Source organism: Serinus canaria, chromosome 27, assembly GCF_022539315.1.
Source record: "Serinus canaria isolate serCan28SL12 chromosome 27, serCan2020, whole genome shotgun sequence".
Lineage (NCBI taxonomy): Eukaryota > Metazoa > Chordata > Aves > Passeriformes > Fringillidae > Serinus > Serinus canaria.
In genome coordinates, this window is record NC_066340.1 from 3,387,991 (window position 1) to 3,522,833 (window position 134,843).

Here is a 134,843-nt window from a genome sequence, read left to right on the forward strand (position 1 = left end):
CAGGTAGAGTGTCCCATCTGAGTGGCCAAAATTGATTCTCAAACCAGCCAGACAATTTAAAACTTAGTTTTGAGTTTTAGAAAGTTTTATTATTAGAATTATTTGGAAAAAGAAATTCTTCATTGAAGTGGTGGTCACTAGGGGATCCATGCTATAACTGAGTACACTCAGGGCATACTTCCTCAAATTCAGTGCACCGAGCATCAGGTAAACAGAGTTTGCATCATACACACAGATTACATATTCATTAGCTAGCAAAAATCATGACTTTATTTTATATGTTTGCCATAATTATTGGCTGTCCTTCTATGCTTCTTTGGGTTCTCAAGTCTCTTGTCTTTTTTAGGTAGCAAGCACTCAAGTGCAACTCTTGAGTGAGGCCAATATCACTGTTTAGCAGAACTTCTGCTTTGTCAGCTTTACAGGGCTGAGCTGGCATCCTGCTTGTCTTTTACATGACTTCTGTTTGCTTAAGTTACATCCTAAAGGTATTTCTCCAAGCCCGAACTGTTTTGAAATACTGATCTTATCAGAAGGAAATGCTGTTCTCTTTGACTGTCCTTTTCAACTTCCCTACTTCCACCGCCCAGACGCGGTAAAACAATTTTCCCCACATGCACCGTTTTCTATGACAGAAACATTTCCCAAAGCTCCTGGCTCAGGACAAAGAACACTGTGGCCACACAAGTCCCCCAGAACCAATGTGGAAAGGAGAACCCTGAGCCTCAAAGCCTCCCCAAGAGGCAGGAGCAAGGACCCTGGGAAACACCTGAGGGCCTCAAGGATGCCTGGAGGCAGCAGCAAAGGGATGGCCTGCGGTTGGGATTGTCCTTGAGAGATGTGGGTGCCGTGGCCCTGTCCAGGTTCCTGCAGAGAAGGAACTGGGGGCTGAGTGTGTGCCAGTGGCTGGCACTGCTGGACAGGGAAGGCGCTACAGGGTTGGCAATGGCTGGGCTGAGAGCTCAGCTCAGGCCCAGCTGTGCACACACACCCAGGGCACTGACACACTGCCAGCCTGGCCAGCTGTGCTCAGAGATGAGCCCAGAGCACAGAGCCCAGCACACGGGCACAGGCACACGGGCACGGGGGTTGCACACAAGTGCCCTGCCCTGGGCACAACCATCCCCAGGGTGCAGGCCAGAGGCTCTCAGGGGCTGTTCCCACCAGGGCAAAGGCACAGGGATGTGCAGACACTGGCACACACTGGGCCACCGCCACACTGCCACGCACATTATTGTGGGGGAGCACATCGGGCAGAGGCCTGAGGAAAGGATGTGACTGAGGAGATGCTGGGGAGCTCCAGTCAGAGCAGATGCTGGGAACACCAAGCAGGACAGAAGCTCAGGCAGCAGAGCTACAGGAGTCTCATGCACTGTGGAGGCCAAGGAGGAAGGCAAGGAAGTTTTACCTCAAAGGAAAGGCATGAGGGACAGCCCTTGAATAGTGAGCCAAAGACTGGAGGGCTGGGAGCAGATGAGGCACTTCCAGGCAGCAGGAAGAGAATATATCCCAAAGAATGCCTCAGTCTGGCATCACCTGTGTTGTTGTGGTCCCTTCAGCATTTTCTTTATGTCTCTTACCCACACTGACACATCCTTGGCCCCAGGAATCACGGAATCTTGCAAGCCAGCACTGAGAAGAAGTGTCCGTGAGGGATTGGGAATGAGGTAGGACAGGAAATGCAAAGTCATGGTAGAGGGAAAATCCAAGTCATGCCATACCATTCCCAGAGATTTTTCCATTCATTTGGGATCATGCAGGAATATCGTCACCTTGACAGCACAAACTGTGGGCCCTGAGGCACTGTGGGGCCAGGATAAAAGGCAGCCAATCTGGTGGCTCTCTCAACCACTTCTGTCACCTCCTTCTCCTTGGGAACCAGGTGAGTTGGAAGCCCCTTTCTCCTCCAGCCTCTCCATGACAGCATTGACCTTTCTGGACCTTGTTCCTGCTCCTTCGTCTTCTGGGGCTATTCTGCAATGGTGCTGGTGTGGGCAGAGGGGAGAGCGTGTGCTGTGGCCAGAGGCTGAGGCTGGGCTGACGTGCTGATTTTGCCCCTGGTTAGGCAGGAGCAGAGCTGGGCCTGGCTGAGCTGGGAAGGAGCGTGCTGGGCTCAGGCAAAGCATGCCCAGGTTGGGGCTGCCCAGGCTGGGGCAGTGCAGGCAGCAGGGGCCTTGTGCTGCTGGGGGTGCCTTGCGAGCTGTGTCTCAGGTGTGCGTGTGCTCTGCTTCCTCCCTGCCCTCTGTGCCAGGTGCAGCGCCAGGCTCCAGACATGTCCTGCTCTGAGAAGTGCCAGCAGTGCCAGCCCTGTGATCCTTGCTGCCAGTCCTGTGGCCCCTGCCCGCTGGCCAGCAGCTGCAATGAGTGCTGTGTCAGGCAGTGCCAGAGCTCCCACGTTGTCATTGAGCCGCCTGCTGTGCTGGTGACCCTGCCTGGGCCCATCCTCAGCTCCTTCCCACAGAACACCGCCGTGGGATCCTCCACCTCTGCTGCTGTTGGCAGCATCCTCAGCTCTCAGGGAGTGCCCATCAGCTCTGGGGGCATTGACATCTCCTGCATCACCAACTGCTGTGCTGGCAGCAGATGCTGTCGTCCCTGCTAAAGATGCTGCTGACAATGTCCTCGGGCAAGAACCTCCAAGACCTCAGATCATGGTGATGGAATGAAAATCGGTTTTGGAACAATGGATTTAAGGCTTTGGACTTTTTTCTCCTTCTTCTCCTCCTCCTCTTTTTTTTCTCTTCCCTTCTTGTGCTGTCACCAACACTCAATGCCAGCCTAGTGGGACCTGTTGGCCTCCTTCCCTCAGCAGCCAGAGCATCAGGCATGCTGCTGCATCTTACTTGCTTCCCTCAGGTGCCTTCTCTGAGCCCTCTCCTTCTCTTCCTTTGACTCAATAAAGTTCCTTTTGCATTCAAAGCTCGGCCTCCGATTTCTCCTTCTTCCTCAGACAATTCTCCTAATTTGCTCCATGGAAAATCATGTGGGGGAAGCACAGCATTGCAATCCCTGCAGTGCAATTTGATTTGTTCCCCTTCTCTTGGACCTCGCAACAATGTCCCTTTCTGTGAGAACGGTGAGGCATTGTGATAATTTGCCCAGAAGGAGTTTAGATTCCTCAACCCTGGAAGTGTGCAAGACCAGGTTGGACAGAGCTTCGAGCAATCTGGTTCAGTGGGTGACGCTCTGTTGAGGAAGGGAGGCATAGAAAGAAATGGTCTGGAAGTTTCCTTCCAGCCCAAACCATTTCTAATGAAATCTGCTTTCACAGAGGCATCAGCAGAGGGACAAACATGCTCAGTGCTGGGCAGAGCTGAGTCCCCTTTGGACACAGCTGGAGCTGACTCAGGCAGAGCTGGCTGGAGCCACTGGACTCTTCTCACAGAGCCCATTGCTGCAGCCTGAGTTACAAAGTGTGCCATCATGAGCAACCATGACACAGGAGGAAGCCCTGCTTCCTGGGAATTTGCCCGACATCACTTCTGGAGGGAAGGAGGCCATACATTGATCTTCTTTCCCAGTGTCCTTGTGCCTGCATACTCTCTCCCTTTTGCTTTAGCAAACTGCCTACTATCAAGCTTCAAGCTGTTATCAGGTTTTTTTATCTTGTCTTACTGCCTGAGAAAGGGAATTGACAGAGCAGCTTGCAGGGCACCATCCATCCAGCCTAGGGCCACCGACCACAGTTCGGAGTCCAGCCAAGGGCAAGAGCAGGAAGGAGCTTCAGAAGCAGGCATGGAGTGCTGACCAAAGGGAGACGTAATAGAGGGGAAGCAAGACCACAAAGAATACCTTATGTCCCCTATCCATTCCAAACTGGGCTGGGAAAACAGTCTGCACGTGCAAACTCATGGGATGTCACAAAGGGATGAGGGAGAGATGGGCAGGGATACAGGAAGAATGAGAGTGATGCCCTGAGTGCTTTGCCACAAAGAAAGCCACAGGAATGACACTGGTTCAGGTCATGAGCCTGCATGGAATGCCACCAGACCATGATCCGAGCATTCGGCCTACTCTGACGTCTTTATATCCCGGAAATTCTTGGATCTCTCATTCCTGGCCCTAGAAGGAGTCTTCAGATAGGAACTCATAGGGCAGAAGCCAGGAAATAGAGGCTGCAGTGCAGGAAACCAGGACACAGCCCCTACCATTAGCTGGGATGGTGCACATTTGACATGAGTTGGTCAGAAAATTATGGCTTCCACTAAGGAGCCTCTGGGCCTGAGGCAGGGCAGGACTGCTATAAAAGGCAGCCCAAGTCTCTGCTCTCTCATCCACTTCTCTCACCTCCTTCTCCTCAGGAATCAGGTCAGTGCCAAGCCTCTTCTTCCTGCTGCTGCTGCTACTTCCAGAGCAGCACATGCCGGGCTGGAAGTCTCAGCTGTAAGGGGCTGTCATAGTGCAGGGCTTGGAGCTGCTTGTGCTGGGAGAGGGCAGGGGAGAGAAGGTCTTGTGCAGACAGAGAGAGGCTGAGACTTGGCTGTGGTGCCTGCTGGGCTTTGAGCTTGGCACTGCAATGTGGGCCAGGAGGTGTCTTGACTGCAGTGTGTTTAGGTGCAGTGCTACATCTCACATGTCCCCACTTTTTGCTTCTCTCTGCCCTCTGTGCCAGGTGTACCTGTGACCCCGAGCCATGTCCTGCTGCCAGCCCTGTGACCCTTGCTGCCAGCCCTGCGGCCCCTGCCCGCTGGCCAGCAGCTGCAATGAGTGCTGTGTCAGGCAGTGCCAGAGCTCCCACGTTGTCATTGAGCCGCCTGCTGTGCTGGTGACCCTGCCTGGGCCCATCCTCAGCTCCTCCCCACAGAACACCGCCGTGGGATCCTCCACCTCTGCTGCTGTTGGCAACATCCTCAGCTGTGGCGGAGTGCCCATCAGCTCTGGGGGCTTTGACATCTCCTGCATCACCAACTGCTATGGCAGCAGTTGTTGTCGTCCCTGCTAAAGCTGCTGGCAACCTCCTCAGGCAAGAACCACAACAACCTCAGGACGTGGAGCGGCACTGAAGATGGATCCTTGAAACAATGGATTTGTGCCCTTGCTTTACTGCTCTTTTCTTTCACTCTCTTCCCTTGCCTTCCTTACTCACTCCATCTCCCAATGACAGACTTTTGTGACCTGTTTGTCGCCCTCCATCCCTCTGCAGGCCAGGCAAATGGACACCCCCACTGGCTGCTCCTGGTGCCCTCTTTGAGCTACCTTCTTTTCTTCCTTAGACTCAATAAAGTTGTTTTGCATCCAAACCTTGCCCTCTCTATTCTTCTTCCTCGTGTGGGGCCTGTTCCAATATTCTCAGGGCAAAAAGTGGAGGAAGCTGTGGGTGGATACTCCATGCTGGAGCGCCTTTACTTTGTGCCTTTTCTATTGGAGCTCCCAAACAAATCCCTGGCTTCCCCAAAAGAGTGATCATCAGGAGGAGATGATGTCAAAGGGTGACAGGGAATGGGAAACAGCAGTGCCTGGGGATATTCCACAACCTCTTCACTTTAAACACCTCCCTCACATTAAACTTCTGCTCAGCTTCTTTGCACACAGGCAGAGCTGAATGGTTACAGAGAATCAAGTGAGCACCAGGACAGAACCAAAACCAAAATCATCCTCCAACTATGTTGAAGGCTGCCACTGGTTCCTCATCTGGATATGGCAGAGGAGAAACTCCCCCACCTTCCGGCCTCCACCTCCCAGACATGGTCAAGAGTTTCTCTCCACATTACTCATTCTCTTTGAAACCATCAGTTTCACAGAGTTCCTGAACAATGGGGCAATGGCCATTGTAGGCAGTGGACTCCCCCAAGCCCACAGAGCCACCAGAACTCTGTCACACAAAAGTCTTCCCATGAGGCAGGAACAAGGACCCTGGGAAACACCTGAGGGCGCCAAGGATGCCTGGAGGTGGCATCAGAGGAATGGCTTGGACTTGGGATTGTCCTTGAGAGATGTGGGTGCCGTGGCCCTGTCCAGGTTCCTGCAGAGAAGGAACTGGGGGCTGAGTGTGTGTCAGTGGCTGGCACTGCTGGACAGGGAAGGCGCTACACGGTGGGCAATGGCTGGGCTGAGAGCTCAGCTCAGGCCCAGCTGTGCACACACACCCAGGGCACTGACACACTGCCAGCCTGGCCAGCTGTGCTCAGAGATGAGCCCAGAGCACAGAGCCCAGCACACGGGCACAGGCACACGGGCACAGGGGTGCTCTGCCCTGGGCACAACCATCCCCATGCAGGCCAGAGGCTCTCAGGGGCTGTTCCCACCAGGACACAGGCACAGGGTTGTTGTCATGGTTTGAGAGGAAATGAGTTTTTTTGGGATGGTATGGTTAGACCAGTGGATTTTCAGATTTTAATATTGGCACCTGGTTTGTCCACTGAGGGCATGGATACGCCTCTGAGAACACAGGGGGTTAAAAGCTGTGATCTCCCAGGGGACACTCTTTGGGTTCCGGTCTTGGAAGAGAGCAGGCCTTCCCCTGTCCAGCTCCAGCAGGGCGGGGCTAGGGGAGCCATGCACCCGGAGGGAGGTAGGCCAGGCCTGGGCCGAAGGGTGGAGGAGCACTGTGAGGCTTCGGGCAGCCATCCCCCATTCCCACCCTCGGAGGGAGAGAGAGCGAGAGCCTGTGCCTGCTGTGATATGGTGGCTGGCGTGAAGGAGAAGGGGCAGGGGTGCCCGGCAGGGCAGCCAGCCGTGGGAGTTCATGAAGCAAAAGGGCAGAGCCTGGGACTTTTAACCCTTCTGGGGAGGATGGAAACCTTGCAAATGCTGATTCCTCCTGAAGTTGATGAGATAGTGTGGGATAGCAGGAAATGGGCAAGTGAAAGACATTGTGAGAAGTTGAGAAGAATCCTAGGTGGGGGGAGATGATGGAGTAGCTTTGGCTGGACGTTTCATGTATAGCCATGGCAGAACTCTTGAGTTCCTGTGACACAGAGACTGCATTCTAGGGGGAGGTGATGGCTCAGAGCCAGGAGAGTGCAGTGACATGAGAGTGTGTGAACAGAGACGACGGGTGAGGAGGGTGGTGGTGGTGCCCTCCATCTTCGAAGAAGAAGAAGATGATCTCTGTTCAAGAGACCCCTCAGCCCCAGGGGGTGAATTTTGGGGGGTACAGGTGTTCCAAAAGGAGAGGGACTGTGCTCTTTTTGGAACTGGACAAAGCATCCTTAAAGGGAAAAACCCTAGAAGCAGCTCTGGTCCATGTGCAGTGGTGAGAGCACTGGACACGGAAGAAAGAGGTCATGATGGCAAAATGTTCTCCGGGCAGTGCCACACGTGACACGGAAACACGAGAAGTTTCGACTGTTTCCTGGGGAAGTCTGTGGTGCAAGAGGGACTCCTCTCTTCTCGAGGAATTGAGAATTGATTATCTGAAGGGTGGTGATGGACTGAGAGTTGGGTGATCTAAGGGCTGGTAATGCAATTGGAAATTTGGTGGGGGGACGATATAGAAATCTGGGAGGTTTTCATCCTGTGTTCTGTGTGTTTCTTTTGTAGTTTTAGGTTAATAAAGCTTTTTTTCTTTCATTCTTAAGTTGGAGCCTGCTCTGCTCTGTCTCTGATCACATCTCGCAGTAGATACCAGGGAAGAGGTATTCTCATGGGGGCACTGGCATTGCGCCAGGCTCAAACCATGACATTTTTTGGTTCCCTGACCAGGAAATCGATTTTTGGGCAGACACTGACACACACTGGGCCACAGCCACACTGCCACGCACATTATTGTGGGGGAGCACATGGGGCAGAGGCCTGAGGAAAGGATGTGACTGAGGAGATGCTGGGGAGCTCCCAGCCAGAGCAGATGCTGGGAACACCAAGCAGGACAGAAGCTCAGGCAGCCGTGCTACAGGAGTCTCATGCACTGTGAAGGATGAGGAGGAAGGCCAAGAGGTTTCATTAAGAAGACAAGTCACATAGTGGAGCGGATTGCTTCATAAACTAAAGAAATGAGGGCTGAGAGCAGAGGAGGCATTTCCAGTCAGCAAGGATTACAAAAATCTGTCAGCATTACAAAACTCCAGCAGAGTGCTCCAGGCTGGCATCACCTGCCATCCCTTGAATCCAACGTGCACTAAGTTTATGTCTTATGACTATACTGACACATCCTTGCCCCAGGAAACATGGCATCTCACATACCAGCACTCAGAAGAAATATTCATGAGGTAGTGGGCTGAAATCAAGCATTGCTGATTCCCACATACCCCATTTCACCCCCCATTTCTGTCAAGTTTGGGAACCATCTCCCGCTCCTGGTAGTTGTAGTGGAGTACTGAAGGATGCGTTTGTGAGCTCCAAGAGAAAAGGCACAAAGTAAAATCCTCTCTAGGGAGTCCCAAGTTCTGCTTCCTCCACCTTTTGCCCTGAGCTCATGGGAGAGGTTAACACAGATGGAAAGAGAATCAGAGGCCAAGGCTTGTATGCAAAACGACTTTATTGACTCTAAGCAAGGAAAAGGAGGTGATTCCCAGACAGGACCAGGAGCAGCCACTAAGGTGCAGTGGGGGCATCCATCTGCTGGTCTGCAAAGCAAGGAGGGGAGAGAAGTCAACAGGTTCTAGGTTGGCATTGAGTGCTATTGACTGGAAAGGAATGCAAGAGAGAGAAAAGAGGAGAAGAAGGAAAAAAAAGTCAGAGGCCCTACATACAGTCCCAAAGTTCTGTCTTCATTTCAGCTGCATTTGCTCAGGTCTTGAAGGTTCTTCCCTGAGGAGGTTGCCAGCAGATTTAGCAGGGACGGCACCTGCTACCGCCATAGCAGTTGGTGATGCAGGAGATGTCAAAGCCCCCAGAGCTGATGGGCACTCCCTCAGAGCTGAGGATGCTTCCAACAGCAGCAGAGGTGGAGGATCCCACGGCGGTGTTCTGTGGGGAGGAGCTGAGGATGGGCCCAGGCAGGGTCACCAGCACAGCAGGTGGCTGAATAACAACGTGGGAGCTCTGGCACTGCCTGACACAGCACTCATTGCAGCTGCTGGCCAGCGGGCAGGGGCCGCAGGGCTGGCAGCAAGGGTCACAGGGCTTGCAGCAGGACATGGCTCGAGGTCACAGGTGCACCTAGGATGGAAGGCAGGGAGAAGCACAAAGTGAGGACACGTTAGAAGCAGCTCTGCACCCAAACACCCTGCAGCCAAGGCACCTCCTGGCCCACATTGCAGGGCCCCGCTCAAAGCCCAGGAGCCACTTCAGCCAAGTCCCAGCCTCTCTCTGTCTGCACAAGACCTTCTCTCCCCTGCCCTCTCCCAGCACAAGCAGCTCCCAGCCCTGTGCTGTGACAGAACCCTCTTAGCTGAGACCTCCAGCCAGGCAAGAGCTACTCTGGAAGCAGCAGCAGCAGCAGCAGGAGGAAGAGGCTTTGCACTCACCTGATTCCTGAGGAGAAGGAGGTGAGAGAAGTGGATGAGAGAGCAGAGACTTGGGCTGCCTTTTATAGCAGTCTTGCCCTGCCTCAGGCCCAGAGGCTCCTTAGTGGAAGCCATAATTTTCTGACCAACTCATGTCAAATGTGAACTATCCCAGCTAATGGTAAGGGCTGTGTCCTGGTTTCCTGCATTGCTGCCTTTTCATTTCCTGACTTCTGCCCTGTGCGTTCCCATTTCCTATCTGAAGACTCATGTTCGGGCCAGGATGAGAGACCCAACAATGTCCAGGATGTAAAAAGGTCAGCACAGGCAGAGTGCTTGGATCATGGTCTGGTGACATTCCACGCAGGCACGTGATGGTCGCCTGTGTCATCCCTGTAGGTTGCTTTGTGACAAATTTTATGGAGCATCAGGCTTGTTCTCCTTGTATGCATGCACAAGGTTGGCCATGTGAGATAAGAGGAAATATCCTTTTCTCCTTCTGCTCCATCTCTCTCTGGCAAAGAGTGAAACTCTTTGTTTCCCTCAAGTGGGCTTCTGCTTGCTTGGATTTTTCTTCTTGTTTTATTTACCATATCTCAGGGAAATTGTGCTCAGGTGTCATAGACCTCACCCTTTCTGTACACTCTCTGTGGGTCCTTTGGGAAGGCAAGACCTTTTCTGTGGCCGGGTTCCTTCACAGGTGCTTGAGTTCTCTTCTCTTAGAGTTGTGCCCAACACCTTAACAGAGTGCTCACTTTCTGACAGTTTTATTTTATGAATGTTCAGATTGCAAGGTCCAAGGGAGGGCCTCTTGAGTACAAATGTGTCAGTCTGTGCACGTGTGCATCATGAGGGTGTAGGAATGTGCCCTGTGTTGACAGAGGGAATAAATTACCCTTTGTCTCCTTAAAAAGGAAAAAAGCCCAGAAGTTTCTCTCCTCAACTGGGTAAAAAGACACCTCATAGGACCTGGGAGACTTCACCTCAAACCTAAGGATACCCAATTGGACAGAAGCCAAAAAAGTCTGCCTAAGCAATTCACTAGAAAAAAGAAGAAAACAAAATAAGTAATTGCTTTTGTGGGGTGTTTTTACCAGGAGCAAGAACCTCTTACCCCTAACTCAGTCTTTCTCTATAAAAAGCTTTGTTATTTTGCCTTTATTAAAACTTTTTTGTTTCCAACACTACCTCAAAAGCCATCCTACTAATTTTATACCATCAAAGTAGCTAAACTATGTCAAGTGTGTTATATTTCTTTAAGAACTCATAAGACCTGGCTCAAGGAGAAAATATAACATGAGAGCACATGAAAGTTCTCATTGTCGGTCCCCCTGTGGCGTGTCCTTTAGTCCCACAGAGGCACTGGCTGCCCTGGACAGGCAGAGTCAACGTACAGCTGAACAGTGCTGCTTTGACCTTGCAGAGAAGTGTCTGGAGAACTGAAATGCAAATTCTGCCTCCTCCACCCTCTACTTCTTGCTTTATGTTCAGGGAGAAAGCCCAGAAATCCTGCAAGCCTCTGCAGGTCTTCATCCCAAATGGATCCGCCTCTGCTGGAGGGTTGCTGGTGAGTGCGTGTTGTGTCCCACTCATGAGGGAGAGCTAGGATTTGTACATGCTGGTGGTTGAGAGGAAAGAACAAAGTCAGAGAGTCCACAGAAGATTTCACATTTTAATAATAAATTGCACACTTGGCTTGAAATAGGAACGGGAACGGGAACGGGAACAGGAACAGGAACAGGAACAGGAACAGGAACAGGAACAGGAACAGGAATAGGAATAGGAATAGGAATAGGAATAGGAATAGGAATAGGAATAGGAATAGGAATAGGAATAGGAATAGGAATAGGAATAGGAATAGGAATAGGAATAGGAATAGGAATAGGAACAGGAATAGGAATAGGAAAAGGGAAGGGCAAGGCCAAGGCCAGGCCAAGGCCAGGGACAAGGTGAAGGCCAGGCCAAGGTGGCCAGGGAAGAGAAAATAAGATGGGAAACAACTTGAGGCTTGAGATAAGGCAGTTGGCTAAAGCAAAAGTGTGCATAACAACCCGCTGTTGAAATTTTTATTATTTTGATTGTGCTGCACACTGTGTGGGACACTCTCCCTTAAGTAAAAGTTGTGAGGTTTGGTAGCTGGGGCAGGAAAACATAGAAAGGGGCTCTGGGACAAGAGTCCAGTGTCTCCCACTTCCTCTGGCTGAGTCAGCTCCAACTGTGTCCAAAAGGGTGCTCAGCACTGCCCAACACACACATGAGTCCTGAGCACATTTGTCACATTGATAATGCCTCTGTGAAAGCAGATTTCATTAGAAGCGGTTTGGGTCGGGAGGAAAGAGTTAAAAGCAGAAGAATTAGAAGGATGATTATAGGTTTGCTGAAGTGACCTTGTAGCCGAGGATGCCAAAGCATGGAGGATATCAATGTAGGAAAAACCAAAAAGGATGCCTTCTGCGCTTTTATTCTGGGTTTGGAGAAGCAGAATCTCTGTGTAGAGACAATGCCAGTGTTTGGAGAGACTATGAGGCCCTCAATGGACATGCTTGAGCTCCCTATTTTGCGAGAGAGAAAAATCAAAGCTCAGAGATCACAAAAAAATACAGGGAGATCTCAGCACTGGTGTAAAGAGGAGCCCTGCCAGCAAGGACTGATCTGAAGCAGGACAATGTTCCCAACTGTACATCTCTGCTCGAGTCTTGATCTGATCTCCTCTGTGGAGTGAGGTAAGGCAATACATTTACTCTTTGCCTTTCCACCATGGTTTGTGGGTATTCCACCAGGCCACCTGTGTCTACTGAAACACTTGGGATAGAAGGGAACTTAAACATTTTTTTGTTTAAGTTCCCTTCTATCCCTTCTTAAGTTTCAGCACAATTTCCCTGAGATATGGTAAATAAAGCAAGAAGAAAACAAAACATTCAACCCACCCACAAAACATGGACAAGAATGGCCTCCATCAAACCAAGAGACTCCAAGTCCTGAGTAAGCATGCCTTGAAGATTTCCAGGAATAAGAAATTTCGGATGTCTCTTCCAGGAATGAGAATTTCTCTGGGAAACTTGTTCTGGCTCATCATCACCCTCATTGTCAGGGTATCTTTGTCATCTTCAAGGGAAAGGGCACAAGGAAAACACATAGCAGGGAGTCCCACTCTCTCTTTTACCACTGTACTCCTGAGGACACTGGAAGAGTTGTCACAAAATGAAGGAGAAACCAGAAGTTGAGGTTTGAATGCAAAAAACTTTATTGAGTATAAAGAAGAAAACTGGGTATGTCAGAGACAGCACCAGGAGAGGCTGCTAAGATGAAGTGGGGGTATCCAAAGGCCTGGTTGGCAAATAGAGGTGGGGAAGGGAGGGGGCCACTAAGGTGATATTGGACAGTGTCAACAAGAAAGTAAAGGAAGAAAGAGAGAGCAAAAGGAAGTAATAGCTAAAAAGTTTAAATCCAATCTCCCAAAATTGTGTCTTCATTCCAGCTCCATGTTGTCAGGTCTTGGAGGTTCTTGCCAAAGGACGTTGATGGTGGCATCTTCAGCAGGGACGACAGCATCTGCTGCCACCACAGCAGTTGGTGATGCAGGAGATGTCAAAGCCCCCAGAGCTGATGGGCACTCCCTGAGAGCTGAGGATGCTGCCAACAGCAGCAGAGGTGGAGGATCCCACGGCGGTGTTCTGTGGGAAGGAGCTGAGGATGGGGCCAGGCAGGGTCACCAGCACAGCAGGCGGCTCAATGACAACGTGGGAGCTCTGGCACTGCCTGACACAGCACTCATTGCAGCTGCTGGCCAGCGGGCAGGGGCCACAGGACTGGCAGCAAGGCTCGCAGGGCTGGCACTGCTGGCACTTCTCAGAGCAGGACATGTCTGGAGCCTGGCGCTGCACCTGGCACAGAGGGCAGGGAGGAAGCAGAGCACACGCACACCTGAGACACAGCTCGCAAGGCACCCCCAGCAGCACAAGGCCCCTGCTGCCTGCACTGCCCCAGCCTGGGCAGCCCCAACCTGGGCATGCTTTGCCTGAGCCCAGCACGCTCCTTCCCAGCTCAGCCAGGCCCAGCTCTGCTCCTGCCTATCCTGGGGCAAAATCAGCACCTCAGCCCAGCCTCAGCCTCTGGCCAGAACACACGCTCTCCCCTCTGCCCACACCAGCACCATTGCAGAACAGCCCCAGAAGAAGAAGGAGCAGGAACAAGGTCCAGAAAGGTCAATGCTGTCATGCAGGGGCTGGAGGAGAAAGGGGCTTCCAACTCACCTGGTTCCCAAGGAGAAGGAGGTGACAGAAGTGGTTGAGAGAGCCACCAGTTTGGCTGCCTTTTATCCTGGCCCCACAGTGCCTCAGGGCCCACAGTCCATCCTGCATAAGTGACAATTTTCTTTCATGATCTCAATGAACGGAAACATGTTCCAGAAGGTTATGGCATGAGTTGGATTTTCCCTCTACCGTGACTTTGCATTTCCTGGCTTACATCACTCCCTCACGGACACTTCTTCTGAGTGCTGTTATGCAAGATTCCACTTTTCCTGGGGGCAAGGATGTGTCAGTGAAGGCAGAAGACATGAACTATGTGCAGAAGTCACCTGAAGGAGACAGGTGATCGCAGCCTGGGGGACTCTTCTGGAGTTTTGTAATGCTGCCAAATTTTTGTAATCCTTGCTGACTGGATGGGTCCCATCTGCCCCCAGCCCTCCAGTCTTTGCCTCTGTACCTAATACATCTCCTAACTGTGTCCCCTGTACCCTCATTGAAACCTTTTTGCCTTCCTCCTCATCCTGCACAATACTTTAGACTCCTGTAGCTCTACTGCCTGAGCTTCTGTCCTGCTTGGTGTTCCCAGCATCTGCTCTGGCTGGGAGCTCCCCAGCATCTCCTCAGTCACATCCTTTCCTCAGGCCTCTGCCCCATGTGCTCCCCCACAATAATGTGCGTGGCAGTGTGGCTGTGGCCCAGTGTGTGCCCGTGTCTGCACATCCCTGTGCCCTGGTGGGAACAGCCCCTGCGAGCCTCTGGCCTGCACCCTGGGGATGGTTGTGCCCAGGGCAGGGCACTTGTGTGCAACCCCCTGTGCCCGTGTGCCTGTGCCCGTGTGCTGGGCTCTGTGCTCTGGGCTCATCTCTGAGCACAGCTGGCCAGGCTGGCAGTGTGTCAGTGCCCTGGGTGTGTGTGCACAGCTGGGCCTGAGCTGAGCTCTCAGCCCAGCCATTGCCCACCCTGTAGCGCCTTCCCTGTCCAGCAGTGCCAGCCACTGACACACACTCAGCCCCCAGTTCCTTCTCTGCAGGAACCTGGACAGGATCACGGCACCCACATCTCTCAAGGACAATCCCAACCCCAGGCCATCCCTCTGATGCCACCTCCAGGCATCCTTGGGGCCCACAGGTCTTTCCCAGGGTCCTTGCTCCTGCCTCATGGAGAAGGTTTGAGGTGTCAGGCTTCTGGCATCTCCTTGGAAATGGAGGAGTTGTTTGGCCACAGTGCCTTTGTCCTGAGCCAAGAGCTCTGGGAAAATGTTTCTGTGAAAGAGAATGAGGCATTTTGGGGAATAGAGTTTGATCACATCTGGGAGGTGGAAGTAGGGAGGTTGAAAATGACAGTCAAACAGAACAGCATTTCTTCTGATAAGATCAGTATTTCACAAACAGTTCGGGCTTGGAGAAATACCTTTAGGATGTAACTTAAGCAAACAGAAGTCATGTAAAGACAAGCAGGATGCCAGCTCAGCCCGGTAAAGCTGACAAAGCAGAAGTTCTGCTAAACAGTGATATTGGCCTCACTCAAGAGTTGCACTTGAGTGCTTGCTACCTAAAAAAGACAAGAGACTTGAGAACCCAAAGAAGCATAGAAGGACAGCCAATAATTATGGCAACATATAAAATAAAGTCATGATTTTTGCTAGCTAATGAATATGTAATCTGTGTGTATGATGCAAACTCTGTTTACCTGATGCTCGGTGCACTGAATTTGAGGAAGTATGCCCTGAGTGTACTCAGTTATAGCATGGATCCCCTAGTGACCACCACTTCAATGAAGAATTTCTTTTTCCAAATAATTCTAATAATAAAACTTTCTAAAACTCAAAACTAAGTTTTAAATTGTCTGGCTGGTTTGAGAATCAATTTTGGCCACTCAGATGGGACACTCTACCTGATCTCCTGTGGATCTGCAAGATCTCTGGCAAGCACCTAGACTTTCCTACAGAAGACCACAGACCCTTGGACCAGTCTGGGATGCAAGTAAAATGCCATTTGATGATAAGGCCTTTCTTTGGTAATCCTTTCTGTATAAGATATGGGATCTGGTGCTGGGCATGGGTTATTTGGTGTTCTGGAATTTGACAGTTGACTTGGTCTGATCAATTGATTATAGTTTTGTGTTTGTATTTGTATCAGTATAGTAATATTTTTGGTCTAGTATTTGGAAGATGGTAGTGGACAATCCAAAGAGAGCATGGTAAAAACAATCCCCACTTGGTTGCATTTTGTGACATTGGAGGAAGTTTGGTGGTTCCTGGATGAACCAGCAAAGGACCCCAGAGAAAAGCTGTTCAAAATCAGTATTTTGTATGGCTGATACCAATCCTAACCCATGAACCCCTCAGCACTATCTGTCATGACAGAAGCTATGCCAAACATTAACTGTGAGGGCAGTGTTGGAAGGGAGAAGGTTGTGAGCTATCCCAGGCCTTGCTGTTTTCCATTCCCTGCCATCTTCTACCTGATGGTCGTTTCTATGGAGTAGCCATGGATGTGCTTGTCAGCTCCAATGGAAAAGAAAAATCCACTGTGTAGTGTCTACCCCATCTTCCTCCACATTTTGCCCTGAGCTCAATGAAAGAGTTCCCACAGAAGGAAGAACAAAACTGAGAGACATGATTGGATGCAAAAAACCTTTATTGAGCCTAAGGAAGAAAAGAAGGTGGAAATTCACAGGGAGCAGAAGGGGCAGCCACTGTGATGCAAAGAGAGTGTCTCTCTGCTTGGCCTGGAGAGGGAGGGAGGGAGGCCAAAAAGGTCCACTAGGCTGGAATTAAGTGCTGACAATAAAGAAGGTAAGAGAAAGGGAAGAGAGTGGTAAAGGAAACAGTAAGCTAACAGCATAAATGTAATGTTCCAAAAACTTCCATCTTCATTCCAGCACCATGATCAGAGTCTTGGAGGTTCTTGCCCGAGGAGGTTGCCAGCAGCTTTAGCAGGGACGACAACTGCTGCCCCATAGCAGTTGGTGATGCAGGAGATGTCAAAGCCCCCAGAGCTGATGGGCACTCCCTGAGAGCTGAGGATGCTGCCAACAGCAGCAGAGGTGGAGGATCCCACGGCGGTGTTCTGTGGGGAGGAGCTGAGGATGGGGCCAGGCAGGGTCACCAGCACAGCAGGCGGCTCAATGACAACGTGGGAGCTCTGGCACTGCCTGACACAGCACTCATTGCAGCTGCTGGCCAGCGGGCAGGGGCCGCAGGGCTTGCAGCAGGACATGGCTCGGTGACACAGGTGCACCTGGCACAGAGGGCAGAAAGAAGCACAGAGTGAGGACACGAGAGAAGCAGCTCTGCACCCAAACACACTGCAGACAAGGCACCTCCTGGCCCACATTGCAGGGCCCAGCTCAAAGCCCAGCAGCCTCCTCAGCCAAGTCCCAGCCTCTCTCTGTATGCACAAGACTTTCTCTCCCCTGCCTTCTCCCAGCACTAGCAGCTCCCAGCCCTGCTCTACGACAGAACCCTCTCAGCTGAGACCTCCAGCCAGGCGAGAACTACTCTTGAAGCAGCAGCAGCAGGAGGAGAAGAGGCTTCCCACTCACCTGATTCCTGAGGAGGAGGTGAAAGAATTGGATGAGAGAACAGAGTCTTGGGCTGCCTTTTATAGCAGTCCTGCCCTGCCTCAGGCCCAGAGAAACCTTAGTGGAAGTCATAATTTTCTGAGCAGCTCATTTCAAATGTGTGCTGTCCAGTTAATGGTAGGGGCTGTGTCCTGGTTTCCTACATTTCTGCCTTTTCATTTTTTGGCTTCTGCCGTGTGCGTTCCTATCGGAAGTCTTCTGTTAGGGCCGGGATGAGAGGCACAAGAATTTTCAGGGTATAAACACGTCAGAGTAGGCAGAATGCTTGGATCATGGTCTGGTGGCATTCCATGCAAGCACATGTTGCATTTTGATTCCTCCCTACTAGGTCAGCCTAATTGGTCAACAATCCATGCCCGTTTCTCCCCCTCGTTCCTTCTCTTTTCCTCTGCTGTATTTCATTTCTTTCCAGCAGCCACTGCAAGGATACTCCTCCAAAAAAGTGCTGCCCTACCTCCCTAGGGCCTCTTCTCCAGCCACATGCTGGTCTTTCTCACCAACAATGAGAAAGACCAGCATGTCTTACCAACAATCCTTGGTTGCTATTACCAGCTGTACTGGAGTGACCTTGGCTGGATGGCCAGTGCCCTGCAGCCACTCTATGAGTCTCCATTCTGAGGTGAACAGGGGTGGGAAAATAAGAAGGAAAACAACTTGAATATTAAGATTTGAATGTCTCCTAAAACATACTCAAAAGATCGTGCATGCAGTACTAAACTGGAAGAAAAACCCCACTTCTTATGCTCTACTTCCAGTCAGAAAGTTCTATCTGGCCCCTTCCCAGGAATCAGGGCTTGAGCACATGTAGTGGTGTTACTTGAAAACATTGCAAATTACAAATGCCCTCCCTTGTTTCTCCTTTCCTTAGCTGTTGTGTCTGAGTTCATGTCATATGGCACAGAATATCCCTTTTACTCAGTTTGGGTCAACTTTCTGAGTTTTGTCCACTCCCAGGATCTTGCCAGCCCCCAGCTCCTGATGGGGAAGGGAATGTTGGAGACACAGTGCTGGTGCTGTGTGAGCTGTGCTCAGCAGGAGCCAAAGGACTGGAGTGTTAGCAGCACCTTTGTAACACCCAGTGCAGAGCATATCCCTGCCAGGGCTGCTGTGGGGAACACGAACTGCATCTCTGCCAGACCCAACACACCCAGAAGCCTTGGCTGGCCTCAGGGGCGTCCAGCTCTCTTTGTTTGAGGCATACACATCAGCCCTTATCTCCTGGACTTGTACACTGGGATGGGACACGGTCTCATCCTGTTCAGGCCAATGCTACCACTCAGACTGGTGCTGAGTGAGGTGGGGCCAAGACCTTACAACAAATGTGTGGATGGAATTGGAGGTATCAGGATACAAATATTGCCTTGGTCTGAGATGTAGGATTGGTGTTCTGGGCAGCACTGGGACAGTCAAAGAGCTGTGAACTCTCTTTAGTGTTCCAGAACCAAGACATCCATATCCCTCGAAAATGGTGTTCCCAGTAGCTGTGTCCAGGAAAGCAGTGACACATCGTTCAGGACCAAAGGGCCAAAAACACTGCTCCTCTTTCAAGGGGGAGGTCAGGAAAACTCCCTCTTTGCTGCAGGACCACTAACATAATTTTTCTTTAGGTTTTGGAAAGTTACATTCATCCCTGTCTTAAGCTTGGACCACTGTGTGGCTGTTAGAAATTTTATTCATCCAATTGTTTTTCACACTGTAATGGATCTTCCCTCTTGTGTTGAGGTGGCAGAGCTTGGCAGCTGGGGAAGAAGGCTGCGGGAATGGGCTGTGGGACAACGTTCCAGCAGCTCCTGCCATGTCTGACAGCCAGCTCAAACTGTGTCCAAAAAAAAACCCATAAATGATATCTACTCCTGTTTTATCCTGAGTTTGAAGAAGCAGAATCTGTAAAGAAACATCGCCAGTGCTTAGAAAGACATGAAGGCCCTCTCAAAGACATACTTGAGCACTGGTCAAAGAGGAGCCTTGCCAGCAAGGACAGAGCCTAAGGGAGATAATATTCCCACTTGTGCATCTCTTCCCAAGCATTGTTTCAACCTCCTTCATGGAGCAAGGTGTGGAAAAAAATTTACTCTTTGCCTTTACACCATGTTTTTTGGGTGTTCCTTCTGCGCAACTGTGTCAACTCAAGGGAACCTAAATAACATTTAATTTCATTTTTAAATCCACAGCAACACCCCAAAAGAGGCATTGACTGCCTCCAACTAACCAAGTGGCTCAAAGTCCTGAGCAAGCATGCCTTGAACATTTCCAGGAATAAGAAATCTACAACTTCTCCAGACAACTTGTTCCAGTGCCTCATCACCCTCATTGTCAGGGATGTCTTGTCAGCTTGAACGGAAAGGGCACAAGGAAAATCCATAGCAGTGATTCCCACTCTCTACTTTTCCACTGTACTCTTGAGGAGACTGGAAGAGTTGTCAAAGAATGAAGGAGAAATCAGAAGCCAAAGTTTGAATGCAAAAAACTTTATTGAGACTAAAGTAGAAAAGCAGGTATGTAGGGGACAGCACCAGGAGCAACCGCAAAGATGCAGTGGGGGTGTTCAAAGGCCTGGCCAACAGAGAGAGGGAGGAAGGGAGGGGAGGAAGGCATTTAAACTAGGCTGGCATTGGGTGGTGGTGAAAGGAAGGGAAAGGAAAGAATGGGAGGAGAGAGGAGAAGATGGAATTAATAGCAACAAAAGTCTATATTCAATGTTCCAAAATTCTGTTTCAATCCAGCACCATGTTCTAAAGTCTTGGAGGTTCTTGCCCAAGGACGCTGGCAGCAGCATCTTTAGCAGGGACGACAGCATCTGCTGCCACCATAGCAGTTGGTGATGCAGGAGATGTCAAAGCCCCCAGAGCTGATGGGCACTCCCTCACAGCTGAGGATGCTGCCAACAGCAGCAGAGGTGGAGGATCCCACGGCGGTGTTCTGTGGGGAGGAGCTGAGGATGGGCCCAGGCAGGGTCACCAGCACAGCAGGCGGCTGAATAACAACGTGGGAGCTCTGGCACTGCCTGACACAGCACTCATTGCAGCTGCTGGCCAGCGGGCAGGGGCCGCAGGGCTGGCAGCAAGGGTCACAGGGCTTGCAGCAGGACATGGCTCGGGGTCACAGGTGCACCTGGCACAGAGGGCAGAGAGAAGCACAGAGTGAGGACATGGGAGAAGCAGCTCTGCACCCAAACACTCTGCAGCCAAGGCACCTCCTGGCCCACATTGCAGTTCCCAGCTCAAAGCCCAGGAGCCTCCTCAGCCAAGTCCCAGCCTCTCTCTGTCTGCACAAGACCTTCTCTCCCCTGCCCTCTCCCAGCACAAGCAGCTCCCAGCCCTGCACTACAACAGCCCCTCTCAGCTGAGACCTCCAGCCAGGACAGATCCCGTCTTTGAGGAGGAGATGTGAAGAAAGGACTTTGCACTCACCTGATTCCTGAAGAGGAGGAGGTGAGAGAAGTGGATGAGAGAGCAGAGACTTGGGCTGCCTTTTATAGCAGTCCTGCCCTGCCTCAGGCCCAGAGGCTCCTTAGTGGAAGTCATAATTTTCTGACCAGCTCATGTCAAATGTGCACCATTCCAGCTAATGGTAGGGGCTGTGTCCTGTTTTCCTGCACTGTGTCCTTTTCATTTCCTGTCTAATTCCATCTGAATTCCTATCTGAAGTCTTCTGTAAGTGCTGGGATGAGAGGCCCAAATATTTCCAGGATATAGATATGTCAGCTCAGCCAGAAGTCTCCAATGGTGGCATTCCATGTTGTCAGTTGATGTGAACCTGTGCCAAAAACTCTGTGTGCATGCAGGAATGAGGGCAGTGTACAATGTCAGGAATGCACACTGCCCTCATTCTTGCATGCACAGGACTGCCATGTGAGGGGATATTAGGCATCCTTTTCTTTTTTTTTAACCCTGACTCCACAAACATTGCTCACAGGACAATTCAGGTGGTCTCATTTGCCACATCCTCCTAGTGTGCAGTCTCTGTTGGTCATCTCTGAACACCAGCAGTGTGTCTGTGACCTGGTCTTTCCCTGGTGTACCTGAGTACTCTCCCACCAGACTTGTTCACAACATGTCCTCAGCAGAGTTCTGAGTTGCTGCTATTTTTATGGCCTTCTATGAATATATAGAGTTTTGCTTGGCTCCATGCAGCCATGCACACGAGTCAGTCTCTGTGTGTGTGTGCATTTGTATGTGTGTGACCCTCATCATCAGGGCACATGAAGATTCCCTCAAACAGCCTTGGTGTGCCCTTCAGCACCACAGAGTAGTGGTGTGCCCTTGGTGTGCCCTTCAGCACCACAGAGTAGCCGGGTATCTTTGCCAGGAAGCCAATCTACAACTGAATGGTGCTTGCAGAGAAGTACCCACAGAACTGAAATGCAGCCTCTGCCTCCTTCATCCTCCATTTCTTGATACATGTTCAGGGAAAAAGTCCAAACATGTCTTCCCACCTCTGCAGATTTTCATTCCTTAATTGAAAATTAAGGGATAAAAAGGACAACATCCAGCGCTTGGGCACCTGGCAAACTGCCAGAAGCACAATGTTAGCTTAAAACAATTTTCATGTATACTTTTTCATTACATTAGTTCTGTCACCAACATGTTTTGTGAAAAATCCTTTCCTTAGGATTTTTCCCTCCTGAGAAGCTGAGAGGCCTCAAGAACAAACTGTAAACAATTCTTATTTGCTGCTGTGGAATGCAACAGGAGGAATCTGTGATTGGTCTCATCTGGTTGTTTCTAATTAAGGGCCAATCACAGTTCACCTGTCCAAGCTGTCTTAGTCAGAGACAAGCCTTTGTTATTGATTCCTTTTCTGTTCTTAGCTTAGCCTTCTAATGAAATCCTTTCTTCTATTCTTTTAGTATAGTTTTAATATATTATCTATCATAAAATAATAAATCAAACTTTCTGATATATGGAGTCATCTTTCTCGTCTCTTCCCTCATCCTGGGACCCTTGTGAACAATACCACATAGTTCCATGCATATTCATGAGATTTATACATATTCAAACATTATGTGAGTTCTTTTACATGTTCCAGGAATTCTTTAGCTTTGTTCCACCCTTGACCTGTCATGCAATAGTGTAGATTTGATTTCTGGGAGTCATGCATGTCATTTCTTCACAATGTATATGCCATTTTCTTACATGTATGCCATTTCCTCACACGACAAACGGGGAATTATTGATCGCCACAGGGTCAGTGGCAAGAGTCATTTTCACATCCCTTCTTTCAGTGTTATCTATGTGGTTCCTTCTATGTTATCTAATCTTATCGACAGTTTTAGCTATTTCCACAAACTTATCTGGGTTTTCTCACTATTGTCAGCTAGTTACAAAGATAAAAACGTTCTGTAAAGGTTAATATTACATAGTCTCTCTTTTAATATTTTGCAAAAGCCAAATCTATAATATATTAATCACACTAATATATATAAACTACACATGGCCAGAGCATTGGCCGCAAAAGCTGAAAAATTATGCTATATCCAAAACCAGTTAAAAGTGATTGTAAATTGTACTACATCAAAATTGTTGTGATTAATAATAATCTGCAAAAGCTAATATATAACAGCAAAAGCCAACAACTCTCCAGTTATTTATAACACACCTACTTCTCCAAGGCTACATTGTACCATTAATTTGGTAAGAGCAAAATGCTGTTCTGTTCTGCTGTTCTTATCAGGCATTCAAACATTTGGCCTTGATTTCAGGGCCTCATGGCCTCAGGGTGCAGCGGGGAACTCCAGCATTAGCTGGCATCACCACACAGGGAAACCACCCACTGTCTCTCCTCTGGAAGAGTTTTCATTAAAAGCAAGCTTCCTGGCAAAGTGGTTTGGCCTTTGGCAGATGCAGTCTTTCATCAGCAGAAGCTGCAGCTCCCTGCTTTGACTCCTGCCAAGTTCAGCTGTTTGCTATCAGTGTTTCCAGGCAACCTGCAGCTTTCCTTTCCCAGAGGCTTACATTCCTGGAAAGACCACTATTTACATTTGAACCCAATCCCTAAGCCAATTCCTTCACTCCTTTTGACCTTGAGCATTTAATAAACCTGAGTATTTCTCTTTCCTTAATGATGGTGCCACCCCATGGCCTGCGTAACTTGATTGGCAGATGCTGATCCCAAATTCTGCATCACCTCAGCCCAGCATGTCTGGACAGCAGCTGGGTCCTTCAGCCAGGTGCTGAAGGACTCTCTGAGGTACCTGTCTCATCTGCCTTTGACCACATGTGCTGCTCATGGGCCCTAGACTGGGTAATACAGGGGAGGAGAAGGAAGAGATGAAGCTGTGGACTGCTCCCAGACATTGCTGTTTCCCTTCCCCATTCCTGCTGCCCTTTGGAGCTATCTTTTCCCTGTTTGCCATTGGCTGTGGACTAGCCAGGGATTTTCTTCATCAACTCCAATGGAAAAGGCAGAAAGGAAAATCCACTACAGGGAGTCCCACGGTCTGCCCATCCACCTTCTGCCCTGAGCAGACTGGAATAGTTTCCATAGAAAAAAGGAAGAAATGGAGGCCAAGGCTTGGATGCATAATAACTTTATTGAGTGTAAAGTGGGAAAGGAGGTGGCTCAGAGAGGCCAAGAGGAGCAGCCACTAAGATGCAGTGGAGCTCATACAAGGTGTGCATCGGCCTGCCCTACAGAGGCAGGGAAGGCAACATGTCCACACTTGACTGGCCTGGTAAGACACAGACATTGGATAAAAGAGAGGGGAGAGCAGAAGAAGGAAAGAGAAGTCTGCAGCTCTAAATACAATGTCCCAAAGGCCTATCTGTGCCCAAAACCAGGTTCAGAGGTCTTGGGAGCTGCCCAAGGATGTTGCAAACAGATTTAGCAGGGACGGCATCTGCTGCCACCAAAACAGTTGGTGATGCAGGAGATGTCAAAGCCCCCAGAGCTGATGGGCACTCCGCCACAGCTGAGGATGTTGCCAACAGCAGCAGAGGTGGAGGATCCCACGGCGGTGTTCTGTGGGAAGGAGCTGAGGATGGGCCCAGGCAGGGTCACCAGCACAGCAGGCGGCTCAATGACAACGTGGGAGCTCTGGCACTGCCTGACACAGCACTCATTGCAGCTGCTGCCCAGTGGGCAGGGGCCGCAGGGCTGGCAGCAAGGGTCACAGGGCTTGCAGCAGGACATGGCTCGGGGTCACAGGTGCACCTAGGATGGAAGGCAGAGAGAAACACATAGTGAGGACATGTTAGAAGCAGCTCTGCACCCAAACACACTGCAGACAAGGCACCTCCTGGCCCACATTGCAGGGCCCAACTCAAAGCCCAGCAGCCACCTCAGCCAAGTCCCAGCCTCTCTCTGTCTGCACAAGACCTTCTCTCCCCTGCCCTCTCCCAGCACAAACAGCTCCCAGCCCTGGGCTACGACTGCCCCTCTCAGCTGAGACCTCCAGCCAGGCAAGAGCTGTTCTAGAAGCAGCAGGAGGAGGAGGAGAAGAGGCTTTGCACTCACCTGATTCCTGAGGAGAAGGAGGTGAGAGAAGTGGATGAGAGAGCAGAGACTTGGGCTGCCTTTTATAGCAGTCCTGCCCTGCCTCAGGCCCAAAGGCTCCTTAGTGGAAGCCATAATTTTCTGACCAACTCATGTCAAATGTGCACCATCCCAGCTAATGGTAGGGGCTGTGTCCTGGTTTCCTGCACTGCGTCCTTTTCATTTCCTCACACATGCCATATTCTTTCCCCCTTGAGGGTTTTTGTAAGTGCCGGGAGGACAAGCCCAAGGATTTCCGGGAGATAAATACATCCGCACCTGCAGAATGCCTCGATCAAGGGCTGTTGGCATTCCACACGGTCAGCTGATGTGAGCCTGTGTCATTCTTGTGCGTTTGTTTTTGTTAAATTTGCCAGGAAATGGGCACCAATTTTGTGCTTCTTGACCAAGGACTGCCATGTGCGGGGACATGCTCTTTCAGAAGAGACCCCAGGCACTGACGTCTTCCTGTCCTCACATGAGCGCACGTAATTTTGAGTTGTTCCAGGCAGACCACTGAACTGAAGTGGCTAAATGGATCCTCTTATGCTGGAGTGTTGCTGGTGACTGGGATGGGACACAGGTTCCTCCTCTCCAGACCTATGCTGGATGCACATTTACTGCTCATCTTCCTGGTGCTGAGTGAGGAAATGGTTGCATCTCACAGCAAATAGGTTTTGAACTCAATGGACTGGGACAGGGGTTGTGCTCTGTTGTGAAATGTAGAACAGACTCTCTTGTGTGATACAGGGGAAGTGAAACATCTTTCAGTCAAACTCCTTTCATGTTCAAGGACCAGGACTTCATACCCCCCCAAAACTGCATGTCCACCAACTGTGTCTGGTAAAGTAGGAAGGTGTGAATTTTTTTTAGGCTAACTGCCAAAATCCAGCTGTTTTTTATGATCAGTTCTGTTGAAATCAATCTTTGCCCAAAAAATAACTTGTGTTCTGACTGAAACCCCTCATTCTCTATCCTGCTGTTCTGCTTAAGCATAGAGAAAACAGAAGAGAACCAGGGATAAGGAAGAGCAGTTGCATCACTGAAAAAGAGCTGGAGATGGAGTGTAGTTATTTTAGTGGTTTTTTTGCACAGTCTTACTTTGTTTTGTTTGTAAAGTGTAGATTGAATGTTCCCCAAATCAAGCCTTGTTTTTTCTCTTGGTAACTGGTAAGAAATCCCTATGTCTTTATCTCAACCCACAACATTTTCTCCTTACTTATTCTGAGAGGGAAATACTCTTTCTCTCAGAGAAGACAGATACAGCTCTTCCAGCACAGCCTTGCAGTGCCCCTGTAGCCCCATATGTTCATTGCACACATTTTCAGGGCTGAGGCATCTTGCAGACAGCCCATTCCCAGCTCTCATCACACAGAACACCTCTGGGAGAGGAAATGTTATTCACATGGCCTGGCAAGGTGGCACGGACAAACCACCACCAGTTCCTGCCATGGTCCTGGAAAGAGAGCACCAGTCAGAACAACACTTGCTCTCTCACTGCAATTGCAATCCCATCCTGGGACAGTTCTATGGCAGAAGTTCTTTCCTCCACCATTTCCTCTTCCCTGAGGCAATAATCCCAGCCCCTCACAGCAAGAGGATCTTTTTCCCATCTCTGGGTCCATGAGGAAAATTGGGATGCCAGGGGAGAACTGAGACCCCTTCCTGCAGAGCTCAGCCTTCCACCAAAGGGTGCAAGGTCCTCCTGCCTGGATGCCAACACAGGAGAATTCTACTTTGTGTCTATCCCTCTCTCCCACACTTCCTGAAGCGTGGAGCTCATAGGGAACACCCTTTACTGCTCAAACCTCAGAAATTTGGGACTACAAAGACACTTGAGATATTCTGAAAGGCCTGTTTGAGAAATGTACAGAGTGGACTGGCCAGAAGACATGGTCAGTGAGGGATAGATTGTTGGGAAAAGAAAAAAATAGAGTTCAGTTGGGGAACATTTGTTTAAGACACTGACAACGAAAAAATAAAAGAGGATATTGAGAAACATCAGAAAAGAAAAAAAAACCACAACCCCTTCTCCTTCAAAAAGACCCTTGAATTAACTTCAGTGTCCTTGCCCATGGCAGGGGGGGTTTGGACTAGATGATCTTTAAGGTCTCTTCCCACCCTTAACATTCGATGATTCTTTGATTCCATGATTCAGTTCATCCACACCTCTTTCTTAAAGATTCAACTTCCATCCTTCATTAATGAATCTTCAACTTCCTCCAGCCCTCCATGGCACTTTGGGGTATGGAACAGAATAATTTTGGTCAGTGCACAACTGTTCTTTTCTGTCTCCTCACATTTTTCTCTGTTCCAGAATGATCTCTTCCTGTAGGCTGCAGTCCTTCAAGGTTGTCATGGATGCCAATACAGGAGAACTCTTCTTTGCCACTACATCTTTGCCATATTTCTGCATGAACAAACCCATGGAAATTACACAGATTTCATCACATGCCTCCATGGGACGCCACCAGCCCAGGATGTGGGCATTCTGCATGTTTTTATGATCCTAGAAATTCTTGGGCCTCTCATCTCAGCACTTACAGAAGAATTCATATAGGAAAGCACTTGGCATGTGCCAGGAAATGAAAAGGAGGCATTGTAGGAAACCAGGACACCACCATTAGATGTGATGGTGCATATTTGACATGAGCTGGTCAGAAAATTATGGCTTCCAAAAAGGTGCCTTTGGGCCTGAGGCAGGGCAGGACTGCTATAAAAGGCAGCCCAAGTCTCTGCTCTCTCATCCACTTCTCTCGCCTCCTCTTCTTCAGGAATCAGGTGAGTGCAAAGCCTCTTCTCCTCCTTTTCCTCCTGTTCCTGCCTCCAGAGCAGCTCTTGCCTGCCTGGAAGTCTCAGCTGAGAGGGGCTGTCGTTGTGCAGGGTTGGGAGCTGTTTGTGCTGGGAGAGGGCAGGGGAGAGAAGGTCTTGTGCAGACAGAGAGAGGCTGGGACTTGGCTGAAGTGGCTCCTGGGCTTTGAGCTGGGCACTGCAATGTGGGCCAGGAGGTGCCTTGGCTGCAGAGTGTTTGGGTGCAGAGCTGCTTCTCCCGTGTCCTCACTCTGTGCTTCTCTCTGCCCTCTGTGCCAGGTGTACCTGTGACCCCGAGCCATGTCCTGCTGCAAGCCCTGTGACCCTTGCTGCCAGCCCTGCGGCCCCTGCCCACTGGGCAGCAGCTGCAATGAGTGCTGTGTCAGGCAGTGCCAGAGCTCCCACGTTGTCATTGAGCCGCCTGCTGTGCTGGTGACCCTGCCTGGGCCCATCCTCAGCTCCTTCCCACAGAACACCGCCGTGGGATCCTCCACCTCTGCTGCTGTTGGCAACATCCTCAGCTGTGGTGGAGTGCCCATCAGCTCTGGGGGCTTTGACATCTCCTGCATCACCAACTGTTTTGGTGGCAGCAGATGCCGTCCCTGCTAAATCTGCTGGCAACATCCTTTGGCACGAACCTCCAAGACTACAGAACATGTTTCTGGGCCAAAGATAGCGCTTTGGGACATTGTGTTTACATCTTCAAGCCATTGTTCCCTTCTACTTTTCTTTCTCCTCTCTTTGCTGTCTGTGTCTCCCCAGACCAGTCTAGTGGGGACGTGTTGCCCTGCTGTCCTCTGCAGGGTCAGCAGATGCACACCCTGCAGTAACTCCACCACTCCTTAGTGGCTGCTCCTGGTGCTCTCTGTGAGCCGCCCCCTTTTCTTCTTCTGACTCAATAAAGTTGTTTTGCATCTAAGTCTTGTCCTCCAAGTTTTGTTCCTTTCCATGGCAACTCTTCCAGTCTGCTCAAGATAAAAGTGGAGAAGCAGAGGGTGGGTGTTCCTGCAGCTGATTTTACTTTGTGCCCTGTAGTCTTGGAGCTGAGGAAAACGTACCTGGGTACTTCACAGTCAATGTCCATCATGAACAGCAAGGCTCCAAAGGGTCACAGGAGTGGGTTGGTGTGTGAATTGATATGTCCGCGTCACCAAAGCACAGCTGAAATGCAAAGAGTGATTTATTTCATTGCCTCATTTACTCAAGGGTCCCAAGGCACTGCCAGGCTGCAGAGACACAAAAGAGAGGAACAGTGGCACCATTAGGGTCAGCCCAATGCTGGTGGGTCACTGTCTGTCCCAGTATCTCAAGGGGCCTCTTGCACATGCAGTTTATCACAATGCTGTGCTTTTATGACCTTTGAGTTTTTGATCTCTCACTCTCCCAGCAAGAGGCTCAAGACTACCTGTGAGAGATGTCTCCTAAGGTTCTGATAGCTTTTAAACTATCTCTTGAAAGAGAGACCGGATAATCAGCAGTAAGTTTCCCACGTGGATGTTCTCAGCCTCCCCACTTACAAAGTCATTTTGTGCAAATCTATCACCCTGCTCTCCAAGTCTTCCAGTTTCAACCTTTTCCTCCCAACAGCTGGGAAACAGCAATGTGTGGAAATAGCCCAAAACCTCATCTCTATCTTCTCCTCCCCTCCATTACCCAGTCTAGGCCCATGGTCTGCACACAGCACCACATGCAGATGAGGAACATATCTCAAGCCCACAGGGGCCCTCAGCTCATGCAGTGCCCATCTCTGTCTTAAGATGCAGTGCTGAGATATTTCAGAAGTTAGAATTGGAATCAGCCATACTCAGGATATGCTGTGGTAAATGATTTTAGGCTGAGTTTGTGCAGAAGACTTAGGGCTTCACTATTAATTCACATTTCTGCCATGTATGGATAGACATAATCTGTCCATCAATGCCGCCCCAGCTGAAGCCTTTGACCAAACCCGTGCCCAAAGGGGACTGCAAGACAGACAAAGGAAGATGGACCCTGGTGAAGACAGGGCCTGTCAAGGACAGCCCACAGATCACAGAGTCATCAAAGAGTTTAGGTTAGACAATCTTGTCCCACTTGCCTCCATGGGCAGGGACGCCTTCCACCAGACCAGGTTGCTCAAAGCCTACTGTCACCAAAAACAGGGAAATAAACTCTCCAACCAATTTCCTGTGTCAGAAAGCTGATGTTACTTTATTAGAGAGCTGGATGCTTGGGGCTGTCTCCTCTAAGCATGCCCACTGACCTAACAGACCAGGCTATATTCCAAAAGCTGATACATATTCATCATTTTTTGAATACATGTGTGTATGTTAATTATGTCCATGGACTTGTTTGGATATGGTTCCAGATCTTCTGATGAATCTTTTCTTTTTGAGAGTATCCCAAATCTGTGGTCAGGTCATAAAGTACTTCTCTCATTCTTCACTCTGACACACAAACCTCATACTCATGTTGGGGTTTAGGATTTTTCCTTTTGTTTCTATCTCTCATGGAATTTTCTCCCATCTGTTGCCAAGAAACCATAACAATAGGTACTTAAGAGAGAAAAAGAAATTGCCACAGGAAGAGTACAGCTGGCTACTCTTTCAGCTGGGGAGTTTCTCTTGGAGGGACAGAGATACTGCCAGATTACAGCTGGGCCAATGGGAGCTGGGTGCAGCTCCTAGCTCTCTTGCTCTCTCAGAATTCAGAGGAAAGCAGAGTGGTCACTGTGGGAGGAGTGAGGCTCCATCTCCTGCTGACTTGTCCTACCATGAATGAAGCTCTGCTTGTGGGGGTGGCCATTGCACTGGGACCTTAACACCCCATCTCACTAGAGGGGGACCCTTTTTACCATCTGCTTATGTGCCTCAGGCAAAACTTGATCCTGGGCCCTTTCCCGGGTCCTTTTCCCCTCCAGGATTCCGGGCCCCTTCCCCCTCCAGGAAAGCCTCTCCTGGCTGTGTTTGGGAGCAAGGCTGCTGCTGCTGCTGAATTTCTGCTGCCTCTTGCTTGCTGCTCCGGGTGAGTCCCCCCTGCCATTCCAGTTGCCGTTCCGAGGTTTCTGCTGCAGTGCATTTCTCCACCCAGCCCCATTCCAAGGTTCCTGCAGGAGCCCATTTCTCCATCCAGCCCCATTCTAAGGTTCCTGCTGCAGCCTATTTCTCCATCCAGTCCCATTCCGAGGTTCCTGCTGCATCCCATTTCTCCATCCAGTCCCATTCCGAGGTTCCTGCAGGAGCCCATTTCACCATCCAGTCCCATTCCGAGGTTCCTGCAGGAGCCCATTTCACCATCCAGTCCCATTCCGAGGTTCCTGCAGGAGCCCATTTCACCATCCAGCCTGTCCACCATTGCTGTGTGAAGGACAAGCGGCTGTGCCACAGCGCCCCCTGCTGGTCTGGTGGAATCATCGCACCCTCCCTGCCCGGCTGGGAGCCAGCAGCGCCCCTGCTGGCTGTGGCCAGAACTGCAGCAAAGGGGAAAGCGCCTGCAGCCAAGAGAGGCCGAGACGGGGTGTGTGGTTCTGATTGGTGCTGCTGCTGTTGTTGTTTGTTTGGGTTGCTATACATGTATTTATTAGTAAAGGACTGTTATTCCTTTTCCTACATCTTTGTCTGAAATCCCCTTAATTTCAAAGTTAACATAATTCAAAGGGAAGGGGGTCATTGACAAATGTTACACGTTGCTTTTCTCTACACAGCCTGATTGCGGCAGACACTGATCCCAGCTTGTGAATCACCTCAAGCCCTGCATGTCTGGACAGCAGCTGGGCCCTGCCATACAGATGTCACAAGGGTGTCATGTCTTTGACCACATGTGCTGCTCATGGACCAGGTAATGTAGAGGAGGAGAAGGAAGGGATGAGGTTGTGGGCTGTTATCCCCAAAGTGAAGATTGTTTCTCATATTCACTGCTGCCACTCTGCATCCAGGATCTCCCTGATGGCCATTGGCTGCGGAGTAGCCAGAGATGTCTTCATCAGCCACAAGGGAAAAGACACAAAGTAAAATCTACTACAGGGAATCCTACTTAGAGGTTCTCCACCTTTTTTCCTGAGCAGACTGCAAGTGTTGCCACAAAACAAAGGATGAAAAAGAGTCCCAGTTAGGGATGCACAAATAATTTGGTGAGTCTAAGGAAGAAAAGGAGGTGGTTCACAGAAGGAACCAGGAGCAGCCACTAAGATGCAGTGGAACTCCACTGGGGTGTCAGTCTGAGGGAGAGAGGGCAACACATCCCGTCTAGACTGGCCTGGAGAGACACAGACAGCAGGTGGAAAGAAGGAGATGAGTGGAAGAAGGAAACAACATGCCAAACCTCTGTCATGTCCATTCACGTTGCAGTTTTTGGGCATGTGACCAAGAAGAAGACCAGAGCCCCTTTCCTGACAATTTTGCCACAAATGAACCACACAGAAATTACAAAAGAGAACATCACCTGCCTACAAAGGATGCTGCTGGCACTTGATCAGAGACTTCTGCCTGTGCTGACGTCTTTCTGCCCCGGAAATCCTTGGGCTTATCCTGTCGGCACTAACAGAAGTAGCCTTTCATATAGGAAAGCAAGCGAAATTACCAGGAAATGAAAAGGCAGCAGTGCAGGAAAACAAGACACATCCCCTACCATTAACTGGGATGGCTCACATTTGACATGAGCTGGTCAGAAAATTATTTCTTTCACAAAGGTGTCTCTGAGCCTGAGGCAGGGAAGGATTGCTATAAAAGGCACCCAAAGTCTCTGCTCCCTCATCCACTTCTCTCACCTCCTCTTCTTCAGGAATCAGGTGAGTGCAAAGCCTCTTCTTCTCCTCCTCCTGCTGCTTCCAGAGCAGCTCTTGCCTGGCTGGAGGTCTCAGCTGAGAGGGGCTGTCGTAGCGCAGGGCTGGGAGCTGTTTGTGCTGGGAGAGGGCAGGGGAGAGAAGGTCTTGTGCAGACAGAGAGAGGCTGGGACTTGGCTGAGGAGGCTGCTGGGCTTTGAGCTGGGCACTGCAATGTGGGCCAGGAGGTGCCTTGGCTGCAGGGTGTTTGAATGCAGTGCTACTTGTCACATGTCCTCACTTTGTGCTTCTTTCTGCCTTCCATCCTAGGTGCACCTGTGACACCGAGCCATGTCCTGCTGCAAGCCCTGTGACCCTTGCTGCCAGCCCTGTGGCCCCTGCCCACTGGGCAGCAGCTGCAATGAGTGCTGTGTCAGGCAGTGCCAGAGCTCCCACGTTGTCATTGAGCCGCCTGCTGTGCTGGTGACCCTGCCTGGCCCCATCCTCAGCTCCTTCCCACAGAACACCGCCGTGGGATCCTCCACCTCTGCTGCTGTTGGCAACATCCTCAGCTGTGGTGGAGTGCCCATCAGCTCTGGGGGCTTTGACATCTCCTGCATCACCAACTGCTATGGTGGCAGCAGGTGCCGTCCCTGCTAAATCTGCTGGCAACATCCTTGGGCAAGAGCATCCAAGACATCAGAACCCTATTCTGGGCAGAGATAGAGCTTTGGGACATTGCAGTTGGAAGTCTGGACCATCCCTTCCTTGTTCTATTCTCCTCTCCTTTTCTGTCCCTCTCTCCCCAAGGCACCCTAATGTGGACCTGCCATCCTTCCTTCCTCTGCCGAGCAGTGCAAGGAACACCACATGGGAGCTTCATCTTAGTGGCTGCTCCTGGTGCTCTCTGTGAGCCACCTCCTTTTCTTCTTCCAACTTATTAAAATTGTGTTGCATCCAAGCCTCGGCCTCTGAGTCGTCTGTTCTGGGGTACCTCCTCCTGTCTGCTCACGAAAAAGGTGGAGAAAGCAACGTTTGGGGCTCACTGTGGTGGATTTTATTTTGTGCCTTTTTCCCTTGGAGCTGATGAAGAAGATCCCTATTTGGCAGCCAAAGGCCATCATGGAGACTTTGGCTCCAATGGAGGGGATGTGGGGAACAACAACAATTGGGGACAGCCCACAACTCATCTTTTTCTATCCTTCCTTCATTGCCTGGCCTAGGGCCTGTGGTCAGCACACCTGGGAACAAGGAGATGAGATCCAAACCTCACACAGTCCCTCAGCACTTGGTATGGCCCAGCTGGTGTCCCGATATGTAGGGCTGAGAGGATTCACAAGTATGGACTGGTAACACATTCAATCTGTGCAATGGAGTCTCCACCAATGTGAATCCAACACTTCCAAAAGGATCTAATGTTTTGTTCCAGGTGTCCATCTTCCCCTTGTAAATGACTTGTGGTTTTACTAGTAATGCCAACAATTGGGAATGTTTTCAGCTGTACTTGAAATTTTCTCTTTAATCCTTGGCCTTCAGCCCCAGGCAATGGTCAAAATATCATTCCCTGGGTATCCATGTTCTCTTGGGTGCAGAAAATGAACTCCTGCAGACATTTCTAGGCTCAAATACCAGCTCAGGTTCACAGGTCTCTGTGATGCATGTGACCTTCCTCCCATGCTCCTCCTTCCTGGATCTCCAGGCAGAGACAGAGGCTTTGTCCATCTGATGGGATACTGGCACACCTTGCTCTGCCCAAAATCAAGGCTTCATCTGCTCCTATAAGACCTACTGACCAGCCACTGGTGTCAGTTGCCAGAACCAAACAATTTGCAGTCCCATTTCACTCTGTGTGTGACCCCCACGGGCAGCCACTCCACACGGCTCCATTACAAAAACCTTCTGCCCTCTCAAATAATCCTTATAGCCAAACTGGGGAGATACAAGCTGGAGAAGTAGGGTTTAAGGTGGCTGAAAATTCCACTAGATGTCTAGGCTCAGAGGATTCTCATCATAGCTAAATACTGCAACTCCCACACAGGCACCTTGATCCACTTAACTTGCAACACTAGAATATCTTGATTTTGCCAGTAACATAGGACAAAGGCTCAGACAAAAGAATGCAGAAAGAAATGCCACTGTCTTGAGCTGATTAAAATCCTCCTGTTTACCATCTCCTGTGCCAGTAAAAGCAAACAAGGCAACAAAACTAGAAAAGCTCCCTAATTAACCACATGGAAAGGATTTACCTTCCAGTTCTTAATGAGTGGTGAGAAACATTCCATACTTCATTAGGGGCAGGGCCATATGATGCCTTTAGGGGGATCACACATTTTAAAACCATTGCAGGCAACCCTGGCATCTGAGTCTGATGCTACTGTACAAAAACTGTTCCTCTGGGAATTCTAGATTGATCCATCTGTGCCAAGGGGATCCATTTCTGTATAAAATCTCCTCAGGATTGCAGTGAACAGTACAGATTCAATACCCATATAACACCCAAGGGAAGGATGAATAAAGAGATAGGTAAAGGATGTTGTTGATTTCTTATGAGATTTAAAGATAATTTGCATGACTTTTTCAAATATTTCCCATCCTTGCTCTGTACCCCTTATTCATCACAGACATTTCCCTGGAAATCAAAACCAAATCTCCACCTGCAACACAAAGCCTGCAATCAGGTTTTCACACACAGGATGAGTTCTTTTCTACTCAGTCTTTTCCAACCTGGGCCCTCACACCCTTACTTCATCCCAGAGGTCTGTAGTCACTCTAGAAACACTTTTGGACATTATCCCTGGAGTCCACATCAAAGAGCAGCAAATGGTATTGCTCCAAAGGCAGGGCAAGCTCAGCAGCCTTCTTCTGCAACGAGAAACCTCTCAAGACATCAGGTCAGGTTAGGAGACTGCTGCTTAAGATTCCTGAGAGGGAGTCTCCTGAAGATGTCATAGGTATTTTCTCCTTCAAGGAGGAAAAATTGTTTGAGCACAGGTCCCTCTGGCAAGTTCCCAGATGTGTCTTTTTGTCCTCACCAGTTTGCAGGTGACAGCACCTGCTCTGAAGTTAAAGTCCACAGGGAGCAGAAGCCTTTTTTCTATTGCCAAAACTCACCAGCTTCCAGCCTTCCTCCCCCTGACCTGGTTGGCCATGGTCCCCATCTGCCCTGCCTTCCTTGCTCTGTGCAGCTGAAGCTCTTGACTCCATGGGACAGGCACCCACACAGTACTGGAGGCAGATCCACTCAGGGCTTCCCTGCACAAGCTGGGCAGGATTTCTTGGCATTTCTCCTAATGCTCTTTTAAGCTTTTTAATATGGAGAATGCGAGAAGCAACCCAACCTGCAGGGCCAGGCTGTGGGGATGGCCATCACATCCTGTTGTGACGAGTGCCAGAAATGTACAAACTCATTTGTGCTCATCTGCACAGCCTTGCATGCAAATTTGTCCATGCCATGCATTCAAAGGAATTTATCATCCACCTAAGTGCATCTATAAAGTAAAAATGCCCTTACGTGACTGTCACTGACATGTTTATGGAAAATCCTTTCCTTAGGATTTTTTCCTCCTGAGAAGCAGGAGGTCTCAAGAACAAAATGCAAACAATTCTTATCTGCTGCTGTGGAGTGCAACAGGTGGATCTGGGATTGGTCTCATCTGGTTGTTTCTAATTAATGGCCAGTCACAGTCCAGCTGTCCAGACTGTCAGAGACAAACCTTTGTTATTCATTTCTTTGCTATTCTTAGCTAAGCCTTCTGATGAAATTCTTTCTTCTGTTCTTTTAGTATAGTTTTAACATAATACATATCATAAAATAATAAACCAAGCCTTCTAAACATGGAGTCAACTTTCTCGTCTCTTCCCTCATCCTGGGACCCCTGTGAACACAACTACATGTGACCTCTGTGGGTTCAAGAGGCACAATCCTGGCTGGACTGGAGCATGCCAAGGCACCTCATGGCCCAAAGATGGATTGGTTGAGGATCCCCAGTCATGGCCTGAAGAGTGGAGGAAGCCAAGCAGCATGGGAAATCTCTTCCAAGGCTGGTGAATGAAGGAGAAATATTGAAGCTCAGCAATGCAGTTCAGCTGCCTGGAAGAGAAAGACCAGTTGCAATCAGGTGCTGGGAGGGAGAGAGGGATAAGGAGATGGTGTATCCTCACAAATGGGATCCATTTGGTGTGTAGACAAGGATTGCAGGGCTGAGAGGAGCTTGGCCTTTTGTCAGTGTGGTTGAAAACACCATCCCAGGACTGCCCCAGGCCACTGGTCTTGGTCTTTTGAGGACTTTTCCAGCAATTGGTGTGAGTGTTCTGCCCACAATTACATGCTCCTGTCCCAGAAATTTTAGGAAATATCATTTTAACCTCAAAACAAACATCCATGAGGTAAATATCATAGTGCAAACAAGGAAGTGAAAGGCACCAGGAACCTGAAACACAGTCTGTATCATCTGGGATGCCTTACATTTCAGAAGAGAATGTCAAAATTTTTTCTGTCTGCTTGGGCAACCTCCTGAGCCTGGGGCAGTATAAAAGCCAATGCAGATCCTTCGTCTCTCATCCACATCAATCTCCTTTTTCTCCTTAAAAACAAAGTAAGTATGCAGTCCCTTTTTCTTCTGTAACTCCCAGAGGATGAAGCCATTACTCAGTGGACTGCTATTCTTTTTCCCATCCCTTTGCCTGAAAGCCCCATAATTCCAAAGTTATAATAATTTGGAGGAAAGGGGGTCACATTTTCCATTCCAAGGGAGGTTCCCACCTTCCCTGGCAGACATCTTTCAAACTAGGATATTTTTTACTCCCCTTAACTCCATTCTGCAACAGATGATATGGAATCCCTGTGGTCTTCCACCGGGATGTCCACTTGTGTGAACGGATCCTGTGCTCTGCGCTCAACAGAATGTTCATGGGATGTTATTTGCAGAGTGCTTGGGACCTAAACAAGGGGAACGAGGGTTATATTTGCGATCCTACGTAAATGGGCCTTATATAAGAGCCCTGTGTGCCATCCCACTGCTGGGCATCACTGTGTGCTCTGATAGAGCTGCTGGCTTAGTTTGGATTTTTTTTGAATTCTTGCTACATCGCTCTTGAAGTTTAGCCAACTGCATCACAGAGCAAGGTTTATCTTTAGTTGTTCCAGTGGGCTCTACCTCATAAATTAATTCAGTTTTTACAAATTGGCAGGCTTTAGGGTGAGGTGGGGAGTTTGGCTTTACTGCATCAAACTTTTCTGACAATGAATAAAGGATGGGGAGATAATATTAGAATGTAGTCTGCCTCCCACTCTACCTCATTAACAAGGCTGGAAAGGCTCCCCACTGAGACAGGGAGTTTGCAAATTTCATTCTCTTTTTATTTGGAAGAAGTCAAACAACTGGTCCTTCAAGTTTTCAGCCAATCTCTTTTTAGCATTCAATGCCTTTTCAGCTTTCTCTCCAAGATGTTCCACTTCTAATTTGCAAAGCTTTCCTAAATGCCTTGGATTTCATTGCTTTGCAACATACTTCTCTCACCAAAATGGCAGTGTGTTTTTCCTTTTATATTACCATGTCCCACGTTTTCTTGACTATACTGTGCCTCTGTAAACATTCTGGTTTGTCTGTTTCTCAAAATTTGCCATCCTGTCAACTACATCAAATTATCACTTGTGGAGAGGGAGCTTCAAATAGAGTTTATTAGAGAAGTCCTGCTGAGTTGTGAGGTGCAGAGAGGACACCCTGGCCTTCTAAATTCCTCCTCAAAGGGGAGCTTGGGTTAGGCTGCATCCAATCTTAGCCCTAGACTGTGAGTAGTTTAAGTAACTTTGTCCCACAGGATTAATAATGGAAAAATTTAGATACATATATATATACATGTGTGTGTGTGTGTATATATATATATGTGTATATGTATATGTAAAATAAATTATTATGACAAATTATTAGAAAAAATAAATTAATCAGAATTATTTACTACACAGTATAAAACCTTTAACTATCAGTATTGAGTAGAATATGATAGGATACTGCACTATATCAAAGCAATTATATTAAAGCTATCAAAAATAAAGAACTATTGAAATGGACATTGGTGCAACTCAGCATGCCAACACTCATGAGCAAATCTCTTTTACTTGACATAAAGGAGTAGTCTTAAAGGGACATTTCCACTCCAAGGCAGGAAAGTTCATACACACATCCAAGCAGGAAAATGCTAGAAGAACTTATTGCCTAAAATTGGGCTGGACTTCCACAGTATAGAGGGACTGACTCTCAGTCGTGTGTCTGTCATTGCAGCAGTGTAAGGATGTTGATTGGGGTTTGGTGAGCCAGACAGAGAGCTCCCCCCTCAGTCCACTACTGATAAATTAGCCTGGCAAATAAGGCATTCTCCAAGTTGCCTGACCACATTACAGGGCAGAATATCCTGCCCTGGTGTCTCACCCTTCCATCACTTCAGGAAGACCCAGGGCTCTCATCAGTGCCTGCCACATACCCCCAGAGCAACACCTTTCTGTTTGGCAGCTGGAAACAACATAAGGAGAGAGAAGGATCACACAGAGGCACAGACTGGGATGCAGCAAAACTTTAATGAGTTGTAAGAGGGAAAGGAAGTCCTCTGAGTGGGCACCATAGTGCAGAGAGCGCCAGAGGGATGAAGGACACTCTGTCCCTTGGCCACAGTGCAGTTCATGCCTTGGATGGGGTTTAGGCAGTGATCAAAGCCCAGGGGAGGACAAAACAACAGAGAAGAAAAAGAGACAAAGAAGAGCAGGAGAAACAGACAATTTAGTCAAGGACCATGGTTTCAAAGAGCCCAGAAACACCACCTCCACTGCAGGTGGAGTCATGGATGCCCAGTGCCTCTGGAAACAATGGTCAGGATCTCCACACTCAGTCCATTTCCATCTTCTGGGTTCTGGCAGTCCTTCTGTAGGGCAGTCACCAACAGTTTCAGCAGACCCTGTTCCAGTGGCGCCTGGTGATGCAGGAGAGGTCAAAGCCCCCAGAGCTGATGGGCACTCCCTGAGAGCTGAGGATGCTGCCAACAGCAGCAGAGGTGGAGGATCCCACGGTGGTGTTCTGTGGGAAGGAGCTGAGGATGGGGCCAGGCAGGGTCACCACCACGGGCGAGGGCTGGATGAACACGGTGGAGTCCTGGCACTGCCTGACACAGGGCTCATTGCAGCTGCTGCCCAGCGGGGTGGGGCCACAGGACTGGTACCAAGGGGTGCAAGGCTGGTAGCAAGGGTTGCAGGGCCAGTAGCAAGGGGTGCAGGGCTGGTAGCAAGGGGTGCAAGGCTGGCAGCTGGACATGGCTCTGAGTCACACGAGCACCTGGGAGAGAAGAAAGAGACAAGATGGGGATGGTTAAGGAGCAACCTCTCCACCCAACACAAGGAAGCCAAGACACAGCCTGGTCTGGGGGATGCAGCCTGTGCAGGGAGGACCACGCAACCCTTTGCCTGCTCCCCACCACTGGGCAAGGACAGACAGGCCCACAAAAGCACTTCCTTAGTCAAGAGAACAAGAGTTCCCCCAGCCCAGACACAGCCCTTCTCCACAGCAAGCCCTCTCTCCACCTCCCCTCCCCAAACAGGCAGCCTCAAGCCCAGTATAGGACAGAGCCTCCAACTCACTTGCTTCCAAAGGAGAAGAAGGGCAGTAGAGTGGATGAGAGAGTGAAAAGCTGGGATGCCTTTTATACTGGTCCTGAATTGCCCCAGGTCCTGAGGAAGTCTCTCTGGAAGCAATAATTTTCTGAGAAGCTCATTTCAAGTGCAAAACACTCCAATTAATGATAAGGGCTGTGTTTTGTTTTCCTGTATGGACGCATTTCCATTGCCTTCTTTGGCCACGCACGTTTCTCCCTGAAGCCTCCTTTTTAGAGCTGATCATGGAAGCCCGTGGACCTGTGGGACAGGAGCTCATGGGTGCCAGCAGAAGATGAGTCTTGAGTGCCAGAGGCACTGCCTGCAGTCTGGGGACATTGGCTTGGGGCACCCCCATGGGCTTGTTTGCAGCCCCGTGGGCAGGAAGGGCCCTGCTGCTCCAAGCCCAGGAATGCTTGCTCAGATGCTGAAGGGTTACTGAACGTGTTGATGGGCCACATCCCCTTCCTCCCACCCTCCAAAATCTCTGATTGACACTGGCTATTGCTTGTGCTGTCCCAGCTGTCCCCTCCCTAGTTCTCATGCCCCACTAACTGGGGGGCAATGTGGGAGGAAGTGCTTGATGTGGTGAAAACACCACTGAACAAAGAGCCCTGCCTCCACTTAAGCAGCTGTGGGCTTTTGTGGTAAAGGACACTCAGAGAAACCTCTTGGGTGGGCAAGGCTGGAGCATCCTGGGAGAGGACAAGATGAGGTTGTTTGTGTTTGTAGAGGACTATCAGAGAGAGTCCAGGGAGTGGATGAGGCATAAGTGCACCAAGGACTACTAAGAACAGCATTAAAAGGAAGAGAGACAAGTGCAGCAGCAGCACTGATGACCAACCTCCAAGGTAATGGCCAATGTCAATCAGAGATTTTGGAGGGTGGGAGGAAGGGGATGTGGCCCATCAACACGTTCAGTAACCCTTCAGCATCTGAGCAAGCATTCCTGGGCTTGGAGCAGCAGGGCCCTTCCTGCCCACGGGGCTGCAAACAAGCCCATGGGGGTGCCCCAAGCCAATGTCCCCAGTCTGCAGGCAGTGCCTCTGGCACTCAAGACTCATCTTCTGCTGGCACCCATGAGCTCCTGTCCCACAGGTCCACGGGCTTCCATGATCAGCTCTAAAAAGGAGGCTTCAGGGAGAAACGTGCGTGGCCAAAGAAGGCAATGGAAATGCGTCCATACAGGAAAACAAAACACAGCCCTTATCATTAATTGGAGTGTTTTGCACTTGAAATGAGCTTCTCAGAAAATTATTGTTTCCAGAGAGACCTCCTCAGGACCTGGGGCAGTTCAGGACCAGTATAAAAGGCATCCCAGCTTTTCACTCTCTCATCCACTCTACTGCCCTTCTTCTCCTTTGGAAGCAAGTGAGTTGGAGGCTCTGTCCTATACTGGGCTTGAGGCTGCCTGTTTGGGGAGGGGAGGTGGAGAGAGGGCTTGCTGTGGAGAAGGGCTGTGTCTGGGCTGGGGGAACTCTTGTTCTCTTGACTAAGGAAGTGCTTTTGTGGGCCTGTCTGTCCTTGCCCAGTGGTGGGGAGCAGGCAAAGGGTTGCGTGGTCCTCCCTGCACAGGCTGCATCCCCCAGACCAGGCTGTGTCTTGGCTTCCTTGTGTTGGGTGGAGAGGTTGCTCCTTAACCATCCCCATCTTGTCTCTTTCTTCTCTCCCAGGTGCTCGTGTGACTCAGAGCCATGTCCAGCTGCCAGCCTTGCACCCCTTGCTACCAGCCCTGCACCCCTTGCTACTGGCCCTGCAACCCTTGCTACCAGCCTTGCACCCCTTGGTACCAGTCCTGTGGCCCCACCCCGCTGGGCAGCAGCTGCAATGAGCCCTGTGTCAGGCAGTGCCAGGACTCCACCGTGTTCATCCAGCCCTCGCCCGTGGTGGTGACCCTGCCTGGCCCCATCCTCAGCTCCTTCCCACAGAACACCACCGTGGGATCCTCCACCTCTGCTGCTGTTGGCAGCATCCTCAGCTCTCAGGGAGTGCCCATCAGCTCTGGGGGCTTTGACCTCTCCTGCATCACCAGGCGCCACTGGAACAGGGTCTGCTGAAACTGTTGGTGACTGCCCTACAGAAGGACTGCCAGAACCCAGAAGATGGAAATGGACTGAACATGGTCATTTAGAGGAGCTGAGCATCCATGGCATTTGGGAAGAGCTGTGTCTGGCCTCTCGAACCATGGCCTTTGTCTAACTTGCCTGTTTCCCTCCTGTTCTTTTTTTGTCTCTGCTCTCAGGTGCTCCCTGGGCTGTGACTACTAAGTCCCATCCAAGGTGTGACCTGCACCATGGCCAATGGACTCGTTGCCAAGTCTCCTACATCCCCTTGCTACTCCCTGCACTATGGTGCCCTGCACTATGGTGCCCACTGAGAGGACCTGCTTTTCTTCTTAATTAAAGTTTTGCTGCATCCCAGCCTGTGCCTCTGTGTGGTCCATGTCTCTCCCCATGCTCTCCCCAGCCGCCAGTGAGAAAGGTGGGCATGGGTCTTCTGTTTCTCAGCAGCAGATTTTGTTTGGATATCATAAAAGATTCTTTCCCTAGAGAGTGGTCACATATTGAACAAGCTCCCCAGGGAATGGTCACAGTCCTAAGGCTGCCAGAGCTCAAGGAACATTTGGACAATGCTCCCAGGTGTCGCAGTGAGGGAGGCTTGGGTCATCTCAATATGAGAGTTCAGCAAGCTTCATTTATTGATTAGAGCATCAGACATTTAAGCACAACACGTAATAAGCTCATGCATATTCTGTAAGCTAAGCAGTCTATTGGTTATTCTTACTTCCTCATTCTTTACAACTTACATCTCTCTTTTCTCATGCTCTGCTCTCGGCTGCATCATCCTGTTATCAGACTACAGCTATACTCAAGGCCACTGCGGCCTTGCAGGTGCAGGGACTCAGATTAGCTGGGTTTGGTACTTTTCCGTAGCTATCCCCTCTCTACAATTCTCTTGTTTTCCTTTTACACAAGTAATGTTTAGTTAAATACGGGAAATATAATTTTTTACACTATATTTTATAAGCACATGCAAAAACAAGGTAAAACTAATACTATTAACAACGTTATAAGGCCTACTATAATACTAGTTTTAACAATAGAACATAGCTATAATCTTAGGCTTAAGGATTTGAGCTATTAACACTAAAGCTTAATTTTACTTGTAAGTTTTTGGTTAACTTTTGCAGCTCAGAGAGTTGGGAGTAAATAGACTGCGAATGGTTAGATAGGTCTATGTAACACATGCTTTCAAATTCTTTATAGCTATGTAGTCTTTTTTGATGTACTCACAGGGTTAATTTACAGCTCTTTGGTACTACTTCTACCCCCTTTGGGTTGGGGAACAGAGGCAGAACTTTCAGGAGTTACCTCCCCCACGCCACTGGGGCTCGCGGGGGGAGTTAGGCATTTTAAACTCTAATGGAATTTTTGAACTAAACTCGAATTGGCTTGCGAAACACACGGAGTTTGAATACAAGCACTCGGCTGCGCCGAAATCAGCTATTGAGCTATGCCTCCCCCACGGAGGGGCAGGCTGGCGCCCCCCACCCCCCACCTCAGCTCCTCCTGCAAGGGCAGGTTCAGGACAGTTCAAAAAACTCGAGAGGGAGTCCGGGCTGATCGCAGGCTACAGCAGCCACTGCCGGGGGCGGCGGGGCCACGGGCGGCTCCGAAGACACTTTTGCTTGGTGATCGCTGTTCTCAATTTCAATCTTCTCTACCGGCGCGGCGGGTGAAGGCGGGGCCGCCGCGGGGGTCGGTGGGGGTTGCAAATCTGGAGGGAATGCATCCCCCGCCGGGCTGGGGATGGCAGCCGCCTCCTTTCCGGGTGCCAGAAGCTGCAGTGCAGGCGCAGACAGCCGCGGCTGGAGCTCTCACGGGCTCTGCTGGAGAGGCGGATGCGGGAGGGGTCGGCGCAGGCGGCACAGGGTCGACTCCTGCCAGCACCGCTGTAAATGCAATTGCCAGCTGTGATGCAGAAAGAAAAGGCACAAAAGTGGCAGCAGCAGTTTCTGCTCCCGGTGTGGGAACTAGATGTTGCTTTCACCACGCTGCTGCTTGTTAAGTGGTAAAGTTAGTAAGTCCCACGTCCAATTAATAAAGATCTCACTAGTTGTCTGCTTGCTGTAACAGGCCTTTTGATCTCTATTTGGATATGTTGCGGCTTGCAGTCTACATACAAGCAATCTTGGGAGCTCTTTTCTGAGGTCAATACTTTATAGTCTCCGGTTTTCTAAAAAGCATTTAAAAAAAATCATACGCCACTTGTCTTTCCATTACTGTCTAATTTAAACGTCAGCGCTGTTGCAGCCCTTGCAAGACGTCTGCGGCGTTCGTCGGTGGAGACTCTTCTGTAAGGTCACCCAGGGCCGGAATACCAGCTCTTTGCCTTCCGTGCTACTTCGGAACCGACACAGATACTGCACTGGACCATGGCCAACAGGTTCAAGCCAAGACCCCTCTCTAGGGTTGCCCAGGGCCAGAGCACTAGCTCTTTTGCCAACCCCTCTCTCTAGAGTCCTTGTTCAAGGCGCGGAGCACTAGCTCTTTCACCTCCCTCCTCTTTTAGGGTCCCTGTTCGGGCGCCATTTGTCGCAGTGAGGGAGGCTTGGGTCATCTCAATATGAGAGTTCAGCAAGCTTCATTTATTGATTAGAGCATCAGACATTTAAGCACAATACGTAATAAGCTCATGCATATTCTGTAAGCTAAGCAGTCTATTGGTTATTCTTACTTCTTCATTCTTTACAACTTTTTCTCATGCCTTGCTCTCGGCTACATCATCTTGCTATCAGACTACAGCTATACTCAAGGCCACTGCGGCCTTGCAGGTGCAGGGACTCAGATTAGCTGGGTTTGGTACTTTTCCGTAGCTATCATCTCTCTACAACCAGGCACAGGGTGGGATGGCTATGGTGTCTGTGCAGGAACAGGATTTGGACCTGGTGATCCTTGTGGGTGCCTTCCAGCTTAGGGTATGTTACCATGATATTTTCTGAAAAATCCCTTCACCAGGAATCCATCTCCTGGGAAGATGAGAAGCTTCAGCTTGTCCATGTTTTGCTCCTCTGGAATGTGGTCTGGAGATTGTTTATCCAAACATGTGAATTGTTTTTAATTAATGGCCAATCACAGCCAGCTGTGTCAGACTCTCTGAGTCAGTCAGAGGTTATTATTCATTCTTGTCCAGCCTTCTGATGTATCCTTTCTCTTTCTTTAGTATAGTTTTAATATATCATTTCTTATAATATCATAAAATAATAAATCAGCCTTCTGAGAAACATGGAATCAAATTCTCATCTCTCACCTGGTCCTGGGGACCTCACAACACCACAAAGGTATTCAGTGATTCTATGAAGGCTGAGCTCCAGGTGCAGTTGCTATTTTCACCTCCACAGTCAGACATGTCCAGTCAATGAACCTCGTTCTGATCGCAGCCACTCTTCAGAGGGTGGACAAAAGGGTGAAAAGATTCTAGGGTGGAAATTTTATCTCTCCCTGGCCCAAGACCACACTTCCTTGTAGACTGTATTTGCCTACATTGATCTGGTCTCACTGCATTGCTTCAAGGGCTGAAAGAAAATGTTAAAGTTTCCACTAAGTCAAACACTTCTGTGACAAAAACTTTTTTGGTCTTTGCAGAGGTTTTTATTCCATAGCAAAAAAAAAGGAGGGATTGTTTCCAGGTGGAGCATTTAAGCATAAGTAAAGGGATTCTGGCATGCAGTTTTTGTGGGTAGTGACAAAGAAATGGAAATTTCATGGCATAGAAAGGATTGGCAGATATGAACCAAATTATCCTGGTGTACTAGAGAAAGAGTGGTGCTCCATATGAACTTTCCATCCACAGAGATTAAAGCTGGCCCAGGATGCCATTAGCAATAAAATCCCTTTGGCATCTGGAATGTCATCATCCAGCTAGTTTTGCAAGATTTAGAGAGCAGAAAGTAATCCAGTGTCTGACTAAGAAAACTTGATGCAAGCCTGTGTTACCAGTTGCTTCAGAGCCATCCCCAAACACCTCCCAGGACAAAAACTGAGTAACATCTCTTTTCCTGGTCATCCTGGGAGAGCATCGGCAGGAAAAATGACACAGAGGCAATTGCTCAAATGCAGCATAACTTTATTAGAATCAAGAGAGGGAAATTAGGTCATTTTGAGCAATGGACATGGTGCAGGGAGCACGAGGGACAGATAAGAGATTGTGCCTGATGGCTGTGGCTGAGAACCTTCCAGAAGTCCATCTACCTGCCCTACAGAGGGAGCAGGGCCAGCAGGTCCTCCCCTTGCTGCACATGTGGGACTCACAGTCCAGGGGAGCACAAGGGAACAAGGATACAGGAGGGAGACAACAGAGGGGAAGAGGGCAGAGGCAGGGATGGGCTGGGCTTCCCAAGAGTCCTTCTTCAAGGGCTGCTGGGGTTGCTCAGCCCCTCAGGAAGCACCAAGCCGATGCTCCATCCTCAGTGAAGAACCATCCAGCTGAGTCCTTAGGTTCACACCCTGCAATCATTGCCAGCAGCTTTAGCAGGGGAAGCACCTCCTGCCACAGAGGCCACTGCCCAGGCCAGAGAGGCCAAAGCCCCCAGAGCTGATGGGCACTCCCTGAGAGCTGAGGATGTTGCCAACAGCAGCAGAGGTGGAGGATCCCACGGCGGTGTTCTGTGGGAAGGAGCTGAGGATGGGCCCAGGCAGGGTCACCACCACAGGTGAGGGCTGGATGGCCACGTGGGAGTCCTGGCACTGCCTGACACAGGGCTCATTGCAGCTGCTGCCCAGCGGGGTGGGGCCACAGGGCTGGCAGGGCTGGCACCGGGTGTAGCAGGACATGGTTTGGGGCTGCAGGTGCACCTGAGAGAGAGGGCAGGAGAGTAGAAAAGCACAAATGAGTAGAAGCCTGTAACACCACCACAAAGGAGAGAAGACATGAGCTCACAGAAAGCTGGAAGGATCATAGGGACTCCCACAGGCTTCTCGTTCTCTGTGGGGTTACCAGTCATTGGTTTCTCTGGGTCTGGATTGAAGGCACTTGAGGCAGTAATTCATGTTTGGACTCAGCTGTTTATTATTTCTTATCAGTAAAACAGTCTCACTGCTGTGAGTTTGGCAGCTTTTCATTAGAAGGCACAAAATGGCCAACAATCTCTTGCTACCAGGTCTTTTAAGACTAAACTATCCAATTAAGAGTTGACACTTAGATTATTTTCCCTTTTAACCCAATAACTGATTCCAAAGAGCTGCAATGCAGACTTTTCTGCCCAATAACAAAATGCCACCCAAACCCATGAAGAAGGAGGAAGAAGAAGCATGAAGAAGAAACCCAGGATGACACCTTGTGCCTTCCATCTTGCTTCCATCCACAACATACTAAAAATCACAAAACTTAAATTTCTCACCAAGTGACACACCTACACTGCTCTCTATAATCCATTTCACAATTTTGTGGATTCCACTATCTGGAAGTTTAGTTTTCTCTGTGAATGAGGGTAAAAGTCAGTGCTCCCCTGGGTGACCAGGACACCCCAGAGCAGACAGAGAAATATTCCTGGTGCCCTGGGTTTCCACAGCTCTCCAAAGCCCAAAATAGACCTGCAAAGCACAATCAAGCTCTGGGAGATCCCTTACTAGTCCACACCACAGGACACACCTAACTGAGCTCCAACTTCTCTCCATGACACCTCTTTTGTACCTTTCCCTGCCCCATAGAAAGCAACCCCAGAATCAGGAATAGGACAAAGAGACAGCTTTGTGCTGAAAAATCCCATGGAAGCATAATGATGAGAATGAATAAAAGAAGAATAAAGAGCTTCAGACTTACCTTGTTCCTAAGGAGACTGTGTGCAGGAGAGGAGTGGATGAGAGAATGAGGAGATGGAACAGCTTTTATAGTGCTTCTGTGCTGCCCCAGGCCCACAGTCACTGCATGAGGACAGTAATTTTCCAACAGACTCATCTTCAAAGCAAAATATCCCACCTAATGCCCCAGGTTGTGTTTTGTTTTCCATCACCATTGCCAGTGCATTTCCTCATTTCTGACATGCCCATTCTGCTATGTAGGCTCCTTTCAAGTTCCAGGATGACAGATCCAATGATTTCCCAAATAGAACATGTCCCTATCACCAGAAGATGTACCCTCAAGTGCAGGAGGGGTCAGTGCAGATGCAAGACATGGAACTGGGAAATCTAGGTTCCTTTCAAACCCCACTGCAGAAAGGTTTGACTCTCCCCCTGCAGGAGTCTGTCCTGGGTACACAAAGGCTCCTGTGCCTAATGACATGACTTATCTTTCTCCCTCAATCCTTTACAGATTTACTTGGAAGAATCGTCCCCTCTCATGGCAGTCTCTGGGGGTCTCATATGTCAGTCACCATAAAGAAAGAAAATGTCATCCTTCCTAAGGACCATGATTTCAGTTCTGGCGGAGTCAGGTCTCCCCTCACTACATGAGGGGTGTGTTGGGGCTTGGCACAGCACCTTGTTTGTCCCATTCTCCTCACAGTGCCATGAGTATTGGCTGCATGCCTTAAACTCTGACGAGCACGAGAGACTTTTGCAAAACATGTTGACTGTCCTGTGGGCCCCTGAAGCTGTGGGAGTGTTGGCAAGAAGCTTATGCTGTCAGCAATAGCTGTTGTGGCTGCCTGAAGCTGTGTACTCAGGTACAGCCCAGTACTTGCACTACCTTTCCTGGGTTATGGATGAATCTGCCCTTGCTGGAGGGCAGTTGTGTCCCTGCAAGGGGCATGGGTCTGCAGACATCACACCCTCCTGGCCTGGCCTCACACCAAAAGGCTGACACACAGCCAACCCAAAATTAGAGCGTGACTTGCCCCTGGTGGGAAGAGTCTCCCCCTGGAAATTTGCCTACTGAAGGCATTCCCTGCCCTCAGGGATGCATCCCAGCAGCCTGCATGTCTGCAGGGCAGGGAAGTGCATCAGTCTTTGATGTGGTTTGAGAGCAGGTTTTGTACCCAGGGCCCTTGTGAGCACATCCCCTCCCTCAGTGTTCTGAGGTGCGTGGCACTTCAGGGGTTGTCACTGACAGCTGTCATTTACTAGGGAGCTGGACAAGTTCCTGCTTCCCCAAGGGTGCTGCATTGCTCTCCAAGCAAGTCTTTTGGGGCATGGTAAACAAGGTATGCTGAACACAGATGCTAAGAGAATATTCAATGCACAGGAGTAATAGTTGCCTCCTCAAGCCAGGTCTCATAAGCTCTTGGATGTCTATTTCACACCTAAGATCGCTCAGCTACCTTTAGAGGCATAAAATCAGCAGGATGGCTTCTGTTCCAGTGTTGAAAACAAAAAGTTTTTAATAAAAGGCAAAATAACAAACTCCTTACAGAGAAAAACTGATTCAGGTGTAAGAGGTTCTTGCTCCTGCTAAAGCACCTCACAAAAGTGATTAGTTTCTTTGTTCTCTTCTTTTTCTAGTGAATTGCTCAGGCAAGACTTTTTGGCTTCTGTCCAATTGGTTATCCTTAAGCTTCAGGTGAAGTCACCTAGGCCTATAAAATGTCTTTTTACACAACTGAGGAGAGAAACTTCTAGGCTTCTTTCCTTTTTAAGGGAATAAAGGATAGTTTTGTCACTCCGTCAACAGAGGGCACATTCCTATACACTGGACCATTGATGAGTCCCAACCAGTGGGGAGATGTTTTCTGCAACCCCTTCTATCCCTCCACAGAGCACTCAGGAGAGCTCCTCAACAAAGCATGGTCTCTTTGGCCAGGAGGATGAGGCTTGTGCATCCACTCCACCCTCCAAGCCTCTCCCCAAGGCATCTCTCACAAGAGAAAAGACAGCTGAGGCTCTAAGACAGTAGCATAGTTCAGTCTCCAGCCCACACTGCTGGAAGTGGTTTTTCATTTCCAAGTGCAGATCTTGCCATTTGTCCTTATTGAATGCTAGAGGGCCCCTGTGGCCCAGTTCTCCAGATAGTCAACAACTCACTTTATAGAAGCCATGACCCAGAATGCATTAGCAGGCTTTCACTGGTTGACTCTTGTCAGGCAGTCTTTTTTTTTGACACCCAGTCACTGCTGGGAAGGCTCCCCCACCTTCTCAGAATTCTTTTAGGGGATGCAGCAGCCTGGGAGATCTCATAGGTGAAGACTGAGAGAGGCATTGTCTTCTCTATCTCCACACTTCTGAGATCACCTTCCATCGTCTGAAAGACACCCCCTTCCTGAGCAGCCCAGGATATTGTCAGATGTCATTTCCACAAGGGCCCAGGGCTGTCCCATGATACTCCCCAGAACCCCTGTCCTCTGCTGTGAAGCTCTTTGGCAGCCAATCATCTCCAGCCTGTATTGGGCCAGGAGATTTTTCTTCCCCCAGTAGGACCTTGTGCAGGTAAACCTTTCCTGCTGATGACTTTCCAAGGAGCCCAATCTCTCGACAGTAATTCCTGCTAGTAAAAACCGAGGCCAAGAATCCCTTGAGTACCTCCACCTTTCCTGTAACCCTCATCCTCAGTGAGCCTTCTTCAGTCAGCCTTTGAACTTCTCATCTACCTGGAAGAATTTCTTGTGCCCATCATGTATTTTGCCTGGTTCAAACCCAGACAGGCTTTGGTTGTCCCTAGTCCTGCATACTCAGACAAACTGACAAACATTCTCCCCAGAGAAAAGCTCAATAATACGAAGAGCGCTGAAACTTCTTGCTACAAGGTCAGCTGTATACAATTGCAATTCGCTCCAAGCCAACATCCCCTGTGTTCATGGGACCCCACCACACTTCAAACACATCTTCTGCCTTTACTGACACAGCATCACCCAGGATATCCCTGGGTGCCTCATCTCAGCACATGAAACCAGAGCAGGAATGTTGAAAATGAGGAAATGAAATGGCAGCACAGGTTGACAGAAACCAAAACACAACCTACACCACTAGGTAAAACATTTTGTTTTTGAGGTGAGTCTGTTGGAAAATTACTGCTGTCATGCAATGTCTGTGGGCCTGGGGCAGTGCAAGAGCAGTATAAAAGCAGGTCCTTCTCCTCACTCTCTCATCCAATCCTCTTGCCTCCATCTCCTTTAGTACAAGGTGAGTCTGAAGCTTTTTCTCCTCTTTCTCTTCCTATTTCTCTAATGCAACTCAGCTCATACCTGCCCCAGTCCTTCGTGGGGTCTTGGAACTGCTATCATGGGAGACGGAAGGGGAGGAAGTTCTGTCATCACCAGAGGCTGAAATTTGGTTAAGTGTCTTATGGCAATGGGCTAAGAAGGAACCTCTTTGAGCTTGGTTGATGTCCAGGGGGTTCTTTTGGGCAGAAAGTAATGGGATACTCAGTGGATCTCACTGCAAAGTTCCCAGCTCTTTTCTCCAACTTCTGACTTATCTCACTCTTAGAAGAGTGAAAGATTGCTCTTCATCCACAGTTTCTGTTCTGCTTCTCTCTTCCCTCTCTCTCAGGTGCGTCTCCAGCCCCCAGCCATGTCCTGCTACACCCCATGCCAGCCCTGCCAGCCCTGTGGCCCCACCCCGCTGGGCAGTAGCTGCAATGAGCCCTGTGTCAGGCAGTGCCAGGACTCCCACGTGGCCATCCAGCCCTCGCCTGTGGTGGTGACCCTGCCTGGGCCCATCCTCAGCTCCTTCCCACAGAACACCGCCGTGGGATCCTCCACCTCTGCTGCTGTTGGCAACATCCTCAGCTCTCAGGGAGTGCCCATCAGCTCTGGGGGCTTTGGCCTCTCTGGCCTGGGCAGTGGCCTCTGTGGCAGGAGATTCTTCCCCTGCTAAAGCTGCTGGCAATGATTGCAGGGTGTGAACCTAAGGACTCAGCTGGATGGTTCTTCACTGAGGATGGAGCATCGGCTTGGTGCTTCCTGAGGGGCTGAGCAACCCCAGCAGCCCTTGAAGAAGGACTCTTGGGAAGCCCAGCCCATCCCTGCCTCTGCCCTCTTCCCCTCTGTTGTCTCCCTCCTGTATCCTTGTTCCCTTGTGCTCCCCTGGACTGTGAGCCACACACATCCATCCAGGGGAAGACCTGGCCCTGCTCCCTCTCTGGATCAGGCAGATGGACATCTTCTGAGATCTCCACCACAGTTATTTGGGGCAGACTCCTGTCTGCCTCTGGTGCTCCTTTAACTCAGATTTATGTAGTTTTCATCTTTTGACTCAATAAAGTTCTGCTGCATTTGAGCCATTGCCTTTTTGTCATCATTTCCCCTGTACATGCCCTCACAAAATAACATGGGGGGTTACTGGGTATGCTTGTATGGGGACCATTATCACAGGACAGCTTTGGCTTTGCTTAGAGGGTGATCCTCTGTTTTTCAAACTTCTCTACCTATCTAGGACTGAATAGAATGATTCAACACAGTTCATTTGCTAGAGCTCCATCAGAGACACTGTCATAGGAAAAAGGGAGATTTCCTTGACCCCTAGTGTTTAATTTGTCTGTCAGTGCCCCAGAAAAGCTGAGACACTTGTTCCAGCCACCTCTCAGGACTTCTGCTGCTCAGAGTGACCCCGAGATGTGTTAGAAAGGCTCTTTTCCCAGCCTGGGAGTCAAAGAAGGAGTCAGAACTCTTCAGTTCTCATTTTCAAGGTTGTTTATTATTTCTTATCTATAATATTCTTTCTCTAGCCTGCCAAGGTCTGTTCAGCAGGTCAGACAGAGGCACTCTGGCCACCCTCAGGGCACTGTTATCTTTTTATACTAAAAATTACATGTACAGTATTTACCATAACTTCCCAATACCTGTCACCTATGTTAGACAGTGAGTCTAACCTTAAACCAATCCAAAAGTGCCAGCATCACAGCAGAAGATGGAAGCCAAGAAGAAGAAGGAGAAAGGCTGGACATGCCCAGATTCCTCCATCTTGGCCCCTGAACCCCCATTCTAAAAAATCCAAAAATCTATTTTTCACCCCGTGACAAACTATTATTCTACTTGGACTTTCATGGCTTGCAGATCCTCATTTAAAGGTTGGTAATTTTTTCCATGGGTCATAATCAAAGTCACAGAGGTCTTGGGCTTTGTGCCAAGGTCTCTGAGCCCCCTGGCAGGGGTTTGGGCAATCCAGGACAGCCAGAGGGATGTCCTGAATTCTGACAGCCACCCTGTCAGTGCCCAATTAGGGGGGCCCTGCACTGAGCCATCCTGCTGGATCAACGGGCAGCTCTACTGACCCAGTCAGGAAAACACCATCAGCCTCAGGGAGACCCCTCAGCAGGTCTTCCCCCTTTTGACTCCTAAGTAGATCTTCCACTGTATTTGAGTATGTTCCCTGCTACCAGAGACTTAAAACACCAGTGAAGGACTGGAACTGACAGTTTATGGAATAATACTCTGAATAACATAAAATTGTGATAGTTACAGTTCAAGGATTGCCAGTGAGCCAGGGAAGAAGAATCAAGTGGGAAAAGCCTCCCACTGGTTTAGCTGAATTGATGAAAAGGCTGTGCCATGCCATAGAACATGCTCAGCAAAAAACTGTAGGCAGTCTCTCCAAAGCAGCTGTTCTCCAGAGCCTGGCTGGGCATTGGTCTGCTAGTGCAAGGTGGTAGCTGATTGCCTTTGTACAACTTGTGGGTTTTTTCTCTTTTCTCCTCTTCACTCAATTCACCAGTGACATCGTCCCATCCACCTCCTTGTCCACTATTTTTTTCCACTACTGGGACAATTACCATAGGTGTTGTTTGGGTCCCTACCTCAGCTCTGGTGTTCTCATGTGTGATCTGGGTGACTGCCTCAACTACTGTGTTCTTAAATGTAGTTCAGATGCATGGTAACATTCTCAGAAGTGATTTGGACCCCTGTCTGGACCCCTGTTCTCTAATAGTACTGGTCAAGATCCAGTGTGCTCAAAGTTGTCACCAGCCACCTCAGGATAAATTTCACTGTTGCCACACCAAAAAATTCTCTCTTCTTTCACCACCCTGACACCAGCTACCTCAAACACCACATTAAGTTAATTAGTATTTTTCAACACCTCACACTAAGATGAAAAAAGGCTTTGTGAGCCCACACAAAAAAACAACCTGCATCACTCATGGATGAGAACGGAGAGGTTTATTTGCTCATCCCCCACAAGTCTCATCTTTCCTGGCCCTCAGGTGCTCATCAAAATATTCAATCACTCCCTCTCCTCAAAGAGTATGGTGGGAGAAGACAAAACTAATATATTGTGTATGGAGATTAAGGTAATTTAATGAAGAAAAGCAAGGAAACACTGCAAAAACACAGGAAAAAAAATAGTTTTATTATCATCTTCCATCAACTGTCAATGGCCAGCCTCTCCTGGGAAGCAGTAATACAGTACACTTAGCAGTTTCTTTCTTGACAAACAATCTATTAATAAATGCTCCCCTGCCAGCTCTCTCCTTCTTTCTCTCAGCATTTTTTGCTGACCATGATGTCACATGGTATCAAATATCCCTTTGATCAGCATGGGTCAGGCAGCCTGGCTATGTCGTCTCCCAGCCTCTTGATCACATCCACCTTCATGACCTTTTGCAGAGGAGGGCAAGCACTGCCCAGAAAAACCCCAAATATTTCTGTATGATTGGCACCATTCTAGCTCCAACTGCAAAGAATTCATAGAAGGGTTAATTTGCTGAAATTGAACTCCATCTTGTGTAAAACCTACACAATGCTATTATCCATCACTGCATATTGATCCCAAACAAACCCTCACAAAAACAGCTTTTAAAAATATATTTTCCCCTGGGCGTATTGAGAAAGAACCTTCAGAGGAAAGAATGACAGACACACAGGCTGGGATGCAGCAGAAATTTAATGAGACAAAACACAGAAAAAAGGTTGGTCCATCTGGAGGTCCCAGTGCAGAGAGCATGAGGGATCGAAGGGAATCTGTGCCCCAGCAGGTGTCCACCTGCCTGATCCAGAAAGGGAGCAGGGCCAGCAGGTGCTCCCCAGGATGGCTGAGGGGGACTCACAGCCCCGGAGAGCACAAGGGAATAAGGAGACAGGAGGGAAAGGAGAGAGTGGCAGGAGACAGAGGCAGGGATGGGCTGTGCTTGCCAAGAGCCCAGGCTGGCCCTGTCCCTATGCAAGGGCTGCTGGGGTTGCTCAGCCCCTCAGGAAGCACCAAGCCGATGCTGCGTGCCCAGGGCGGTTCCATCCTGGCAGTCCCTGGGTTCCTTCCCAGGGCAGCGCCAGCAGCTTCAGCAGGGGAGGCTCCTGGTGCCACAGAGGCCACTGCCCAGGCCAGAGAGGCCAAAGCCCCCAGAGCTGATGGGCACTCCCTGAGAGCTGAGGATGCTGCCAACAGCAGCAGAGGTGGAGGATCCCACGGCGGTGTTCTGTGGGAAGGAGCTGAGGATGGGGCCAGGCAGGGTCACCACCACAGGTGAGGGCTGGATGAACACGGTGGAGTCCTGGCACTGCCTGACACAGGGCTCATTGCAGCTGCTGCCCAGCGGGGTGGGGCCACAGGGCTGGCAGGGCTGGCACCGGGTGAAGCAGGACATGGCTGGGGGCTGCAGGTGCACCTGGCAGACAGGGAAGAGAGGAGCAGGGAAGTGAGGGGAGTTTGAAGAGCAGCCTCACCACACCATGACTTTAGCCAAGATGGAGATAAGAGCTGGAGATGCAGGGATGCCCACAGGTTTTTCCTCACATTTCACAGAATCGCAGAATCACCAGGTTAGAAGAGACCTTCAAGATCCTGGTGTCCAACCCAGCCCCAACACCTCAATAAACCCTATCACCCAGTGCCACATCCAGGCTTTTTTAAACACGAGAGACAGTGACTACACCACCTCCCCGGGCAAACCATTCCAGTACTTGATCCCTCTTTGTGTGAAAAACTTTTTCCTAATAACCAACCTGTATTTCCCGTGATGCAGCTTGAGAATGTGACCTCTGGTTCTGTCGGTGCTGCCTGGAGAAAGAGCCCAACCCCACCTGACTGCAGCTACCCTTCAGGAAGTTGTAGAGAGTGGTAAGTTTTAGCCCACAGGTTCCCTTCCAAGAGCAACCAATCTCAGAATGTTCCTGCTCAGATTATCACTCCCTTCAGCAAAGCCCCAGCCTCCCTCCATACGATCCCCTCTCACATTCCTCCTCTCACAGGGCAGCCCCATGATGCAGCAAAGGACCAAGTGACAGGTACTGGACAACAGGAGGAGGAGGAGGAAGGAGAGGATAAAAGTCACCCAACTCACCTTGATCCCAAGCAGACTGAGGCAAGAGAAGTGGATGAGACAGTGAGGATGAGCTCCCTCTTATATTGCCCCTGCTCTGCCCCAGGCCCACAGTCACTGCACAAGGGTAGTAATTTTCCTACAGACTCACCTCCAATGCAAAATATCCTCCCTAATGCCACAGGCTGAGCTTTTATTTCCATCAACATTGCCATTTGTTTTCCTCATTCCTGACGTGATCATTAGGCATCTAAGGATCCTTTCAAGTACTGAGATGAAAGACTGAAGGATTTCCCAGGCAGGGATACATTAACACAGGGAGAAGATGTGCTAGCGGTGTCTCTGGAAGGAAGGGATCATGCACAGAGACTAGGGAAAATGGTAACACTAATTTCCACCTTCCTTGGCAGACAGTAGAGTCCTGCTGAGGGCAAGATGTGTGGTGTGGCTGTTTGGAGCTCTGGGCTTGGCTACAGCCCAGTATTGGAGATGTTTTCTCCTTGCATAGCAGGAGCTGCCCTTGCTGGAGGGGAACTCATCCTGGCCTGGAACAAAACCTGCAGACATCACACACTCCTGGCCTAACCTTTCACCAAAAGGCTGACACACAGCCAACCCTAAATTAGAGCATGACTTGCCACAGATAGAGAGAGTCCCTCCCTGGAAATTTGCCTACTGAAGGCATTCCCTTGCCCTCTGGGATGCATCCCAGCTGCCTGCATGTCTGCAGGGCAGGGAAGTGCAGCACTCCTTGATGTAGCCTGGTTTTGTACCCAGGGCCCTCTTGAGCACATCCCCGATGCTCAGAGCTCCTCTTGGTTTACTGTGATTTTCCTGGACCTTTTTTAATCCTTGCCCACAGGATGCCTAAGCTGCTACCAGCTTTTCTAACTTCTTTATTCTTCACAGGTGCCTCCATCCTGCCAGTTGCCTGACTGGGTATAAGATTTTTGATGTCTGGGGGCTATACATTGCAACCCATCTCCTTCCTGACACCAACTCTTCCTCTCCACTCTCTCTGGTGTGACAGCCAAGGCTGCCCTTGATTCCTGTGTTCACATCTAGTTCTTCCTTCTCAGAGGCAGCTGTGCATCACTGTTTTTTCCCCATGACAGACTCCATGAGACCGGAAAGAACCTCTGGAGATCACCTAGTCCAACCACCCCTCTGCACATCATGATCAGCTCTTGGAGGATGCTCAGAGCCAAGTCCTGAATTTCTACAAGCACTAACAATCCTCAGCCTGCCCGTGTCAACCCCAGGCGAGTTCTTTATCATCCTCACATTAACAACATCTTTTCTTATGTTTCCCCAGAATTTCCCTATTTCCAGTGTGCCCATTTCCTCTTGTCCCTTCTCTGGAGAAGACTCAGAAGATCCTGGCTCTGTTTTCCGGACTCTTTCCCACAGTTGTTTTAGCCATTGCTGAGCAGTGTATGCCCCCTCTCCTCCAGGGTGGACAATCAAGAAGCCCCTCCAGTTCCAGGGGCCCCAGTCACCTCTAAGGCCCTTTGCCGGACCTGTACCAGTATGACTGTGCCTCTCTAATACCAGGCACCTACTCTTTGTGGCACTGATTTCTCAGCACTTTGGAGGAGAGGAGAGTGGTCACGTTCCACAGCTGGAGAACAAACCACTTCCTAATTCAGCCTTGGATGGTGGCAGGTGCCAGTTCCACAAAAGCCCAGGACTGTGTCGTGATGCCCTGCAGGACCCCTTTTCTGTACTGCAAAGCTCTTTGGGCTGCCCCACAGCCCCAGCCTGTGGGGGGCAAGAGTTTCTCCCTCCAGCCTTCCAGGACTTTGCCCAAAGGGGTTAAAAAGTGCTGGCCCCATTCTGGCCCCTGTGGTGCAGCAAGAGTCAGACTCTGCCTGACAGAAGCTACACTTCATCCCATTCATCAGAACCCTTGGAGACCTGCAGTCAAGCCAGATTTTTGTCATGGACTTCTAGAAGTCAGGATGCCCATTTTCTTTCTCTCTGTCTGCAGCTGCATTCCCTGACTGCTGGCACCTCCCAAAGGGGGCTCAGAGGTGCTTTCTTTGACACCAACACTCATGAGCCCATCACCAGATCACACATTTACATTGGTCCACTCTGATGGACCACAGCTGATCCTCCTCCTCTGCCATGGGGAGGTTTTCCCTACCCCTATTTCTGAGGAATATCAGGAGGTTGATCCTGTGACACTAAAATGAAGACAAAGGCCCAGAAGCCTTGAAGAACCTTCCCCTTTCCTGTAACCCCTGCCTGCAGTGAAGTTGTCCCAGTCAGCCTTGGCTCAAGGCTCCCTTTTGCTGTTGCCCTGTGTGGATGATCTTCTTCTTTCCCACCACCAGCTTTCCTGATTCAGCTGCAGGTGGGCTTTGCCTTTCCAACCCCAAACCTGGAACACTCAGCCTGGGAAATGATCTGCATCAAGAGGAAGGGAGAGGAAAGCATTTCCCTGGAGAAGCAGTGTCCAGTGGGAGCTGGAGTGAGGAGAGAGGGAGGAGAGAGCAGCAGGCAGGACGTGCTGTGAGGAGAGGAGCCTTTGGGTGCTCTGCTGCTCTTTGGGGCAGGGCAGAGCTGGGGCTGTCCATGCAGAGGCAGCTGCCAACAGTGGCAAGGCACAGCCCGAGCCAACATCCCCTGCCTGCAGGGACCCTCTGGCCTGGGGGCACCTCCTGTGCCTGCAAGGACATCCTCTCATCCCAGGGGTGCTCAGGCCTGGCCTGGCACATGTGGAAGGAGCTGCAGCACAGAGCAAGCATGTCAGAAATGAGGAAATGAAATGGCAGCCTCGATGGAAATCAAACCACAACGTGTGGTGTTAGGGAGGATGTTTTGCTTTGGAGGTGAATGTGTTGGAAAATTACTGTCCCTGTGCAGTGCCTGTGGGCCTGGGGCAGTGCAGGAGCAGTATAAAAGGGGGACCTTCTCCTCACTGTCTCATTCACTCCTCTCACCTCCATCTCCTTGGGATCAAGGTGAGTTTGAAGCCCTTTCTTTTCTTCCTCCTTTGGGCTTTCTGATCATAGTCTCTGCTTTAATCCTATGTGGGTGGTGGAGAACTGCTTGTTATGGGAGAGGGAAGGGGCAGAAATTGGGCATGGAGAGTGTTTGGGTTTTGGATGAACTGTCTCCTTAGCTGTGGAGGAGCCCAGGCGTGGTCACTCTCTAGGGGGATTCCTTATGGCTGAGTAGGAAGTGAGGCTGGTGGGCCTCTCTAAACAACATAGTGCAATTTTGCTCTTCTGGCTTTTCCCCAGATGATGGACAGAGTCCCCTCACTCAGACCTGTGTCTGCTTTTCTCTTCCCTCTCTCTCAGGTGCACCTGCAGCCCCCAGCCATGTCCTGCTACACCCCATGCCAGCCCTGCCAGCCCTGTGGCCCCACCCCGCTGGGCAGCAGCTGCAATGAGCCCTGTGTCAGGCAGTGCCAGGACTCCACTGTCATCATCGAGCCCTCGCCTGTGGTGGTGACCCTGCCCGGCCCCATCCTCAGCTCCTTCCCACAGAACACTGTGGTGGGATCCTCCACCTCTGCTGCTGTTGGCAGCATCCTCAGCTCTCAGGGAGTGCCCATCAGCTCTGGGGGCTTTGGCCTCTCTGGCCTGGGCAGTGGCCTCTGTGGCACCAGGAGCCTCCCCTGCTGAAGCTGCTGGCACTGCCCTGGGAAGGAACTCAGGGGACACACAGGATGGTATAAGCCCAGGGACAGAGCATCAGTGCTCTATCTTCCACTCAGAGTGACTTCTTTCTCACCTTTTGACTCATTAAAACTCTTCTGCATCCCAGCCTGTGCCTCTGTATCATCCTTTCCCTTGCACATCCTCACCCAACATGTCCAGTGAGAGAGTTGTTGCTGTGTGGTTCTGGGAGGGCCTTGTTGGAAGTGGTGTTGCCATGGTTGTCAACATCACATTCATTATGATAACACAGCATCGATTACTCATATTAAGTGTCACCTTTCTGAATTACTCTGCCTCCCTCTACCTGCAAAAATTACCCCACACAGTTCAAAGACCACCAATACTCCAAAAAATACTTTTTGTTCTCCCAACAAAGCTTTCTCTGCTCTGTTGCCAGCACACCTGAATCCTCAGCCTCTCATCCACAAGTACATGTCCCACCTCACTCACCACCCTGGTCAATCTTCATGTATTTCACTTCCCTTTCTGGAGATCTTTTTGAGTTACAGTCCAATGGGCAGTACAGAGTGCTTGATGCCATCTGGGGAGTGCTGAGCAGACTGGGATCTTTGCTCCCATCATTATCCTGTTCATAGTTGTGCTCCAATAGCCCAGGATGTTGATGACAATCCTTGGTGTCCAGGAACACTCCTGGCAGTTCCACCTGTTTTGATGGTTTTACCACAAAAGCACCTCATCCTTTTAAGAGACTGAAGTGTAGGGACTCACAGACATGAACTGATGCCAGCAGAGCAAAGTCAGTTTATTACACAAGTTCACCAGTATTTATAGGTCACTACGTTTGTACAAAATCTTCCACTCAGACCCCTTTGTCCCAGTCCCCTTAGAAACACTTGATAATCTTGATTATCATTCTTACACTAGTAATGTCCTTGTTACCGTTTTCACCAGCAAAGTCCTTGTTATATCTTCCCTCATCAGAGTGGTCATTGTCAGGGGGTCAGAGTGACCAGACGTGATGTCTTCACTTCTGTTCTTGCCTTGAGTTTATCTGCCCCTCAGTTTTCACTGTACCAGGGCGAAAAGGTTGGTGGCACTACCCAGCTCAGCTTCTGTAGCTGTCTGATCTCCCACACTGAACCATGTGACAGGGTTGGCAGCCACAAAGCCAACTTCATGTGGAAGGGGCTGACAGCTGGTCTGTTAGCCAGAAACAGTTAGCTGAAGAAAAGCTGGTAAGAGTCATCTCTGCCCCTGAAAGGAGTTTTACCAAGGTCATTGACATGGTCAAGGAGAAGAAAAATAAACAGGGGGGCCTTGCAGTTGGATGTTGGTGGAAAACAGTGGTGGAGACCTCCCTGCCCCAATGAACATTATGCTGATTTATTGTAGCCAAAGAATAGGTATAAACTTTGAAAGAAGGTATAAAACACAGCATGCTATTAAAATAAACAATGAGAAGCCTTCTGAAGTGCATGGTGTTCTTCTGTGTGTTGTGACCATCTCAACAGCAACAACTTCAAATCTGGACTCTCTGAGGACATATGTCACCATGCCCACCTGCATCCTGCAGCAGTTCAGCCATTTCCCTCCCTCAGCTGCTCCTGCACAGCCCTTTGAAACACTCTGCCCACGCCTGATGCCTCTCCCTGCCTCTCTCTACCCAGAAACTCTCCCAGAAAAGCTGCTTTCTGGAAATCCACAGTATCAGAACAGCCTGGGAGAAGAAAGGACTGAGAGCAGATCTTTAACAAAAGGCATGGGGACCCTGGAGATTGAGAGCTGGACATGAGTCAGCAATGTGTGTTTGCAGCTCAGAAATTCCATCAGGTCCAGGGCTGCACAAACAGAAACATAGCCAGCAGGTAAAAGGAGGGGATTCTCCACTTTTTCTGCTCTTCTTAAACCTCACCTGGAACCGTGAATGCAGTCTGGAGTCCTCAATTCAAAGTAGGCATGGGCCTGTTAGAGCAGCTCCAGACAAGGGCTGCAAAAATGATCACAGGGATGCATTGTCCCTACCATGGAGAAAGGCTGGAGACAGTTGAGGTTTTTGAGGCAGGAGAAGAGCAGGCTCTGGGGAGACCTTTTATATGAAAAGGGGATGAATGAAGAAGTTGGAGAGAGATGTTTTCTCAAGGCCTGTAGTTACTGGACAAAGAGCAAGACTTTTAAACTGAAACAGGATAAATACAGAAGGCATGTAAGGAAGACTTTTGCTGTGATGATTGGGGTAAGACACTGGGAAATGTTGCCTAGAGAATGATGGGGTGTCCCATCTTATGAAGGGTTCAAGGTCAAGTTTGCTCCAACCTTATGTGTTGTGTGTGCAGTGAAGGATGTCTGTGTCCATGGCAACAGGGTTGGACTAGATAAAACTTAATGGCCCATTCTGTGCTCCCATGATAACAGGGGTCCGTGAGAAGGCAGACCAATGCCCTCTATCCCTCTCTTTCAGAAACCTTTCAGATCCCAGGGATCTGCTGGAGTCTGATGGGAATCCAGTACCTCTGTCTGGACAGAAACACATTCACTGATGAGTACTTGTGCCAAACTGTTGAGCTGAGCAAGAAAAAGGAAAAGAAGTCCAAACAAAGTGGATGTTTATCTCTGGAAAATGTAGGGAAGTTCTACACTGACCCAAAGAGACAGAGAAACTCAGAACCAAGAGGTTCCCTCAGTGCACACTGAGCACTCCCAATGCCAGCCTGTGCTGACAGCCAGTGCAAAACCAGTCCCATCAACACCACCCCAGAAACATCCCTGGGGCAACATCTATGCCTTGGGAAAGCATCTGCAGGGCAAAGGATGACACAGAGGCAGAGGCTGGGATGCAGCAGAATTTAATGTGTCAAAAGATGGAGGAGAAGGGGATGCAGGTGGAGACTCCCAGGTGGAACAGTTTCAGCAGGGGAAGCCACAGAGGCCACTGCCCAGGCCAGAGAGGCCAAAGCCCCCAGAGCTGATGGGCACTCCCTGAGAGCTGAGGATGCTGCCAACAGCAGCAGAGGTGGAGGATCCCACGGCGGTGTTCTGTGGGAAGGAGCTGAGGATGGGCCCAGGCAGGGTCACCACCACGGGCGAGGGCTGGATGAACACGGTGGAGTCCTGGCACTGCCTGACACAGGGCTCATTGCAGCTGCTGCCCAGTGGGGTGGGGCCACAGGGCTGGCAGGGCTGGCACCGGGTGAAGCAGGACATGTCTTGGGACTGCAGGTGCACCTGGCAGAGAAGGCAGAGAGGAGCAGACCGTGAGGGGAGTTTGAAGAGCAGCCTCACCACATCCCGAGGGAGATCCTTTCCCTCAGCCCCTGTGAGCACCACCAAGAAGGCCAAAGCCAGGCATGACCCGTCCCAACCCATGGCTCAGGAGACACCTCAGTCTATATCCAGCCTTTCTCCACAACCCATCTCCCCTCTTCCTTGGTAAGCAGCCTCAAGACACAGCAGGGAACAAGGACAGACTTATCTGATCAGAAATCCCAGAGAATTATAAGGTGGAAGAGAAAGGGATGGAGGAAGACCACAAGGAGAACCCAGAGGAAAACAAGAGAGGGCTTAAAACTCACCTTGTTCCCAACAAGATGGAGCTGAAGGAGTGGATGGGAGAGTGAGGAGAATGTGCTGCTTTTATACTGCTCCTGCCTTGCCCCAGGCCCTCAGTCACTGCACAGGGGCAGTAATTTTCCTACAGACTCATCTCCAAAGCAGACTGTCCTCCCAAATGCCCCAGGTTGTGTTTTGGTTTCTGCCAACGCTGCCTTTTTGTCCTCATTGCTGACATGGCCATTAGCCACAGAGGATCTTTTGAAGTGTTGGCATGAGAGGCCTGAGGCTCTCTCGAGCACCATCACATCAGTACAGGCAGAAGATGTGCCCCCATGTGCTCCAGAGGGCTGTTGCTGTGGGCAAATATGTGGGGTGTGTTTTTACAAACCCCTGTGAGGAAACATGGTTGTGTCTTCCCACCAAAGCAATCCCCTCCTGAGTACCTGAAGTCTTCCCTCAGTGTGGGCATGCTGCATCCCTCTCCCTCCCTGCTGCCTCCCTGCTCAGGCCACGACTCACTGGGCATTACCTCTCTAGGCAGGTTTGTCACACTGCTGGTTCCAAATGGCTTTGCCCAAGGAAATCTTCTCCTTCACGGAAGACATCTCCTGGTTTATTTGGCAGAGTTTGTCTCCTCTCACTGCCATCTCTGGGTGACCCCAGCCTGTGAGGTCAGCAGGCTTGTGGAATGAGGTTTTTGCCCTCCCTAATCCTGTGATTCCTGATGAATCCCCTTAGGGCTGGGCCTCAGAGGATCCTGTTGGCTCTCAGAATATCACTATGTTCCACCCTCTCTTCTCACCCCACAATGCAATTTCCTGCACGTTTTGTACCATAATCTGCAGGACACACAAGCACAGGCCACTTTTCCAATACACATTGTCAGTGTTGCAAGCATCCCTGATCTGTGAGGGAGCTGCCAAGCCTCCCTTTTCCCTGGGCCAGGATGGAGCTGCCCTTGCTGGCGGGGACTCAGCGCTGCCTTGGGCAGCCCTGCAGACATCACACCCTCCTGGCCTGGCCTCACACCAAAAGGCTGACACACAACCATCCCAAAATTAGAGTGTGACTTGCCCCTTCTGGGGAGAGTCTCTCCCTGGAGAGTTGCCTACTGAAGGCATTCCCTTGCCCTCCTGGGGCACACCCCAGCTGCCTGCATGTTTGCAGGGCAGGGAAATGCATCAGTCCTTGGTGTATTTTGAGAGCAGGTTTTGTATCCAGGGCTTTTCTGAGTACATTCCCTCCCTGAGCATCCCCAGGCATGTGGCACTGCAGGATCCTGCCAGGTCACAGGATCCTGCCAGCCCTCAAGATCCAACCAGGCCACAGGATCCAACCAGGCCACAGGATCCTGCCAAGCCTCAGGATCCTGCCAGGCCTCAGGATCCTGCCAGGCCTCAATCTTTGGGTAACTCCACTTCCTTTCCAGGTAAAACATCTTCAAGCACAGGGCTGTCCCCACACCCCCGCAGCTCCAGGCAACTCCAAAGGCCATTGCCCTCAGCCTGACCTGCCGGGCAGCACTGCGGTGTTCTCAGCACTGGCAGTGTGTTTTGAAAAAGTGGACAGGATTTTGTGTGCCCCCCCAGGTCAGGGTGGGGCCAAAATGCATCGGGGGTCAGGAGAAGGGGAGAAAGAGAGCGATGTTCCAAGAGCCAACATATCCCTCAGGTGGTGAGAGCAGAGGCACCTAAGCCCACAGAATTTGTTGGGTGGTCAAGGGATTTTTGATAGGACAGTGCTCTCCTTCCACAAGCCTGCTGACCGCACAGGCTGGGGTCACCCAGAGATGGCAGTGAGAGGAGACAAACTCTGCCAAATAAACCAGGAGATGTCTTCCGTGAAGGAGAAGATTTCCTTGGGCAAAGCCATTTGGAACCAGCAGTGTGACAAACCTGCCTAGAGAGGTAATGCCCAGTGAGTCGTGGCCTGAGCAGGGAGGCAGCAGGGAGGGAGAGGGATGCAGCATGCCCACACTGAGGGAAGACTTCAGGTACTCAGGAGGGGATTGCTTTGGTGGGAAGACACAACCATGTTTCCTCACAGGGGTTTGTAAAAACACACCCCACATATTTGCCCACAGCAACAGCCCTCTGGAGCACATGGGGGCACATCTTCTGCCTGTACTGACGTGATGGTGCTCAAGAGAGCCTCAGGTCTCTCATGCCAACACTTCAAAAGATCCTCTGTGGCTAATGGCCATGTCAGCAATGAGGACAAAAAGGCAGCGGTGACAGAAACCAAAACACAACCTGGGGCATTTGGGAGGACAGTCTGCTTTGGAGATGAGTCTGTAGGAAAATTACTGCCCCTGTGCAGTGACTGGGACAGGGCAGGAGCAGTATAAAAGCAGCACATTCTCCTCACTCTCCCATCCACTCCTTCAGCTCCATCTTGTTGGGAACAACGTGAGTTTTGAACACTTTCTTCTTGTCCTCTTCCTTGTCCTCCTTTTCTACCTCTTATGGCTTGTCTCTGCACATGCCTCTCTCTGACATATTCTGGCCCCCTAGAATGCTTACTCTGGGAGAGGAAAGGATGTAGACAGTGGGGAGAGGAAAAGGTTCAGACTTTGAGATGTCTCTGGAGCAGTGGGCTATGTAGGGTCCTCCTGGGCCTGCAATTTCTGCTGTGTTCTTCTGAGGGAAAGGGGATGCCTGTGGGCTACTGGTGAAGTCCTTTATGGATGAGGAAAAAGGACTCAGTCATGCGGGAGGGGTGACACATTACATTTGAAACATCCCTCATGCCTTGATTTTCCCTTCCCTCTCTCTCAGGTGCATCTCCAGCCCCAAGACATGTCCTGCTTCACCCGGTGCCAGCCCTGCCAGCCCTGTGGCCCCACCCCGCTGGGCAGCAGCTGCAATGAGCCCTGTGTCAGGCAGTGCCAGGACTCCACCGTGTTCATCCAGCCCTCACCTGTGGTGGTGACCCTGCCTGGGCCCATCCTCAGCTCCTTCCCACAGAACACCGCCGTGGGATCCTCCACCTCTGCTGCTGTTGGCAGCATCCTCAGCTCTCAGGGAGTGCCCATCAGCTCTGGGGGCTTTGGCCTCTCTGGCCTGGGCAGTGGCCTCTGTGGCACCAGGAGCCTCCCCTGCTGAAGCTGCTGGCGCTGCCCTGGGAAGGAACCCAGGGACTGCCAGGATGGAACCGCCCTGGGCACGCAGCATCGGCTTGGTGCTTCCTGAGGGGCTGAGCAACCCCAGCAGCCCTTGCAGAGGGACAGGGCCAGCCTGGGCTCTTGGCAAGCACAGCCCATCCCTGCCTCTGTCTCCTGCCACTCTCTGCTTTCCCTCCTGTCTCCTTATTCCCCTGTGCTCCCCAGGGCTGTGAGTCCCCCTCAGCCATCCTGGGGAGCACCTGCTGGCCCTGCTCCCTTTCTGGATCAGGCAGGTGGACACCTCCTGGGATCTCTGCCATGGCCATTGGCTGGAGATTCTGAGCCAACCCCGCTGCTCTCTACACTGACGCCTCCACTCAGAGTGACCTTGTTCTCATCTTTACATTAAATTAAATTTCTGTTGCATCCCAGCCTGTGCCTCTGTGTCATCCTTTCCCTGCTGTTGGTCTCCCAAGATTCCCAGGGGATGAGGTGTTGCTCAGGAATGGTTCTGTGTGACAGATTTAGGAGAAGTTGTTTGAGTACCTTTTAAGACAGGAGAGTTAAATCTGCTTTATCATGGTATTGCTGCTTTCTATCCTTCTTGATATGTCTGGAGCTGGTAGAATGAACCAATCCTCTTCACTGGCCCTGTCTATTCCAAGGATGATTTGCCGTGCCCGCAGCAGTTCAGCCTTCCCTCAGCTGATTCTGGACAGCCGTTTGAGTCCCTCAGCCCACACCTGCTGCCTCTCTTCCTTCCTGTTGGGAAGGATGAAAGTTTGACAAGAAAATCTCACAGATATGTATGGTTAGCAGAAAGATTTTTTAATGTGGAATCTGATGAAGGAATAGAGTTGGAAGCAAGTTTTGATATAGAAGAAAAGAATTGCTGAGCCAGCCTTACTGGATAACCAAGGAGGCAAAGGGTGTGTGAGTTAGAAGGGGTTTTTATGACTTAGAACCAAGGATAAACCCACCCCAAACAAGATGTTTTTACCAAGCAAGAAGATAGCACAGGCAAAGAAGCCTGCTGATGTGGCAAGTAGAAAAAAGGTCTCTGAATTTTCCACTGCAAGAAAACTGAAAAACCACTTCTGGCTTAAACTGTAATGTACTGACTGTGAGTGATTGGAGAACAGTAACATGAATATGGTAATTAGCGTAGTTATGATAGGTTATAGATAATAGTTAAGTTAGAGATTGGTTCTACTATATAAGGATGCTAAGCAAAGAAAAGTCTAAATTGCATTGTAACCAAAACTAAAGGGTCTCCAGGCCTGCCTGCAGCTGGAGCTAACAGCTGTAGGCACAGGCTCTGTCACCCACAACCCTGGGCTGCTGTAACCTCGTGGATGGAATTAACAGCATTTTGGAAAGCTGCCTGGAGTCACGCATCCCTCATTTCAGTTCTTACGCATTCCCAATGTATTTTCCTGCCACCATCTCTCCAAAAGATTTCCTAGCAAGGCCTGGGCAGAGATAAGGATGGAGCAGAGCATAGAGGACAAAGGCAAATGGTCTTGTGGTGTTTTGAGCTGCACTAAGCACTGAGCAGTAAGTAGTTCTCATGATCTGCTGACCAGTGGGAAGGGGGAGAATTGGAATAGCAAGAGAGTGACATACCCTGGTGTCAGGATCAGGACATTCTATGAAGGAATGGGAGAAAAAAGAGAAAACCACATGGTCCCAAGACAATCATGTGGCAGCAGCAGACCAATGCCCAGGCAGTGTACAAAGAATGGCTACTCTGGGAAGACTGTCCAGAGATTTATTGCTAAGCATGATATTATCTGTGCCCAGTGCTGTGGTGGAATCACCACCCCTGGAGGGATTTAAAAGATTATTAGTTGTGACGCTTAGGGACATGCTTTAGTGTTGAGCTTGGAAGAGCTGGGTTAATGGTTGGACCCCTTATTCTTAAAGGTCTTTTCATACCTAAGTGATTCTGTGATTCTACATGACCTGGAACAGCCCTTCGGCCAGCTGAGGTCATTTGTCCTTCTGCAGAATGAGCAGCAAGGGCAAGAGGGAGGTTTGGGCAAAGCTGAATCTGATGGTCAGGGGATCAGCTGGGGAGTCATGGCTTCCTTCCTCACCTGCAAGTTACAGTGAGAGATTTTCAAGAGAATTTTGGGAGCGTGCAAGGATTTATACTCATGGGCTCAATGTCCAAGAGGAAACCAGTGATGAGTGGTGTCCATCAGGGATCAATACAGGGACCTATATTTGTTGATGTGTTCATCAATAACATAGATAGTGGGACTGAGTGGGCACTCAACAAGTTTGTGAATGACACCAAGCTGAGGCTTGAGGAAAGTGTTTCAGTCCAGAGGGATCTTGGCAGCTTTGAGAATGGTCCCATGTGAAACCCAGGAACTTCACCAAGGCCAGCACTGGAGGAGAAATGGTTTAGACCAGCCCTGCAGAGAAGGAAGCAGACATCATGGAGGTAGAAAAATTGGACAGGAGCCAGCAATGTGTTCTTGACATCCAGAAATTCAGTCATGTCTTGGTCTGCGCAAACAGAAATACAGCCAGCAGGTCAGCTCTGTTTAGACGCCACCTGGAACCCTGAATGCAATCTGGAGTCCTCAATTCAAAGTAGGCATGGGCCTGTTAGAGCAGCTCCAGACAAGGGCTGCAGAAATGATCACATGGATGCATTGCCCCTACCATGGAGAAAGGCTGAGGGACTTGAGTTTTTTCAGGCAGGAGAAGAGCAGGCTCTGGGGAGACCTTATTGCAGCATTTCAATGTGTAAAGAGGATGGATAAGAAAACTGGAGAGAGACATTATATCAAGGCCTGCAGTGACCAGACAAGGAGCAACACTTTTAAACTGAAATGTAGTAGGTGTAGTTGGGACATAAGGAAGAAGTTAATGATGTGGTGGGAAATATGGGGAACACTTCATGGGAAGTGTTCAGGGTGAGTGTTCAGAGTGGAACTTTGAGTAACTGATAGAGTGGCAGAGTACTGTAAGGAAGGGTTTTGCCAGGCACCTGATCAGAAGCTGGGAGCTGTGTCCTTGCAGCAACATATTCACTGCTTGGTACCTTCAATGCAGTGCTGAGGTGACTGAGAGACAATGAAAAAGTGTATTAAGTACAAGCTAACTCGTTACAGAAATTCCATTCTGATGCAAGGAGTCAAAGAAACTCAGAACCCAGAGGGTCCCTCAGTGCACACTGAGCACTCCCAATGCCAGCCTGTGCTGACAGCCAGTGCAAAACCAGCCCCAACAACACCACCCCAGAAACATCCCTGGGGCAACATCTATGCCTTGGGAGAATGTCTACAGGGCAAAGGATGACACAGAGGCAGAGGCTGGGATGCAGCAGAATTTAATGTGTCAAAAGTAGAAAGAGGGGGATCCAGGTGGAGGCCACAGTGCAGCGCCAGCAGCTTCAGCAGGGGAGGCTCCTGGTGCCACAGAGGCCACTGCCCAGGCCAGAGAGGCCAAAGCCCCCAGAGCTGATGGGCACTCCCTGAGAGCTGAGGATGCTGCCAACAGCAGCAGAGGTGGAGGATCCCACGGCGGTGTTCTGTGGGAAGGAGCTGAGGATGGGCCCAGGCAGGGTCACCACCACAGGTGAGGGCTGGATGGCCACGTGGGAGTCCTGGCACTGCCTGACACAGGGCTCATTGCAGCTGCTGCCCAGCGGGGTGGGGCCACAGGGCTGGCAGGGCTGGCACCGGGTGAAGCAGGACATGGCTGGGGGCTGCAGGTGCACCTGGCAGAGAGGGAAGGGCAAGTCATGAGGGGTTTTTGAAGAGCAATCCATCACCACACTATGCAACTGCCCTGTCGAGCCAAGATGGGATCAAGAGCTGGAGGTCTTGTATTGATGCCCACAGGCTTCTCCTTCCTTTTAGCCAAAGAAGTTCCCTGCCAAGAGCAAGCAATCGCAGGGTAATCTCACCTATCCCATCACTCACTTCAGCCTAGTCCCAAACTCTCCCTGTGCATACTTTCTGTTCCTGTCCCTCTCCCACCATAAGCAGCCCTATGACCTGGCATAGAACAAAGGGGCAGGTATGTGCAGAAAACAGAAGGAGGGAGAATAGAAGGAGTGAGAGGAGAAAAGTCTTCAACCATACCTTGTTCTCAATGAGATGGGGACAAGAGGACTGGATGTGAGAGTGAGGAGAAGGTCCTGCTTTTATACTGCTCCTGCCCTGCCCCAGGCCCAGAGTCACTGCACTGGGGCAGTAATTTTCCAACAGACTCATCTCCAAAGCAAAATATCCTCCCTAACGCCACAGGTTGTGCTTTTGTTTCTGTCAACGCTGCCATTTCATTTCCTCATTTCTGACATTCCTGCTCTGCCTTGCATGATCCTTTCATGTGCCATAAGAAGACACCCCATGAAGAATCGTTCCAGAGAGTGCAGAAGTACAGGAGGGGTCCTGGGAAGGCAGATATTGGCTTGGGACAGTGAAGTGCTGTTTGGAATTGCAGTGGGTGAGCTCCAAGTCAAGGATTGTCTGAGAAAAGGCAACCCATCCCAGCAGAGGGTAGAATGGATGCACTGGCCTCAGGCTCTCCTGAATGCTTTACAGATTTAAAGGTTTGTAGAAAACATCTCCTCACCATCTGGGACACAACCATGAGCTTCACATGACATGACTTCTCCTGGCATTAGAGCTTCCTCATGCTTCCTTTCCCCTGAGCCAAAGGATGTCTCAGCCTGGAGCGCAAATCAGCAGCCCTGGAGAAGCTGAAATATGTCCAGCTCTCGAGTGAATGAGAGCTGGAAGGACCCTGTGGTACCACATGCCTGGGGATGCTCAGGGAGGGGACGTGTGCAGAAGGGCCCAGCTCTCAAACCACATCAAGGAGGGCTGCACTTCCCTGCCCTGCAGACATGGAGGCAGCTGGGGAACGTCCCAGGAGGGCAAGGGAATGCCTTCAGTAGGCAAATTTCCAGGGAGAGACTCTCTCCACCTATGGGGAGTCTCAGTCTAATTTTGGGTTGGCCGTGTGTCAGCCTTGTGACGTGCTGTGTGCAGCCCATGACCCAACACTGCTGAATTCCCCTCCAGCAAGGGCAGCTCCATCCACGCCTCAGGAAAACCATCTTCAGTCACTGGGCTGTTCCTTGTACAGAGCTCCAGGCAGCCCAAACAGGAATTGCCCTCAGCATGAACTTGTTACCATCACTCCCGCAGCTCAGGGGGCTTTCACGACCATCAGTTTGTTTTGGAAAAGTATCCTTGGCTAGTATGGGGCCAAAGTGTATGATGGTCTGGGCAAAATGGGGAGAACAAGGTATTTTCTGAACCTCCACACACCCCTACGAGAGTGAGAGGGGACCCAACTTCATGAGGAATCTCAAGGAATCCTGGGGTTCAGGAGAGCAAAGTTATCTTCTCTTACAGCTCCTGGTGGCAAACATTAGTAACGCTACAATGGAGCCATGAGAGGGGATAACCTTGTAAACAAACTCCCACATGAGGAGAAGACAGGCTTGGTGGGAGGGTATGTTCAGCTGCCTGCAAAGAGGGTAGAAAACAAGCAGAGCATTTTTCCCCAGATAGGTGTCGTCTGCACAGACCCCTCCAGCACATGCAACTCATCTTCTGCACGTACTGATGTGTCACTGCCCAGAAAACCCTTGGGTCTTTCGTCTCAATGCTTGAAATAATCCTTGGAGGCCTATTGGCCACGCCAGAAATGAGGAAATGAAAATGGCAGCGTTGATGGAAACAAAGCACAACCTGTGGCATCAGGGAGGATATTTTGCTTGGGAGGCGGGTCTGTAGGGAAATTACTGCCCCTGTGCAGTGACTGAGGGCCTGGGGCAGGGCAGGAGCAGTATAAAAGCAGCACATTCTCCTCACTCTCCCATCCACTCCTTCAGCTCCATCTTGTTGGGAACAACGTGAGTTTTGAAGACTTTCCTCCTGACCTCTTCCTTGTCCTCCTTTTCCACCTCTTATGGCTTGTCTCTGCACATGCCTCTCTCTGACATATTCTGGCCCCCTAGAATGCTTACTCTGGGAGAGGAAAGGATGTAGACAGTGGGGAGAGGAAAAGGTTCAGACTTTGAGATGTCTCTGGAGCAGTGGGCTATGTAGGGTCCTCCTGGGCCTGCAATTCCTGCTGTGTTCTTCTGAGGGAAAGGGGATGGCTGTGGGCTCCTGGTGAAGTCCTTTATGGATGAGGAAAAAGGACTCAGTCATGTGGGAGGGGTGACACATTACATTTGAAACATCCCTCATGCCTTGATTTTCCCTTCCCTCTCTCTGCCAGGTGCATCTGCAGCCCCCAGCCATGTCCTGCTTCACCCGGTGCCAGCCCTGCCAGCCCTGTGGCCCCACCCCACTGGGCAGCAGCTGCAATGAGCCCTGTGTCAGGCAGTGCCAGGACTCCACCGTGTTCATCCAGCCCTCACCTGTGGTGGTGACCCTGCCTGGGCCCATCCTCAGCTCCTTCCCACAGAACACCGCCGTGGGATCCTCCACCTCTGCTGCTGTTGGCAGCATCCTCAGCTCTCAGGGAGTGCCCATCAGCTCTGGGGGCTTTGGCCTCTCTGGCCTGGGCAGTGGCCTCTGTGGCACCAGGAGCCTCCCCTGCTGAAGCTGCTCCCTGCACTGTGGCCTCCACCTGGATCCCCCTCTTTCCTCTTTTGACACATTAAATTCTGCTGCATCCCAGCCTCTGCCTCTGTGTCATCCTTTGCCCTGTAGACATTCTCCCAAGGCATAGATGTTGCCCCAGGGATGTTTCTGGGGTGGTGTTGTTGGGGCTGGTTTTGCACTGGCTGTCAGCACAGGCTGGCATTGGGAGTGCTCAGTGTGCTCTGAGGGTCCCTCTGGGTTCCGAGTTTCCATGTCTCAATGGATTTGAAAAGAATGATAAAATCACAGAGTGGGTTGGGTTGGACAGGACCTTAAAGTTTATCCAGTTCCATCCCCTGTCATTGGCAGGGACACCTTCCACTATCCCAGATTGCTCCAAGCCTCGTCTCAGCCTGGCCTTGAACACCTCCAGGGATCCAGGGTCAGCCTCAGCTTCTCTGGGCACCCTGTGCCAGGGCCTCCCCACCCTGCTAGTAAAGGATTGCTTCTTGATATACAGTCTGAATTTACCCTCTGTCAGTGTGAAGGCATTGCCCTGGTGCAGTCACTACATATCCTTGTAAATAGTCTTTCTCCATCTTGACTGTAAATTCCCTTCAGATTCTGCAATGCCACAATTACATCACCCCAAGGCTTTTCCTCCCCAGGCGGAGCAACCCCAGTTCTCCCAACCTTTCCTCACAGCAGAGCTGCTCCATCCCTCTGATAATCTCAGATTCCTCTGGACTCACTCCAACAGCTCCACATCCTTCCTGTGCTGGGACCCCGGAGCTGGAGGCAGCTCTGCAGGTGGGGTCTCACCTGGCAGAATCCCCTCCCTTGTCCTGCTGCCCAAGCTGGTTTGGATGTAGCCCAGGACACAGTTGGCATTCTGGGCTGCCAGAGCAGAGTCCTGGTTTGTGGCAGGCACCTATCATCCCACAGGCACCCAAAATCCTTCTTGGTAGAATAGAATAGAATAGAATAGAATAGATAGAATAGAATAGAATAGAATAGAATAGATAGAATAGAATAGAATAGAATAGAATAGAATAGAATAGAATAGAATAGAATAGAATTACCCTGCATGGTCCAGGGAGAACCATGCACCTCTGTCCTCTTTCAGCTGAACGTTTGACACAAGTACTCAGCAGTCAATGAATTAATGACAAGAGAAAGGACCAGCTTCCCATCAGACTCCAGGAGATCCCATCCTAACCACAGGATTCCCAAAAGAGGGACACAGTGCAGTGGGCTGCCTTCTCACAGACCTGTGTTGCCTTGAAATCACAGAATGGGTTTGGTTGTGTTGCTCAGAACTTCAGATTTGTTACCCACTCCACAACAACTCAGTAATCACACACTCAGCAGAGACATTGATTATTTAGGTCAGAGTTACACAAGCCCGGGTGCTCAGTGGAGTTCCCCAAATGAAGCATACCCAGCAGACTTCATGCCATTATTTGTACACAGAAATTCAGAGTTAGAAGCTTTCCAAGTACAGCTCTCTATGGGGATTGGTTGCTGAGTTCCATACAAGTGATACAAGCCCAGCTCAATTCTACACATGCTCTGGGGAAGGCTCTTCACCTGGCCACAGGGTCTTTTTTATCTGTAGCTGTGACTCTCAGTATTGCAATGAACATAATTCAGCTATAGGATACGTGGACCTTGACTATTCTGCCAGGCTAGCAATGTATACATAGGCACACATCAACATCTGGATTTACTGCATCCTTTAAAACTTCTTTTTCCCACTGATGTCCCGGAGTAAGAGATGCTAACTGCAATCTGCTCCACTGGCACACAACATCTTGATTTATTCCTGTTGTGGTTTAGGGATGGCATCCTCCAATTTAGTAGTCCTGCTAAAAAAAAATCCACACCAACACTGGCTTCCCCTTCCCCTCCAGCTAGAAGCACAAAAGCCAAAGATCAAAAGTTGAGAGGAGATCAATTTACTGGAAACAGCAATGAGACAAGAAATGAAACAGTAACAGATGCAATATTAATACCAAAAGCTACAATATTAATAACAAAGTGAGACAAAGAAATTATTTACAGGAAAGTGAAACAATTTCAGATGCTTTCACACACACACCCCCCCCCCTCCAGGATTTTTGCCACTGGAAGGAACAGCCTTCTTCCTGGAAGCAAGAGAGAATTAATATGGAAAGGACATGAGCTGGAATGGTAACATGGAGGTCTTGCCCATGTCCCCTCCTGCTCATCTGGGCCAAACCATGACAATTACATCTTTAAGGCTTGTTAGTTCCCAGATGTCCTTGACTAGGGGAAGGCAGCTGCTGACTGTTGCACTGGTTAGGGCTCCTTTCTTCCTGAATTAGGCTGGAAAGTACAGTGAGATCTTTGTCTGGTTGGACAATGGTATTCTCCAGTTTCATGCTTCAAATAAAGCCATGTGCCAATCTGACTCCTTCCACTGCTTCTCCACTGTGGAGGGCTGGAGAGGAGAATTGTAGGCACAAAAAGCAAAGATCACAGGCTTAGATAAGTACAATTTACTGGAAGCAGCAATTAGATGTCAGTAGAGAAAATTAGAAAATGGAGTTACATATTGCATCATTAAAAATATTTAAATTGAGCCTGTGTTAACACCCTGTGAACAACCATCCCTCACAATCCCTTCCCGCATCCAGCCCTGAGCAACACCCCTCTTTTTGGCCATGTTGGGAGTGGATCTGCAGGGGAATAAATGAGAGGAACACATGGACTGCGATGCAAAAGAACTTTAATGAGTCAAACCAGGAAAAGTAGGTCAATCCAAGGTGAGGTGCCAAGGCAGAAAGCACCAGGGGCGAACAACAGTCTGTTGTTTTCCAAGGTGTGATTTCCAAGGTGTGGAGCCAGCAGGTGCTCCCCAGGATGGCTGAGGGGGACTCACAGCCCTGGGGAGCACAGGGGAACAAGGAGACAGGTGGGAAAGGAGAGAGTGGCAGGGGACAGAGGCAGGGATGGGCTGTGCTTGCCAAGAGCCCAGGCTGGCCCTGTCCCTCTGCAAGGGCTGCTGGGGTTGCTCAGCCCCTCAGGAAGCACCAAGCCGATGCTGCGTGCCCAGGGCGGTTCCATCCTGGCAGTCCCTGGGTTCCTTCCCAGGGCAGCGCCAGCAGCTTCAGCAGGGGAGGCTCCTGGTGCCACAGAGGCCACTGCCCAGGCCAGAGAGGCCAAAGCCCCCAGAGCTGATGGGCACTCCCTGAGAGCTGAGGATGCTGCCAACAGCAGCAGAGGTGGAGGATCCCACGGCGGTGTTCTGTGGGAAGGAGCTGAGGATGGGGCCAGGCAGGGTCACCACCACGGGCGAGGGCTCGATGATGACAGTGGAGTCCTGGCACTGCCTGACACAGGGCTCATTGCAGCTGCTGCCCAGCGGGGTGGGGCCACAGGGCTGGCAGGGCTGGCACCGGGTGTAGCAGGACATGGCTTTGGGCTGGAGATGCACCTGTGAGACAAGGATGGTGGAAAGCAGAGCACAAGGAGTGGGTGAGGATCAACCTGTCATGCCAGCATGAGGATGACCCGGTTTCTCCCAGCCCCTCAAATCATAAAAAAGTCCTCAGAGATCTGCACCTTGCCAACAGCTCAGAAGTCACCTCAGCCAAACCCCAGTGTCTGCCTATGCCACACCTTCTGCCTCCTTCCCTCACCCATGGCAAGGAGCCCCAGTGCCCAGCTGAAGACTAGTAATGTGCTTAGAAATGTATGCAGAGGAGGACAAGGAAGAGCAGAAATGCTCCAAACTCACCTTATTCCCAAGAAGCTGGAGAGAGGAAGAGTGGATGAGAGTGAGGAGAATGAGCTGCTTTTATACTGCTCCTGCACTGCCCCAGGCTCACAGTAACTGCACAGGGCAACAATTTTCCTACAGACTCATCTCCAAAGCAAAATATCCTCCCTAATGCCACAGGGTGTGTTTTGGTTTACATCAATGCTGTAATTTAATTTCCACGTTTCTGACATCCCCACTGGGTCATGAAGATCCCTTTCATGTTAAGGGATGAGAAGCCAAATGATTTTTCTTGCAGGAACACATGAGTAATGGTTGGACTCAATGATCTTGGAGGTCTTTACCAATCCTTCTGATTCTGTGATTCATTAATTGTCTGATCATTGGCAGGAATCAAGTCTCAAACAGAGCCCTGTGCCATTGGGTTGCTCCTCAGTGTGTGAGGAAGATGTTGGATGTCTGGACCGTTCCTTGTTCTCCCTCTCTCCTCACCCACCCTTTGGCTGCACAATGTGGAGCCTGACCTGGATGACAGAACACGTGTGATCTCTGAGGGAGCTGCCAAGCCTCCCTTTTCCCTGGGCCAGGATGGAGCTGCCCTTGCTGGAGGGGGACTCAGCGCTGCCTTGGGCAGCCCTGCAGACATCACACCCTCCTGGCCTGGCCTCACACCAAAAGGCTGACACACAACCATCCCAAAATTAGAGTGTGACTTGCTCCTGCTGGGGAGAGTCTCTCCCTGGAGATTTGCCTACTGAAGGCATTCCCTTGCCCTCCTGGGGCACACCGCAGCTGCCTGCATGTTTGCAGGGCAGGGAAATGCATCAGTCCTTGGTGTATTTTGAGAGCAGGTTCTGTACCCAGGGCTTTTCTGTGTGCATCCCCTCCCTGAGCATCCCCAGGCATGTGGCACTGCAGTTTCCCCAAAGCTCTCACCTGTGAGGAAATGGAGGAGGTTTCCTTCCCTCTCCAATGGTGCTGGGTTGTTCTCTAGGCTGACAAGGCATTTGGGGCACTGGAAAGGGGTGGACTTAGTCCCAATGCCCTGCAGAAGCTCGAGCTTTGGATCCCAGGATGCTGGAAGCTTTGACTCCAAAGCAGTGGGGCAGTGTTTTCTGAACCCCCTTCTTTCAGCTCCTGAGCCTCCAGGAGAGCTCCCCTCCACAGCCAGGTGTCTTTCACCAGGAGGATGAGTCCTTGAGTCTGTTCTGTTCCTCCAGCAGCATCTTCTCCTGTTTTCCTGTGGTTTGCCTTGACTTTTCATGTTTTTTGAACCACAAGGTGCCCCTAAGATGCTGCCAGCTTTTCTGATTTCTTCAGAGGTGCCTGTGAAGGCACATTGGACCTGCCAGATACCTGAGTGAGTAGAAGAGCTGGGATGTTTGAAGTCCAGGGTCTGTACATTGCTACTCAAATCCTCCCTGACCACCACTTTCTCTCTGTCTGCAGCTGCGTTCCCTGACTGCTGGCACCTCCCAAAGGGGGCTCAGAGGTGCTTTCTTTGACACCAACACTCATGAGCCCATCACCAGATCACACATTTACATTGGTCCACTCTGATGGACCACAGCTGATCCTCCTCCTCTGCCATGGGGAGGTTTTCCCTACCCCTATTTCTGAGGAATATCAGGAGGTTGATCCTGTGACACTAAAATGAAGACAAAGGCCCAGAAGCCTTGAAGAACTTTCCCCTTTCCTGTAACCCCTGCCTGCAGTGAAGTTGTCCCAGTCAGCCTTGGCTCAAGGCTCCCTTTTGCTGTTGCCCTGTGTGGATGATCTTCTTCTTTCCCACCACCAGCTTTCCTGATTCAGCTGCAGGTGGGCTTTGCCTTTCCAACCCCAAAACTGGAACACTCAGCCTGGGAAATGATCTGCATCAAGAGGAAGGGAGAGGAAAGCATTTCCCTGGAGAAGCAGTGTCCAGTGGGAGCTGGAGTGAGGAGAGAGGGAGGAGAGAGCAGCAGGCAGGACGTGCTGTGAGGAGAGGAGCCTTTGGGTGCTCTGCTGCTCTTTGGGGCAGGGCAGAGCTGGGGCTGTCCATGCAGAGGCAGCTGCCAACAGTGGCAAGGCACAGCCCGAGCCAACATCCCCTGCCTGCAGGGACCCTCTGGCCTGGGGGCACCTCCTGTGCCTGCAAGGACATGCTCTCATCCCAGGGGTGCTCAGGCCTGGCCTGGCACATGTGGAAGGAGCTGCAGCACAGAGCAAGCATGTCAGAAATGAGGAAATGAAATGGCAGCCTCGATGGAAATCAAACCACAACGTGTGGCGTTAGGGAGGATGTTTTGCTTTGGAGGTGAATGTGTTGGAAAATTACTGTCCCTGTGCAGTGCCTGTGGGCCTGGGGCAGTGCAGGAGCAGTATAAAAGGGGGACCTTCTCCTCACTGTCTCATTCACTCCTCTCACCTCCATCTCCTTGGGATCAAGGTGAGTCTGAAGCCCTTTCTTTTCTTCCTCCTTTGGGCTTTCTGATCATAGTCTCTGCTTTAATCTCATGTGGGTTGTTGAAAACTGTTTCTTATTGGAGAGGGATGGGACAAAAGTTGGGCATGGAGAGAGGTTGGCCTTTGTCTGAGATGTCTCCTGAGTTCTGGCCTAAGTGTGGAAGTCTCTGGGCTTGGTCAGTCTTAAGAACATTCTCAGGGGCCTGAGCAAACAGTGCAGCTGTTTGGCATCTCTAAGCATCCTGCTGCTGTCTTCTCCAGCTCTTTGCTATTCTCCATCATGGTGTGCCAACAGACCGCACTGACATAGTGCAGTAAACTCTGCCTCCACCTTCCCTGTCCCACAGGTGCATCTCCAGCCCCCAGCCATGTCCTGCTACACCCCGTGCCGGCCCTGCCAGCCCTGTGGCCCCACCCCGCTGGGCAGCAGCTGCAATGAGCCCTGTGTCAGGCAGTGTGGCCCCACCCCGCTGGGCAGCAGCTGCAATGAGCCCTGTGTCAGGCAGTGCCAGGACTCCACTGTCATCATCGAGCCCTCGCCCGTGGTGGTGACCCTGCCTGGGCCCATCCTCAGCTCCTTCCCACAGAACACTGTGGTGGGATCCTCCACCTCTGCTGCTGTTGGCAGCATCCTCAGCTCTCAGGGAGTGCCCATCAGCTCTGGGGGCTTTGGCCTCTCTGGCCTGGGCAGTGGCCTCTGTGGCACCAGGAGCCTCCCCTGCTGAAGCTGCTGGCGCTGCCCTGGGAAGGAACCCAGGGACTGCCAGGATGGAACCGCCCTGGGCACGCAGCATCGGCTTGGTGCTTCCTGAGGGGCTGAGCAACCCCAGCAGCCCTTGCAGAGGGACAGGGCCAGCCTGGGCTCTTGGCAAGCACAGCCCATCCCTGCCTCTGTCCCCTGCCACTCTCTCCTTTCCCTCCTGTCTCCTTGTTCCCCTGTGCTCCCCAGGGCTGTGAGTCCCCCTCAGCCATCCTGGGGAGCACCTGCTGGCTCCACACCTTGGAAATCACACCTTGGAAAACAACAGACTGTTGTTCGCCCCTGGTGCTTTCTGCCTTGGCACCTCACCTTGGATTGACCTACTTTTCCTGGTTTGACTCATTAAAGTTCTTTTGCATCGCAGTCCATGTGTTCCTCTCATTTATTCCCCTGCAGATCCACTCCCAACATGGCCAAAAAGAGGGGTGTTGCTCAGGGCTGGATGTGGGAAGGGATTGTGAGGGATGGTTGTTCACAGGGTGTTAACACAGGCTCAATTTAAATATTCTTAATGATGCAATATGTAACTCCATTTTCTAATTTTCTCTACTGACATCTAATTGCTGCTTCCAGTAAATTGTACTTATCTAAGCCTGTGATCTTTGCTTTTTGTGCCTACAATTCTCCTCTCCAGCCCTCCACAGTGGAGAAGCAGTGGAAGGAGTCAGATTGGCACATGGCTTTATTTGAAGCATGAAACTGGAGAATACCATTGTCCAACCAGACAAAGATCTCACTGTACTTTCCAGCCTAATTCAGGAAGAAAGGAGCCCTAACCAGTGCAACAGTCAGCAGCTGCCTTCCCCTAGTCAAGGACATCTGGGAACTAACAAGCCTTAAAGATGTAATTGTCATGGTTTGGCCCAGATGAGCAGGAGGGGACATGGGCAAGACCTCCATGTTACCATTCCAGCTCATGTCCTTTCCATATTAATTCTCTCTTGCTTCCAGGAAGAAGGCTGTTCCTTCCAGTGGCAAAAATCCTGGAGGGGGGGGGTGTGTGTGTGAAAGCATCTGAAATTGTTTCACTTTCCTGTAAATAATTTCTTTGTCTCACTTTGTTATTAATATTGTAGCTTTTGGTATTAATATTGCATCTGTTACTGTTTCATTTCTTGTCTCATTGCTGTTTCCAGTAAATTGATCTCCTCTCAACTTTTGATCTTTGGCTTTTGTGCTTCTAGCTGGAGGGGAAGGGGAAGCCAGTGTTGGTGTGGATTTTTTTTTAGCAGGACTACTAAATTGGAGGATGCCATCCCTAAACCACAACAGGAATAAATCAAGATGTTGTGTGCCAGTGGAGCAGATTGCAGTTAGCATCTCTTACTCCGGGACATCAGTGGGAAAAAGAAGTTTTAAAGGATGCAGTAAATCCAGATGTTGATGTGTGCCTATGTATACATTGCTAGCCTGGCAGAATAGTCAAGGTCCACGTATCCTATAGCTGAATTATGTTCATTGCAATACTGAGAGTCACAGCTACAGATAAAAAAGACCCTGTGGCCAGGTGAAGAGCCTTCCCCAGAGCATGTGTAGAATTGAGCTGGGCTTGTATCACTTGTATGGAACTCAGCAACCAATCCCCATAGAGAGCTGTACTTGGAAAGCTTCTAACTCTGAATTTCTGTGTACAAATAATGGCATGAAGTCTGCTGGGTATGCTTCATTTGGGGAACTCCACTGAGCACCCGGGCTTGTGTAACTCTGACCTAAATAATCAATGTCTCTGCTGAGTGTGTGATTACTGAGTTGTTGTGGAGTGGGTAACAAATCTGAAGTTCTGAGCAACACAACCAAACCCATTCTGTGATTTCAAGGCAACACAGGTCTGTGAGAAGGCAGCCCACTGCACTGTGTCCCTCTTTTGGGAATCCTGTGGTTAGGATGGGATCTCCTGGAGTCTGATGGGAAGCTGGTCCTTTCTCTTGTCATTAATTCATTGACTGCTGAGTACTTGTGTCAAACGTTCAGCTGAAAGAGGACAGAGGTGCATGGTTCTCCCTGGACCATGCAGGGTAATTCTATTCTATTCTATTCTATTCTATTCTATTCTATTCTATTCTATTCTATTCTATTCTATTCTATTCTATTCTACCAAGAAGGATTTTGGGTGCCTGTGGGATGATAGGTGCCTGCCACAAACCAGGACTCTGCTCTGGCAGCCCAGAAAGCCAACTGTGTCCTGGGCTACATCCAAACCAGCTTGGGCAGCAGGACAAGGGAGGAGATTCTGCCAGGTGAGACCCCACCTGCAGAGCTGCCTCCAACTCCGGGGTCCCAGCACAGGAAAGATGTGGAGCTGTTGGAGTGAGTCCAGAGGAATCTGAGATTATCAGAGGGATGGAGCAGCTCTGCTGTGAGGAAAGGTTGGGAGAACTGGGGTTGCTCAGCCTGGGGAGGAAAAGCCTTGGGGTGATGTAATTGTGGCATTGCAGAATCTGAAGGGAATTTACAGTCAAGATGGAGAAAGACTATTTACAAGGATATGTAGTGACTGCACCAGGGCAATGCCTTCACACTGACAGAGGGTAAATTCAGACTGTATATCAAGAAGCAATCCTTTACTAGCAGGGTGGGGAGGCCCTGGCACAGGGTGCCCAGAGAAGCTGAGGCTGACCCTGGATCCCTGGAGGTGTTCAAGGCCAGGCTGAGACGAGGCTTGGAGCAATCTGGGATAGTGGAAGGTGTCCCTGCCAATGACAGGGGATGGAACTGGATAAACTTTAAGGTCCTGTCCAACCCAACCCACTCTGTGATTTTATCATTCTTTTCAAATCCATTGAGACATGGAAACTTGGAACCCAGAGGGACCCTCAGAGCACACTGAGCACTCCCAATGCCAGCCTGTGCTGACAGCCAGTGCAAAACCAGCCCAAACAACACCACCCCAGAAACATCCCTGGGGCAACATCTATGCCTTGGGAGAGTGGTTGCAGGGCAAAGGATGACACAGAGGCAGAGGCTGGGATGCAGCAGAATTTAATGTGTCAAAAGAGGAAAGAGGGGGATCCAGGTGGAGGCCACAGTGCAGCGCCAGCAGCTTCAGCAGGGGAGGCTCCTGGTGCCACAGAGGCCACTGCCCAGGCCAGAGAGGCCAAAGCCCCCAGAGCTGATGGGCACTCCCTGAGAGCTGAGGATGCTGCCAACAGCAGCAGAGGTGGAGGATCCCACGGCGGTGTTCTGTGGGAAGGAGCTGAGGATGGGCCCAGGCAGGGTCACCACCACAGGTGAGGGCTGGATGAACACGGTGGAGTCCTGGCACTGCCTGACACAGGGCTCATTGCAGCTGCTGCCCAGCGGGGTGGGGCCACAGGGCTGGCAGGGCTGGCACCGGGTGAAGCAGGACATGGCTGGGGGCTGCAGGTGCACCTGGCAGAGAGAGGGAAGGGAAAATCAAGGCATGAGGGATGTTTCAAATGTAATGTGTCACCCCTCCCGCATGACTGAGTCCTTTTTCCTCATCCATAAAGGACTTCACCAGGAGCCCACAGGCATCCCCTTTCCCTCAGAAGAACACAGCAGGAATTGCAGGCCCAGGAGGACCCTACATAGCCCACTGCTCCAGAGACATCTCAAAGTCTGAACCTTTTCCTCTCCCCACTGTCTACATCCTTTCCTCTCCCAGAGTAAGCATTCTAGGGGGCCAGAATATGTCAGAGAGAGGCATGTGCAGAGACAAGCCATAAGAGGTAGAAAAGGAGGGCAAGGAAGAGGTCAGGAGGAAAGTCTTCAAAACTCACGTTGTTCCCAACAAGATGGAGCTGAAGGAGTGGATGGGAGAGTGAGGAGAATGTGCTGCTTTTATACTGCTCCTGCCCTGCCCCAGGCCCTCAGTCACTGCACAGGGGCAGTAATTTCCCTACAGACCCGCCTCCCAAGCAAAATATCCTCCCTGATGCCACAGGTTGTGCTTTGTTTCCATCAACGCTGCCATTTTCATTTCCTCATTTCTGGCGTGGCCAATAGGCCTCCAAGGATTATTTCAAGCATTGAGATGAAAGACCCAAGGGTTTTCTGGGCAGTGACACATCAGTACGTGCAGAAGATGAGTTGCATGTGCTGGAGGGGTCTGTGCAGACAGTTGACACCTATCTGGGGAAAAATGCTCTGCTTGTTTTCTACCCTCTTTGCAGGCAGCTGAACATACCCTCCCACCAAGCCTGTCTTCTCCTCATGTGGGAGTTTGTTTACAAGGTTATCCCCTCTCATGGCTCCATTGTAGCGTTACTAATGTTTGCCACCAGGAGCTGTAAGAGAAGATAACTTTGCTCTCCTGAACCCCAGGATTCCTTGAGATTCCTCATGAAGTTGGGTCCCCTCTCACTCTCGTAGGGGTGTGTGGAGGTTCAGAAAATACCTTGTTCTCCCCATTTTGCCCAGACCATCATACACTTTGGCCCCATACTAGCCAAGGATACTTTTCCAAAACAAACTGATGGTCGTGAAAGCCCCCTGAGCTGCGGGAGTGATGGTAACAAGTTCATGCTGAGGGCAATTTCTGTTTGAGCTGCCTGGAGCTCTGTACAAGGAACAGCCCAGTGACTGAAGATGGTTTTCCTGAGGCGTGGATGGAGCTGCCCTTGCTGGAGGGGAATTCAGCAGTGTTGGGTCATGGGCTGCACACAGCACGTCACAAGGCTGACACACGGCCAACCCAAAATTAGACTGAGACTCCCCATAGGTGGAGAGAGTCTCTCCCTGGAAATTTGCCTACTGAAGGCATTCCCTTGCCCTCCTGGGACGTTCCCCAGCTGCCTCCATGTCTGCAGGGCAGGGAAGTGCAGCCCTCCTTGATGTGGTTTGAGAGCTGGGCCCTTCTGCACACGTCCCCTCCCTGAGCATCCCCAGGCATGTGGTACCACAGGGTCCTTCCAGCTCTCATTCACTCGAGAGCTGGACATATTTCAGCTTCTCCAGGGCTGCTGATTTGCGCTCCAGGCTGAGACATCCTTTGGCTCAGGGGAAAGGAAGCATGAGGAAGCTCTAATGCCAGGAGAAGTCATGTCATGTGAAGCTCATGGTTGTGTCCCAGATGGTGAGGAGATGTTTTCTACAAACCTTTAAATCTGTAAAGCATTCAGGAGAGCCTGAGGCCAGTGCATCCATTCTACCCTCTGCTGGGATGGGTTGCCTTTTCTCAGACAATCCTTGACTTGGAGCTCACCCACTGCAATTCCAAACAGCACTTCACTGTCCCAAGCCAATATCTGCCTTCCCAGGACCCCTCCTGTACTTCTGCACTCTCTGGAACGATTCTTCATGGGGTGTCTTCTTATGGCACATGAAAGGATCATGCAAGGCAGAGCAGGAATGTCAGAAATGAGGAAATGAAATGGCAGCGTTGACAGAAACAAAAGCACAACCTGTGGCGTTAGGGAGGATATTTTGCTTTGGAGATGAGTCTGTTGGAAAATTACTGCCCCAGTGCAGTGACTCTGGGCCTGGGGCAGGGCAGGAGCAGTATAAAAGCAGGACCTTCTCCTCACTCTCACATCCAGTCCTCTTGTCCCCATCTCATTGAGAACAAGGTATGGTTGAAGACTTTTCTCCTCTCACTCCTTCTATTCTCCCTCCTTCTGTTTTCTGCACATACCTGCCCCTTTGTTCTATGCCAGGTCATAGGGCTGCTTATGGTGGGAGAGGGACAGGAACAGAAAGTATGCACAGGGAGAGTTTGGGACTAGGCTGAAGTGAGTGATGGGATAGGTGAGATTACCCTGCGATTGCTTGCTCTTGGCAGGGAACTTCTTTGGCTAAAAGGAAGGAGAAGCCTGTGGGCATCAATACAAGACCTCCAGCTCTTGATCCCATCTTGGCTCGACAGGGCAGTTGCATAGTGTGGTGATGGATTGCTCTTCAAAAACCCCTCATGACTTGCCCTTCCCTCTCTGCCAGGTGCACCTGCAGCCCCCAGCCATGTCCTGCTTCACCCGGTGCCAGCCCTGCCAGCCCTGTGGCCCCACCCCGCTGGGCAGCAGCTGCAATGAGCCCTGTGTCAGGCAGTGCCAGGACTCCCACGTGGCCATCCAGCCCTCACCTGTGGTGGTGACCCTGCCTGGGCCCATCCTCAGCTCCTTCCCACAGAACACCGCCGTGGGATCCTCCACCTCTGCTGCTGTTGGCAGCATCCTCAGCTCTCAGGGAGTGCCCATCAGCTCTGGGGGCTTTGGCCTCTCTGGCCTGGGCAGTGGCCTCTGTGGCACCAGGAGCCTCCCCTGCTGAAGCTGCTGGCGCTGCACTGTGGCCTCCACCTGGATCCCCCTCTTTCTACTTTTGACACATTAAATTCTGCTGCATCCCAGCCTCTGCCTCTGTGTCATCCTTTGCCCTGTAGACATTCTCCCAAGGCATAGATGTTGCCCCAGGGATGTTTCTGGGGTGGTGTTGTTGGGGCTGGTTTTGCACTGGCTGTCAGCACAGGCTGGCATTGGGAGTGCTCAGTGTGCACTGAGGGACCCTCTGGGTTCTGAGTTTCTTTGACTCCTTGCATCAGAATGGAATTTCTGTAACGAGTTAGCTTGTACTTAATACACTTTTTCATTGTCTCTCAGTCACCTCAGCACTGCATTGAAGGTACCAAGCAGTGAATATGTTGCTGCAAGGACACAGCTCCCAGCTTCTGATCAGGTGCCTGGCAAAACCCTTCCTTACAGTACTCTGCCACTCTATCAGTTACTCAAAGTTCCACTCTGAACACTCACCCTGAACACTTCCCATGAAGTGTTCCCCATATTTCCCACCACATCATTAACTTCTTCCTTATGTCCCAACTACACCTACTACATTTCAGTTTAAAAGTGTTGCTCCTTGTCTGGTCACTGCAGGCCTTGATATAATGTCTCTCTCCAGTTTTCTTATCCATCCTCTTTACACATTGAAATGCTGCAATAAGGTCTCCCCAGAGCCTGCTCTTCTCCTGCCTGAAAAAACTCAAGTCCCTCAGCCTTTCTCCATGGTAGGGGCAATGCATCCATGTGATCATTTCTGCAGCCCTTGTCTGGAGCTGCTCTAACAGGCCCATGCCTACTTTGAATTGAGGACTCCTGATTGCATTCAGGGTTCCAGGTGGCGTCTAAACAGAGCTGACCTGCTGGCTGTATTTCTGTTTGCGCAGACCAAGACATGACTGAATTTCTGGATGTCAAGAACACATTGCTGGCTCCTGTCCAATTTTTCTACCTCCATGATGTCTGCTTCCTTCTCTGCAGGGCTGGTCTAAACCATTTCTCATCCATTGCTAGCCTTGGTGAAGTTCCTGGGTTTCACATGGGACCATTCTCAAAGCTGCCAAGATCCCTCTGGACTGAAACACTTTCCTCAAGCCTCAGCTTGGTGTCATTCACAAACTTGTTGAGTGCCCACTCAGTCCCACTATCTATGTTATTGATGAACACATCAACAAATATAGGTCCCTGTACTGATCCCTGATGGACACCACTCATCACTGGTTTCCTCTTGGACATTGAGCCCATGAGTATAAATCCTTGCACGCTCCCAAAATTCTCTTGAAAATCTCTCACTGTAACTTGCAGGTGAGGAAGGAAGCCATGACTCCCCAGCTGATCCCCTGACCATCAGATTCAGCTTTGCCCAAACCTCCCTCTTGCCCTTGCTGCTCATTCTGCAGAAGGACAAATGACCTCAGCTGGCCGAAGGGCTGTTCCAGGTCATGTAGAATCACAGAATCACTTAGGTATGAAAAGACCTTTAAGAATAAGGGGTCCAACCATTAACCCAGCTCTTCCAAGCTCAACACTAAAGCATGTCCCCAAGCGTCACAACTAATAATCTTTTAAATCCCTCCAGGGGTGGTGATTCCACCACAGCACTGGGCACAGATAATATCATGCTTAGCAATAAATCTGTGAACAGTCTTCCCAGAGTAGCCATTCTTTGTACACTGCCTGGGCATTGGTCTGCTGCTGCCACATGATTGTCTTGGGACCATGTGGTTTTCTCTTTTTTCTCCCATTCCTTCATAGAATGTCCTGATCCTGACACCAGGGTATGTCACTCTCTTGCTATTCCAATTCTCCCCCTTCCCACTGGTCAGCAGATCATGAGAACTACTTACTGCTCAGTGCTTAGTGCAGCTCAAAACACCACACAGACCATTTGCCTTTGTCCTCTATGCTCTGCTCCATCCTTATCTCTGCCCAGGCCTTGCTAGGAAATCTTTTGGAGAGATGGTGGCAGGAAAATACATTGGGAATGCGTAAGAACTGAAATGAGGGATGCGTGACTCCAGGCAGCTTTCCAAAATGCTGTTAATTCCATCCACGAGGTTACAGCAGCCCAGGGTTGTGGGTGACAGAGCCTGTGCCTACAGCTGTTAGCTCCAGCTGCAGGCAGGCCTGGAGACCCTTTAGTTTTGGTTACAATGCAATTTAGACTTTTCTTTGCTTAGCATCCTTATATAGTAGAACCAATCTCTAACTTAACTATTATCTATAACCTATCATAACTACGCTAATTACCATATTCATGTTACTGTTCTCCAATCACTCACAGTCAGTACATTACAGTTTAAGCCAGAAGTGGTTTTTCAGTTTTCTTGCAGTGGAAAATTCAGAGACCTTTTTTCTACTTGCCACATCAGCAGGCTTCTTTGCCTGTGCTATCTTCTTGCTTGGTAAAAACATCTTGTTTGGGGTGGGTTTATCCTTGGTTCTAAGTCATAAAAACCCCTTCTAACTAACACACCCTTTGCCTCCTTGATTATCCAGTAAGGCTGGCTCAGCAATTCTTTTCTTCTATATCAAAACTTGCTTCCAACTCTATTCCTTCATCAGATTCCACATTAAAAAATCTTTCTGCTAACCATACATATCTGTGAGATTTTCTTGTCAAACTTTCATCCTTCTCAACAGGAAGGAAGAGAGGTAGCAGGTGTGGGCTGAGGGACTCAAACGGCTGTCCAGAATCAGCTGAGGGAAGGCTGAACTGCTGCGGGCACGGCAAATCATCCTTGGAATAGACAGGGCCAGTGAAGAGGATTGGTTCATTCTACCAGCTCCAGACATATCAAGAAGGATAGAAAGCAGCAATACCATGATAAAGCAGATTTAACTCTCCTGTCTTAAAAGGTACTCAAACAACTTCTCCTAAATCTGTCACACAGAACCATTCCTGAGCAACACCTCACCCCCTGGGAATCTTGGGAGACCAACAGCAGGGAAAGATGACACAGAGGCACAGGCTGGGATGCAACAGAAATTTAATTTAATGTAAAGATGAGAACAAGGCCACTCTGAGTGGAGGCGTCAGTGTAGAGAGCAGCGGGGTTGGCTCAGAATCTCCATCACACAGCCATGGCAGAGATCCCAGGAGGTGTCCACCTGCCTGATCCAGAAAGGGAGCAGGGCCAGCAGGTGCTCCCCAGGATGGCTGAGGGGGACTCACAGCCCTGGGGAGCACAGGGGAACAAGGAGACAGGTGGGAAAGGAGAGAGTGGCAGGGGACAGAGGCAGGGATGGGCTGTGCTTGCCAAGAGCCCAGGCTGGCCCTGTCCCTCTGCAAGGGCTGCTGGGGTTGCTCAGCCCCTCAGGAAGCACCAAGCCGATGCTGCGTGCCCAGGGCGGTTCCATCCTGGCAGTCCCTGGATTCCTTCCCAGGGCAGCGCCAGCAGCTTCAGCAGGGGAGGCTCCTGGTGCCACAGAGGCCACTGCCCAGGCCAGAGAGGCCAAAGCCCCCAGAGCTGATGGGCACTCCCTGAGAGCTGAGGATGCTGCCAACAGCAGCAGAGGTGGAGGATCCCACGGCGGTGTTCTGTGGGAAGGAGCTGAGGATGGGGCCAGGCAGGGTCACCACCACGGGCGAGGGCTCGATGATGACAGTGGAGTCCTGGCACTGCCTGACACAGGGCTCATTGCAGCTGCTGCCCAGCGGGGTGGGGCCACAGGGCTGGCAGGGCTGGCACCGGGTGTAGCAGGACATGGCTTTGGGCTGGAGATGCACCTGTGGGACAGGGAAGGTGGAGGCAGAGTTTGCTGCACTATGTCATTGCAGTCTGTTGGCACACCATGATGGAGAATAGCAAAGAGCTGGAGAAGACAGCAGCAGGATGCTTAGAGATGCCAAACAGCTGCACTGTTTGCTCAGGCCCCTGAGAATGTTCTTAAGACTGACCAAGCCCAGAGACTTCCACACTTAGGCCAGAACTCAGGAGACATCTCAGACAAAGCCCAACCTCTCTCCATGCCCAACTTTTGTCCCATCCCTCTCCAATAAGAAACAGTTTTCAACAACCCACATGAGATTAAAGCAGAGACTATGATCAGAAAGCCCAAAGGAGGAAGAAAAGAAAGGGCTTCAGACTCACCTTGATCCCAAGGAGATGGAGGTGAGAGGAGTGAATGAGACAGTGAGGAGAAGGTCCCCCTTTTATACTGCTCCTGCACTGCCCCAGGCCCACAGGCACTGCACAGGGACAGTAATTTTCCAACACATTCACCTCCAAAGCAAAACATCCTCCCTAACGCCACACGTTGTGGTTTGATTTCCATCGAGGCTGCCATTTCATTTCCTCACTTCTGACATGCTTGCTCTGTGCTGCAGCTCCTTCCACATGTGCCAGGCCAGGCCTGAGCACCCCTGGGATGAGAGGATGTCCTTGCAGGCACAGGAGGTGCCCCCAGGCCAGAGGGTCCCTGCAGGCAGGGGATGTTGGCTCAGGCTGTGCCTTGCCACTGTTGGCAGCTGCCTCTGCATGGACAGCCCCAGCTCTGCCCTGCCCCAAAGAGCAGCAGAGCACCCAAAGGCTCCTCTCCTCACAGCACGTCCTGCCTGCTGCTCTCTCCTCCCTCTCTCCTCACTCCAGCTCCCACTGGACACTGCTTCTCCAGGGAAATGCTTTCCTCTCCCTTCCTCTTGATGCAGATCATTTCCCAGGCTGAGTGTTCCAGTTTTGGGGTTGGAAAGGCAAAGCCCACCTGCAGCTGAATCAGGAAAGCTGGTGGTGGGAAAGAAGAAGATCATCCACACAGGGCAACAGCAAAAGGGAGCCTTGAGCCAAGGCTGACTGGGACAACTTCACTGCAGGCAGGGGTTACAGGAAAGGGGAAAGTTCTTCAAGGCTTCTGGGCCTTTGTCTTCATTTTAGTGTCACAGGATCAACCTCCTGATATTCCTCAGAAATAGGGGTAGGGAAAACCTCCCCATGGCAGAGGAGGAGGATCAGCTGTGGTCCATCAGAGTGGACCAATGTAAATGTGTGATCTGGTGATGGGCTCATGAGTGTTGGTGTCAAAGAAAGCACCTCTGAGCCCCCTTTGGGAGGTGCCAGCAGTCAGGGAACGCAGCTGCAGACAGAGAGAAAGAGGTGGTCAGGGAGGATTTGAGTAGCAATGTACAAACCCTGGACTTCAAACATCCCAGCTCTTCTACTCACTCAGGTATCTGGCAGGTCCAATGTGCCTTCACAGGCATCTCTGAAGAAATCAGAAAAGCTGGCAGCATCTTAGGGGCACCTTGTGGTTCAAAAAACATGAAAAGCCAAGGCAAACCACAGGAAAACAGGAGAAGATGCTGCTGGAGGAACAGAACAGACTCAAGGACTCATCCTCCTGGTGAAAGACACCTGGCTGTGGAGGGGAGCTCTCCTGGAGGCTCAGGAGCTGAAAGAAGGGGGTTCAGAAAACACTGCCCCACTGCTTTGGAGTCAAAGCTTCCAGCATCCTGGGATCCAAAGCTCGAGCTTCTGCAGGGCATTGGGACTAAGTCCACCCCTTTCTAATGCCCCAAATGCCTTGTCAGCCTAGAGAACAACCCAGCACCATTGGAGAGGGAAGGAAACCTCCTCCATTTCCCCACAGGTGAGAGCTTTGGGGAAACTGCAGTGCCACATGCCTGGGGATGCTCAGGGAGGGGATGAACTCAGAAAAGCCCTGGGTACAAAACCTGCTCTCAAAATATACCAAGGACTGATGCATTTCCCTGCCCTGCAAACATGCAGGCAGCTGGGGTGTGCCCCAGGAGGGCAAGGGAATGCCTTCAGTAGGCAAATCTCCAGGGAGAGACTCTCCCCAGCAGGAGCAAGTCACACTCTAATTTTGGGATGGTTGTGTGTCAGCCTTTTGGTGTGAGGCCAGGCCAGGAGGGTGTGATGTCTGCAGGGCTGCCCAAGGCAGCGCTGAGTCCCCCTCCAGCAAGGGCAGCTCCATCCTGGCCCAGGGAAAAGGGAGGCTTGGCAGCTCCCTCAGAGATCACACGTGTTCTGTCATCCAGGTCAGGCTCCATTGTGCAGCCAAAGGGTGGGTGAGGAGAGAGGGAGAACAAGGAACGGTCCAGACATCCAACATCTTCCTCACACACTGAGGAGCAACCCAATGGCACAGGGCTCTGTTTGAGACTTGATTCCTGCCAATGATCAGACAATTAATGAATCACAGAATCAGAAGGATTGGTAAAGACCTCCAAGATCATTGAGTCCAACCATTACTCATGTGTTCCTGCAAGAAAAATCATTTGGCTTCTCATCCCTTAACATGAAAGGGATCTTCATGACCCAGTGGGGATGTCAGAAACGTGGAAATTAAATTACAGCATTGATGTAAACCAAAACACACCCTGTGGCATTAGGGAGGATATTTTGCTTTGGAGATGAGTCTGTAGGAAAATTGTTGCCCTGTGCAGTTACTGTGAGCCTGGGGCAGTGCAGGAGCAGTATAAAAGCAGCTCATTCTCCTCACTCTCATCCACTCTTCCTCTCTCCAGCTTCTTGGGAATAAGGTGAGTTTGGAGCATTTCTGCTCTTCCTTGTCCTCCTCTGCATACATTTCTAAGCACATTACTAGTCTTCAGCTGGGCACTGGGGCTCCTTGCCATGGGTGAGGGAAGGAGGCAGAAGGTGTGGCATAGGCAGACACTGGGGTTTGGCTGAGGTGACTTCTGAGCTGTTGGCAAGGTGCAGATCTCTGAGGACTTTTTTATGATTTGAGGGGCTGGGAGAAACCGGGTCATCCTCATGCTGGCATGACAGGTTGATCCTCACCCACTCCTTGTGCTCTGCTTTCCACCATCCTTGTCCCACAGGTGCACCTGCAGCCCCAAGCCATGTCCTGCTACACCCGGTGCCAGCCCTGCCAGCCCTGTGGCCCCACCCCGCTGGGCAGCAGCTGCAATGAGCCCTGTGTCAGGCAGTGCCAGGACTCCACTGTCATCATCGAGCCCTCGCCCGTGGTGGTGACCCTGCCTGGGCCCATCCTCAGCTCCTTCCCGCAGAACACCGCCGTGGGATCCTCCACCTCTGCTGCTGTTGGCAGCATCCTCAGCTCTCAGGGAGTGCCCATCAGCTCTGGGGGCTTTGGCCTCTCTGGCCTGGGCAGTGGCCTCTGTGGCACCAGGAGCCTCCCCTGCTGAAGCTGCTGGCGCTGCCCTGGGAAGGAATCCAGGGACTGCCAGGATGGAACCGCCCTGGGCACGCAGCATCGGCTTGGTGCTTCCTGAGGGGCTGAGCAACCCCAGCAGCCCTTGCAGAGGGACAGGGCCAGCCTGGGCTCTTGGCAAGCACAGCCCATCCCTGCCTCTGTCCCCTGCCACTCTCTCCTTTCCCACCTGTCTCCTTGTTCCCCTGTGCTCCCCAGGGCTGTGAGTCCCCCTCAGCCATCCTGGGGAGCACCTGCTGGCCCTGCTCCCTTTCTGGATCAGGCAGGTGGACACCTCCTGGGATCTCTGCCATGGCCATTGGCTGGAGATTCTGAGCCAACCCCGCTGCTCTCTACACTGACGCCTCCACTCAGAGTGACCTTGTTCTCATCTTTACATTAAATTAAATTTCTGTTGCATCCCAGCCTGTGCCTCTGTGTCATCCTAAACTGCTGTCGGACTCCCAAGATTCTCAGGGAGGGAGGTGTTGCTCAGGAATGGGTCTGTGTGACAGATTTAGGAGAAGGTGTTTGAGTGCCTTTTAAGACAGGGGAGTTAAATCTGTTTTATCATTTTATTGCTGCTTTCTGTCTTCCTCCATGTGTCTGTGTTCTGACCCACTGCAGGTGAGAGGTAGCCCAGGGTCTTGTCTGTGCATTGTTTGAGATTGATTAGAGAGAACCAACACGGAATGTCTGGTGTTTGTAAGTACACACAGAGGGTTTATTGTCTTGATTGGACAGGAAAACACATCTGTAGCTATTTTGACTCTTAAAGCAATACAACAATCTGAAAGCATTGCAAGATGAAAATCAACCACATCACCCATGGATATGCAATAGGAAAAAGGAAGGAAGAGAGATAAAGGGTAAGATTATTAAGATCTCTCCAGCCATAAGCCCTGTGATGAGACTTTGTTGCTGCACAGTCTTGGTCAAAGTGGTCACAGACTGGACCTGTCAGGTGGTGGGGGAAATCTCAAGGAAGTGGTGGGGGGAAATCCCAGGGAAAATCCACAGAACATAAAATCTATTTGGTTTATATTCACTCAATTTCAGGTAGGGATGCCCAGGTTCCTCCCTTGAAGGGGGGAACTTCATACTGGATCATGTAATTCTGTGGATCTTGGGACCCTTCAGGAGCTCTTGACACCATCTCAGACAACACAGCTGCCCATCACAGCCAGCAGAGCTGCTTTGGTTTTGGCCCATTATGGCCCATCAGTAGAGATGAACTCTGTCAGCCCACACCTGAATGTCCAGGTGCTTCCCCTGGGGATGAGAGGGAGCCCCACAACCCAGCAAGGTCTATGCAAGGGAGGGCAGCTTAGAGTGACAAGAGGCACCAGTACCCACCTCCCATCTCACTCAAAGCCCATCATTCACCCTCTGTCTGACTGGATCAGAGGATGGCCGTCACACATCCAGAGCTCACATCTCCCAGTTCACCAAAGCACCCTGGTCTCCATAAATGGGGGAATGCAGGCTGCAGATGGATAGAATGAACCAAACCTCTTCACCGGCCCTGTCTACTTCAAGGATGATTTTATCTCTCTGACCAAACCATTCTTGTCTCCATGCTCAGCAATCCCTGAGCCTAAGTCAAGTGCTCTGATCTCCTCACCATCCCAGCCATCCTGCACTAAGCTCAGTCCCCTTGGTCCTGGTGGTTCTTGCATCACAGCCTGTGCCCAATATGGGGGTGTTGGATTATGCTTTTTTCTGACCCAGAGACGGGGCAACTGAGAGGTGTTTTAAAAACATTTATTCTATGTTCAATCTCATGAGAAGGGTGATACAATACAGATGTTTTAATTCATGCTATTATAATCAGAAGCCAACTATTTCCTAATTACAGTACATTATAAGTGTTTCTTGGCCTATCAGCTTTGTCACACCATGCTGCAAATGCCTTAAAGCAAATTTTCTAAAATTACCCCTCCTGGGTCTTAATACAGTGCATCTTTCATAGTTCTATTTCTATAAAGTATTTTGTTTTATTTGCAAAGCCATCGTTTGAAACTTGTTTCTAGTTCCATTTCTCTCAACACTGTCCGTCAACAGATGCACACTATGTGAGCCTTCAGTCAGGCTTTGAGAATTCCCTAAATTCATTTCCCACAGAGGGAATGGCAGCAGGTGAGTGCTGAGCAGAGCAGCATCCACATCTCCTGGTTCCACTCCTGCTGGCACAGCCCAGGGTGCTGCTGACAGCCCTGGGTCTGTGAGCATCAGTGACATGGACAATGGGATTGGGTGCATCTTCATGGCACTTTGTGACGTGCTTTATTGGCCACAAGGGTATCTTGTCAATGTGATGATCTTGGAGGTCTTTTCCAGCCTTAATGATTTGTGACCCTCAGCAATGACCTGAAGCTGAGGGGAACAAGAACTACTATAGATGGGAGGATTTAAATCCACAGGAATCTTGACAGACTCGAGGAATGGTCCCACGTGGAACTCAGGAACTTCAACAAAGCCAAGTGCAAGGTCCTGACACTGCCTTGGGGCAACCTGAGAAATCAACAGGGACTGTGGGGTAGATGGAAGGAGAGCTGCCCTGCAGAGAAGGGCTGCAAAAATGGTCACACAGTGTCACCACATTTCTTCTCACAGAGAGAAGCAAGGCACAATTCTTCCCAAGAATATTTCTGAGATTCACATTCCCTGAACCTCAGAGAAATCTTATCATTTGCTGTGCCTGTGTTTGTGCCACAGTAGAATGCAATGTGGAGATTGTTTCCCCACAGTGATGGTGTTTTGTTTCCTTGGCCTGACAGGGCCAGGTGTGTGTGTGTGTGTGTCAGGACTGTCACTGACAGCCATGAGATTCTGTGCAGTCTGTGCAGAGCTGAGTGCTGGGCAGGTTCAGTTTAGATGTAATGTAATAGATGTAATATAATATAGAATAATATAGTATAATAAAGTAATTAATTAGCCTTCTGATATGCATGGAGTCCTCCTCATCACTCTCTCCCCTTGTTGGGGGATGCCTGTGAATTCAATAACACAGATTCATCACCCCTGCTCTGAAGGGCAGCTGATGCAGGTAAAGTTTTTCAGTCAGGAGAAGAGCAAGACCTGGGGGACCTTATTGCAGCCTTTCAGTACATGAAGTAGTGGTGTAAGGAAGTGGGAGAGAGACATTATAACAAGTGATTGGAAAGGGGCAGGAGTTTTAAACTGGAATAGGCAAGGTGGTGCTGAGACACTGTCCATGGCAGGAGGGTTGGACTAAATGATCTTTAACAATCTATCCCAACAAAACTCATTCTTGTGATCCCATGATAACATGGGTCTGTGAGAAGGCAGCAAAATGCCCTTTTAGAAACCTTTCAGATCCAAGGGATCTGCTGGAGTCTGATGGGAATTCAGTACCTCTGTCTGAACACTAACACATACACTGCTAAATACTTGTGTCACAGCATTGAGCTGAGAAAGGAAAAGGAAAAGAAGTCCAAACAAAGTGTATGTTTCTCCCTGGACAATGTAGAGAAATTCTATCCTCATCCAAAGAGGCAGAGAAACTAAGACGCCAGAGGGTCCCTCAGTGCACACTGAGCACTCCCAATGCCAGCCTGTGCTGACAGCCAGTGCAAAACCAGCCCCAACAACACCACCCCAGAAACATCCCTGGGGCAACATCTATGCCTTGGGAGAATGTCTACAGGGCAAAGGATGACACAGAGGCAGAGGCTGGGATGCAGCAGAATTTAATGTGTCAAAAGATGGAGGAGAAGGGGATGCAGGTGGAGACTCCCAGGTGGAACAGTTTCAGCAGGGGAAGCCACAGAGGCCACTGCCCAGGCCAGAGAGGCCAAAGCCCCCAGAGCTGATGGGCACTCCCTGAGAGCTGAGGATGCTGCCAACAGCAGCAGAGGTGGAGGATCCCACGGCGGTGTTCTGTGGGAAGGAGCTGAGGATGGGCCCAGGCAGGGTCACCACCACAGGTGAGGGCTGGATGAACACGGTGGAGTCCTGGCACTGCCTGACACAGGGCTCATTGCAGCTGCTGCCCAGTGGGGTGGGGCCACAGGGCTGGCAGGGCTGGCACCGGGTGAAGCAGGACATGGCTGGGGGCTGCAGGTGCACCTGGCAGAGAGAGCAGAGGGAAGTAAATCACAAGGACTGGGTGAGGATCCAACTGTTACCTCACTGTGAGGGAGCCCAGGCATGAGCTGGGAATGAGAGCTGAAGGCTGTTTCTGGAGGCACATGGGCTCTTCCCCCCACACAAACCCCACCAAGAGCTCAAGCTGGTTGGGATGTCCCCAACCAGCCCAAAACTGAGCCAATATTTCTGACAAGACCCAGCAGTCACACAACTGAGCCAATATTTCTGACAAGACCCAGCAGTCACACACCTCCCACTCCTTTCCTCCTCTCACAAAGAGCATCTGCAAGATCTCACATGGGACAAAGTCACAGGTAAGTGCAGAGAAATCCCAGAGAAGAAAGAGAAAATGGAGAATGGGCTTCAAACTCACCTTGTTCCAAGGAGATGGAGGTGAGTGGAGTGAATGTGAGAGTGGGGAGAAGAGCCTGCTTTTATACAGATCTTGCGTTGCCCCAGGCCCACAGTCCTGCACAAGGGTGGTAATTTTTCAACAGACTCATCTTCAAAGGAAAATATCCCACATAGTGGCAGCAATTCACATTTTGTTTCCATCTACGCTGCCATTTCATTTCCTCATTTCCAACATTCCTGCCCTGCATTGCAGGATCCTTTCATGTTCTGTGATGAGAAGCAAAGGATATCCCAGGCAGAGCCATGTCAGCAAGGGTACATGACCCAAGTGCTGGAAGCAGGCTGGGAATGTTGGTTTAGAGCAACGAAAAGCAACTTTTTGCAATACCCCTTGCAGGAAGAGTCCCTGTCTCAAACTGCACATGTCAGAGGGCATCCAAATAATCTGCTTTTTATGGACATTTTACTTGCTTCTCTCTTTTCTCTCTCTCTCTGTTCTCTGCAAGGGTCACGAGCTGCAGCATGTCCAGGCAGCCAGGCTGTGCCAATGTTTCAGCTCTCTTCCACTTGATGCCCTTTGCTCTGGAGGGGATGTTTGCCAGGCATTAGGAAAGCCAAAGCCCACCTGGAGATGAATCAGGCAGAGCACATGGAGGGGCAATATGAAGATCTTCTCCAGACAGGCCACCAGTAAAAGGAGCCTTGGACACAGGCAGCCCCAGGATTCAACAGGGCAGCTTCCCTGAGGGCAGGGGGTACAGGAAAGGTTAACATACTCAAGGGTTCATGTTCTTGGTCTTTACCACTAGGAATTGCTATCAAGAACCGAAGTTCCTGGTACTCCTTGGAACAACTGGGACAGAAAAAACTTCCCTGAGCAGAACAGAATCCAATGGGTGAACATTGAAACATACTGGTCTGAAATGAGTATGTGTTCACTGGTGTCGGTAAAAAGCTTTTCTCAACTCCCTTTGAAAGTCACAGCGACCATGAGATGCACCTGAGAACTGGAAGAAAGCCAGTGAGTGTCTTGTCTTTAAGAGAGGCATGAAAGAGGAGTCAGGGAATAACAGGCCAGTCAGACTTGTCTTGATATCTGGAAAGGTGATAAGGAAAATCACTACAAAATCCAACATGCAGTGCTTAAGGAGGAGGTGGGCTCAGAAAGGCCCTGGATGCAAAACCAGATTTCGAACTACAACAGTGAGGGAGGAACTTCCCTGCCCTGCAGACATGGAGGCAGCTGGGGAGCATCCCAGGAAGGCAAGGGAATGCCTTCACTAGGCAAATTTCCAGGGAGAGACTCTCCTGACCCATGGAGAGTCATGCTCTAATTCTGGTGTGAGGTCAAGCCAGGAGTGTGTGAAGTCTGCAGGCTTTGTGCCAGGCAGGGCTGAACTCCCTTCCAGCAAGGGCAGCTCCATCCATAACCCTGGAGAACCATCTTCAAGCACTGGGCTGAGCCCAGACCCACAGCTCCAGGCAGCCAAAAGCCCTCAGCCTGAATTGCTTGGCAGCACTGCCACAGCTCAGGGTGTTTGCAGAATTGAAAATGTGTGGCAGGACTTCGTGTGTCCTCCAGGTCAGGGTGCAAAGGGTGCCGCCAAAATGCATCATGGGGTGAACAGAGGGAGAAGAGAAGGCACTGTCCCAAGAGTAAACACATCCCTCAGGCAGTGAGGAAGTACAGAACTCCAAATGGGTCTGCTTGAGCCTTGATTCCTGCCCATACTATTGTGTTCCTGCACAAGAAATCCTTGTACTTCTAATCCCACTACATGGTAGAAGCCTCCATGACTTAGTGGGAATGTCAGAAATGGGGAAATGAAATGGCAAAAGAGATGAAAACCAAACCACAATCTGTGCCATTGGGTAGAATGTTTTGCTTTGAGATGAGTCTGTAGGAAAATTACTGTCCTTGTGCAGTGACTCTTGGCCTGGGGCAGTGCAGGAGCAGTATAAAAGCAGCACCTTCTCCTCACTCTCCCATCCACTCCTCTCACCTCCATCTCCTTGAGAACAAGGTGAGTCTGAAGCTTTTTCTTATCCTTCTCCTCCTCTCATGGGATTTCTCAGTCTATACATGCCTTTTTGTCCTTTATGGATTCTTGCCATGGCTGAGGGAAGGAGACAGAAGCTGTAACATGGTGAAAGGCTGGGATTGTCTGAGGTGTTTCCAGACCTATGGACCAGACAGGGATCTTCCTTGGGTAGCTCTTGGCAGGGCTTTTCCGAGGAAAGGAGAAGTCTGTGGGTCTCTCTATACAGCCCCTGGGCTTGTCTCCAATTCATGATTTTGGTCCCTCATGCTGCAGTGACAGGCTGATCCTCACCCACTCCTTGTGCTCTGCTTTCCCCTTCCCTGTCCCACAGGTGCACCTGCAGCCCCCAGCCATGTCCTGCTTCACCCGGTGCCAGCCCTGCCAGCCCTGTGGCCCCACCCCGCTGGGCAGCAGCTGCAATGAGCCCTGTGTCAGGCAGTGCCAGGACTCCACCGTGTTCATCCAGCCCTCGCCCGTGGTGGTGACCCTGCCTGGGCCCATCCTCAGCTCCTTCCCACAGAACACTGTGGTGGGATCCTCCACCTCTGCTGCTGTTGGCAGCATCCTCAGCTCTCAGGGAGTGCCCATCAGCTCTGGGGGCTTTGGCCTCTCTGGCCTGGGCAGTGGCCTCTGTGGCACCAGGAGCCTCCCCTGCTGAAGCTGCTGGCGCTGCCCTGGGAAGGAACCCAGGGACTGCCAGGATGGAACCGCCCTGGGCACGCAGCATCGGCTTGGTGCTTCCTGAGGGGCTGAGCAACCCCAGCAGCCCTTGCAGAGGGACAGGGCCAGCCTGGGCTCTTGGCAAGCACAGCCCATCCCTGCCTCTGTCCCCTGCCACTCTCTCCTTTCCCACCTGTCTCCTTGTTCCCCTGTGCTCCCCAGGGCTGTGAGTCCCCCTCAGCCATCCTGGGGAGCACCTGCTGGCTCCACACCTTGTGGGCACCTGCTTGGAAATCACACCTTGGAAAACAACAGATTGTTGTTCACCTCTGCTGCTCTCTGCCTTGGCACCTCACCTTGGATTGACCTACTTTTCCTGGTTTGACTCATTAAAGTTCTTTTGCATCGCAGTCCATGTGTTCCTCTCATTTATTCCCCTGCAGATCCCCTTTTGGGTTGACCTGTTTATCTCTATTGATGCATAAAATTTCTCTTGCATCCCAACCCATGCCTCTGTGTCATCCTTTCCCCTACAGGTATGATCTCAAGACGCCCAAACAGAGCAGTGTTGACCAGGGGTGGTTCTGGGAGGGTATTTCAGGGTTGCTTGTGCAGTGAGGGTTCTCATAATTATTGTTAACTATCCTGCCTCTGTGGACACTCCAGACACACACAGTCAGAGTGTTTCTCTGGGAAGGTTTGGGATGCATGAGGCATATGGAGACCCTTCATTATTCCCAGAAGGAACAGTTTCCTGTGCCCTTTTCAGCCTTTGCAAATGAGTAAAACACCACTGCAGGTCACGTGTGTAGGTAGACACAATGCTTTGACAGATTTGCTCCATCTTAGGCTTCTGGAAACAGTTTTTTACATATTTTTGCTGGCATCTTCCAGACAGGACTGGAAGATGCCAGCTTCTCTGTGCATAAAAATGTCTTTTGTCATATTTCCATACAAGAGAAGCCTACACTGCTCTCCTGATTTACAGTTAGGATTCTATAAAGACAATATAAGATGATTCTGCTCTTGATACTACCAGGGAGCACTGGTAAGCCTTTAGTCACCTGCTGGAATTAAATTAGGCAAATTTAGAAAAACCTTGGCCTGTAACTCCTAACTAGAATAGTGAGAAACCTTCTAGTGTATCTTCTTCCCCTAAAGGAAATCAGGGGATTGAAGGTCAGTGCCTTTGCTCACATTTGCTCATTTCAAGTCAGTTCCAAAAGAGGGTGATTGCCCCGAGGAGAAGGGGGCTGTGAGTGTGGATTGTCCAGGGAAGAGAAGAAATAACTGGAACACAAGTCTGATCAGGAGAAGCTGAGGGAGCTGGGGGTGCTCAGCCTGGAGAAAAGGAGGCTTGGAAGGACCTTCTCACTCTCCACAACTCCCTGACAGGAGGGTGCACTCAGGCTCTGCTCCAAGGGAACAAGAGAAAAAGTGAGTGAAAACAGCCTGAAGTTGTGCCAGGAGGGGTTTAGGTTGGCTATTCAGGAAAAATTCTTCACTGAAAGGGTGGTAAGACATTGGAACAGGCTCAAAGAGCATGTAGATGTGGTACAGAGGCAGAATGATGGGCCCAAGGCTTGATTTCCCAAAGCAGAGTCTCAGGCATCAGAATTATAAAGGCAAAGAGGTTAATAGAGCAGTGCACAGCAGGTGAGCTCAAGCTGGTGCAAAGAAATCCCCAGGCAATGATATTCCTGTGACTTGGGCACCTGCCCCCCACATGTGCTTGCACACACCCCTCAGTCCAAGTTTTGGTCTGGGGTCTTCTAACACTTTGCTGATTTTTTCTCCAAGTCAGTGCAGGGAGACATTCTGAGCTGACAGAGGTGCAGGCAGCTTCCTGATCTGCTCTGGTTCAGGGGCACCAGGGGACTAAAACAGCCCCAGGATAAACAGACAGGATAAACACGACTGAGCACCCAAACCATCAGTGTGCTATTGTGGCAAAATGTGGAGTATGTTAAATTTTCTTAAGAAATTATGTTCTTTGTATACTTTCAAAACTAATCGACAAGAAGAGGGATTTAATCTGTGAAATAGAGAGCAGCCAGCAAACTCTAGGTCACATCCAGGTGTTAGAAAGACAACTTGTTCCTGGAATTTTCTTGTTAAGGTATGGGCTGACGTGCTTCATTGATGTCAGAGCTAGGGAGAAGTTAACAAAGCTTGTGAAGGAGGACAAAACACTGTACTGGGCACCAGGAATGTAAAATTCACAGCCTTCAAGGACATCTGGCAGAACTCCCAAGATAAGGAAGAAACTAACAAAGCCAACTCAGCAACTGTGTTAAAATCAGCTCCAAGTGGGTAAAAGATAATTCCAGCAGGGGCAGATTTTGGCTACCAACACACAGACCATGACCCAAGAAACCCCCTGGCCTGGAAGAAGAGAAAGACTGAGCACATGGACTAATTAGCATGAGACATGAGAGAATCATTAGCCAACAGAAGATCAAATACTAATTAATAGAAGAGCTATGTTACATGTAGCCAATGAACAACCACACTCCTTTATTTGCTAAAATGTGCAAGTAGTAAAAAGTTTTAATTTTTGGCATTGCGGAATTCCACTGAGCACCCAGGCTTGTGCAACTCTGACATAAATAATCAATATCTCCCTCGAGTGTGCAATTATTGGCTTGTTACACACCAGGTAATCAATGCCATTTTTGTGGGCAACATTATCAGTGTTGTTATAAATGATCAATGAGAAAGCCAAATTAACAATAATAGCAAAATGTGAAAAACACCAATCACTTGTTTTTAAAATTTAAAAAGTTTAATAGTAATAAAATGGTTATAAAAATAGTATTACAATTAGAGAAATAATAATTTGGACAATTTGAATTGGGACAATAAGAGACAATAGAAACAAAGAGTTACCGACGTCTCGGTATCTTTTTCTGGGCAGCACAAGGCAGGAAAAGGACACCCATTAACAAAGGATTAACCCTTATAAACAACTGCCTGTTGCATATTCATACACTTCATACATGATGCATAAATTCCATTCAAATACAGGATTCTGTCTGGTGATCGTCCACTTCTTCCTCTGAATCCCAACAGCGCCTTCGAGGCAGGAAGAATTTCGTTTCTTCTGATAAGAGGGCAATAAATTATTTTTCTCTGAAAGATTTAGGTGTCCTGTGGCTGCTGTCTCGCTGCAAGTCCTTTCTTTAAAAAAAGTATCTTACATTGCATAGTTTCTATTTTAACATTTTTTATAACCTAAAACTACCTTTAACACACTACTTAAGAGAATTGATACAGCATTACTTTCTAACACAGCACATATAATATTCATTTTAATATTTGCAAAAAGCCAATCATAAAATACACATTTTTCACAGAAAGATTTTAATTTTGTGACTGAAAATGCAGTCCTCGATAGCCACAGTCAAAGGGATAGCGTCGAGCCCGGGATCGGTGCTGGGTGAACCCTGGCCCGACCTCCATCGCATCGAATCCCCCCTGTTCACCAATGCCGTCTCATCGGGGATGTTTTATACAGTTTTTTACGCCCAAGGCAGAGGTGCCCCTATTTCTTTTGTCACTCCACATGCGCATGAAGTCTCTTTTCTCTGTGCAGGGCTGGACAATGCTGTTTCTGGGAGGTGGTGGGTGTTCATCGAGTTATGGGAACCCGGTATTCAGATGTATGTTCCTGACGACTCTGGTTATATTGATTGAAGATATTTATCATCGCTCTTTTGTGGTCCCTCATGGTCCCAAAAGGGCCCATCTCTGCACTGGCCACATCTTCTTGCTTCCCAATGAGGCTTTCTTTCCTTGCTGCCATCTGGAGTTTCACAATTTCGATGTGGCAATGTGTCTCCTGAGTGTCAGTGGTCCTAGGTTGTTAGAGTTTTGTTACATATACAATTTTATTTACAACTTTATTTCATATCAGCACGAATTATCTCACACCACATATTACAATAACCAGTGCCTAAGGCTGCAGCAGTCCCAGTCAAAAACATCATGAGTCTAAGCCTAGCTCGTTCTCTCTAAATGGGTTTATTTTGGCTGAACACTCCCCAGCACCTCAGGGCGGTTTCAGGGTCCGGGTTCGGGGCCCAGCGGCCGCTGCAGCCCCGGCCGCCCTCGCGCTCGGCGTTGTCCCGGCAACCGCGGCTAGGCGGGAAGGACAAGACCGGACCGGCCCCACAAGCGACCCCACAACCAACCCCGAGGCGGACTCGGCCCCACAGCCGACTCCACACCCACCCCTGCAGCCGGCCTTGAGGCGGACTCGGCCCCACAGCCGACTCCACACCCACCCCTGCAGCCCGCCTTGAGGCGAACTCGGCTCCAGAGCCGACTCCCCACTCCGCCCCCACAACCAACTCTGAGGCAGACTCGGACCCACAGCCAGCTCCACACTTCGCCGAAGAGCGGACGCAGCCCCGGAGCGGACCCCGGCCGGCCCCGCCATGGAGCTTGAGGAGGACTTGGGTGAGGTTTGTTGGTTGGGAGGGACGGAGAAAGCTCACGTCGGTGCGGGCATGGCCGGGACCACACCGGCGCCACTGGGGTCTGTTGCCGCTCGGGCCGGTTTTGTCACCCCCCGCGGGCCGCGTCTGTCCCCCACCCCGAGCCACGTCTGTCCCCTCTCGGCCCGGGTCCGTCCCCATGCCCAGTGCCCGAGCCGGGCGGGCCCTCTCCCGGTGATTTCAGCCCTGGTCGCCCCACCAGGTGCTGCTGTTTCGGGTGAGGTCAGCCTGCAGGATTTCACTGAATAAAGCGACTTTGTTTTGTCTTGTTCGAGCGTGGCTTCCCCCCCGTGTCTCCCGGCTCAGCCGCTCCAGGCGGTTTTGGGATCCGTTTCAGCGCAGTGTCAGGTACAAGGATCTCCCTGCACGTGGCGTTGTTGTGGTGGTGCTTTTGGCGGTTTCAGCCGTGTGTAATTACAGCTGCTTGCCTGCCTGAGCTGCTCCTGTGCTGCTGAGGGCTCTGCTCTTCCTCTTCTGCTCGTCTCTGTCCCCTCTCCCTTCACTGGCAACACACTTGTCTTGTGTGGCGCCAGTTCAGAGTGAGAAGCTATTGGAAAAGTCTCTAACAAGTAGTGTTTAGTCTTGTGAATTCCTGAAACAGACAGCGCTTAATCCTGTATTTACATATATCCGTGATTAACATGCACAACTCGATATCTTAGCCCTGACAATAAAGACTGTGTGCCTGATAAAGGGTGTATCTTGGCCAGACCCCACAGTTGGAATGCATTCAAGGAGAAGAAACCCTCCTCAGAAGGAAGGAGGGGATGTTTGGAGGAGCATCCCCCATGCAGCCAGTGCTAAAAAAATTGCTGCTTTTTAATACTGAAATAACAGTGTTAGAGTGTTTAATTTTTCACAATGTTTTGGTGACAAAGCCACTTGTGATTGCTCTTCCAGGGGCAGCTGGGCCAATGCAAAGCCAGGTGCTCTTAATTCCCCAGAGTGGGCTGTTGAGGTGAGAGTTGCTCAGAGGCAGCAGCACTGCACAGCCCAGATGGAACAAGGATCCTGTCTGTCCCTTCTCTTTCCAAGTGCCTCTTAGCCTGAATTCTGTTCGTTGGGACTTGTGGAACAGCATTTTAACAGCTGCCAGCCTGGGGCCTGATGGAGCCACGTGTGTGAGAGAGGAGGACAGAGGCAGCAGCAGCCAGTGCCTAGAGCTGAGTAAGCTCCTGCATAATCAGATCCTGAATGTGCTGAAAGCTCCTGCAGCAAGAGTGGCAGAGCAAAAAGGATGGGAGCAGCCCAGGCTGCTTGGTGTGTACCCCACAGACAAACCCACAGGCAGTACTGGGGCCTTATGTCTCCTCCTGGCGGCTCTCTTCCTTACTCAGAATATGCATATTTATTAATATTTATAATTTAATCTATTTTATAGACAATTATGTATGCATGGATTCACAGTGCTTCATGTTCAGTATGTTTGTTCCTCAATGTTTTTGCTGCTTTAGTAACGCCTCAGCTCCTAAATAATTACATGATTAAAAGCTTCATTCAGAGTCTCATGTACCATGTTAGGGACACTGCTGCCTCCTCACATTCTGCCTCCAGCAAAACAAGCTGTTGATGGAAAAAAGATTTGGTTTAGCTGCTGGAGGTGCTGGTGGGTGTGACACAATCCCACTGATCCTCTTCCAGGAGAGCTGGGAAGTGCTGCTGGCTTTCCCTTGGAGTAAGGGTGGTTGCCTCCCTAATAAGGTAACCTAAAGAGTTATTACACACAGTGGTGCTGACTCTCCTCTGTTTTAACTAATGTCCCAGTTGTGAGAAGTTCAAGTTTAATTAATTTGGTTATGCAAAGCAGGTGCCTGCCTTAATGAATGGTTTCAGACTAAGAGCAGCTCGTTTAACTCCCTCAGACCACAGCCCTGATGTGGTGCTGTGGGGTTTTCCCCAGTGTGTGAGTGATTCTCATCTTCCTAACCAGATGCTCTTCCCTGTTCTCTGTTCCCCCAGATATGTTGGATCCAGAGAGGTTAATCCAGTGCCCCTTGGTTAAACACCACTGGATCAGAGCACGGCGCTTTCCCTATCACCTGGTGAAGTGTAAGGAGGTGAGCTGGACAGGCAGTGACTGAGTGCCTCTGTGCTTGTCAGTACTCCCTGTGTTCCTGCCTTTCCTGACAAGTAGCCCTGTTTAACTTTTATTTCATAGAACTTCAGGATTTGTCTAGTGATAGCTCCAGGCACACAGGAATGCACCCATTCACAGTCTGGCTCTGTTGAAAGGAGACAGAGATCCTTCATGGTTAGTTCAGGGAGGAGACTCTGGTCTCTTCCAGCAGCTCATAGGGAGGCCATATTCATTTTTCCACTTTCAGGATGAGGTGAGATAGTGATCACCAAGCAGATAAAGCCAGTGTCTAAGTAATTAGCAGAAGAGCTTGGGGATTGTCACAGGTCCATCTGAAGATGCCACAGTGTGTTATTTGCAGTGCAGGGGTCTGGGTGGAGATTGTCCCTCTTGCTTGGAACAAGTTTGTTGAGTTTCCTTTGCATTCCTTATGCATAAAATCCAATTAACACTTCCACTCAGCTCAGTCTCCCATTCCTGTGTACAGAACACAGCCCTGACCCAAACAGGGACAGTGCAAGCAGAGCAAGTTGGATCTTCTTGGCTGTTTAAGAATCATGGAATCACAGGATGGTTTGGTTTGGAAGGTACCTTAAAGCCCATCCAGTGCCACCCCTGCCATGGGCAGTGACGCCTTCCACTGTCCCACGTTGCTCCAAGCCCTGTCCAACGTGGCCTTGGACACTTCCAGAGATCAGGGGCAGCCACAGCTGCTCTGGGCACCCTGTGCCAGGGCTTGCCCACCCTCCCAGGGAGGAATTCCTTCCCAATATCCCACCTAACCCTGCCCCCTGGCAGTGGGAAGCCACTCACTCATGCCAGGCGACAGCAGGGATGGACACCTATGGACATGGCAGCTCTGGCTGTACCAGGCAGGGAGTGCCAAGGGCCCTGGGTGTGCTGAAGCCAGGGATCAGCAGTGCTGGAGGAACTGCCTGGAGCAGCCTTGGGTGTGAGTCTAATCCCTGACCAGCAGAGCAAGCAAGTACTGGTCCAGTGGCAGAGCTGGGGTTTTCCCAGTAATGCTCTGTCCCTTGCAGGAGCTGAGCCCTGCCACTAGAACTAGTGCCTGCCATCATGGAAATCCAGGTGGAATGCTGCCAGCCCCCTGGCTCTTCTAAAAGGCTTACAGAATTTCTCTGCCTGTGTGCCCACTTAGTTAAAATACATCTGGAGGGTTTAGATTTGCCTGATATCTCTCCATTACTGGTTTTAAAATGGTTTCATTTGTGCTTTAAGCCATGCAGTCAGTATCACCAGCACTGGAGGGAACTGTAGGGAGTTTGCTGAAGGTCTGTTCCACTTCAGTCAGGATGGCTCAGTTTCTGTGAATTGTGTTTGGAAGAAAAGTCATGTTCATTTCCCCTTTTGTATTTAGTGTCTAAGCAATACATTGCAATTTCTTGTTCGTTTTTGTCTTTTTCAAAGCAACACCACAAACATCCCAGTCTTTTTTTCCTATGTATCAACAAGAGGTAAGTGAATTTGACAGATGTGGCACATAATTTTGGTTTTCCCTTGTCCAGAGCAACCCTGAAATTGCAAAGAAATTGGCCACGTGCCCGTTCAACGCTCGTCACCTGGTTCCTCAGGCTGACCTCAGTGACCACATCATGAAGTGCAATGACAAAGCCTTCGTGGAGCAAGATGTGGGTAAGAGACCCCCTGTGCACCCTGGGGACTGAGGTGTCCTCATGGAATAACCCAAAAGTGGAAGGCAGGTGGTTTTCTGTAGTTTTGTGTGACACAGCAGCTTTGGGGAAGCTTCATCTCATTTGCTTGGCTTTATTGGGCAGTTTCTTGAGAATATGGCAGATGCTGTGGGTAGGCTTTGCATATATTTTGTTGTCAGGTTTGTTGAATGGAAAGGTTTTACCCAAAACGGGGCAGGAAGTGCCTCTGGAAGGAGGAGTGGGATGCATTAATGGCCACAAGGATGGGCTGCTCCTCTTGCAGAGCTGATCTCCCTTTGACTCTTGCACATCACAGGGCACACAGTTTTTTGTCTTCTGTAGAGGTGCAGAGGCAGTGATGCCTGCGTCCATGTCAGCAGGTTTCCTCTTCGCTCCAGAATTCCTGCTCAGAGTTCCAGGGAGTAGAGTCTTCTCTTTTTCATTGAAAAAGGAAAATTTAAAGTTGCTGGATTGCAGCTGTCCCCAACCTATTTGCTTTGAGTGGGGCTTGCTCTAAAGCCCAAAGATGTTTTTCAGCTTGAGCCAAAGTGTTTAATGGATTGAAGGACTGCTGGTCACTGTGTTTTCTCTCTTCCTGAAGTGAGCCGGTCCTTTGAGTCCCCACAGGAGCAGCTGAATAATGGGAGCACATGGCAGGCACCTCCAAGTGCTGAAGACTGGGAAACAGGTGAGGAACTTGTCCACCTGCTGCCTTCTTCCTGGCCATGTCCTCCAGCTCCTCTGGGGACAGTGTGAGCCCAGGAGTGCTCAGGGCTGCCTTGCAGGACACTTTGCTTATGCTCCTTCCTATGAACATGGATCTCTGCACCCCACAGGCTTGGCTTGCTATGGAGAGCAATCCAAAATACCTGCCAGAATGAGCATGGGAAGAGATTTCCAAGCATCCCTTCTTCCCATAAGAGCTTTTGTACCTTATGTGTGATGATAGCAATGGAAACATGTTCCTCAGTGAAGCAGACACATTCCTTATAGGTCAACTTTTCCTCCCTCTTGAACCTGTAAAAATATGGCAGAAATATTCCTGATCACAGAATCACTGAATGGTTAGGCTTGGATGGCACCTTAAAGTTCATCTCATTCCATGAGATGGAACACATTCCCCTGTCCCAGGCTGCTCCAAGCCCCATCCAACTTGGCCTTGGACACTTCCAGGGATCCAGGGGCAGCCACAGCTGCTCTGAGCATCCTGTGCCAGGGCCTGCCCACCTTCCCAGGGAACAATTCCTGCCCAATATCCCATCCATCCCTGCCCTCTGGCAGTGGGAAGCCATTTAAGCCACTGATCTGATGGTGGTTTCTGGGGTTTCTTAGTTCTGAGCCACAACATCTGCTTTCTTTCACAGACTTGCTGGAGGGGTCTGAGTCTACTTTTGTGTGGGGTGTGATCAACTCTGCCATGAACAGGTAGGGAATGCAAGTTTGATTCTTTACATCAGTTTTGTTTATACAAATATTGCAGCCATCTCCCAGCCTCACCTCAACGGCTGGACAGGAGATGCCTTTGATGCTGTAGAGCCCTGGGAGGAGAGATGCTGCTGGTTCAGTGTGTCCTGCTTCCTCATACGGCCTGGAGCAGAGCAGGAAACCCTCAGGAGCACTGATCCTGCTCCTGTTTGCCTGTGGCAGGCTGCTCTTCCTGCCCATGGCCTGTGTTCAGGGACTCATGGATGTCTGGGCAATGTGCAGGGAGAAAGGTGGTCCCTTTGAGTCCTTGGGAGATCCCTTGTGAGCTCCTGCCTCCTGGGGCCTGGCAGATGTGCAAGAGTTGGGCCCTGTGTCAGTAGAATCCTCCCCTCGTGCCCTTTCCAGAGTGTGGTCAGAGTTTGGGATGGGGGGAGCAAGGAGCTCAGTGCCCAGCTGTGAACAGGAAGGCGTTCCCCTGGCTGGCAAAGTGCATTAAGGTTTATTTAACAGGTTCATTTACAATACAGCAATAATCCTGCCCCTGCAGCTCTGAGTTCTGTGTGAGCTCTTCAGAGGGGCTGACAGCAGCACTGCCTGGTTCCACCTGTCAGACTCCTTAGAAAACCTGTGAGTGTTCAGAGCACATCCAGCTCTCCTCAGCACCACCAGCATGGTGGCACAGAGTAATTGTTGCCTCCTCCAGCCAGGTCTCATAAGCTCTTGGAGGTCTATTACTCACCCAAGATAGCTCAGCTACCTTTGGAGGCATAAAATCAGCAGGATGGCTTCTGTTGCAGTGCTGGAAACAAAAAGTTTTAATAAAAGGCAAAATAACAAAACTCTTTACAGAGAAAAACCAAGCCAGGTGTAAGAGGTTCTTGCTCCTGGTAAAACACCTCACAAAAGCCATTGGTTTCTTTGTTCTCTTCTTTTTCTAGTGATTTGCTTAGGTGGGACCTTTTGGCCTCTGTCCAATTGTCTTTAAGTTTGAGGTGAAGTCCCCCAGGTCCTATGAGGTGTCTTTTTCACCTAGTTGAGGAGAGAAACTTCTGAGCTTCTTTCCTTTTTAAGAGGACAAAGGAGAGTTTTGTCACTCCAACAGGGGGCACATTCCTGTAGCACAGCACCATCCCCCAGGGCCTTGCTGCAGTAAAATGCATAACTGTGAGCCAGAAGTAACCAAAGGCACTTAATTCCAGCCCCATCAGTGACCAGAACAACTCCTTGCCCTCCCGGATGCGGCCCCCTGAGACCCTCCCGTACAGCATGTCTGCAGGCCTGTGAGTACTGAGCTCCTTAAATCTCTGTAGCAGCACTTTGTGGCTCCCACTGCATGGACAGGAGGGGCTGGATGGAGCAGCTGCTTCTTGAGAGCAGCTTCTGAGGGAATCTGCTGCTCAGATCATCCTCTGTGTCCTTCCTTTGAGGCATCCTCTCATTCTTTCCTTGCTCCATTCCTGTGGCCCGGGTTAGGCAGAGCTGCTCCCTGGCCACGTTGGCTCTGTGTCTCTAAACACAGCATCCCCATTATCCCCTTTCACTCCCCACCCTGCCCCTGACTTAAACCAGATTGTTCCTTTCTTTATATGCTCTGTTCACTGTCAGGCCCAGCTAAGGCAGAGCTGAGGTGAAACAGGGTCCTTAAACCAGCACCACTGGGGGAAAAAGTACCAAATTCCATATGGGGGAGGGAGAGAAGGAGCTCCCCATGGGGAAGTGTCTAATGTTGAAAGCAAAGATTTTAATTTGCCTTTAGCAGCAAAACAACAGCTTAAAGATGCTTGGAGGAATGATTGTCCTGGTTCCCACTGGGAGCAACTAAAGCTGGTGCTCTTGGGGCACTGCAGACACAGCTCCTGCACAGCCAGGCACTGTGCAATTACCAGTGTTGGGCTGAGTCTGGCAAAGCAAACTGAAATGGCAGTTGTGGACAAGCCTTGTTGCGAAGGGAGCAAGAGCTGCCCCTGCAGAGGCCACTGTCCCTTGGGGGAGTGGGGGAAGTTGTTGTATCTTTGTCCGTCTCATGCAAAAATTGTATCTTGTCCTTTCCAGAATTCGGAGTATTAGTTCCTCCCCATGGAATGTAGTTTTGCCCCAGCAGTAAGTGTCTCCCTGGTTTGGACAGAAGAGCTCCTGCAGAAGACAGACATGCTCTGGACCTGATGGCAGGACTCTCTACACCTGGCTTTTGTTGCTTAATCTATTTCTCATAACATTTGAATATGTGGAACTGTCCTTGGTTGGCAGATGTTTCCCCCAACCACTTGTTTTAAAAGTTACCCTCACCTTTACTTGGTGAATTTTGTTACTGTTTTTGAAAAAATAGACTGATAAATGTACAGAGAAACCTTCCTAGCCCAACCCTGGGTCATGGTGGCTCCCTATGAACAGGAAAAACGTCATTAATTGCCAAGTCTCTGTTTTTTGTAACAGGAAAACTGAAAGGTATTTTACTGTGCATGCACGTTTTATTTTTATTTTGTTGGAGTCTGAGTTTGTTCACTCAGGATATGACAAGCATTCAGGTTGGGTTTTAAACTGTTTGTCATTTGCAGAGACTGCTTTGAGAGCATCCTGGCCTTAACTTTTGCACCTTCACACCTTGAGCCTTGCCTTTGTCACCTTGGGCCTTGCCTTTGTCTCCTGTGTGTGAAGGACTTCCCCAGGCAGACCTTAACAGAGAATCCTCTGCAAGTTCCTTGCATCACACACAACCCCAAACAGGGGAAGTTTCAGGAGGACACTGAGGTGCTTTTCCAGTTTCCATTAGGGTTTTGCAGTTTTCTAATGCTTGAAACATGTTTGAGAGCTCTCAGGTACCTGTTCTGTATTGGGGGAGGAAGGGAGTAGGAATGGTTTAAATCAGTAAAAATGCATGTTTGGGACTGAAAATGTTCAGATCAAGCAGTGTATTTCTAAACATCCAAAGTACAAAATGGGATCCAAATATACAACCATAAAGAATTAAGAAGCCAGATATGATGTTTGTCTAGAAAGAGATTAATGCCTTCATATTTTCCCCTAAAGACTGGATTTCCACCATCTGTATACTACCACTAGAAAATAATACATGTTGACTCGAATGTGCAAAATTAATATTCTTTTAAAGTTCTGTCAACTTATGACAAGGTTCTTGTTAGCAATTTAGAATAAAAATGTTTTAAATTCCCTGCAACTGCTTTTCTTTGGAGTCAATAAGTGCTGACATGGGAAGCTCTCCTTTTCACCTTCATTTCTTTTCTGTCATCTGGATTGAAAGTGGTGACAAACACCAGCTGTGATTGTTTCTGCTTGTGTTGTATTTGATGCAGAATATTTTTCCGGGTGTGTCACAGGTCACCTCTATGCTGGTGACAGAGCAAGGACTTTTCTGTGGAATATCCTGGGTTCAGTTCTCAGTCTCTTGTGCTGGCTGGGTTGTGCAGTGCCAGAGCCTCCACCCCATTCCCTGGAGGCTGCATGGCCTTGCCAGGAGCAGATGGATGTAGAGACAAAATCACAGACCTCACTGGAAGGGACCTTAAAGCCCATCCAGTGCCACCCCTGCCAGGGCAGGGACACCTCCCACTGTCCCACGCTGCTCCAAGTCCCATCCAGCCTGGCCTTGGGCACTGCCAGGGATCCAGGGGCAGCCACAGCTGCTCTGGGCACCCTGTGCCAGGGCCTGCCCACCCTCACAGGGAAGAATTTTTTCCTAACATCTAATCTTAATCTCCCCTCTTTTAGTTAAAAACTGTTCCCCATGTCCTGTCACTGCCTGTGTAAGAAGTCCCTCTCCCTCTTTTTTTACAAGCCTTTAGGCACTGGAAGGGGCTCTGAGGTCTCCTGGGAGCCTTCTCTTCTCCAGGCTGGACAGCTGTTGGAATTTCAGGCTCTTTCTTGCCCCAAGGTCAGGGCAAAGAAAACTCAGAAGACATTTTTGAAGACTCACTCTGAAGTTTATTATCCTTATCTGTTACAAACTCACAAGATGTGAGCTCTCTCTAACAAGTTGAGAAAGTGAGGTGAAATAGTATCTGTTCAAGGCTACTTAAGTCCCAATTATCCAATAAACCATTGACATCTATATTATTTATGTTTCTAACCAGTTATGTTAACCTGAAACCCACAATGCAGACATCTTTCATTCAGTTAGAGAAAATCACCCAGATCCAGGAAGAAGGTGCAAAAAAGCCATCTAATCCACACCCCCAATTCTCCATCTTGGCTCCCATATATCACCATATACTAAAACCCCAAACCTAAGTTTTTTCACCCTGTAAGATCACACAATACTATCCAAACCACTCACACGCTGATTATGTGCTATCACTCCAATTTTGAAGCCTTTTCCAAGGTCTCAGGTCAAACGAGGTGTTTACTTGGAGGGTGGCACCCTGAAATTCAGACAGCTCAAAGCTCTGAGCCATCAGAGTTGCAGCAGACAGCCCCAGCTCACTGTCCCTTGGCACCATTTCTGTTCCATGAGCAGGGTGCACTGTGGGGGTGTTCACAGGGGTCCCAGGAGGAGGGAAGAGATGAGAATCCTGACTCCATGTTTCAGCAGGCTGATTTATTATTTTAATATATATATTATATTAAAAGAAAATGATATATTAAAACTGTACTAAAAGAATAGAAGAAAGGATTGCATCAGAAGGCTGGCAAGGGAAAGGAATGGAATGATAATAAAATCTTGTGACTGACCAGAGAGTACAAGACAGCTGGAGTGGGATTGGCCATTAATTAAAAACAACCACATGAGACCAATCAAAGATGCTCCTGTTGCATTCCACAGCAGCAGATAATTCTTGTTTACATTTTGTTTCTGAGGCCTCTCAGCTTCTTAGGAGGAAAAAAATCCTAGCAAAAGGATTTTTCATCAAATATGTCTGTGGCAGTGCCCTCTCCTTGGCCGTTCTGTGCTGACCTCTGTCCTTGCTCTGTGACCTCTATCCTGTTCCATCTGTGCCTTGGCTTTCCTGACCCCCATCCCTACACACCCGACACAGACATCCCATAATGGCCCAAGGCAGCAGCTCCCTTTTGCTGTGTCCAGCACAGCCAAGGGCTCTGGCAATGTTCCTGCCCTGTATTTGCAACTCCAGGATAATTTCCAGTCCTGCTGGGCTTGAAGTTCTACTGCCCCTTTCCAGAACATTGATAGGACTCTGATCCCTCTGATCCCCCTTCCTTTCTCCACAAAGATTTCCAAGAGGGGTGGAACAGGAGCCTGACAATGCTGGGGGGAGAGGGAAACTCCATGCCAGGATTCCCTGGGTCTGGGAAATCTCCATGCCAGGAATCTCCATGCCAGAATTCCCCTGGGTGCAGCGCTCGCTCAGGGGGCTGGGGAGGGAAGGGCTCCATCACCCACAGGCCTTGGGGAGAGAAGGTGAGGCAGGAGCAGGGAGCTGACAGAGCTTTTCCCTTTACCCACAACACTTTCACCTTTTATGGCCTGGGAAAAGAATTGCCATTTTCCTCCTCCAGCTGAGACTCCCAGCCCTGGGCAGTGTTACCATGCGCTTCTAAAGGAGGTTGATTTTTAACACATTCCCTTGTGCTCAGACATTCCAGGGTTAAACTGAGGAAGAGTGAACAGGGAGAGGCAGACACAGAGCAGGCTTTGGGCCAAGTACAAACATCCTCTGGTACTTACCTACACTATCTTCCTTCTAAATTAATTCTGTCCCACCCAATCATCATCTCTTACCACTCATTATCTCCCCCTCTATTCTGCACATACCTTACCTCCATTTCACTGGTTTTAAGTGCTCAAATACTGACTGGTTTAGTCTCTTTGTGTAAAACATTTCCTTCTCAGATTTAACCCCAGCCAGCAACTAAACATCACAGCTCACTGCCCCCCACAGGGAGATGGGGGAATTGGGGGAAAAAAGTAAAACTCGGGGGTTGAGATAAGAACAGTTTAATAATAAAAAAAAAAAAATAATGAGGGAAGGAGAGAGAGGGAGACATAAAACCCCAGACAGACAAGTGCTGCCCAGTGCAGTTGTTCAGCACCCTCTGACCCCTCCCAGCCCATCATTCCCAGTTTATGCTCTCAGAATGACTCTCTGTGGTGTGGAATATCCCTTTGGCCAGTTCAGGTCACCTGTCCTGGCCCTGCTCCCTGCCAGCTTCTTGAGGCGCTGCTCACTGGCAGAGCCTGGGAAACTGCAAATCCTTAATTTAAACATAAAGCATTAGTGTGTTATCAGCATTCCTCCCATGCTGAATCCCAAACATAGCCCTGGGAACAGCTGCTGGGGAGGAAATTAACTCAATCCCAGGAGAAACCAGGGCATAAAACCTTCCCTGGATTTCTTCCACATGCCCAGTCCCACTCCCACACACTCCTGGAGCATCAGTCCCATTTCCAGCTGCTGCTCAGGGTATCAAAGCCCCTCAGGGGCCCACCCTGGACAGGACCCAGTGCAGCCCCATCCCAGCATTGCCACCTCTGCATCAAGTTCACACATACAGCACTGACAGCTTTCTGCAGCCTTTGCTGCTATTTTCTGATTAATGTTTTGTAGCTGTGGGGACTGGAATTACTTCAAAACAGGACTGAAGAGCAAGAGGGAGATAATCCAACCCCTTAATCTCACCTTTTAAATCCACAATCTCTTTATCAACAACCACACTTTGCCCTCCAAGCTCTTCCTTCACTTCCCCTAATTAGAACCCCCTCACCTGCACCACTGCAGGTAGAGAGGGAGAGGAAGGTCTGGCCCCTCTCAGGCCCTAATGGGGAGTGAGGAGAGCACAGCAGGGGCCTGGATGTGCCCCCAGCTGCCCCCACTCCTGTTCCATCACCAGCTCTGGGGCTGTCCCACCTGGCACATCCCACCAGTCTGACCAGTGAGGCCCAGCACAGGCTCCTGCTCCTTCCACCCCAGTGCAGTGGGACCATTTCCTACTGTGACCCAAGGGGGAGCCCCCCACAGCAGCCCCGTGGGCCCTCTCCTATCCACACTGAACCAGGAGCTGGTCCTGCTTGCTTATTTTGGCCCCAACATGTTGTTTAAGGTAAAAAAAAACCCTTCATTTTGGTTGAAAAAAATCTTTATTCACAGAACATCACATGAATCACATCCCACCCTCTCTCGTTTATGTATAAAATACTGGTAAAATACAAAGTTTTATTCCAGAGGCAAGTGAATTCCCACAGAGTCCCCTCCTGAGACCAGCTCACCCCAGAGCTGGAACTCATGCCACAGTTTGGAAGCAGAAGTGAGGTGTTTGCTGAGGAAGGAAACACCACCAAGCTCCAGCAGCAAAGCCTCCAGGGCTCCACCTCCAGCTCATTTCCTTTGGCAGGGACCACAGTCCCACCAGGGCTCCAGCTCATTTCCCACTGCAGCCAAAGGGGAGATGTGGGGCTTGAAGGAACCACCCCTGTCCCTGCCATGTCCCACTACCATGGAGGTTTTTGGGTTTCACACAATCACCTGAGATGTCTCTGGAAATCTCTTTGGATTTACAGGCACCACAAACGTGTCTGATGTCCCATGTCCCCAAATCCAGCTCCCCAGGTGGTTCCTTCAAGCCCCAAGTGTCACCTTTGGATGTCACAGGTAGCAAGGACACTTGGCTCACCAAGGGGAAATCAGCCTGTGCAGGGACAAGGAGACTCCAGAAGGCAAAATAAATCAACAGGAAAACATCTATTAAAATGGCAAGCTAGGCTCAGAAACAGAAGAAAAATCCAGTTCCAAGTATCTTATGGCTCCTACCACAGCCCAAAAGGAAGGAGATTGGCCAGAGTTCCACCTTGGTGTAAGACAAACCCTGCTACACCAGGTCACAGCTACAGAAACTTCAGACAGTGACAGCCTTAAATCTCAACAGTATAAAATCCAGTGGAACTGGATCAGCTCATCAGAACTGAGATTTGCCAGAGATCCCTTGCAAGTGCTCAGCTGCCCTCTCAAGGGCTGAATCCATCAGATTTCATATCCAAAATAAATTTCAGGCAAATTTGGATTTATGATTTCTGTTACACAACCAGACAGATGCTCCATCACTGCAGATTCCCTCTTTTCCTTTTAATTCCTTACTTCCTGGGGCTCAAGTGAAAATCAGCTCCATGCTTGCTTTGCTGCAGTATTTCCTTGGAAAACCTGAACAAATGGGGAACTCAAGAGCAGGAAACACTTGGAGAAATAGCAGAAAAGTATCCAACACATGGAGAAGCCCATGAATAGGGGCCACTGTTCACTCTGGGCGTCTGGCTGGGCCCCACCCCAGCTCGGGTCACCAGCATGGCCCTGTCTTGTAGCCCATATTCCCTAAAATTCCTTCTAACAGTTTTTCAGTTATTAAAAGTCTTTCTCCCAGTTTGCAATAGGCCACATAATGAAAGCAAAGCTCAGTGAGCCAGCAGAATGCAGAACTTGTGATTAGTTACTAATCCAGAGACCCACAATCATTCCAAACAGGAAACAGGGGAGGAATTGCCAGCACGAGGCCACATCATCTGGATATGACCCATCTGTGCCATTGTCAGACACCAGGGAATGCTCCAGACTTGCCACACATGGGGATAGGAACAATCTGCAGGGTGATTGAATGGATGATGCCCAAAATGCCAGGCTGGCCCCTCCATCAGACACCCCCAGGCTGCACGGGAGGCAGTGCCAGGCTGACTCGAGGCCCTCACGGCTCCAGCATTTCACTGGGACAGGAAATGACCCCAAGGGGACGAGTGTGAGCCAGCACCACCCCCAGGAGGTGACACATCTGAGTGTCCTTCACAGGAACTCCACAGGTCCAAAGGGTAGCACAGAAATGTCCTTCCCAAGGGTGGGGACATCTCCTTCCCAAGGCACAGACTTGAGGAAACTCTCCTGACCAAGCTGAAGTTCAGTGCCAGGGCCTGTTGTGCTGATCCCACCATTCCTCTGGTGGGAAGAACCTGTTCCAGCACTGAACAATCCCACACCTTCAGGGAGTACAGGGGGACTCACCTGCTCCATCCACTCAGAAGTTCCAGCTCCAGAGCCCCAAACCCAACCAGCACCTCAGGAAATGAACACAGCTCCCCAAAGCTCTGTGCTGCAGCATCAGCAAAGTCAGTTTTGGAGGCTGTATTTGGCAGGAGGCCCAGGGAGGTGCCACAGGCCTGCTGTGCCTCCCAGTGGAAGCAGGACAGAGTGTGGCACTCAGCACACCCTGGGAAGCAGCAGGGCAGAGAGAGGCACCAGAAAACCCCTCAGAGGAGCAGAGCAGCATTTCAGCCTAAACCAGAGAGATGTGTGCTGGGTAATACTGTGTGTGAAGTTAACTGAGGTCATAACCGTGTTCTAAGACTCTTCCCCACACATCCTCCTTCTCCTCCTCCAAGCAAATGGAACAGCAGATGGGAGCCCTTCACTTCCCAACTCTTTTTGCACACTCAGTCCCCACAGGCTGAACTCAGACTCATGAACACTGTAAAATTCTTTGTGCCATTCTTGCACTGCAAAATGCAGGGGGTCAGGCCAGTGCTGGCCAGCACAGGAAAGACTTGCAGCTGTGCCTCTGCATCCTCCCATCCCTGGGTGCCCAAAGGGACATTCCTGCCTTGCTACAGCTGGGCAGTGTTCACTTCTGCTTCCTATTAACCTGCAGGCTTGAGGGGAGAGCAGTAAAGGCCAGGGGTTATTTTCATTATTTTCACAGGGCCATTCTCAAGCACAGGGTCCCATTTCCTGACACATCCATTTCCCGACGTGCCTTCCACGTGGCACTGTCCCAGTGGGATTTGTAAACTCTGAAGTCCATGGGAAGGGCTCATCCAAAGCAGCACCCAGAGGAAAGTCAGTTCTGGAGGCAGTCCTCTTGCAGGAGGTCAGCAGCTCATGTCAGGTACTGCACGACCAGGAACATGATGAGGCAGGTGACGGCCATGCCCCCCAGCATGAGGAACTTGTCCTGGAAGGCGCGCTTCTCGATCAGCCGCATCACCGTGTTGGACAGCCCCAGCATGTTGGCAACGTCCAGGATCTTCTTGTGAGTGCCCTGAGGACAACAACACAGCAAACACACAATCACCCTCACACTCTGAGCCTTCTTATTCCACAGTGCAAGAGTATTTCATCATGGTGGTGAGTGATGGGTTCTAACTTCTCTCAGCCAGCCATTCCACAGGAGGTGCCATGGGACCCTGGAAACCGTCACCATGATATTTTCTGAAAAATCCCTTTGTCAGGATTTCTTCTCCTGCAAAGCTGGGAAGCTTCAGCTTCTCCCTGTTTTGCTGCTTTGGAATGTGATTTGGAGATTGTTTACCGGGCATGTGATTTGTTTTAATTTAATGACCAAACATGGTCCAGCTGTGTCAAGGCTCTGAGGAATCACAGGTTTTAATTATTCATTTTTGTTAAGCCTCCTGATGTATCCTTTCTTTAGTAGTTTTAGTACAGCATTCTTTAATATAATATCATAAAATAATAAATCAGCCTTCTGAGAACTTGGAGTCAGATCCTCATATCTCACCTCATCCTGGGGACCTCACAAACACCACAGGAAACAGCAGGATGTTTTGACTAATTAATTCATACACATGAACAGGAATGTGTTTAAAGACACAAAACAATCTGTCTGGACAGAGACAAGATAAAAAGTGTCTCAGAAAAATGCACTCCTGTGGGAGGAGTAAGAGGTCTGCTGCTTCTGTTCCAGTCACAGTCTAAGAAGAGCTCCAGCCAAGATTCTATGCAGAACTCCCCTTGCTAAAGTACAGTTCATACCAACAGAGACTGAGGAGGTGCAGACAATAGCAAGGTAAATAGCAGAAAAAAGGCAGATAAACATGTAATTAATGCCATTCCCTGAAATCCTTCCACAGAAAAGCACAGGGAGCTGCAGGCAGGACACCTGGTATTATTAGGAATATGGATCCCACCAACAGATCAGCAGCAGGGACACAACAAGAATCCTCCTGCTTTATTTAGGGCAGTGGTTGGAGGAAACAGTATGAAATACAGGCCCAGAGATGTGCTCCAGGCACAGGTCAGGGTGGAACACTGCCCTGAGAGGGGAGGAGGGAGAGAACTCAGGGCTGCAGAGTCCTGGTGGCACAGGAGGTGAGAAGGATCCTTGAGGAAAGCTGGGCAGTGACCCACCTGTGGGCAGGCAGAGCACTGAGCCACAGCCAGACACTGGCCAGGACCCTCCTCACACCCCCGTGTGCCAGGAGGGGCCCTGCCCCACCAGGGACAAAGGACAGTCCCTCATGGTGACACGTGGGCTGTCCCTGGGAGAACACCTCACTTAGGATGATGTAACACTGCCTTCACCTCTGAGCCAGGTCAACAGCACAGATTTCTGTCACACTGCTGAACTCCATGCTTTGACTTTGAAATAAAAACTTCAGCCTCTCTTCTTTAGCCCACATTATTTTTGGTCTCAAAAGAGTGAAAATGTGAAAATTGGGAATTTTTTTTGAGTATAAACCTGACTTAAGATCAGGAAGGCTCTCCAAGGACAGAATTTAGACCAACTGTATTAGATCCACATGCAGAAGTTTCTCAGTCCATAAAACACAGATTTGAAAAACCAAACTACATCATCAGTGCCTTGTGTTCCAGGCAGTTCAGGCCCTTCACTGAAGTCAGGTTGTGTCTCTGCTAGTCCCACATAATCAGTTTTCTCCAGTTCCCACAGCTCCTATTAACCCCCTGCACACTGCTCTCAGGCTCAGCACCTCCCTGTCTCTGCAGAATCCTTTCACAGTGCTTCAGAACAAAACCAAACCTTGCTGGGAGAACAGAAACCAAGTATGAAGCTTGAAAATGAAAGCAAACAATAGAAAAGGAGAAAACTTCAATTCTTGCAGTCATGGAACAGTGGAACTGTACAACTGGATCAGTTAAAGGGACAATCTAGGAATACTCATTCCCTACTTGTCTATTTATACCCAATACACACAAAGTTACAGAGAATAAAACTATCAGTGTGCAAAGGAGGGACACAAGGGTGAGGAAGGGTGTGGAGGTGAAGCCATAGGAGGAGCAGCTGAGGTCACTTTTCATCTGGAGCAGAGGGGACTGAGGGCAGAGCTCGGTGGGGCTGTAACTCCTCTGAGGGGCAGCTCCAATCTCTGCTCTGGGACAGGAGCCAGGGAATGGCTGGAGCTGGGCACGGAGAGGGGTAGCTTGAATATCAGGGAAAGGTTCTTCCTGCAGTGGATGCTGGGCACTGCCCAGGCTCCCCAGTCAATGGTCACTTCTGGAGGCTGCCAGAGCTCCAGGAGCATTTGGACAACACTCCCAAGGATGCACAGGGTGGGACTGTTGGGGGGGTCTGCAGGGCCAGGAGTTGGACTGGATGATCCTTGGGAGGCCCTTCCAACATGGGATGTTCCATGATTCCACATTAACTCATTTCTCTTTGTAAGCTGTCTCTACACCAGCTGCTTCTGCCAGGTTCTCAGGCAACAAAGTCTGTGTCAGTGTAAGCAAAGCTGAGTTAAGGGGAAAAGGAACATGAACAGACATTTCCTCACCTGCAAGGGAGAAGCAACATCCCCCTGAACACACAGGAACATGATGGCCCTGAAAGCACAGCCTGTGTGTACCAGCAGCCATGGACAGACACCCAGCAATTCCCTGCTGCAGGGCTGGCCCAGAGCTCACGTGCTGGCAAAGGCTGGAGGAGAGCCAGGAGGCCCAGGGAGACCCAGCAGGAACCAGGCAGTCACTGCCAGCCAGCAAAAGCAGCCACACAGGGCTGGTGCTGCTACAAGAAACAGCATTTCCCCATCCCTGCAGGGCACCAGGTCCTGCCAGGGCTCCTCTACGGCACCTGTGAGCTCTCCTGTGGTGGGAGGCACCCTCCTCTCAGGAACCCTCCAGAATCCATGTGCTTCATCCAGTCCCCCATGAGAGATTACCTTGGATCAGTGATTTCCCAGCTTGGAGAACCAACTCCAATTCCCTGTGTGCAGCACAGGGACACTGATGATGAATGCTCCAGGCCAATGTGATCAGCCACCAAAGCAACCCAGTGCTCAACATAGTGGACAAATGTCTACAGTCCTCTCAGGGATGCAGGGACTTTAAGGAAGGTGCTCTTTCCAAAAAGCATTCACAACCCCAATCTTCTCCAGGCACTAATAATGAGTCTTTCCAGCCTTTTCCTCATGAGCTGGCAGCAGAACCTCTCCCTCTCCTCACCACTCCTGTGGCCAGACTGCTCAGCAACACCATTCCTCTGCAATGAACACTGAACCACCCACTGAGTTTTCTGCAAGGTTTTTCTAGTAATGGACCTTGCAGAAAACAAATCCATACTCACCAGGTCAGTGAACAAGTGACCTGAACCAGAAGCTAAAACTCATCTTGGAAAGAACTCAGTTTCAATGCTTTAATGTCTCTGTGTAAGAGCTATGGTGCAGGGCCTGGTCACCAGAGTAGGGAGCAGGGGAGGAGTTGCAGCCCTGCTTTGGAGCTGTGCTGCTCCTGTGCTTCCTGGGCTCAGGGAATAGCAGGCAGCCTGGAACCCTGGCTCAGGACAGCAAAGTGCCCGTGCTCAGCCAGCTCAGCTCCCCGAGTGCAGGCCAGGCTTGCACTGCCTGCCACACCATGGAGCTGCAGGTGTGACAGACCTGACTAAATCTGAGATTTGTAGCATTAAAAATGCCTAAATCTGGCAAATACATCCCAAAACAAAGCAGTGTCAAAAACTGAGAACAGCAGATACCCCCATCTAAAGATGAATACAACAGGCATTTCCCTATATTTTTCACAAGTCCAGTTTCTCCCCATACACTTCTTATTAAAATGTTTTTTGTATCCTTGAGCTTTTCACTCACAACTGACCATCACTTTGAACAGTCTGTAAAACAAAAGGCAAATATTGGCTATGAAGAGACTGCAGAAATGCAGCTGTTGTCAGCAGGGAAGGAGGGACTGTTGAGGTGCATTATCTTTATTACTAATCTTAATCACAGGTGCTCTACAGCAGCTTTGTGGCTGCTCTGAGTGATGCTAATCTGAACCAACATCTCCCTGCCAGCCCTTACTGCCCCTCCTAAACCTGAACAAACAAACAACAATCAACCAAAGAAAAACAAACACAATATTCAGCTCTCTAAATGCTGCCCTGCAGGTGAAGTCCAGCCAGCCCCAAGAGAACTTATAGGTTATTTCTAACAGGATGGTAAAATGTAAAGATTGCAAGTTGTTTAAATGAAGTTTGGCCCTTTCTAGCATCCTCAGCTCTGAGCAATGTACTGAAATAACGCATATATTGATTTTACTTAGCCTGATCAGCATGAACACAGAAAAATGTGGGGTCTTTCTGGTAAAAAATGATGCCCCCACCTTTAATGTGACTCTCTGGTCCCTCAGCCCCGCCAGGATGTTGGTGCCACTGCCAATAAGCTCATCCATGCCTCGGTGGGCACTCTGCAGGGATTCATTAAACTGCAAGGTTTCGTCGATCGGGATGGTGGTGTCAGAGTCCTGTGGGGAAAGCAGGGACTCGGTTACCTGCTCACTCAGAAACACAAAAAGCACCAGCAGACAGCCAGAACCCAACAGGACTGCCAGCACTGTGCTTACACTTTTTTTTTATAATGATTTTAAATACAACATTGATATTTGAGTGAAGAGAGCAATTTAGAGAAGAGAGGGAGGAAGCCAGAAGGCAAAGCTGAGCAGCTGCTCAACTGTAATGAGATGTCAAGGATGAAAAGAGCAAAAGCAGAGAATTTTTATAATCTCAGTAGGAAAGGGTACTGCAGGAGAGAACATCAAAGCTAACAGGAGGTGTTTAACAAGATGTTAAGGTGCTTACTCATTGATCACTGCAAGTGAAAGACTTGTGGAAGATTTCACTCCACATTTCTGAGCAACAAAAATAAAAAAATGTTTGGAGATGACATTCTAAACAAATTTCTGGCAGTAGGGCAAACAGACATGGGCCTGGTTTCCTGAGCTCTGGCTCACTCATTACCCAGGGCCCTATTTAAAAAAATTATTAAAAATTAGTATTTTTCATGTTTTTTCCAGAAAAGATGCATTCACTCAACTAGGAACTGGGAATCTAGAAATGGAAATAACAGGGTAAAACTCTAGTCTGCACAGGAGGGCAGGGCCAAAGGCCTTCAGGTGACTGTTTCTGGACACCACTCCATCCAGAGGGCAAGGAAATGGCTCACTACCCCTACATGGTTTATAGCAGGAACTGGGGACAGTAAGGGGCAAGTGTTGGGAACACTGATCACCTGCTCCAGGTGCTCAGAACAAGAACCAGCCAAAGGCAGAATTCACAGCCATGTGAATGAGTGGCACTCTGTGCCCAGCAGCTGCAGGTGACACACAGACAGAGCACAGTGTGCTCTGAACAGATCTTTGGTAAAAACCCCAATTGCTCATCTGAAAATGCCATGTATGAGCCAGGGTCTGGTGCTGCCCTGCCTGGGCAGGGGCTCTGCTCGCTGTGGAGAAGGAAGAAGCAGGGACAGAGCTCCCAGGGGTCCTGGATGAAGGGGCTGTGGCAGAACACACAAACCTGGGCCCCTGTAAAGGCAGCACCAAGGCTCACACGAGTGTCTGAGCAGAACCACTTGGATTTCCATGTGTATGGCTCTTATTCCAGATATTTAACAGCCTTCAAAACCAGCAGATTTCATTTCTCTGCAAGGTCTTTTTACCCACTACAAGGCAGCAATAAAAACAGAGAAGTAGATTTGTGACCCCCCACAAGGAGATGGGATGGCACCAGAGCTCTGTTTTGCTGCTTCTGATTTTCTCCAGGTAAAAGGAAAGGCTTTAAAGACAAATACCATTTTTAACTCTTGAATTAAGCAAACTGTTCAGAACACGGCTACAGCTGTGTTCCAAAAGCTGTTCTGGAGTTCCAGTGATTTACTCACACACTCAGCTGACACCTCTGATAGAATAGGGGAGTATATGAATAGGAACGGTGGAAAACTGTAACCAAGAAAAGCTGATAACTCAGAAATAAATCATCATTTTCCTATTAAAGGATCATTTTAAAGCCACAATTTTGTAGCAAGCTAAAAAGAAATACAAAGTAATTTTTTTTTTTTCATCTACCATACCTTTCAGCATTTGAAGGAGAAAATAACCCATCCGCTGCATATTTTGCATCTGTAAGCCTGTTACTGCTCTTTAAAACTGTTCCACTCACACACCTTTTGTTTCTGAACAGCAAATTTTCCTGTAGGAAAACTTGTCCCTACTTGCAGGGAAACACCACAGTGTTTAAAAACAGTAAATTACAGTGTTTCCCTCAAGCTTTGTTTATCATTTTGAAAAGGCCAACAAAATATCTGACATTATCTTTATGGCAGGCTTTGAGAAATGCATCAAACTGCCCAAATCTCAATTAGGATTGCTCACATGGTTTCTTTCTTGTCCTGACAATGACTGACAAAATGTTAGGTGAGATGCCTTTAACAAAGAAAGGAAATAAAGAGAGAAATCAAACAAAAATGTAAAAATAGTATTACAAAAACCTAAAACAAATAATACCAAAAACCAAAACAAAAATGTGACAAAACAAACAAACAAATTTAAAAAACACCCACCCCAAACTAACTTTTCAGTTGCAGAAAAGTGAAATCTGAAAGCAAGCCTACATTATTCAGAGCAAAATTCCCCCAGCAATTTGCCCTGGGGGAACTTCCCAATGGAGGAACTAACAAGAACAGCTGGACCACATTCATGTAATTACCAACTTTTGACTCATTTCTAGGCAAAAAGCAAGGGCCTTGTCCCAGCTGTGTGATTTGTGGTTGGCTACACCGAAGTTTGCTGACACGTGCTGCCAGCAGGGTGTGTAACACCCAGGCTTTTCACAGATCTCAGGATCTGGCAAACATCTGACACAAATCCAAGTGAAATGCACACTTTGTACCTACCTCACCGACCCTTTTACAACTGCTATGTAAATCCAGGTGGAACTGCACTGGATAAAAGAGGAGCAGCAGCTTCTGGAGCCTTTTCCTGTTACCTTAAGAGCCCAGCTTTTCCTCACAAGAGCTGTACTTTCTCTCCACATTGATTCCTCTCTGCCTTTACTCACACTCCCAGTAGTTTCCAACAATCCTGTTTACACCCTGCCTGCCCCGTGCCTGCTGGAGGGAGGCTTTTCACAGATCTCAGGATCTGGCAATCATCTGACACAAACCCAAGTGAAATGCACACTTTGGTACCCACCTCACTGACCCTTTTACAACTGCTATGTAAATCCAGGTGGATTACACTGGATAAAAGAAGAGCAGCAGCTTCTGGAGCCTTTTCCTGTTACCTTAAGAGCCCAGCTTTTCCTCACGAGAGCTCCCCACATATTTTGATTCCTCTCTGCCTTAACTCACACTCCCAGCAGCTTCCAACAATCCCGTTCACACACTCCCTGCCTCCCCCTGCTGGATAGGAGCTGCTGGAGCACAGAGAGCCCCAGCAGGGATATTTACGTTGGTGGTGAAGGTGCGGGCCAGCAGCTCCTCGCGCTGCCGCTCCTGCTGCTCCCGCAGGTACCGGCGGTGCTGGAAGTTCCTCAGGGCTGTCTGCAGGTGCTGCACGTCGTATTTCAGCTGGTCCACTCGCCTGCAAAGGAGCAGCAGCACAAAAACACTCTGCTTTGTGGGAATCCATAAAATCAGCAGGTTTTGGGAAAGCTGTAAAAGGCAGGCCTCAGAGACAGCAGAACTGTGATCAGAGCTAAGCAGTAGCCATGAGATAGGTCAGCAGAAAAATTATTTAAAAAGTAGAAAAGTAAGGACAAATAGAACAATGATCTGTGTATTGATGGTTGTCTAGAATAACTCCCTAAGCTACAGATATCTATTGAGATATTAGGAAGTTTAAAGTTTAATACTGGAGCTCTGTGCAGTGTGTTTTAAGGCTTACAAGCAGGCATTGTATTTGAAATAAGCAAGCATTGTTTTAACCACAGGTACGTGTGCTCATAGTGGTTGGATGGAACTACTGTCAATGTGCTTCTGCTTTGTGTGATTGGTCAAAAAACTTTTAAAGTAAGTTGTAACATTAAGTTCCTTGTCTGCTGTCTGGGATGTGAGCTGCTGGCATCTTCCCATTGTCATAACCATGTCATGAATCTGATGCTGGAAAATACAACAGCTCAAGGCACGTTCCCAGCAGTCCTGTCCTGTGATTTGTACACAGCCCCCAGCTGGCAATATGCTTTTCTGAAGACTGCTTTTCTGGTGCTTTTTGTACCAGCAAAGGAGCATTGTAAATTAACAGCAATGAATAACAAGGAATGATGGGTTCTACTTCACTACAAGATGCAGGACATGCAATGCTAGGCTGAAATTCCACACCTACATCCTCCCTGTCTCATTTTGCTGCTACACAGGTGATTACTTCACAGGTGATTATTCATTTTAATCAATTATTGAGCTTCCAGGCTAATGACAGAAAGTGAAGCAGAGCTCCTGAGCTGTCTTGGACATCCTATCCCATGGATTGTCTCTTCAGGTGTTATAATCTCTCATTTAACACAGATTTGGGAAGATGGTAGGATTTGTACAGGTTACCTTTTATGACCCTCTCCCATCACATAAAAGATGTTGCTTTCCAGTTTCTTTAATAAGCATCATGTTCTGAAGTTTGAGGTTTTATTAAAAGCAGCTCAAGAGTCAGTGGGTAATACAGGAGACACCTCAGACATCTCCACTGGGCTGAAACAAATCATGTCCACTGGCCCTGATTAAATGACTGATAAAATTTAATGTTTCATCGCCAGACTATCCTGGTGGAGTGGAAGGTGTCCCTGCCCATGGCAGGGGTTGGAACTGATCTTTAAGGCCCCTTCCAACCCAAACCATTCCAGGATTCTACAAAGAAATCCATGACTATTTCAGATACTGGCCTCTTTTTTTTAATACAGGTGACATGAAATCCACTCCTACTATCTACAAAGGCTTTTCTGGACTAAATATTAATAACTGAGTCACAGAATTAATTAAGAACAGCAAGTCCTGATGTCTGTGGTCCAACCTCCTGCCCAAACCATTGCTCACTTTAGAAGCCTCTTTATTTCAGTCACAAACAGCTCAGAAAATAGCCCAGAGAAAATGACACCAAATGAAGGGATTTTACTCTCTACCTCCAAAATGCCATTAAAAGCAAGTGACAGAGAGAGCATCCAAGAGCATGTTCTGCTCATCTGAGAACAGAGCCATGAATCCAGCTGCATCACCAGTCTGGACTTGATGACCTTTGAGGGCTTTTCCAGTTCTAATGATTCTCACGATCCAGGGGTTAAATGCAGGAAAGTGATTTTGCCTCTGTGCCTCAATTTTGCTACTGTAGAGCACAGAGATGAGTTATGCAAAGTATAAAGATTCCACACAAATCAAAAGCAAAGGGCTTCAGTAAATTTAATTAAAATAATTACAAAGACTACTTTGCACAATCACAGTAAAGCAGTGAACTCACAGTTTGGCACTCTGCCTCTTGTTGGGAGGTTCTTTGCTGGACAGGATTTCCAGACGTTCCAAGTTGCTGAATATGTTGTCTATTCTTGCCTGAATCTCATTTTCTACCACTGCAAGGAAATAAAAACAGGATTTGACTTGAATTAGACAACTGCAATCTGATGAAGGCAAATGCTCAAAAGCATTCAAAGCAATATGTAAAACCTGATAGATTCAAATCTTTACTGAATGAAAATAATCAGGTAACTGAGAACTATAAATGTAATGAAATGTCACTTTTTAGCTCAGTAATTTGATACTCTCACCTTTCCCTCCTCTGAGAAGGCAGCTAGGAAAGCCCCTGCTTGTTCCAGACATCTGAGCCTCTTTCCCTATCAGCTCCATGAATTAGGATTTCAAGCCCACACATTCCCCCTGCAGCCCCTTCCTGCTCCCTCAGCAGGATCTGCTGTCACAAGAACACAGAGAAGCATCATCAACCACCTGCCCCCTACTCCACACACCAGGAGTGCCCAGAAAACCACTCTCAGCAGCACCCAGAGAAGCAAAGAGCACTCACAATCTCATCTTTGCCCCTGGATCTCACACAGCCAAGGAGTGACTGACTCACATCCAGACACAAATCAGTGAAATTGTGCTAATCCAGCTCCCCATCATTTACTGCAGCTGAATTCAACACAGGAGAGCTGACAGACAGTTACAGCAACTTTTCTCAGACCAAACTACAGCACTGCACATTTTTCTGAGCAGGAAGGGACTATTTGTTCTCAAAGCTGGAAAAGGCAAACTGCAAGTTTGATTTCCTGGCCCCTATTCCTGCTCTTCAACCATGGATAATCCTGTTTTCCATAAATTATGAAATACACACTAGTAACTTTATAGAGAGAGAAATATACATATATTTATTCATTTATTAACTATGTAAACTGGTGAAATGACTGTAAAATATGTAAACTACATAATCCTACCTCTCAAAATGTCTCAGATAACAGAAGCAAAATTGCAAATTATACTAATTTTCAGGACTTTCAAAATCACCCCCAGTGAACAGCAGTCTGGGAAGTCTGGCATTGCAGAAGGAGTAGTACAACCACCACAAAAACCACCACCAGAATTAGTAAATTGCTATTTTTGATAGGAAATTTATCACAGCCCTTGCTAGAGCCTAGTCACGTTTCACAGATGTGTTAAAGGTAAGAGAAGTCAGTGAACATGTGCAGAAATGCATCCAGCCAGTGCAGTGTCCTTTCACCTCAGAAGTTCCTGATGAAACCCATCATTAGTGACTCATGCAGGAATTAAGAGTTCAAACACAGGTCCAAAATACATGTGCCAATTGTGCACTGGGGTAAAAAGTCCTGCCACACATATCAGAGCATCTTATTACTACAGTCATTTATGAGCACGGGGTTATAGTCCAAATTTACTGAGGCAATTTCAGACCCAATGGTTCTACACACTTCTCACAAGCAGGTGGAATCACAGGTTCTGACTCTGATGGAGCAGGAATGTCAGGAGCATCCTGCTGAAGTTCCTGCACACAAAATCACAGCATCTTCCCCAAAACTGCACTGAGCATCCTTAGGGAAAAGCTGCCAGCTGGTGGATGTTGAGGGAACGACACCACAGCAGGGCAGGCTCAGTCACATCTCAGCTTTCTGACAAACCAGCCCAGAGATGCTCTCAGTCTGCAGTTCTGCCCACACCAAGGTGCTCATTACCTCCAAGTGTTCAAAAACCTCCACCAGTGCATCAGTGTGGGGGTTTTCATCTGTTTGTGCTGAAGGCTGCACAGACACCCTGACCATGAGCTCTGAAATCTAACAGCACCTAAAATCTGGCATTGTACCAGGACATTAAAGAAGCATCCACAGCAAGCACTCTGTCTGTTAAAGGATTATAACAGGAAGATGAAGCAAACTCTTGTCCTGTCTTTTCTGCTCTGTCCTCATACAAAACACCACCTTATTGAGATTAAACAGCAGCACGATTTCAATGCTTTCTGAATTGGTGATGTGTCTCAGCAGCTGATCACAGTGGCTCAGGAGCTAAATTTTTTCCAATAATGACTGTAAATTTAATGAGAAGGCACACAAGGTTAAAGATGCAAATTAAATCAACCTCCCTAATCACTTACAGTGCACTGACTCTTTGTCTGAAGTCTCCAGGTGTCCCATGTAAGACTGGACTTCATGGACCTGCCTGTCAGGACATAAAAAGAAAATGAACACAGAGGTCAGCAAACAGACACAAAATCATTTCTCAGCACCTCACTTTTCGACTTCCTTTACTGAAATGCACTTTTTAGAAGAGCACAGGAATCAGCAACACAGCATCAGAGCTGACAGCCCATTCCTGACCACCAACCCAGTTCCTCAGCAGGAAGCAAGCTGTGCTCTCACCTCGTATGCACCTACAAAGCAACTTTATTTAAAAACAAAAATCAAGGTGAAGGTTATGAAAAACACAGATCAGCTTTTCTACATGAAACCAGCTGTTCAGCTCAGTCTGGAGATGACAGTGGGAATGATTTTCATGGTCTCACAGCGTGTGAATTCACAGGCATCAACTGAAATTAAAAGCTTGTAATTATAAGAAAAAAATATTGTGGGTGGACAAGCAGGGGCACAGGAAAACAAAAGAAAAAAATATTGATGGTTGTTAAATAATTCTGGAACTAGATGGGCTTTAAGGTCCCTTCCAACCTGAACCATTCAATTATCACAAAATGAGGCAGTACAGAAATGGGAAGAAGACAACACCAGTGCCCATGTTCATGACAGCTGCTGTGACATTCCTGCATTTCCAGATCTCCAGCAGGATGCCCTGCTCTCCCCTACAGGGTCACTCTGCATTGTTATTCAGTGACAGAGACATGATTCAACACAGGATGTAATTCAATTCTTACCACCCCACCTCCCTTAACAGAGCCCACAAAATGCAAATTACCAGGGAAATTTGGAATATTGGCTTAACTGTGTCCTTTGGCCCCTTTCCCGTGAGTTACTCCACATGGATTACCAACAGAACCACGAGATTTTTTGCCTTATTTTGCAATTCCCACACCACTCCTCCCTCTCGTTATCTGTGATAACGTGATAATGTTATTAGTGTGATAATGTGAAAATGATTCTGTGATAGTCTGATAACGGCATTATCGGTGAAATGTGGGATTTATCCTCAAGCAGCCACCCGCCTCCAGAGGTGCTTTAAATTGCGGCAGCCTGACCCCTCAAACCCGGCTGCAAAACCCCTGATAAAGGGGCGTGCTTTAAATAAACCGGCAGCGATGAGCGGCAATCACCGTTCCCGGTGCCCCGGGCGGGCCGAGCCCCCAGGCTGACGTGGCACACGCGGTTCTATCCCCTCCGGGCTGGGGTTTTACGGGGAAACGCTTCTCAAGGGCGCTGAGATCCGTGGGCTGTCGGTCCCGGGATCCCGCACACCCGGCCCAGCCCCTCACACACTCGGTTTGCGGCGCTGCCCCCGATCCTCCAGACAAATGCTGGTTTGATGGGACAGCCCTGACACACCTCAGTCCCTCAGACACTCCTCAATCCCTCACACACCCTTCAGCCCCTCACACACCCCTCAATCCTTCATGTGCCTCTCAATCGTTCACGCACCCTTCAATCCCTCAGACACTCCTCAATCCCTCACACACCCCTCAGCCCCTCACGCACTTGTTGGTCTGCTGGCACAGCCCTCACACACCCCTCAGTCCCTCACACCCCCCACAATCCCTCACACACCCCTCAGTTCCTCACACACCCCTCAGTTCCTCACACACCCCTCAGTCCCTCACACACCCCTCAGTCCCTCACACACCCCTCAATCCTTCATATGCCCCTCAATCCCTCACGCACCCCTCAGCCCCTCACGCACTTGTTGGTCTGCTGGCACAGCCCTCACACACCCCTCAGTCCCTCACACCCCCCACAATCCCTCACACACTCCTCAGTCCCTCACACACCCCTCAGTCCCTCACACACCCCACAATCCCTCACGCACCCCTCAGCCCCTCACGCACTTGTTGGTTTGCTGGTACAGCCCCTCCATCCCGCACCGGCCCCGCTCCGCACACGTCACCTCCCGCCACTTCCGACCCCGCCGCCTCTCGCTGCTTCCGCTTCCGCTTCCGCCGCTCCCCGGGCGGTGCTCCCGCCAATGCGCCCCGTGCGGCCGCCAGGGGGCGCTGCAGGACCGGTGTGGCGGGCGCGGGGCGGGGCTGTGAGGGGCCGGGCGGGGCCGGGCGGGGCCGGGCGCGGGCGGCCCTTCCCTCACGAACCCTTGGGGGTTGTCTCAGTCCCCGGTGTCGGAAATCGCGGCTGCAGCCTCCCGGCACCGTCACAGAAAAGGGTGTGAGCTGCGAGAGCCTCCAGGAGTCTCGGAACTGCATCCCCCTCACGGGAGCATGGAATGGATTCAATGCCACTGTCCCCTACCATGGCAGGGACACCTTCCACTGTCCCAGGCTGCTCCCATCCTCAGTGTCCAGCCTGGCCTTGGGCACTGCCAGGGGCAGCCCCAGCTGCTCTGGGCACCCTGTGCCAGGGCCTGCCCATCCTGCCAGGGAACAATTCCTGTTCCCAATATCCCATCCATCCCTGCCCTCTGGCAGTGGGAGCCATTCCCTGGGTCCTGTCCCTCCATCCCTTGTTCCCAGTCCTTCTCCAGCTTTCCTGGAGCCCCTTCGGGCCCTGGAAGGGCTCTGAGCTCTCCCTGGAGCCTTCTCCTCTCAGGTGAATGCCCCAAGATCTCCCACCATGGCTCCATGCAGAGGGGCTCCAGCCCTGGAGCAGCTCCACATCCTCCTGATGCCTCCACAGCTCTGCAGGTGGGACCTCCAGAGGTCAGGTCACCTCCAGGAGTCCAGGTGACCAACACACCTGGAGATGCAGATACTGAGCTGATACCTCCTTCCTCATAGAATGAATCCTACCTCCAGGTATGCCTTCTAAAACAGCTCTTCCTGCTCTTTCATCATCATTACATCTGTCCTGCACCATGCCTTGCTTTCCTGTTCAGTGTTTCATTGCCAGGGAACTGCCTGCACCTCTCAGGTTTGTTCATACATGGTCACGGTCAGTTTAGGGTGTCCATCCTACAAATAGGTTTGCTTTCTTAATAATCCTGTTTTTTCTCCATACTTGGAGATACACTAAATTCCCTCCTGCAGGATGTCACCCATTCATGGTGGAATTGCAGGTTCCTGCCCTATCTCACAGAGCTTTGCTCTGGGGCTGCATGAGAGACTGCTTTTCAGTTTACTCTTCATTGTTTGGACCAGAAAATCCACCACAGTTAAAGCCACAACACTTCCTTGTATGTACTGGGCTACAACACCCAGTATCTTTATGGTCAGAGTCTGCTGAGCCACCTGAATTCCTGTCACCTTTTACTTCATGGGAAAAGCAAGGAGAAGGTGAATTATAAAAAACCAAAAGTGGTGGGGAGGTATAGCCCAGTTAGTCAGGGCAGCAGGAAATC

General features: G+C 49.9%; 15 protein-coding genes, 2 long non-coding RNA genes and 7 pseudogenes across 37 annotated transcripts; 12 read left to right on the forward strand and 12 right to left on the reverse strand.

The window, feature by feature from the left end:
* Positions 1-1,793: 1,793 nt before the first annotated feature.
* Positions 1,794-2,919, forward strand: LOC103824574 (feather keratin Cos2-2-like). The gene is made up of 2 exons (XM_009099868.4): positions 1,794-1,882; positions 2,252-2,919. Exon 2 carries the CDS (start codon positions 2,273-2,275, stop codon positions 2,600-2,602), a length of 330 nt encoding a protein of 109 aa, XP_009098116.4. The 5' UTR covers positions 1,794-1,882; positions 2,252-2,272; the 3' UTR covers positions 2,603-2,919.
* Positions 2,920-4,595: 1,676 nt separating this feature from the next.
* On the forward strand, positions 4,596-5,240 carry LOC115484466 (feather keratin Cos2-2-like). The gene has a single exon (XM_050985652.1). It carries the CDS (start codon positions 4,634-4,636, stop codon positions 4,940-4,942), a length of 309 nt encoding a protein of 102 aa, XP_050841609.1. The 5' UTR covers positions 4,596-4,633; the 3' UTR covers positions 4,943-5,240.
* Positions 5,241-8,398: 3,158 nt separating this feature from the next.
* LOC127059079 (feather keratin Cos2-2-like) lies at positions 8,399-10,526 on the reverse strand (annotated as a pseudogene).
* A 2,020-nt stretch (positions 10,527-12,546) lies between these two features.
* On the reverse strand, positions 12,547-13,660 carry LOC103821629 (feather keratin Cos2-2-like). The gene is made up of 2 exons (XM_050985635.1): positions 13,580-13,660; positions 12,547-13,210 (listed from the first exon to the last, which is right to left on the reverse strand). Exon 2 carries the CDS (start codon positions 13,187-13,189, stop codon positions 12,860-12,862), a length of 330 nt encoding a protein of 109 aa, XP_050841592.1. The 5' UTR covers positions 13,190-13,210; positions 13,580-13,660; the 3' UTR covers positions 12,547-12,859.
* Positions 13,661-19,613: 5,953 nt separating this feature from the next.
* Positions 19,614-20,704, reverse strand: LOC103821631 (feather keratin Cos2-2-like; annotated as a pseudogene).
* Positions 20,705-23,674: 2,970 nt separating this feature from the next.
* LOC103821632 (feather keratin Cos2-2-like) lies at positions 23,675-26,189 on the reverse strand (annotated as a pseudogene).
* Positions 26,190-27,282: 1,093 nt separating this feature from the next.
* On the forward strand, positions 27,283-28,364 carry LOC103821634 (feather keratin Cos2-2-like; annotated as a pseudogene).
* A 3,695-nt stretch (positions 28,365-32,059) lies between these two features.
* LOC103821635 (feather keratin Cos2-2-like) lies at positions 32,060-32,840 on the forward strand (annotated as a pseudogene).
* Positions 32,841-41,144: 8,304 nt separating this feature from the next.
* Positions 41,145-41,597, forward strand: LOC115484467 (uncharacterized). The gene is made up of 2 exons (XR_007780228.1): positions 41,145-41,187; positions 41,490-41,597. It is a non-coding gene; the product is annotated as an uncharacterized LOC115484467 (long non-coding RNA).
* A 4,328-nt stretch (positions 41,598-45,925) lies between these two features.
* On the reverse strand, positions 45,926-47,772 carry LOC103821636 (feather keratin 1-like). Its single transcript, XM_050985529.1, has 2 exons — positions 47,638-47,772; positions 45,926-46,670 (listed from the first exon to the last, which is right to left on the reverse strand). The coding sequence occupies exons 1-2, from the start codon at positions 47,770-47,772 to the stop codon at positions 46,344-46,346; spliced, it is 462 nt and encodes a 153-aa protein (XP_050841486.1). The 3' UTR covers positions 45,926-46,343.
* Positions 47,773-50,750: 2,978 nt separating this feature from the next.
* Positions 50,751-51,965, forward strand: LOC103821637 (feather keratin 1-like; annotated as a pseudogene).
* A 2,043-nt stretch (positions 51,966-54,008) lies between these two features.
* On the reverse strand, positions 54,009-55,953 carry LOC127060858 (uncharacterized). Its single transcript, XR_007780234.1, has 2 exons — positions 55,622-55,953; positions 54,009-54,356 (listed from the first exon to the last, which is right to left on the reverse strand). It is a non-coding gene; the product is annotated as an uncharacterized LOC127060858 (long non-coding RNA).
* LOC108963001 (feather keratin 1-like) lies at positions 54,549-56,063 on the reverse strand. Its single transcript, XM_050985653.1, has 2 exons — positions 55,960-56,063; positions 54,549-55,284 (listed from the first exon to the last, which is right to left on the reverse strand). The coding sequence occupies exon 2, from the start codon at positions 55,261-55,263 to the stop codon at positions 54,958-54,960; it is 306 nt and encodes a 101-aa protein (XP_050841610.1). The 5' UTR covers positions 55,264-55,284; positions 55,960-56,063; the 3' UTR covers positions 54,549-54,957.
* Positions 56,064-58,876: 2,813 nt separating this feature from the next.
* LOC103821639 (feather keratin 1-like) lies at positions 58,877-100,684 on the forward strand. 6 transcript variants are annotated; one of them, XM_050985658.1, is made up of 2 exons: positions 58,877-58,907; positions 99,946-100,684. In XM_050985658.1, exon 2 carries the CDS (start codon positions 99,967-99,969, stop codon positions 100,270-100,272), a length of 306 nt encoding a protein of 101 aa, XP_050841615.1. In that variant the 5' UTR covers positions 58,877-58,907; positions 99,946-99,966; the 3' UTR covers positions 100,273-100,684. The 6 variants fall into 6 exon arrangements, with proteins under 6 accessions (XP_050841615.1, XP_050841613.1, XP_050841612.1 ...); XM_050985656.1 differs by lacking the exon at positions 58,877-58,907 and adding an exon at positions 65,495-65,530; XM_050985655.1 differs by lacking the exon at positions 58,877-58,907 and adding an exon at positions 72,057-72,112.
* LOC108964643 (feather keratin 1-like) lies at positions 58,878-86,042 on the forward strand. 3 transcript variants are annotated; one of them, XM_050985663.1, is made up of 2 exons: positions 58,878-58,907; positions 85,637-86,042. In XM_050985663.1, exon 2 carries the CDS (start codon positions 85,658-85,660, stop codon positions 85,961-85,963), a length of 306 nt encoding a protein of 101 aa, XP_050841620.1. In that variant the 5' UTR covers positions 58,878-58,907; positions 85,637-85,657; the 3' UTR covers positions 85,964-86,042. The 3 variants fall into 3 exon arrangements, with proteins under 3 accessions (XP_050841620.1, XP_050841621.1, XP_050841619.1); XM_050985664.1 differs by lacking the exon at positions 58,878-58,907 and adding an exon at positions 65,500-65,530; XM_050985662.1 differs by lacking the exon at positions 58,878-58,907 and adding an exon at positions 72,043-72,112.
* Positions 62,401-63,591, reverse strand: LOC108963002 (feather keratin 1-like; annotated as a pseudogene).
* Positions 65,495-66,656, forward strand: LOC103821640 (feather keratin 1-like). Its single transcript, XM_030231105.2, has 2 exons — positions 65,495-65,530; positions 65,900-66,656. Exon 2 carries the CDS (start codon positions 65,921-65,923, stop codon positions 66,224-66,226), a length of 306 nt encoding a protein of 101 aa, XP_030086965.1. The 5' UTR covers positions 65,495-65,530; positions 65,900-65,920; the 3' UTR covers positions 66,227-66,656.
* On the reverse strand, positions 69,556-100,200 carry LOC115484470 (feather keratin 1-like). 9 transcript variants are annotated; one of them, XM_050985628.1, is made up of 3 exons: positions 100,147-100,200; positions 83,482-83,512; positions 69,556-69,961 (listed from the first exon to the last, which is right to left on the reverse strand). In XM_050985628.1, the coding sequence occupies exons 1-3, from the start codon at positions 100,176-100,178 to the stop codon at positions 69,635-69,637; spliced, it is 390 nt and encodes a 129-aa protein (XP_050841585.1). In that variant the 5' UTR covers positions 100,179-100,200; the 3' UTR covers positions 69,556-69,634. The 9 variants fall into 9 exon arrangements, with proteins under 9 accessions (XP_050841585.1, XP_050841581.1, XP_050841584.1 ...); XM_050985624.1 differs by lacking the exon at positions 100,147-100,200 and adding an exon at positions 92,975-93,028; XM_050985627.1 differs by lacking the exon at positions 100,147-100,200 and adding an exon at positions 85,838-85,891.
* On the forward strand, positions 72,057-72,887 carry LOC127060854 (feather keratin 1-like). The gene is made up of 2 exons (XM_050985667.1): positions 72,057-72,112; positions 72,484-72,887. The coding sequence occupies exon 2, from the start codon at positions 72,505-72,507 to the stop codon at positions 72,808-72,810; it is 306 nt and encodes a 101-aa protein (XP_050841624.1). The 5' UTR covers positions 72,057-72,112; positions 72,484-72,504; the 3' UTR covers positions 72,811-72,887.
* LOC115484469 (feather keratin 1-like) lies at positions 75,527-90,186 on the reverse strand. Of its 2 annotated transcripts, none has more exons than XM_050985666.1 (2): positions 90,063-90,186; positions 75,527-76,251 (listed from the first exon to the last, which is right to left on the reverse strand). In XM_050985666.1, exon 2 carries the CDS (start codon positions 76,228-76,230, stop codon positions 75,925-75,927), a length of 306 nt encoding a protein of 101 aa, XP_050841623.1. In that variant the 5' UTR covers positions 76,231-76,251; positions 90,063-90,186; the 3' UTR covers positions 75,527-75,924. The 2 variants fall into 2 exon arrangements, with proteins under 2 accessions (XP_050841623.1, XP_050841622.1); XM_050985665.1 differs by lacking the exon at positions 90,063-90,186 and adding an exon at positions 76,555-76,654.
* On the forward strand, positions 78,931-93,530 carry LOC127060853 (feather keratin Cos1-1/Cos1-3/Cos2-1-like). Of its 2 annotated transcripts, XM_050985660.1 has the most exons (3): positions 78,931-78,964; positions 79,329-79,432; positions 79,484-80,104. In XM_050985660.1, exons 2-3 carry the CDS (start codon positions 79,350-79,352, stop codon positions 79,704-79,706), a joined length of 306 nt encoding a protein of 101 aa, XP_050841617.1. In that variant the 5' UTR covers positions 78,931-78,964; positions 79,329-79,349; the 3' UTR covers positions 79,707-80,104. The 2 variants fall into 2 exon arrangements, with proteins under 2 accessions (XP_050841617.1, XP_050841618.1); XM_050985661.1 differs by lacking the exons at positions 79,329-79,432; positions 79,484-80,104 and adding an exon at positions 92,774-93,530 and having other exon boundaries at positions 78,935-78,964.
* On the reverse strand, positions 89,238-93,015 carry LOC127060849 (feather keratin 1-like). The gene is made up of 2 exons (XM_050985633.1): positions 92,986-93,015; positions 89,238-89,698 (listed from the first exon to the last, which is right to left on the reverse strand). Exons 1-2 carry the CDS (start codon positions 93,004-93,006, stop codon positions 89,372-89,374), a joined length of 348 nt encoding a protein of 115 aa, XP_050841590.1. The 5' UTR covers positions 93,007-93,015; the 3' UTR covers positions 89,238-89,371.
* Positions 100,685-104,377: 3,693 nt separating the features above from the next.
* Positions 104,378-113,118, forward strand: LOC103821789 (gametocyte-specific factor 1). Of its 3 annotated transcripts, XM_050985621.1 has the most exons (8): positions 104,378-104,735; positions 104,976-105,121; positions 106,733-106,830; positions 108,377-108,503; positions 109,125-109,211; positions 109,888-109,948; positions 111,148-111,228; positions 112,001-113,118. In XM_050985621.1, the coding sequence occupies exons 3-8, from the start codon at positions 106,735-106,737 to the stop codon at positions 112,050-112,052; spliced, it is 504 nt and encodes a 167-aa protein (XP_050841578.1). In that variant the 5' UTR covers positions 104,378-104,735; positions 104,976-105,121; positions 106,733-106,734; the 3' UTR covers positions 112,053-113,118. The 3 variants fall into 3 exon arrangements, with proteins under 3 accessions (XP_050841578.1, XP_018776881.2, XP_009094969.3); XM_018921336.3 differs by lacking the exon at positions 104,976-105,121 and having other exon boundaries at positions 104,378-104,740; XM_009096721.4 differs by lacking the exon at positions 104,976-105,121 and having other exon boundaries at positions 104,381-104,735.
* A 3,862-nt stretch (positions 113,119-116,980) lies between these two features.
* Positions 116,981-133,487, reverse strand: GOSR2 (golgi SNAP receptor complex member 2). 2 transcript variants are annotated; one of them, XM_009096566.4, is made up of 6 exons: positions 133,384-133,487; positions 131,491-131,555; positions 129,355-129,463; positions 127,365-127,497; positions 124,243-124,383; positions 116,981-119,935 (listed from the first exon to the last, which is right to left on the reverse strand). In XM_009096566.4, exons 1-6 carry the CDS (start codon positions 133,410-133,412, stop codon positions 119,774-119,776), a joined length of 639 nt encoding a protein of 212 aa, XP_009094814.1. In that variant the 5' UTR covers positions 133,413-133,487; the 3' UTR covers positions 116,981-119,773. The 2 variants fall into 2 exon arrangements, with proteins under 2 accessions (XP_009094814.1, XP_050841573.1); XM_050985616.1 differs by having other exon boundaries at positions 133,365-133,387.
* Positions 133,488-134,843: the final 1,356 nt, after the last annotated feature.

What these genes read in the sequence shown, in the direction of transcription:
- LOC103824574 (XM_009099868.4), top strand. Translation starts at nt 2,273, where the DNA reads ATGTCCTGCTCTGAGAAGTGCCAGCAGTGCCAGCCCTGTGATCCTTGC.
- LOC115484466 (XM_050985652.1), top strand. Translation starts at nt 4,634, where the DNA reads ATGTCCTGCTGCCAGCCCTGTGACCCTTGCTGCCAGCCCTGCGGCCCC.
- LOC103821629 (XM_050985635.1), bottom strand. Translation starts at nt 13,189, where the DNA reads ATGTCCTGCTCTGAGAAGTGCCAGCAGTGCCAGCCCTGCGAGCCTTGC.
- LOC103821636 (XM_050985529.1), bottom strand. Translation starts at nt 47,772, where the DNA reads ATGAGTCTGTTGGAAAATTACTGTCCTCATGCAGTGACTGTGGGCCTG. An exon ending in ACAGTCTCCTTAGGAACAAG is followed by an intron (nt 46,671 to 47,637) that starts GTAAGTCTGAAG and finishes CCTCTCTCTCAG; the next exon opens with GTGCACCTGCAGCCCCAAAC.
- LOC108963001 (XM_050985653.1), bottom strand. Translation starts at nt 55,263, where the DNA reads ATGTCCTGCTTCACCCGGTGCCAGCCCTGCCAGCCCTGTGGCCCCACC.
- LOC103821640 (XM_030231105.2), top strand. Translation starts at nt 65,921, where the DNA reads ATGTCCTGCTTCACCCGGTGCCAGCCCTGCCAGCCCTGTGGCCCCACC.
- LOC127060854 (XM_050985667.1), top strand. Translation starts at nt 72,505, where the DNA reads ATGTCCTGCTTCACCCGGTGCCAGCCCTGCCAGCCCTGTGGCCCCACC.
- LOC115484469 (XM_050985666.1), bottom strand. Translation starts at nt 76,230, where the DNA reads ATGTCCTGCTACACCCGGTGCCAGCCCTGCCAGCCCTGTGGCCCCACC.
- LOC127060853 (XM_050985660.1), top strand. Translation starts at nt 79,350, where the DNA reads ATGTCCTGCTACACCCCGTGCCGGCCCTGCCAGCCCTGTGGCCCCACC. An exon ending in TGCAATGAGCCCTGTGTCAG is followed by an intron (nt 79,433 to 79,483) that starts GCAGTGTGGCCC and finishes GCCCTGTGTCAG; the next exon opens with GCAGTGCCAGGACTCCACTG.
- LOC108964643 (XM_050985663.1), top strand. Translation starts at nt 85,658, where the DNA reads ATGTCCTGCTTCACCCGGTGCCAGCCCTGCCAGCCCTGTGGCCCCACC.
- LOC127060849 (XM_050985633.1), bottom strand. Translation starts at nt 93,006, where the DNA reads ATGCTGCCAACAGCAGCAGAG. An exon ending in TGCTGCCAACAGCAGCAGAG is followed by an intron (nt 89,699 to 92,985) that starts GTGGAGGATCCC and finishes CCTGTCCCACAG; the next exon opens with GTGCATCTCCAGCCCAAAGC.
- LOC103821639 (XM_050985658.1), top strand. Translation starts at nt 99,967, where the DNA reads ATGTCCTGCTTCACCCGGTGCCAGCCCTGCCAGCCCTGTGGCCCCACC.
- LOC115484470 (XM_050985628.1), bottom strand. Translation starts at nt 100,178, where the DNA reads ATGCTGCCAACAGCAGCAGAGGTGGAGGATCC. An exon ending in GCAGCAGAGGTGGAGGATCC is followed by an intron (nt 83,513 to 100,146) that starts CACCACAGTGTT and finishes ACTCTCCCATCC; the next exon opens with ACTCCTTCAGCTCCATCTTG. An exon ending in TCCATCTTGTTGGGAACAAC is followed by an intron (nt 69,962 to 83,481) that starts GTGAGTTTTGAA and finishes CCTCTCTGCCAG; the next exon opens with GTGCACCTGCAGCCCCCAGC.
- LOC103821789 (XM_009096721.4), top strand. Translation starts at nt 104,714, where the DNA reads ATGGAGCTTGAGGAGGACTTGG. An exon ending in CTTCGTGGAGCAAGATGTGG is followed by an intron (nt 108,504 to 109,124) that starts GTAAGAGACCCC and finishes CTCTTCCTGAAG; the next exon opens with TGAGCCGGTCCTTTGAGTCC. An exon ending in TACAGCATGTCTGCAGGCCT is followed by an intron (nt 111,229 to 112,000) that starts GTGAGTACTGAG and finishes TGTCCTTTCCAG; the next exon opens with AATTCGGAGTATTAGTTCCT.
- GOSR2 (XM_009096566.4), bottom strand. Translation starts at nt 133,412, where the DNA reads ATGGAGGGGCTGTACCAGCAAACCAACAA. An exon ending in CTGTACCAGCAAACCAACAA is followed by an intron (nt 131,556 to 133,383) that starts GTGCGTGAGGGG and finishes ATGTCCTGACAG; the next exon opens with GCAGGTCCATGAAGTCCAGT. An exon ending in ACCAGAGAGTCACATTAAAG is followed by an intron (nt 119,936 to 124,242) that starts GTGGGGGCATCA and finishes TGTTGTCCTCAG; the next exon opens with GGCACTCACAAGAAGATCCT.